Source organism: Capra hircus, chromosome 28, assembly GCF_001704415.2.
Source record: "Capra hircus breed San Clemente chromosome 28, ASM170441v1, whole genome shotgun sequence".
NCBI classification, from domain to species: domain Eukaryota; kingdom Metazoa; phylum Chordata; class Mammalia; order Artiodactyla; family Bovidae; genus Capra; species Capra hircus.
The window spans coordinates 36,999,558-37,115,274 of NC_030835.1; the positions used below are offsets into that span (position 1 = coordinate 36,999,558).

The 115,717-nt window shown below is 45.5% G+C and overlaps 1 protein-coding gene across 1 annotated transcript; it reads left to right on the plus strand.

Moving 5' to 3' along the window:
* GNG4 (G protein subunit gamma 4) lies at positions 435 to 70,590 on the plus strand. The gene is made up of 4 exons (XM_018042602.1): positions 435 to 623; positions 31,529 to 31,770; positions 34,316 to 34,424; positions 66,770 to 70,590. Exons 3-4 carry the CDS (start codon positions 34,326 to 34,328, stop codon positions 66,896 to 66,898), a joined length of 228 nt encoding a protein of 75 aa, XP_017898091.1. The 5' UTR covers positions 435 to 623; positions 31,529 to 31,770; positions 34,316 to 34,325; the 3' UTR covers positions 66,899 to 70,590.

The following is a 115,717-nucleotide window of genomic DNA, read 5'->3' on the forward strand; positions in this document are numbered from 1 at the left end:
CCAGACGGGGGGCGCGGGGCCGAGCCGCGGGCGCGCGGAGCAGAGCGCGGGGTCGGGCAGCGGGCCCGAGGGGCGGGCGGAGGGCGCGGAGCCCCGGTGCGGGAGCCCCGGTGACGCACCAGTGACGTCGACGGCGGCGGGCGGGATTTCCCGGCCCCCCCGGGCGCCCGGCGAGACCCCGCCGTGGCGTGGGCGCGGAAAGCCGTGGACGCGAGGAGGCTGGGGGCCCGGGGCCCGCGCTCTGCGGGGGCCGGGACTGGACGCGCTCCCGGAGCCCGGCCTGGGGTGCTGAGCAGAGTGCTTGGAGTCCGAGTGACTGCGCGCCCCAGCGGGGCCGGGGCTCGGCCCCCTGCACGCCCGCCCGGCTCACGTGGTCTCTCCCCCGCCCGGGCCGGGAGGCGCGGGGCGGGGCGGGGCCGGTGACGCGGCGCGGAGACCCCGCGGGCGGAGGAGGCGCGGCGCGGGGCGCGCGTTTCCACCGCTCAGCGGGTCAGTGTCGAGGTGCGGGAGTCCCGGAGCGGAACCGGCGCCGCGCTTGAGGGGCGATGCCACTCGGTCTGGCCGCCCGCCGCGAGCACCGCCCCGGAGACAAAGCCCGCGCGTGAGCGGCGCCCTCGGCCCGGGTAAGTGGGCGCCCGCTGGCGGGTCGGTCGGGGCGTGTCGGTGGGGCACGGATGGCACAGCCCTTGCTCCCGTGAGCTCGGGGCGAGCCGGAGACAAAAGGGAAACTCGGGCTGGACCGTCTCTGGAACTGAAGAGACGGGTCTGGTGCCTGCGTCGTCCTACAGCTGTCGGAGGAAGCTCGCGAAACGCACACCTGTGATAATCTTGGCCACGAACGGCGAGCCCGGCCCTCGTGGCGCCGGCACAGGTGGGTATCAGCGGCCCGGCGGGGGCTCCTCAAATCCGGGACCCTCCGCAAAGCCCTTCTCAAACCCAAGCGCAGGTTTGGACAGACAACTCGGAACGTTGAAGGGGTCCCCTGGGGGTCGCGGTCGCCCCATTTGTCCGGCTTGAAGCAGGGGAAGCTCCTGGGGACCCTGTTTCCCGAAGTAGGTCATGGCAGGGACGTCCCCCATTGAAGAAGAAGTGGAAGGGCTAGTAGTAGCGGAAGAGATGGAGGGGCTAGTTGGTCATTTTATTGGGGGAAATTTCTCTGGGCCCGAAGAAGCCCTCTTGATTCCTCATCACCGGGACACCTGCTTTGGGAGCAGTTCCGGAGGCGTCAGTGGAACCACCGGGCCCCTTATGGCGTCTGTCCTCCAGTCTGGTGCTGAAATGAGCTGCGCTCGCCATTCGCAAACCAGCAGCTTTGGGGAGGCTTTAGTTTACTGTTTTAAATTACCTTAGGAATAATAACAAAAGGATGGGATGGGGCGGCGGGCAGAGGTGTGACTGGAGAAGACTTCGTAATTTAAAAATAAGGAGGACTTGCTTATTTCTGTGTGTCTTGGGCTAGGATGCTCAGAAATGCAAAAATGTTAAAGTTTCATCAAGTGATAAAGTGGATCGTGGACACGCGTTCTCCCACCCTCTCCCCAGCTCCCCACCGACACCGGTTTTCTTCTCTTTCTGTCGCCTCCCAGGACTGTAAAAGGCTGGCACAGGGCTGGCCGGTTCAGTCGGAGCGAAGGGCCTGCTGGGCTGCGCTGGTGTTTCCCATTAAAACGTGCCAGTCTTATCATCTGCTCATGAGCCCTCACGGGTGGTGCTTCCTTCTCATAGAAAATTCAGTGGCAGACACCTCGGAGAGGCAGGGAAGGGACTCGGGCTCTTTGGCTGGCTTCTTGATTCTTTGGGGAAATCCTTTTCCTGATTTTTGCATGGTGTGGGGGAAGGGAGGCACCCACCTTCTGATCTGGCCCTGTTCCCTGCAGGAGGCTACTGTGGGAGCAACCGAGGTGATAAATGGAAAGCCTGTTTCAGTCCTGAGAAACAAGACAGGGTACATTGTAAACTGGTAATTATTTTTGAAGTGTGAGGTTGGCTCAGTTATCAGCTGTGATGAGACATGAATATCTCACATCATAACTAGTTCATGTAAATACAAGGTTTATTGTGGTGCTTCCCTAGTTAATGAGTAGCCTCACGTTGAGGTTATTGGGCTGAAATGACTATTTAGGACAACCAGCTTCCTGTTTTCGCCTCCACCCACACATGGCTCGAATCCTCAGCCTCTTTAACATCCAGTTGCTCAGGGGAAGCCTCTGGAAGATGTTTGGCCAGCTGAGAGAAAAAGCATTGCAAAGGGGTCATTCCCAGTAATGCCATGATTGGCTGGATAATTGCCTCTCGCATATCTCATGCAAGGCAGTGGTGGAGAAACAAGGAAAAAGTTTTTCCTTATATTCATTTTACAGTTCTTATAGCCAAAATGACAATCCATGGTGCCTCCCAAATCTTACTACATTCTTTGAAATGGTGAGAACTGGACACTGTCCTCTTGTTCCCTGGGTTCCCAGGAAGCAAGTGCCTGACAGCTGTCTCTGGAGGATGAGGTTGGGCTTAGGAGTGATTGTGTATGATGTCTCTCTCTCACATACGCACACACACACGCTGACTCACCACATAACTACTGCTTACTGAAGAACGCAGCCAAATGGCTGAGAAGGCTGAAGTCTACTAGACAGATCATTCTCATTTCTTTATAGCCACATTTCACTGTCACATTTTTCTTACCTTGTCTCATTTTTGTTCTAGTTGAAGAAGGGAGACGACTTTATAATGCATTACCTGCTAGTAGATTGCCCTTTTTTCTTAATGGAATTTCAAAATGTTTTTAAGATATTACCTGATTTGTTCTCAGAACACCTTTATGAGAATTTACTAGTATCTAACCTTGCACATTTTCTCTATTTTTTTCCCACTCTAGACATATTCAGACATCAAGAGGCTTATTATTCAGGTAGAGAGATTGCTCAGTATTGTTAAACCAGAAACTGAAATTTAACTTCTTTCATAACACCAAAAATACTACCAAAAAATCCTTTCAACAATAACCAGCAAAGGAATTTTGATTGGAAGTCAAGAGAAGCTGAATGAGTGTCAGGAAAGAAAAACAGTGAAATCAGTTATAGTATAGAAATTAGCGTGATGCTACTGAAAGTTCTTGGAGGTTCCCTGATAGCTAAGTGGTAAAGAATCTGCCTGCCAATACAGGATACTCAGGTTTAATCTCTGGGTCGGGAAGATCCCCTGGAGAAGGAAATGGCAACCCACTCCTGCATTCTTGCTTGGGGAATCCCACTGACAGAGGAGCCTGTCAGGCCACAGTCCAAGGGGTCTCAAAGAGTTAGTCATAACTTAGCAACTAAACAATAACAACTGAAAAGTCTTAAGTAGCTGGTTAAAGCCATATGAAGAATAAACCAAATATCTTTTTAAATGGTCAGAAGTGAAGATGTGCAAATGAAGTTTGCATTTAGGGAGGAAAGTAGAAGCAAGAAGTACTGCTGGGAGAAAAGAAAATATTACACAGGAAAACAATGGGTCCTTAAAAAGAGGTTATTCAACAAGCTAGCTGGAGCATTCCGAGTCCCTTTAATTGTCCAGGAGCTTTTGTTAGGTCAAATGGCAGCGGGTGTGCAGTCAGTCTTCCTGGTGGAACTTGGCAAACAAAACGGCAGGCCCTGTGAGGCTGGGGGAGTGTGGGTGTGTTGAAGATATGATGCTTGAGGAATGGGCCCTGGGTGTCCAAAGAGAAGTGAGGAGTGTGGTCAAGCTAATCTATGCCCAAAGCCTTGATTTTCCCAGGTGTCTGCAAGTCACCAGTGCCCCAACCTGGGAGGGCCAGACGGCAGAGGGAGCATGGGGCAGCCGGGTGGAGGAAAGACCAGGCTTCCTATGGGTCCATTCTGTGGATGATCTCATTTAATCCTCACAGCGCACCTGCAAGGTTTCTCTTTGTTGTTGTTGTTCGGTTGCCAAGCCGTGTCTGACTCTTGGCCACCCCATGAACTGCAGCATGCCAGGCTTCCCTGTCCTTCACCATCTCCCGGAGTTTGCCCCAAGTTCATGTCCATTGAATCAGTGATTTCATCAAGCCATCTCATCCTCTGTGCCTTCTTCTCCTTCTACCTTCAGTCTTTCCCAGCATCAGGGTCTTTTCCAGTGAGTCAGCTGTTCACATCAGGTGTCCAAAGTATTGGAGCTTGAGCTTCAGCATCAGTCCGTCCAATGAATTCAGGGTTGGTTTCCTTTAGGATTGACTGATTTGATCTCCTTGCTGTCCGAGGGACTCTCAAGAGTTTTCTCCAGCACCACAGTTTGAAAGCATCACTCCTTCGGCACTCAGCATCTTTACGGTCCAGCTCGCACATCCGTACGTGATTACTGGAGAGACCATAGCTTTGACTATATGGACCTCTGTCAACAAAGTGATGTCTTTGCTTTTTAGTACACTATCTGGGTTTGTCTTCTAATTTCAGGTTAAAGGTTTCTCTTTAGCCAAAACAACGACAGCAGTGTGCCCTTAGTGTCCTTTTTATCCAGGAGTATTCTGGCAGGATTTTTTTTGTGGGAGATGGTGACTTTTTAAACAAGGAAGTGCATCTGTGTGGGGGTGTGCATGCACGCGTGTACTCAGTCAGGTCAGACTCTGCAACCCTAACCTACCAGGCTTCTCTTGTCCATGGAATTCTCCAGGCAAGAATTCTGGAGTGGATTGCCATTTCCTTCTCCAGCGGATCTTTCTTCCAAAGGATTGATACTTTTGAACTGTGTTATTAGAGAAGACTCTTGGGAGTCCCATGGACTACAAGATCAAACCAGTCAATCCTAAAGGAAATCAGTCCTGAATATTCACTGGGACAACTGAAGTTGAAGCTCCAATACTTTGGCCACCTGATACAAAGAACTGACTCATTAGGGAAAGATTGAGGACAAGAGGAGATGGGGACGACAGAGGATGAGATGGGTGGATGGCATCACCGACTCGATGAACATGAGTTTGAGCAGGCTCCAGGAGTTGGTGATGGACAGGGAAGGCTGGCGTGCTGTAGTTCATGGGGTCACAAAGAGTCAGAGCGGCTGAACTGAATGGGACTTGTGCTGTGAGGCTGAAGAAGTAGATAGAAGAGGCAGACTATAGAAGTAATGCTTCAGACATCCCTCTGGGGCCCAAGTGATTCTCTCTGCCCCATCAAAGGCAGGCACAATGCAGAGCGATAGCCCTCAATCCAGCACCTGGCAGGAACCGTGCTTCTGCACTTCTCGTTAGTCCCCGAGCCGCCGCCTGGCACTCATGTCTAACTATCAGTTGTGGGGCCTTCTCTTCAACCCCTCTCCAGGGTCACCACCAAAGGAAAAGGAGCAGGGCCATAGCAATAGGAAGAAGGAAAACATTTTAATTTGTTTCCAAAATTCTTATTAGAACACCTTTACAGCCACAGCAAAAAGGCATTAATGTGAAAAATAAATGTGCCCTCTGTAGCTCCCGAATTCAACTGTATTTACTTCTTCCAATGTTTCACCACACACATACGTAAAATCAAGAGATTTTTGCCAAAGCAATACGTGAGTATAAAGATTCAAGTAGGAGAACTGGAATCAGAAAACAGGAAGGAAGGAGGAACGGGAGTATCGAGAAGGGTAGGAAGCAAGTATGGAAGTCGCTGAGGGCAGTTTGTTACCGGTAGGTTCTTTTCCATGATGACCGCTCAGCCTCTATGACTCAAGTCTGGACACTGTTGGAGGGGCAAAGACTGGGATGGCAGACAGTGGGTGATGTCAGGACACTCACATCCTGGAGGGGCCCCCTTTTTATCTATGGATCCCACTCCCACAGTGGCCTCCACCCTCCCATCTTATCTGTATGAGAGTCCAGGCATACCCAAGAATTGGTGTCCTCTGGAGTGTTTTCCCAGGACAGGCATCTGTCCTGTTGCTCTGGAGTACCTGCTATGTATACCTTGTATTGGAATGTAGGAGAGGGGAAAAACTTTACATGCTATGTATACCTTGTATTGGAATGTAGGAGAGGGGAAAAACTTTTTCTCTTCCCTCTTATCTTCTGTACCTGGGGCCTGCAAATTAAGCTAATGACGGTTGAAAATAACAGGAGAACAGAGCTAGATTAACAGGGGGAAAGGTTTATTATGCATGTACACAGGCCCTTTGCGGGAAAGGAGAGAAACCCAAAGAATACACTTCAGAGCCTATATACCCTTTTAACAAAGGGAGGTGAATTGTGGGAAAATGACAAAGTGGGTGGGGTGGGGTTTGAGCTTCTAGGGGTGGTAAATGTTGGGTGGGTATATGTGTGGCAAAAGTTAATGACAGATAAGGGTTATTTTAGTGAGGTCTACCTGTGTAGGCCTAGCTTGGTGATGTCTTTCTTCGGTAATACTGGTTGTTTTCCTTCTCTTGGGTGATGGGAGTGTGGAAAAACCTTCACAAAAAATTTATGTCCTGGTTTTAGGTAGAAAGGGGGAGGCCAGAGAGTTCCTCCTGCATGCTGCTGCCTTTAGCTCAAAATAATCCTTATACCAAGGTGGCACCATTTGGGCATGGTATGTTCTGATCCCAGGCTGCCCAGGTGGCTCAGTGATAAAGAATTCACCTGCTAATGCAGGAGACTCGGGTTCCATCGTTAGGCCGGGAAGATCCCCTGGAGGAGGGCATGGCAACCCACTCCAGTATTCTTGCCTGGAGAATCCCATGGACAGAGGAGCCTGATGGGCTACAGTCCATGGGGTCACAAAAGAGTCAGACACGACTAAGCGACTAAACAACAATAAAATTCTGATCCGCCTCAGGGTTTCTAGCAGAACCTTTCCTTAGCAAAGTCTGAAGCCCACAGCCAGTGTAGCATCCTAAACCAGCATGACTAACCTCTCTCTGCTTCTAGTTTCTGTTCATCAGTCTTGGGAAAATTCTGTTTCCTCTGTGCCTCCATTGATTGTACTTATAACCCAGGGGTTCCGGTGGTCGGTAGATGCTCATTTAGCCCCTGACACCTGTGGGGCCATGCCAACAAAGGAGGGCTGTGTCCTGGTTAAGGAGACGGATTACTGAAGTGTGTCCGTGTGTGTTTGATATGGAAGCAAATGTTGCAGAGACGTAAAAACAGTCAGGCTTCCGGAGTTTTAATGGCTTTGTGGCCAGGAAAGGCTGATGGAACTTGAGTGGAGATTTCCAAAGCATTGAACCTCAAGGGAAATAACAGAGGGAAGCGGACAGTGACATCAGCCACCAGATTCTTTCTAGAACTAGGTGAGGTGCAGATACATAAACCGGCCTTCGTCAGCCTCCTGTATTTTCTTCTACAGCTGAATTTTATCCGACAGGACAGGATCACCAGGGTCTTCTGCTGACTTGGACTTTGGGTTCCCAGGTGACCCTGCCACCCCAGCCGGGTCTCTGAGGGGCTTCACCTCATCTCCCTTGCAGTTGGGGTTTGATGTTTCAGCTCCATTCTTCTCCACCTGGTTGGTCTTGTCTAGCTGTACCTGTTTCTGGCTGTTTCCCACGGACCTTTCTGTGCTTCATCCATCCACGTGCAGTGTGTGTGACCACAGCTGTGTCTCTACACCTTAGACGTGTTAAGAGGAGATCGGACAAAAGCACTGTGTGTCCTGTCTGGCCCCCAGGTCCACTGTGCTCTCCTCGGGGTCAGACTCTTCTGAACTCCCCAGCTTCTCTCCTTGTGCTGAAAGCTGTTTTAGTGAACAGCGTCTGAAATAAGTTGATTGTTGGCCTGGACCCAGACAGATTTTCTTGGTCAGGGGATTTGTCCCCACGGAGTCTGCCAATCCTCATTGTGACCAGCCTTCCCAGGGAGGCCGACCTTCCTCTGCTTTTCCTGAGCTTTACTGCTGAAATCTACATTCATCCAGATTGCTGGACACTAGGAAAGGACTTTCTCAATGCATATATTTTGCTGAAAGTGGTAGCTGTGTGGCTGATAGACTGTATGTAAACCATACTTTTTTTTTTTCCCACTGGAGGGAACTCTTTAAAAATGTGACCTTCCGATTTTATTGTATGTTTTATTGAAGCATAGTTGATTTGCAATATTGTGTCAATTTCTGCTGTGCAGCAGAGTAACTCAGGTGTACATATATGTATGTATATATACTTTTTCATAATTCTTTTCCATTATAGTTTTTCATAGGATATTGAATATAGTTCCCTGTGCTATACAGTAGGATCTTGTTTGTAAATCATACACTTTCAAGATGTTCATTTACTAGGGACTTCCCTAGTGGTCCAGTGGCTACAACTCCACACTCCCAGTGCAGTGGGCCTGGGGTTCGATCCCTGGTCAGGAAACTAGATCCCTCATGCCACAACTACAGATAATGCATGCCACAACTAAGACCCAGTACAGCCAGATAAATAGGCAAATACTTTTTAAAAAAAGGTGTCCCTTTACTGAACGTGTGACAAGCAGTTGAGTTCACGCACTAGGTATTCTGGGCACTAGCAATTTAAAGATGAATAAGACATAGTCATGCCCTTCAAAGAACTCATAATCTAGAGGGAAATCACATGTGTGTAAACAGCTCACCCACCCCAGGTTAACACTCTGACGGCCACATTTAAAGTGCTGTGGGAGCAGTGAAGCTGGGAGCATCGCTTCTCCCAGGGAGCAGCAGGTGCAGCAAGAACCTGACAGCAAGCTTAGCGCTTAAACTGGCCCTGGAAAGCTGAGTCACAGTTTTCAATCCAGACAAAGGAGAAGGGGCTTTCTAAGCAAGAGGGACCAGGCTGTGTGAAGGCTCAGAGTCAGGAAAGTGCAGCAAGGAGAGGGGAGCAGGCGGAGCAGAGCCAGGGCATGAAGACTCATGAGTGGCAGATGGAAGTGTGTTCTCTGGGAGGAGTGGGCCCCAGGGCAGGTGTTCAGCAGATGCAGGATTTAGCAGGGCCCAGCCCTGGCGGTCTGCACCTGCTGTGAGGAGTGAGTAGGAGATGGAGGGCGGGGAGAGCTGCCCTCCAGGGGAGCAGAGGTCTGGCTGCACTGGTACCCAGGTGATAACAGGTGGTGGGTGAGACTGCCCACCTGGAGGGTAGAAGGGAAACCAAGTCTTCAGAGAACAGATGCAAAGTCTCGGACAAAACAAAAGTGATTCTCTAGAATACGTGCTGTTTCTACTGCAAGTTCTCTTGGCCCTTAGAAGGGACCCGCCCTGCTGCCCAGCAGTCCCTGAGCCTGCTCAGCCCGCCCCTCTTCGAAGCCGCAGCAAACCACCGCCGCCCCGCTTCCCGGGGTGACTCATTCTCCCTGCCGTTGGAGCAGTTGCAGCCCTGCTCCTTGTTTACGATTCCTTGGGCCCCTGATGTGGCGGGTTTGATCCGAGGCTGCTCACGCCACCTCTCACCACTCGCTGACGTCGGGGATGACAGTTCATTAGCCTTCAGTGAGAACATGTCTCTCCTCAAGGGTGAGTCTCTGTCTTCTGTTTTTCCAGAACCTCCTGGTCACCCTCTATTCACCCCCAAGCTCTGGTGGCCCCTGGCCAGGCTTCACGGTAACCATGGCAACTCACCTAAGCCGCCCACAGGTTGGCCCAGGGCCCGGGTCCAGCCTGGGCTCCCTCTGGTTTTCATTGTGAAACATGCTCCTGGTGGGGCTTCTCTCTGTCTCTGTTTCACAGTCCTCACTGTCTCTGTTCTGCTGAGTTTTCCTGACTGCACCTTCCAAGTGTGAGGAATGCAGAGTGGAAGAGGCAGGCAGTGGAGGGGGAGCCAACAGTTGTGGCTCCTAGACTCCACAGCACAGGCTCAGTAGCTGGTGGGGCGCAGGCTTAGTGGCTCCGTGGCATGTGGGATCTTCCCAGCTCAGGGATCGAACCCATGTCTCCTGCATTGGCAGGTGGATTCTTTACCACTGAGCCACCAGGGAAGCTCCCAGGGTTGTCTTTTGAGTTTTACAAACCTCTGATGGTTTCTGTGGGTCCTTCTTCCTTGCGTCTGGTCACCCCCTGCCTGCCCAAGCATCCCAGGGGCCTGTTTCCCAGGCTGGTCTCTCCCACTTCCCCCACCCCACCCTGGAGCCAGGAGACGTAACTCTCAGCAAACACCACTTGCAGGAGCTCAGATTTTCCGGAAACTCTAGGATGCCTGCATGCATCAGTTTCGCGAGATAGCCTCCTCAATGGGGAAAGCAGCTTCTCGCCCTGAAGACCTGCCCCCGCACAGTGCATACTTGACCTCGGAACACAGACATCCCCTCCCAACTCCCTTCCCACAGCGAGCAGCGTCCCATGGTCCTGAGCAGCCTGCAGGTGGCGCCCTTGTTTGCTCTGGAGTCAGGAAGCACCCTTGGTTGTTGATGAGGCGTGCGAAGGTTGCCTCATGCCTGGTCTCCCAGTGTGACGAGGAAGGTCTGATGCTCAGTGCTGACCGCTCTCCTTACACATGCCCCCCGCCCCTGGGTTGTCTTGTCCTGCTCACCTCCTCTCAACACAGGGGTCCAGAGACAGGCCAGTCCCGGCCTTCCTCTGGTCCCTTTCTAGGTGCCTTTGGGGTCCTCTCATAGATGAGAGGGGCTTCCTAGGCGGCGCAGCGATAATCAATCTGCCTATCAATGCAGGAGACCAGGGCTTGCTCTCTAGGTCAGGAAGATCCCCTGGAGTAGGAAATGGCAACCCACTTCAGTGTTCTTGCTGGAGCCATGGACACAGGAGCCTGATGGACTACAGTCCGTGGGGTCGCAAGAGTCAGACATGATGGAAGGACTGAGGACATAGATGAGAGCCTCCCTTGTACAGTTCAGAAGTTTGGCACCAAGACTCCTTTCTGAGGAGGGCTTTCAGAATCTACCTTCAAGTGAAAAGCAAAACACCTCTTTCTTTCTCTTCTCGCTTTAATAATCCTAGCTCCCGAGCAGGCATTGTGGATGCCTCTGGCCGACTGAGAAGGGTTAAGTACAGGGAAGCAGAATCACTGCAGATGGTGACTAGCAGCCATGAGATTAAAAGACGCTTGCTTCTTGGAAGAAAGGCTATGACCAACCTAGACAGCATATTAAAAGCCAAAGACGTTGCTTTACCGACAAGGTTCGTCTAGTCAAAGCTATGGTTTTTCCAGGAGTCATGTATGGATGTGAGAGTTGGACTATAAAGAAAGCTGAGCGCCGAAGAATTGATGCTTTTGAACTGTGGTGTTAGAGAAGACTCTTGAGAGTCCCTTGGGCAGCAAGGAGATCCAACCAGTCAATCCTAAAGGAAATCAGCCGTGAATATTCATTGGAAGGACTGATGCTGAAGCTCTAATACTTTGGCCACCTGATGTGAAGAACTGACACATTGGAAAAGACCCTGATGCTGGGACAGAATGAAGGCAGGAGGAAAAGTGGACGACAGAGGATGAGATGGTTGGATGTCATCACCGACTCAATGGACATGAGTTTGAGCAAGCTTGAGAGTTGGTGATGGACAGGGGAGGCTGGCGTGCTGCAGTCTATGCGGTCGCAAAGCGTCAGACATAGCTGAGCAATTGAACTGAACAGGGAAGCATGGAAATAAAGCACAGACAAAGTGTCAGAATATTCTCCTTCTACATCCTAGTCTGGACTCGCCTGTTTAGGGAAAGGAAGGACCCTCAGGGTCCCTGAGATGGAAGTGAAAGGAAAAGATCCCTAGCTATTATCCAGGCAGTGTAGTGAGGCCAGATAATCAACCACTGACTGGCTGGTTAAAAGAAGTTAAGGGACTTAAGTTACCTCCCCTCTGCCAGCCTGCAGCTTCCTCAGCGTGGTGCCTAGAATTACTGCAAGAGTTCTCTAAATTCGCATCTGCACCAGGAACCCTGGAGACTGAACACAGGATGCTGTGCTTTTGAATTGTTGCTGTTCTGTTGTTAAGTCGTGTCCGACTCATTGCAGCCCGATGGACTACAGCATGCCAGGCTTCCCTGTCCTTCACTGTCTCCCAGAGCTTACTCAAACTCCTGTTCATTGAATCGATGATGCCATCCAACTATCTCATCCTGTCACCCCGTTCTCCTCCTGCCCTCAATCTTCTCCAGCATCAGAGTTTTTCCAGTGAGTCAACTCTTTGCATCAGGTAGCCAAAATATTGGAGCTTCAGCATCAGTTCTTCCAATGAATGATCAGGGTTGATTAGGATTGACTGGTTTGATCTCCTTGCAGTTCAAGAACTCTCAAGAATCTTCTCTAGCACCACAGTTTGAAAGCATCAATTCTTTGGCACTCTGCCTTCTTTATGGTCCAACTTTCACATCCATGTATGACTACTGGAAAAATCATAGGTTTGTCTATATGGACGTGATGTCTCTGCTTTTTAATGTTCTGTCTAGGTTTGTCATAGATTTTCTTCCAAGGAGCAAGCGTCTTTTAATTTCATGGCTGCAGTCACCATCCACAGTGATTTTGGAACCCAAGAATGTAGAATCTTTTTCTCCATCTATTTGCTGTGAGGTGATGGGACCAGACGCCATGACCTTAGTTTCTTGAATGTTGAGTTTTAAGCCAGCTTTTCACTCTTCTCCTTCATTCTCATCAAGAGGCTCCTTAGTTCCTCTTTGATTTGTGCCATTAGAATATTATCTGCATATGTGAGACAGTTGATATTTCCCCCAGCAATCTTGTTTCCAGCTTGTGATTGATCCAGCCCAGCATTTCACATGATGTACTCTGCATGTAAGTTAAATAATCAGGGTAACAATATACAGGCTTGATGTACTCCTTTCCCAATTTTGAACCAGTTTCTTGTTCCATGTCTGGTTCTAACTGTTGCTTCTTGACTTGCATACAGTTTTCTCAAGAGACTGGTAAAGTGGTTTGGTATTCCCATCTCTAAGAATTTTCCAGAGTTTGTTGTGATCCACACAGTCAAAGGCTTTAGCATAGTCAGTGAAACAGAAATAGACATTTTTCTGGAATTCCTTTGCTTTTTCTATGATCCAATGGATGTTGGTGATTTGATCTCTGGTTCTGCCTGTTCTAAATCCAGCTTGAACATCTGGAAGTTCTCAGTCCACCTACTGTCACAACCTAGCTTAAAGTATTTTTGGTATTGCTTTTCTTTGAGATTAGAATGAAAACTGACCTTTCCAGTCCTGTGGTTACTGCTGAGTTTTCCAAATTGTCTGGCATATTGAGTGCAACACTTTAACAGCATCATCTTTTAGGATTTGAAATAGCTCAGCTGGAATCCCATCACCTCCACTAGCTTTGTTCATAGTGATGCTTCCTGCACAGTGATAAGGTAACAGTGAATCTCAGTCTGTTACTGAGTTCTTTAGATCATTTTATATCTCCTGGGTCAGTTGTTATCAAAAGTACTGACATAAAGGGGACTTCCCTGGTGGTCCAGGGAGACTGCACTCCCAATACAGGAGACATCGGTTAGGGAACTAGACCTGGCATGCTGCCACTGAAGATCCCGCCTGCACAGCTAAGAGCTTATGCAGCCAAGTATATAAATGAATAAGTACTGCCATAAAGGAGGCTGCATTTTTCATTACTAGTATTGTTTTGGAAGGGACCCGTATGCTTAAACTACTGAAACCATGGTTTGTGAAATCCCTTCCGTTTCTAACACTCTGTGGTTCGTTAACAATGTCTTATTAAGGTAAACGTTCTAAATATGCAGGAATTCCCTGGTGGCTCAGTTAAGAATCTCCCTGCAATGCAGGAGACCCAGGTTCAATCCCTGGGTCAGGAAGATCCTTGCAGAAGAGACCAGCTGCCCACTCCAGTTTTCTTGCCTGGAGAGTCCTGTGGAGAAATATCTTTGCCGTCGACGTTTTCCTCATTGCTTTCCTACATCAGCCGCTGGCCTCAGAGCAGGAAGACTCTCTAAGCAGCTTTCCTTTCTTCCACAGGCAGTGAGACCTCAGGGGAGGGGTCTTCCCCAGGTAGGTGTAGAGGGCAGTTCTGAACCTGGCTGTTGGTCCCTCACCCTCCCTGGCCAAGTGGGAACTAGTTAGCGATCAGTGGGGTGAACTGTTTGGAGTCTGCTCCCATCCCCAGGTGAGCCTGTTTGAGCAGAGCTTCATTTTATCTGCTTATCAGATTAGGGCACTGATTTTTTTTAGCTTTTTATTTTGTACTGGGGCTTCTAGGCGGCGCTGGTGATAAAGAACCCGCCTGCCAGTGCAGGAGACATAAGAAACGTGGGTTTGATCCCTGGGTCAGAAAGATCCCCTGAAAAAGGAAATGGCAACACGCTTCAGTATTCTTGCCTGGAGAATCCCATGGACACAGGAGCCTGGGCGGGCTATGGTCCATAGGATTGGAAAGAGTCAGACACAACTGAAGTGATTTAACATGCTTGCAATAGCTAATTAACAATGTGGTGGTTTCAGGTGAATAGCGAAGGAGAGATTGGAAAAGTCCCTTGTATGGCCAAGTGCCTAGCTGCTCACAGGACATTGGTCTTTGCATCCGTCTCTATTTACTTACAGAGATTTTGTATGTGAGCTGGACCACTTATATCATTTCCTTACTTAAAAAAAAAAGTCTTTATTGAGCTTGTTACAAATTGCTTCTGCTTTATGCTTTTCATTTTTTGGCTATAAGGCATGTGAGATCTTAGTTCCCTGACCAGGGATTGAACCCACACCCCTGCATTGGAAGAGGAAGTCTTAACTGCTGGATCACCAGGGAGGTCCCCATTTTCTTGCTTTTTATAATCTTTTCTCGGTTAGACTTTTCCCATCTCAGATGCCTCTTCACAACAGCCAGTTGACTTCTGATTAAAAGGAGAAATAGCCAGAGCCAACCTCCCCGGCCCACTGTCTTACTCAGACACGGCTCAGAGCATTCACAGTGTGGTCCAGCCATTTGGTACAGGAGGAGCTTTTTCTCCTCCAATGCTTCGCGTAGGGAAGCTGGCACAGGTCAGATCAGCTCAGCATCTCCCGGGGGCTGTGGCTCCTTTGGCTGCTGGGAACAGAGAATTTATCTCTGCTTGCCTCCAGCCCCAGCCCTGCCAATTGCCACCACTTCCTCTCCTTTGGGGACTACTCTCCACAAACAACTGCTTTTCCTGGGATCTTCAGCAGGGTATTGATACATTAAAGAAAAACTCAGGTCAGACTGTGCATCTTTTTTCTTGGAAAATACCCAGATTATTTTCAGGCTTTTTAAATGTGACCTGTTTTTTTTTTTTTAATTGACTTTTTTTAAGAGCAGTTTTAGGTTCACAGCAGAACTGAGCACAAGGTACAGAGTTCCCAGGGACCCCCTCCTCCCACATGTGTACAGCCTCCCCGCTATTAGGGTCTCAACAAATCAGGCACAGTTACAAGTTATAAACACACACCGACACACCATCATCACCCAACACCCACAGTTGACATCTGGGTTTATTCTTGGTTTTGTACATTCTGTGGGTTTGGACAAATTCTCAGACGAGTTTTTTGGCAGTGAGACTATTCTATTTGATTCTGTGATTGTGGATACATGTCATACATTTGTCCACTCCCCTGCTAGGAGGTACTTGCAAGGTCAGTTCTTCCCTAGGCTCAAGAGAGTCACCAGTGTGTTACAGGTTTTCCCAAGAGCCACAGTTTACTCTGTCCTCCTCTCTGGTGTTGAAGAGCCAGTTTGTAAATAGCACCCTTGACCAAGACAAATAGCAGGTTGCTAAAGAGAGCCAAAGACAAAGAAATCTTATTTGATCTGTTTTACTCCTAAACTCTCATAGGAAACTAATACTGGAAATAATTGATATACACACACACGCTCACAATATAGAGTAAAATATTGATGCTTTCTAACAAAATCATCTTATTTTTTTTGAAAAGATGAATTCTCCAGAAATGTGAAAATGAATGGTTTCCCCTAAGAATGCCTACAGAAAATTTGTTCTTAAATAATGCTAGGAGCGGATATATGAGAGCATTTATCCTTTTCTCAATCAAGAATTACATGGAAAACTCAAAAGTATTATCTTCTGTCAGGCACTTTGCACTTTGGAAAGGAGCTTTTCTGTTGAAATAATGTCATGTCAAAGTGGAATGCAACATAGTCTGACCTGCACCAGGCTCTCTTTCTAAAGGCTTACCTGGACCCCATGACCCTGTTCTGTCTGACGTCTCCCTGTTAGAATGGCAATGCCTGTCTTATGCCTGCCACTGTGGTATTTTGGAAGCAGATAACTTGTCTGATTTCACAGGTTCACAGCTGGAGAGGAATTTTTTCCTCCAGATGAATCATAACTCAAGTTCTTACCCAAACTTGATTTAGATGACATTTAGGTGAGATTTTGGACTTCAAGTCGATGCTGAAATAGATTAAGACTTTTGGCCTGTTGGGATGGGGTGACCTTATTTTCTTGTAGGAAGGACATGAGTTTGGAGGGACCCACAGGCTAGAGAGTAATGAGCAGAATTGTGTGCCCCACAAAATTCAGAATGATTTTGTTTGGAGATAGGCCTTTAAAGAGCTAATTAATGGGGTCATGTGGTGTCTTTATAAAAAGAAGTTAGGACACCATCACACACTGAGCGAAGACCCTTTGAGGCCACACCAAGAAGCAGCCACCTGCAGGCCACGGCTGACGGTCCTCAGAAGAAACCAGCCCTGCCTGGAGATCCTAAGCCAAAGCCCAGTTTCTTGTCTTTTCCAGCCTCTAGAGGCTACATGTTTTCCTTGAGGTCCCCCTCCCATCTTCAAAGCCAGCCAGCGGTTGCAGCATCTTCAGATTTCCGGCTGTGACACCAACTCTCCTGCCTCCTTCAGCATCTCAGCACCATGGTCCAGCTTGAGCAGCTCGGACATGTAACCCAGCAGGCAGAAAAGAGGTGACTTCATGCTCTGTGAGGGCTGATGTAAAACCGTGCTTAGTCATTCAGTCGAGTCCGACTCTTTGAGACCCTGTGCATGGGATTCTCCAGGCAAGGATACTGGAGTGGGTTGCCATTCCCAACTCCAGGGGATCTTCCCGACCCAGGGATCGAACCTGGGGCGCCTACGTTGCAGGTGGATTCTGTATTGTTTGAGCCACAGGGAAGCCCACAGTGTAAAAGCAGTAGAGCACCGTTAGACTTTTAAATAAGTAATTTATTTACTTCATTTTTGGCAGCCCTGGGTCTTTGTCGCTGTGCAGAGGCTTTCTCTAGTTGCCACGAGTGGGGGCTACTCCCTAGCTTCTCATTGTGGCGGCTTCTCTAGCTGCCAAGCATGGGGTCTAGAGCACAAGCACCGTTCCTCCAAGGCATGAGCGATCTTGAAGTTCACATTCCTGGACCAGGAATGGAACCCATGTCCCCTGTATTGGCTGGTGGGTTCTTAACCACTGAACCACCAGGGAAGCGACTCTATTAGACTTTTTAATACTTGTTCCTGTCGATTAAGACTTTGGACTCCATCTGAAAGGGCCAAAGAAAAACTTAGGGAGTGTCTGGGCTGGAGGATCACAGGGAAGATGAATTTCTTGTTTATTCTGCACCAGTTTGTCAAGCACTCTTAAATATGACAGCTGGTCTACCAACCTTCTCTAGTTTTTTTGGCTTTAGTTCAGTTCAGTCCAGTCACTCAGTCATGTCCGACTCTTTGCAACCCCATGAACTGCAGCACACCAGGCCTCCCTGTCCATCACCAACTCCCAGAGTTCACCCAAACTCATGTCCATTGAGTCAGTGATGCCATCCAGCCATCTCATCCTCTGTCGTTCCCTACTCCTCCTGCCCTCAATCTTTCCCAGCAACAGGCTCTTTTCCAGTGAGTCAGCTCTTCACGTCAGGTGGCCAAAGTACTGGAGTTTCAGCTTCAGCATCAGTCCTTCCAATGAACACCCAGGACTGATCTCCTTTAGGAGGACTTGTTGGGTCTCCTTGCAGTCCAAGGGACTCTCAAGAGTCTTCTCTAACACCACAGTTCAAAAGCATCAATTCTTTGGTGCTCAGCTTTGTTTATAGTTCAACTCTCGCATCCATGCATGACCACTGGAAAAACCATAGCCTTGACGAGATGGACCTTTGTTGACAAAGTAATGTCTCTGCTTTTGAATATGCTGTCTAGGTTAGTCATAACTTTCCTTCCAAGGAGTAAGCGTCTTTTAATTTCATGGCTGCAGTCACCATCTGCAGTGATTTTGGAGCCCAGAAAAATAATAACAGGTCATCCACTGTTTCCCCATCTGTTTCTCATGAAGTGATGGGACTGGGACCAGATAAGAAGGGGAGTCACCAGGGGACTGGTAACCAGCAGGCTCCAGCATCATTCAGACTTAGTGTGTTCCTCCTAAAGATGCTTTGTCTCTCAAATCTACACTACATACCATGCTGAACAATTCTTACCCTGTGCCTGGTTGGCATCAGTGTGATTATTATTAGATCAGGCAGATGATATCAGGCAATCAAGATGTAAATTGAGTAGTTGAGACCCAGATTGTAGAATGCACCAAGCTTGACTACAACTGTATTTAACTTGCAAAGAAGCTCTATCAGGAGCGGGAGTGGCCCTGCCCCTGCTCAAAGGACCAAGGGGACCGTGTTCCCACTGAAGACGTGGAGTTCAAGTGGTCCAGTACGTGTGACAGCACCTGCTTCTCTGCCACTGCCCTCCAGTGATCCAGACATCATCTCCATCCCAAAGTGACTGAGAAAGAGCAAAGGTTGTCGTGTGAGGCTAAACACACCACTTGGGCTTCCATATATACATATAGAAGTCTGCACCCTCTGCCACTTTAGCGCTTGTGAATCTTGGGGGTGATTTAGTGATCCTTTGTTTTGAAGCACATGTGACCTGCATTATTGCGGGGGGTGGGTGAGGGATGATGTACTCCAAAATGTGCACTCAGTGCATGGTATCTTTGTGACAATTCTGAGCCAGTTTATCCAAAAGCTGAGGAGAAGGGATCCTAGGTGATGACTCTGAATGTCGGGAGAGCCTCTCCCCAATTTTCATGCCAGAAGCATTGTCACCTGTGGGTCAAGCATCGGACAGGATCTCAGGGTGACAAAGTGACTTCCTTACGTTCTGCCTGTAGCCCCTTTAACCTGTGGGGACTGGACCAGAGAGCAAATCTGCATGAAAACACCATGTGGGACCAGAAACTGGGGCTCCAGCCCCAGGCGTGGCTATTAATCCAGGGTTATTCTGGGGCTCTCTCCAGTAATCTGATTCTTTCCTGAGCACCCCTGAGACTCAGCAGGCTGACCCCACCAGTCTGTGCCCAGAAATGTCATTCAGACATGAACACAGCTTCTCATGGTGGAATCCTTGCTATAATTGATGCCTCCTTGTATTGGGTTTTCTAAATAGAATTTAAGTTAGTAAAAACAGAAAAAAATTTTACTGACTTTGTTGATTTACAAGCTTGTGTTAATTTCTGTTATACAGCAAAGCAAGTCAGTTTTACATATATACTCTTTTTCATATTCTTTTCCATTATGGTTTATCACATAATATTAAATATCATTCCCTGTGCTGACAGTGGGACCTTGTTATTTATCCATTCTATATATAATGCTGTAATTTGCATCTATTAATCACAAACCCCCAATCCTTCCCTCCCCCACCCCTTGGCAACCACAAGTCTCTCACCTGTATCTGTGAGTCTGATTCTGTTTTGTAGATACATTTGTTTGTATTGTTTTATTTATTCTTTTTTTAAAAAAATTTTACTTTATTTTACTTTACAATACTGTATTGGTTTTGCTGTACATCAACATGAATCCACCACAGGTGTACGTGAGTTCCCATCCTGAACCCCCCTCCCACCTCCCTCTCCATACCGTCTCTCTGGGTCATCCCAGTGCATCCTGTATGCCCCAAGCATCCTGTATCCTGCATCGAACCTAGACTGGCAATTCGTTTCTTACATGATGTTATACATGTTTCAGTGCCATTCTCCCAAATCATCCCACGCTCTCCCTCTTCCACAGAGTCCAAAAAACTGTTCTATACATCTGTGTCTCTTTTGCTGTCTCGCATACAGGGTTATCATTACCATCTTTCTAAATTCCATATATATGTGTTAGTATACTATATTGGTGTTTTTCTTTCTGGCTTGCTTCACTCTGTATAGTCGGCTCCAGTTTCATCCATCTCATTAGAACTGATTCAAATGTATTCTTTTTAATGGCTGAGTAATACTCCATTGTGTATATGTACCACAGCTTTCTTATCCATTCATCTGCTGATGGACATCTAGGTTGCTTCCATGTCCTGGCTGTTATAAACATTGCTTCGATGAACATTGGGGTACACGTATCTCTTTCAATTCTGGTTTCCTCAGTGTGTATGCCCAGCAGTGGGATTGCTGGGTCATAAGGCAGTTCTATTTCCAGTTTTTTAAGGAATCTCCACACTGTTCTCCATAGTGGCTGTACTAGTTTGCATTCCCACCAACAGTGTAAGAGGGTACCCTTTTCTCCACACCCTCTCCAGCATTTATTGCTTGTAGACTTTTGGACCAGCAGCCATTCTGACTGGTGTGAAATGGTACCTCATTGTGGTTTTGATTTGCATTTCTCTGATAATGAGTGATGTTGAGCATCTTTTCATGTGTTTGTTAGCCATCTGTATGTCTCCTTTGGAGAAATGTCTATTTAGTTCTTTGGCCCATTTTTTGATTGGGTTGTTTATTTTTCTGGAATTGAGCTGCAGGAATTGCTTGTATATTTTTGAGATTAGTCCTTTGTCAGTTGCTTCATTTGCTATTATTTTCTCCCATTCTGAAGCCTGTCTTTTTACCTTGCTTATAGTTTCCTTTGTTGTGCAGAAGCTTTTAATTTTAATTAGATCCCATTTGTTTATTTTTGCTTTTATTTCCAGTATTCTGGGAGGTGGGTCATAGAGGATCCTGCTGTGATTTATGTCAGAGAGTGTTTTGCCTATGTTCTCCTCTAGGAGTTTTATAGTTTCTGGTATTACATTTAGATTTTTAATCCATTTTGAGTTTGTTTTTGTGTATGGTGTTAGTGTTCTAGTTTCATTCTTTTACAAGTGGTTGACCAGTTTTCCCAGCACCACTTGTTAAAGAGATTGTCTTTAATCTATTGTATATTCTTGCCTCCTTTGTCGAAGATAAGGTGTCCATAGGTGTGTGGATTTATCTCTGGGCTTTCTATTTTGTTCCGTTGACCTATATTTCTGTCTTTGTGCCAGTACCATACTGTCTTGGTGACTGTGGCTTTGTAGTAGAGCCTGAAGTCAGGCAGGTTGATTCCTCCAGTTCCATTCTTCTTTCTCAAGATTGCTTTGGCTATTTGAGGCTTTTTGTATTTCCATACAAATTGTGAGATTATTTGTTCTAGCTCTGTGAAAAATACCCCTGGAAGCTTGATAGGGATTGCATTGAATATGTAGATTGCTTTGGGTAGTATACTCATTTTCACTATATTGATTCTTCTGATCCATGAACATGGTATATTTCTCCATCTATTAGTGTCCTCTTTGATTTCTTTGACCAGTGTTTTATAGTTTTCTATATGTAGGTCTTTAGTTTCTTTAGGTAGATATTTTCCTAAGTATTTTATTCTTTTCGTTGCAATGGTGAATGGAATTGTTTCTTTAATTTCTCTTTCTACTTTCTCATTATTAGTGTATAGGAATGCAAGGGATTTCTGTGTGTTGATTTTATATCCTGCAACTTTACTATATTCATTGATTAGCTCTAGTAATTTTCTGGTGGAGTCTTTAGGGTTTTTTATGTAGAGGATCATGTCATCTGCAAACAGTGAGAGGTTTGCTTCTTCTTTTCCAATTTGGATTCCTTTTATCTCTTTTTCTGCTCTGATTGCTGTGGCCAAAACTTCCAGAACTATGTTGAATAGTAGCAGTGAAAGTGGGCACCCTTGTCTTGTTACTGACTTTAGGGGAAATGCTTTCAGTTTTTCACCATTGAGGATAATGTTTTCTGTGGGTTTGTCATATATAGCTTTTATTATGTTGAAGTATGTTCCTTCTATTCCTGCTTCCTGGAGAGCTTTTATCATGAATGGATGTTGAGTTTTGTCAAAGGCTTTCTCTGCATCTATTGAGATAATCATATGGCTTTTATTTTTCAATTTATTAATGTGGTATATTACAATGATTTGCAGATACTGAAGAATCCTTGCATCCCTGGGATAAAGCCCACTTGGTCATGGTGTATGATCTTTTAAATGTGTTGTTGGATTCTGATTGCTAGAATTTTGTTAAGGATTTTTGCATCTATGTTCATCAGTGCTGTTGGCCTGTAGTTTTCTTTTTTTGTGGCATCTTTGTCAGGTTTTGGTATTAGGGTGATGGTGGCCTCATAGAATGAGTTTGGAAGTTTACCTTCCTCTGCAATTTTCTGGAAGAGTTTGAGTAGGATAGGTGTTGGCTCTTCTCTAAATTTTCAGTAGAATTCAGCTGTGAAGCCGTCTGGACGTGGGCTTTTGTTTGCTGGAAGATTTCTGACTACAGTTTTGATTTCCGTGCTTGTGATAGGTCTGTTAAGATTTTCTATTTCTTCCTGGTTCAGTTTTGGACAGTTGTACCTTTCTAAGAATTTGTCCATTTCTTCCACGTTGTCCATTTTATTGGCATGTAATTGCTGATAGTAGTCTCTTTTGATCCTTTGCATTTCTGTGTTGTCTGATGTGATCTCTCTTTCATTTCCAATTTTATTGATTTGATTTTTCTCCCTTTGTTTCTTGAAGAGTTTGGCTAATGGTTTGTCAATTTTATTTATCCTCTCAAAGAACCAGCTTTTGACGTTGTTGATTTTTGCTATGGTCTCTTTTGTTTCTTTTGCATTTATTTCTGCCTTAATTTTTAAGATTTCTTTCCTTCTACTAACCCTGGGGTTCTCCATTTCTTCCTTTTCTAGTTGCTTTAGGTGTACAGTTAGGTTATTTATTTGACTTTTTTCTTGTTTCTTGAGGTATGCCTGTATTGCTATGAACTTTCCCCTTAGCACCGCTTTTATAGTGTCCCACAGGTTTGGGGTTGTTGTGTTTTCATTTTCATTCATTTCTGTGCATATTTTGATTTCCTTTTTGATTTCTTCTGTGTTTTGTTGGTTATTCAGAAGCATGTTGTTCAGCCTCCATATGTTGGAATTTTTAATAGTTTTTCCCTCGTGATTGAAATCTAATATTGAGATCTAATCTTACTGCATTATGGTCAGAAAAGATGCTTGGAATGATTTCAATTTTTTTTTAATTTATCAAGGCTAGATTTATGGCCCAGAAAGTGATCTATCCTGGAGAAGGTCCTGTGAGCACTTAAGAAAAAGGTGAAATTCATTGTTTTGGGGTGAAATATCCTATAGATATCAATTAGGTCCAACTGGTCTATTGCATCATTTAAAGTTTGTCTTTCTTTGCTAATTTTCTGTTTAGTTGATCTGTCCATAGGTGTGAGTGGGGTATTAAAGTCTCCCACTATTATTGTGTTATTGTTAATTTCCCCTTTCATACTTGTTAGCATTTGTCTTACATATTGCGGTGCTCCTATGTTGGGTGCATATATATTTATAATTGTTATATCTTCTTCTTTGATCATTATGTAGTGTCCTTCTTTGTCTCTTTTGACAGCCTTTGTTTTAAAATCTATTTTATCTGATATTAGTATAGCTACTCCTGCTTTCTTTTGGTCTCTATTTGCATGGAATATCTTTTTCCAGCCCTTCACCTTCAGTCTATATGTGTCCCTTGTTTTGAGGTGGGTCTCTTGTAGACAACATATATAGGGGTCTTGTTTTTGTATCCATTTAGCCAGTCTTTGTCTTTTGGTTGGGGCATTCAGCCCATTTACATTTAAGGTAATTATTGATAAGTATGATCCCGTTGCCATTTACTTTATTGTTTTGGGTTTATACACCCTTTTTGTGTTTCCTGTCTAGAGAAGATCCTTTTGCATTTGTTGGAGAGCTGGTTTGGTGGTGCTGAATTCTCTCAGCTTTTGCTTGTCTGTAAAGCTTTTGATTTCTCCTTCATATTTGAATGAGATCCTTGCTGGGTACAGTAATCTGGGCTGTAGGTTATTTTCTTTCATCACTTTAAGTATGTCTCACCATTCCCTCCTGGCCTGAAGCGTTTCTATTGAAAGATCAGCTGTTATCCTTATGGGAATCCCCTTGTGTGTTATTTGTTGTTTTTCCCTTGCTGCTTTTAATATTTGTTCTTTAAATATTTTAATATTTGTTTGATCTTTGTTAACTTGATTAATATGTGTCTTGGTGTGTTTCGCCTTGGGTTTATCCTGTTTGGGACTCTCTGGGTTTCTTGGACTTGGGTGATTATTTCCTTCCCCATTTTAGGGAAGTTTTCAACTATTATCTCCTCAAGTATTTTCTCATGGTGTTTCTTTTTGTCTTCTTCTTCTGGGACTCCTATAATTCAAATGTTGGAGCGTTTCATATTGTCCTGGAGGTCTCTGAGATTGTCCTCATTTCTTTTAATTCGTTTTTTTTTCCCTCTCTGATTCATTTATTTCTACCATTCTATTTCACTAATCCTATCTTCTGCCTCCAGTTATTCTACTATTTGTTGCCTCCAGGGTGTTCCTGATCTCATTTATTGCCTTATTCATTATATATTGACTCTTTTTTAAAGAAAACATTTTCTAAGAAAACATTGGTATGATTTATGTCAAAGAATGTTTCGTCTCTGTTCTCTTCTAGGAATTTTGTGGTGTCATGTGTTACATTTAAGTCTTTAAGCCATTTTGAGTTAATTTTTGTTTATGATGTGAGGATGTTTTCTAGCTTCACTGATTTACATGCAGCTAACTTTTCCAGCCCCACTTGCTGAAGGACTGTCTTTTCCCCATCATATATTCTTAGCTCCTTCATTAAAAATTAATATACTTTGGGTGTGTAAGTTCATTTCTGATCTCTCTGTGCTGTTCCGTTGGTCCATTTGTCTGTTTTTATGCCAGCACCATGCTGTTTTGATTACTGTAGCTTTGTAATATTGCCTGAAGTCTGGGAGGATTATGCCTTCAACCTTGTTCTTTTTCCTTAGGATCGCTTTGGCAATTCTGGGCCTTTTATGGTTCCATATAAATCTTAGGGTTATCTGCCTTAGTTCTGTGAAAATGTCATGGATAATGTGCTAGGGATCACACTCACTCTATAGACTGGGAAGCGTGACCATTTTACCAATATCGACTCCTCCTCTTTCCATTTCCTTGAATCATCTTCAGTTTCCTTTATTAATGTTGTGTAGTTCTCAGCATTCAGTTAGTACTTTTGTCTCAAAACTCAAAAGTCTTTTCAAGGCCACAGTGTTTCCCTTGCACAGTCTACAGACTTCTACTGAAACACTTAGCTGGCGCCCCAGCAGTAAAGAATCGGCCTGCAATGCAGGAGACCACCTGCCAATACAGGAGGTGTGCGGTTGATCCCTGGGTTGGGAAGATCCCCTGGAGAAGAAAATGGCAGCCCACTCCAGTATTCTTGCCTGGAGAAGCCCATGTACAGAGGAGCCTGGCAGGCTATATTCCATGGGATCACAAGAGTTGGACACGACTTAGTGACTGAACCAACACCATTGGTTAGGGAGATGCAAAGCTGCTGTGACAGAAAGCCCCAGAAAGACAGTGATGTAAAGTGCATAGAACTATTTCTCTCCATCACCTCCAAGGCCAGAGGTGAGCAGCCCAGCTGGATGGGGCAGCCAGGCTGTAAGTGCATGTCAGAGACACAGGCTCCTTATAATCTGTTTCCCACTCCTGCCTTGGGACTGTAGTCCTCAGTCTCTCCTGAGCACCTCAACCCCCTCAAGGGCTGGTTAAACCACTTTCCACTCCCACCCAGCAGGTCTGAGTAGGGCTTGAGAATTTGCATTTCTGACAAGCTCCCAGGTGATCCTAAGGCTGTTGGTCCAGGGATCCTGCTTGGGGAACCACTGCCCAGGGGCCTGTCTTTGCCTGCCCTGGCTGATTGCTGACACATCCGTGGTCCAGATTATGGAGTGGGGAAGGTATGTGGAGGCACACTCACACACATGCACGTAGTGTTCTAAGGCCCAGGAGGGAAGTGGCACCCTGTATTTCCACTTATTTTCCACTGATGAGAAGACTCACAAAGCCACACCTACCTGCTGGGGAAGCTGGAGAAAGTCGAGTTCATGGCCATGTCACTGAAAATAATCAATAAACAATGTATAATAGAAATAGAAAAGAATTCTACTGAAGATATAGCCCAGAAGACAGCCTCTCAAGGTATTCAGCACAGTTTTATATGTTGTCAGAACAAAGAACATTAAACAAGTTAGGGATGCTGCTGCTGCTGCTGCTGCTGCTGCTGCTGCTGCTGCTGCTGCTGCTGCTGCTGCTGCTGCTGCTGCTGCTGCTGCTAAGTCGCTTCAGTCGTGTCCAACTCTGTGCGACCCCATAGACGGCAGCCCACCAGGCTCCTCTGTCCCTGGGATTCTCCAGGCAAGAACACTGGATTGGGTTGCCATTTCCTTCTCCAATGCATGAAAGTGAAAAGTGAAAGTGAAGTCGCTCAGTCGTGTCTGCAGCCTACCAGGCCCCTCCATCCCTGGGATTTTCCAAGCAAGAGTGCTGGAGTGGGGTGCCATTGCCTTCTCCAAAGTTAGGGATACATTCCTTCAAACTTTAAAAGACAAATAAACCAGCACATACACAGCAAGGCGGCATGACCTTGGCACCTGGGAAGGGAGTCTTTGTTATCAAAGGAGTCCCAGCCTTAATGTCCCAGGTAGAGGGGCATTTAATCTTTATTTTTCACATGGTCAGTGTGCCCTTTTCTTTAATAATTAAAGCAGATGTTTGGGGTCTTCCCTGGAAGTCCACTGGTTAAGACTCCAAGCTTCCAATATAGGGGGCACAGGTTTGATCCCAGGTCAGGGAACTAAGATCCTGCATGCCGCATGGCATGGCCTAAAATTAATAAAATAAAAATAACAAAATGCAATGAAAAAAATAAAGGGGCTGGAAAATGCAAGAGGATACTTAAACATTTGGGGGAAGAAATTTTTTTAAAGCCACTGTACAATGTAGGTTTGATCAGCCACAAACAGGCTATTTTAGCTAGTCTAAAATTCAAGTCATGCATGTGTGTAAGCCAGAATGACCTCCCCATACCTCAGTATGTGAGCATCTGTTTTATCAGCCACAATTATTATGAGAAAAGGGGAGAGTGGATTCTGTTGGATGCTTGTGTACACCTATGACCCTACAGCCCTGCCTTAGTTTTTCTCCTCCAGCCCCTGAGCTCTCTCTGGGGACAGGCAAGCCTCGTGGCCCCTGGCCTCATAGTCTTTCACAGAAACCCACACATATGCTCCAGTCCACGTCCAGTCTTCTGGTTCTACATCCACTTAGAAACACATGCTGCCGTGTGTAAGAAGACATCCATCAACCCGATGCTTGGAACCACGGGTGACACCCCCTACAGAGACCGTGACTCTTGTTCCTCAAGGCCCAGCATTGCCGTCAGCAGATGCATGTGATTGCAGTTACCCTGCTCCATTTAGGATCTGAAACAACAGTAGCCATGGATAGTTAACATCACTGCTCTGAAGCCTGGATTTGCTCTTGTCCGGGCAAGAGTTATGTCCACGTGGACCTGGGTTGTGTTGGCTCTGGGAACCCAGGCATCCATGTACTTCTGTGCACCAGGGCCTCCTCCCAGCCCATGGCCACCTGGTAGATCTTCCCAGGCCCCCACAGTGAGACCACAGCGTTTTATTTAGGGATGAGTATATTTTCTTCAGGGGGAAAAAAAAGCTTTGGAAAACATCATGGTAACATTTAGTGCTATTAAAAAGCAGTGTTTTTACCATGTGTAAAATAGATGCTAGTGGGAAGCTGCTGTGTAGCATGAGGAGCTCAGCTCGGTGCTCTGTGATGACCTAGAGGGGTGGGATGGTCGGGTGGGAGGGAGGTCCAAGAGGGAGGGGATACCTGTATATGTACAGCTGATTCACATGTTGTACAGCAGAAAGTAACACAACACTGTAAGCAATTATCCTCCAGTTAAAGAAAAAGAGCATGTTTCAGCAACCAGATTAAGGAAGCCAGTGAGGAGCTGGGTTCCTGGCCGTACCAACACCTGTCCTCCTTTGAAAAGCAGCGATGATCCTATAGCCCCTCAAGGGACCAGAGCAGCTTGTGGGCTGACATCTGAAAGACGCTCCAAGCATCAGAGGGAAGACACTGTGTGCAAATGCCAAGTGGATGAAATCAATACAGCTTTTTCCTGATGTGTGGTCTCTTAAAGTGCCACCAGCCCTAATCGTCTGAAAGAGGAGTCCCCAAAGCTGGAAGGGACTGTGGCTCACATTGAGGGTCAAGAGAGCAGTGAGCCCCCCCCCGCCCCCTCCCCCCCCGCTTCACTACCAACTCAGGTGTCTTGGGGAAAGTCTCGTTGTCTTGGGCTCAAGATCTAGTCCAACGGAGGACTTCTCCACCTACAAGGTATGTGTGAATGACTCGGGTTAATGTGGATTCCATGCAGGCCTGGGTGGGGCTGAGATCCTGCGCCCATCCCCCAGCTCCCAGGGCTGCTGCTGTGGGTCCCTCCCTGCCCTGCTGATGGAGTGTGTACCCTAAGAGGTCTAGGTGGGACCCCACGTGACTCAGATGCACAGCAAAGCCTGCAAGCCAGTGGACTCGCGCCTTGCTTGGAAGGCTTAGAATGTCAGGATCTCTCTGCAGAGCAGAGAGGGAAGGGAGGTCCGGGTCGCTGAGGTGGGACCAGCTCCACGAGAAAACATCCCTGGTCAGGGAAGTCTTAGGTACGGCCACTATCTGGCTCCTCATCTGGAGGGTCCCTAGGACATGTCTGTCCGTCTGGCTGGAGGGTCTCTAGGACATGTCTGTCCGTCTGTCTGGCTACCTTTGGAAGATTATTGTGGGAGTGGGGATTCCTGGTGGAAAACCCGCAGGACCTTCCTTGGCGTCTCTAGTTAGGACCCCGCTGGGCCCCCACAGTTGACTGATCCCGTGCCACTTGGAAAACCAGTAACTCGAAAACAGACGCTGAAGTGGGTCTTGAGAGGACTGTTAGCAAAGTGAAAAAAACAAGGAAATAGGCCAAAAAGGATTTTCTTTTTTCAAATTTATTAATGTTTACAATGTTGTGTTGATTTCTGCTATACAGCAAAGTGATTCAGATATATATATGTTCTTTTTCAAATTCTTTTCCACTATGGTTTATCTTGGGATATTGATTATAGTTTCCTGTTTTATACAGTAGGACCTTGTTGTTTGTCCATCCTATATATAATAATTTACGTCCATTAATCCCAAACTCCCAATCCATCCCTCCCCCTTCCCCTCAGCAGCCACAAGACTGTCCTCTGTGTCTGTGAGTCAGTTCGTTTTGTATATTTTATGCATATTTGTTTTGTATATTTTACACAAATGTAAGTTCATTTGTGTTATAGTTTAGATTCCACATATAACTGGTATCAGTAAACTCTTTCTGACTTAGTTAACTTAGTACAATAATCTCTGGGTTCGTTCATGTTGCTGTAAATGGCGTTATTTCATTCTTTTTTATGGCTGAGTAATATTCCACTGTATGTATGAACCACATCTTCTTTATCCAGTCCTCTGTTGATGCACATTTACCTCGTTTCCATGTCTTAGCTGTTGTAAATAGCACTTCTGTGAACACTGGGGTGCATGTATCTTTTCAAATTACAGCCCCCAAAGGGTTTTCTAACAGCAGAGAATGAGAAAACAAAACAGGAAAGGAGATGAGAATAAGACTCCATAAAAGCCTAACAGCTTTGGGGGATGGGAAACGTCTAGATGTAACAAATTACTGTGACAGGAAGAAACAATCACCTTGGAAACAGAAGGCACTGGTGTCTGTGAAGCCATACAACTGGCCAAACACCTCAAACCAAAACACATTTGGAGGCCCCTCTAGCCTGGGGCATAAACAGCATGTGAATCTAGCCTGGCTTTGGTTTTGCTTTGTTTCTGGGGTTTCCTTTAGGGTCTCTGATGAAAGTGAAAGAGGAGAGTGAAAAAGCTGGCTGAAAATTCAACGTTCAAACAAACCATGATCGTGGCATCTGGTCCCATCACTTCATGGCAAATAGATGGGGAAACAGTGGAAACAGTGAGAGACTTTATTTTCTTGGGTTCCAAAATCACTGCAGATGGTGAGTGCAGCCATGAAATTAAAAGACTCTTGCTCCTTGGAAGAAAAGCTATGAACAACCTAGACAGCATATTCAAAAGCAGAAACATTACTTTGCCAACAAATGTCTGTATAGTCAAAGCTATGGTTTTTCCAGTAGTTAAGTATGGATGTGAGAGTTGGATCATAAAGCTGAGCACTGAAGAATTGATGCTTTTGAGCTGTGGTGTTGGAGAAGACTCTTGAGAGTCCCTTGGACAGAAAGAAGATCAAATCAGTCAATCCTAAAGGAAATCAGTCCTGAATAGTCATTGGAAGGACTGATGCTGAAGCTCTAATACTCTGGCCCCCTGATGCGAAGAACTGACTCATTGGAAAGACACTGATGCTGGGAAAGATTGACTGCAGAAGGAGAAGGGGACGACAGAGGATGAGATGGTTGGATGGCATCATCGACTTGATCAACATGAGTTTGAGCAAGCTCCAGAAGTTGGTGATGGACAGGGAAGCCTGGCATGCTGCAGTCCATGGGGTCCCAAAGAGTCGGACACAAGTGAGCGACTGAACTAAACTGAAAGGAAATCAACCCTGAATATTCATTGGAAGAACTGATGCCGAAGCTCCAATACTTTGGCCACCTGATGACGTGAAGAGCCAACTCACTAGAAAAGACCCTGATATGGAGAAAGATTGAGGGCAGGAGGAGAAGGGGGCGACAGAGAATGAGATGGTTGGATGATATCACCAACTCAGTGGACAGGAGTTTGAGCAAACTCCAGGAGATAGTGAAGGACAGGGAAGCCTGACGTGCTGCCGCCCATGTGGTCACAGAGAGTCAGATAGGACTGAGAAGCAACAACACTGGGATCCCAGGAGATGGGTGCTGCAGGGAAGGGTGCTGGGAGTTCCGGGGGAGGGAGTTCCATTGTCCCAGAGTCATCCTTTCTGGAGGAGGGAGTATGTGTTTGTCACTCAGTCGTGTCCGACTCTTTGTGACCCCGTGAACTGTAGCCCGACAGGTTCCTCTGTCCATGGGGATTCTCCAGGCAAGAATTCTGGAGTGGGAAGCCATTCCCTTCTCCAGAGGGTCTTCCTGACCCAGGGATCAAGCCCGAGTCTCCTGCAGGAAGGCTTTTTGCCATCTGAGCCACCATGGGAAGCCCCAGAGGAGGGAAGTGAAGGCAAGCTGCTCAGTGGTGCACAGCTGTTTGCAGTCCCGTTGGCTACAGCTTACCAGGTGCCTCCGTCCATGGGATTTTCCAGGCAGCAGTGCTGGAGTGGATAGCCATTTCCTTCTCCAGGGGATCTTCCCAACCCAGGGATTGAACCCAGGTCTCCCGCATTGTAGGCAGATGCTTTACCATCTGAGCCACAAGGGAAGCCAATTTTCTCCATCTTCACATTTTTCTACAATGGGCATGTTGTTTCAGAATTTAAGTAAATATAAACTGTTTGTTTGGCAGGGGTCTGCCAATGAGTGGGGGTGGGGGAGGCCCCTGGTGGTCTCTGGCCTCCGGATGTTCCCTTGTGCTCTTTGTCAGCTTGGGGACTTTTCTTCCCGCCTTTAGCTCACCATCTCCCCTGTGGCCTGCTCCAGGAGAGACAGCTGCTGGCCACGAGGACAGGACTTCGAGGGACGGGCTGTCTGGGGATCGGCTGGCTCCTGCCGCATTGGTGACCCATCTCTGGTTGTGCTTCCAAGCGAGCGCACAGCAGGGCCCTGACGCAGCCTCTCGTCTGTCGACTGTCAGCTACTCCTGCCGCCAGCTGGTCCCCGGCCCAGGCCTGTCACTGTGCCATCTCTCAGCAGGTGAGGACGTGAGGGGCCCTGTCCAAAAGCAGGTTCTCTGGAGGGCAGGGGTCGCTGCTGGCAGTGCACGTGTGGGCCTGGGGTGAGACTGGCTGTCGGGACCCTCGATGTGTGGCCAGGTCCTCATGCCATCACTGCATCCTCAGCCCCAGTGTAAGGCCTTGTGAAGGCTGTTTCACCCTTCGTTTCACATTATCCCTCGTGTGAGTGGGTGATGAGGGAGCAGCAGGAGATACAAGCCACCTCCATGGGTTGCTGGCCTTGGCTTGGAAATCAAGCTGTGTCCTTCCCCACCTAGGAACAGAGATATTACTCAGGCCAGCATCCTTGGCCAGCGACTTGCTATGACAAAGGGGATGGAGGGGGGTCAACCACCACCACCGCCCCGCCCCCCCACCCCACCCCCACCCCCGAGTATAAGCTGCTCAGTCCCTTCAGGCCGAAGGTAGTAGCTGTCTTTCAGAGATTTCCAGGAGAGACAGACTGCAGAGCTCCGCCAGCCAACACTTCACAAGGGTCTGTGGAGATAAGGCATGTTAGGGAGGATGGCTGAAAAGGCACGATGACATCCACTCATCCAGAAACTAAAGACTGTCCTGAGTCAGGTCAGATCAGCAGCAGTGGGGACTGAAGCATCGTGCGCTGCCCTGCCCCCGACTCTGAGTTTACCAAATTACACACCACAAAGTGTGGCCGTCAGAACCTCCCCAGGCAAGCTGTCTGTGTGAGTGTATCCATGTGCCCAAGGAGAAAGATGCCTGACCACACACACTCACACACATTGTCACACTCGTACACCTTTGTGCATACTCACCCCCCCACCCATACATCTTTATACCCTCACACCCACACCCCACTCACCTGCACACACACACACACCCTCACTTACATACAGTCACACAAATCCTCATACCCAGACATGCACACAGAGTAAGAGCCCCCTCCTCCTTCTCTGCCCTCCCCCCCTTCGTTTCTTCACTCCTGCAGATCCTGGCCTCAGCTCCCTCTAACTAGCCCCCTGGGTCCCCGCCACCCCCAAGTCCCCTAACTTCTGAAAGCCCCAAGCTGGTGATAAGGAAAGAGAAGGATGGATTCAGAAATGGGGCAGGAGGATTAGGGCCTGAAGGCAATGATTTCAGGGCCCTTTTCCCCTTGTCAGTTGGGCTGGGGAGGCTGGGAACTGGCCTGCATCTTCTCCCTCCTTTTGTGTGGACAAAGGATGCATAAACACACAGGCCGGCAGAGTATGCCCGTCAGGCCCGTGGGCGCAGGCAGGGACACAGCCCCGTGTGCAGGGACACATGCAGAAATGCACACACATCTCTGTAGAGTAAGGGGTCGGCAGCTGCTCCCCCGAGCTTCAAAACCCCCAACTCCTCCCGCTTCTCCTTCTCTTCTTGTTGAATAAAAGTTTGCAACCAAGAGAGGAACACAGCCCTGTTAACTGACTTCGGTAGCTGTCACGTATCACAATAGGCAAGTTTTATTTTTCAAACATTGTCTGGGAATAAATGAAGTTGACATCAGGCCTCATCTGGGCCAGAGAGTCATTGCTTGAATGAGGAAACCCAGAGTGTGGTCTGCATATCCCGGGACCGGCCCAGCCCCCTCACACCTCCCTGTGCACTATACAAAACCACTGTCACCTGCGAGACCCACCCCCAGCTCTCAGGCCTGACCGCATAGGTCTCCAGGAGTTTCTCATTAAACGGGGTAACAGTAACCTATGGCGTGTGCTTTCCTGCAGAAAAGTTAGCATCACAGGGGTCTTCCATGCTTGGGATAGGGGATGGAGGTGTGTGTGTGTTATTTAAAAACAATATAAACTTTTTGGAATAATAGCAAATTAAAATGAATGATAAAGCAAACTCTTGCAGGGGAAACTTGTGCTTTGCACTATAAACAGCTAGGGGGCGCTCTGTGAAAGGAACGAGCCCTGAGCGAAGCGTCAGCGCTTTGCGTTTGGGTCCTAGACCAAGAGGTCTTGGCTGTGAGAAGAAGCTCTTGGCTTCATTTCTCTGCTTTTTGCTCTTTCTTATGTGCAAAACAAAACTCAGACTGTTTTGCCAACTTGTAGAGAGTGAACGAATGTGTATGGTTGGTGGACTTCCCTGGTGGTCTGGTGGTTAAGACTCTGCGCTTCCGCTGCAGGGGGCACGGGTTCAATCCCCGGTCAGCGAACTAAGATCCCACATGCCACGCAGCAAAAAGAACAAATGTGTATGAAGATGAGTTATTATAACAAATCACTGAACAGATGTCAGGGTATTCCTTATGGCAATGGGGTGTAAGGATAGGAGGAAGACATGGGCCTCTGCTGCCAGGCTTTCTCAGCCCTGGCGGCAGGGAGCGGATGACAGGTGGCCCCAGAAGCCCGTGTCTTGCTCCCATCACTCAGATGACCCTCTGACCCCAGGAGGGTCTGCCCCCGTGGCTCCCCAACCCGGACAGAGAAGCTGCAGAGGATGGGAGGGGGAGACAGTTGAGGGGGGCTCTGCTTTCAGATAAGCAACGCTTCCAACCGCCTTAGCTTTGGTTGTTCCAGGGGCAGCAGAATGAAAGAAGGCATGTCCAATAACAGCACCGCCAGCATCTCCCAAGCCCGGAAAGCTGTGGAGCAGCTGAAGATGGAAGCCTGCATGGACAGGGTGAAGGTAAGCGTCAGGCCCGCCTGCCCTCTGACCAGCACTCCACTCACAGCAGTCCCCCCATGTCCAAAGCAGCCGCATGAGAGTGAACACGTCACCCCGTAGAGCATCCAGCCGACACTGGCAGCTGTAACATTTACAGACGAGCGTTTGCTCCAGAGTTCCAAGCATGCCCGAGGAACCAAGGGATGCAAAATACACAGTGTACGTGAATTCCGTAAGGAGTCGCCTAAAATAGACCCATGTTCATCTCAGCTCTCTTTAACTCAGTTGTCATGCCCATAAGCGAGAGAGAGAGTTGAACCATGCAATCCATCATAGTTTTCCTGCCTGGTCCAGTGACTCAGAGATGAGACAACATCAGGTATTTTGATAGGGATGCTGGGGGAAGTGCCACGTCGAATCATGTCTGCGTTTGTCAGCTGCTCCTTGGGGGAAAGGGAAGGAGGGTACCAGCTTCCTCCCACCCTGTTCACTTCACTTCACTGAGGAGCGGAGATGTCTTCACGCTGGGGGAACAAAGCCAGCTCTTCCCCAGATGCCACTCCAAAGGGAGCAGGAGGCCAGGCAGAGCAAGTGGCCGTGAGATGCAGCTTAGTTAGGCTCATTGACTCAAATGGAGCTGGAAGTGCATCGGGCATCTCACAGCAGAAAACACCAGTCCATTGTGTCTGTGCCCTGTGGGGACATAAAACCAGGGCTCTCACCCAACAGGACGGAATCCGAGGGGCAGCGGGTGACTCCTAATGCCCTCTGTTGGTGGAGCAAGCAGACCCTCCCTGAGGCTCCCACTGCCCAGAGCTATGACCAGATAACACCAGCTCCATCAGTCAGCCTCCATCCATCCCCCTCCCCAGGGAGCTTCGGGCACCAGCTATCCAAGGAGGCAGCACCATGCCCAGTAAGTGACGCAACGCATACGAAGCAAGAAGGGAATGCAGGATGGCACCCATTGGTCCAAGCGGACTGGCTGTATCTGCACATACTGATACCAGCTACAAATAAAACATCTTTAATCCCTAGGCTAGAGGAGGGAGCAAAAAGAAACAGTTCTAAAGAGGAGGAGCCCAGTGGTGTAGAGATGGGTCTAAGGATGAGCGTTGCAGGCACTAGTGGTTCAAAGGCAGGACAGACTTTTGGTGAGAGGACAAGGATGCGAGGGGATGCACTCGTTGGACAGAGATCCCTCAGCACCCGCTCCACCCTTGGCATGGCCCTGGGCTGGAAACACAAATGGAATGTTCCCATTACGTTGCTCAGAGAAGACTTCCTGGAGCCATGAGCTGGGGGTTGGTTGCGAAGTGATATGAGGGCGGAGGGAAGGCTAGTATGAGCTGACCGAGGCTCATTGCGAGCACTTGGACTTAGAGAAGCCGGTTGTGCTGGGAGGGCAGCTGTGTGCAGAGGAACAGCTGGTGCACAGCTGGGGCCGTGGGATGACCTAACCGCAGTCAATAACGTTGCCAGAGGCCAGGGGCCAGCAGAAGCCATTGGCGGGGAGTTCTGGTTTGTCAAGGAAGACGCTCTCCATGGTAACAGATCCTCTCTCGTGACCATCAGCACCCCAGGAGTCATGGTGGAGTGCATGTCCCCATGCGGAAGGGCTCTTCAGGAGTCACTGCAGGATATGTCAGTCTCCCAGAGAAGGAGCGGAGGTCACAGGGCCGCTCAGAGTCCAGTGTGCTATTCGAGTGGTGTCACGGGCCGGGTAGTCCCGTTTTTGCAGCTCTGGGTTGTGGAACTGCAGCTCCTTGATCTCGTGAGAGGCCTCCTGGGGCCCCTACAGCCTCTGTGCTGATTACAGGGCCCATGACAGGTCTGGTTCTGAGCTGGCAGAGTTTGATCCCTGAAGAGATGATCCGGGGCTGCCTGAGGACAGAGGTGGTCCCCAGAACCACATCCCAGCGAGAGCTGCACAGTCACATGTGGTTTTTTGTTTGTGCTCACACAACCTCAAATATTAAGTTTTTAAAATCGTGATTAGATACACGTAACATATAATTTGCCATTTTTACCGTTTTTAAGTGTGTAATTCAATAACATTATGTACGTCCACAACATCCTGTGGTCATCTGTTTCTAGAACATTTTCGTTATCCCAAACAGAAACTCCACCCGTTAAACTCTCACTCCCCGTCCCCTGCCCCCACAGCCCCTGGAAACCTCTCTTCTACTTTATGTCTCTATGAGTCTGGCTGTTCAGGGTGCTTCATCCCTACAAGTGGAATCATACAGCATTTGTCTGTATTTTGTGTATGGCCTATTTCACTGGGCATCTGCCTTCAAGTCTTGTCCAGTGTAGCCTGTGTCTGAATTTCATTCCTTTGTAAGGGTGAATAGCATTTCATTACGTGTATCTACCATATTTTATTTGCCTATTCGTGTGTTGATGGACATTTGAATTGTTTCCATCTTTTGTCTTGTCAATAATGCTGCTATGAACGTGGAATGTATTTGGGTCAGTGCTTTCCATTCTTTCCTGTATATAGCCAGAAGTGGCATTGCTGGGTCATGTAGTAATTCTATGTTCAACTTTTTGAGGAACCACAGTGTTGGTTTCCATGATAGCCATACCTTTTTATATCCACCTCAACCTCACTCCTGGGTCAGGAAGACTCCCCTGGAGAAAGGAATGGATACCCACTCCAGTTTTCTTGCCTGGAGAATTCCATGGACAGACTGGCCTGGTGAGCTGCAGTCCATAGGGTCACGAAGAGTCGGACTTGACTGAGTGGCTAAAACTTTTCACTTTCATCCCCAGCAATGCACAGGGGATCCAGTTGCTCCACATCCTTGCCAACACTTATTTTCGTTTTTAAAAATAATAGCCATTCTAATGAGTGTTAAGCTCACACTGGATTTTTAAGCACTAGACACCCCTTGGTTCAGGGCACAGGAGGGCTTTGGGAAAAAATCTGCTTGATGCAACTTGGGGGAAAAAAGATGTATATTGATATCAAGTAGCCAGACAACAAACAGAATGTGGAAAGAGGATTCATCAAGGATACCCCAAATCGACCATGATAAGCGCCTTGTTGTTCAGTCGCTAAGTCATGTCTGACTTTTTGCAACTGCGTGGACTGTAGCCTGCCAGGCTCCTCTGTCCGTGAGATTTTCCAGGCAAGAATACTGGAGTGGGTTGCCATTTTGTTCTCCGGGGATCTTCCCCATCCGGGGATTGAGCCCACATCTGCATTAGGGAGGCAGATTCTTTACCACTAAGCCAGCAGGGAAGCCAGTAGGTGCCTTGGGGAGGGAGGAAATTGGAAGAGTGTCACCAGGAAAAAGAAGTGGCCTCTCTAGGGTGGGTGAGAGTTCATCACAGGGAAATGAAGAAGGAAAAAAGGATCCTGGGGGTAAATGACAGAGGGAAGCTGTGTGGGAGGAGGAGAGGAGAAGCTCCTAGAACTCTCTGACCTCATACAGTGAGGGGAACACCAGGCGTTCCCCTGTGTGCCATGCCAGCCACGGAGCCCAGAGAGAGGGATGAACAGGTGGAAACAGCTGGAGGCCCTGTGGGAACAGTAATCGCGATGATGAGTCCCACAGAGCCAGCTCTGGGTAGAAGCACCCAGAGGACAGCCAGGAAGGACACACGTTGGGTGGGAAACCAGGGACGAGCCCCATGGCTCACACAGTGTGTTGCCAACTGCAGAACCCACCTCCAGGCGTCATAGTTTTCTCTGCTTGGAAGAGTATCTCGTGGGAGAGGAAGGAAAGGATGATATTTACAGCTCAGGGAAGTAAAGGAGAGAGAGGGGAAAAATACTGCATCATGCCGCTATTTGGGTTGCAAAGGCAGGAAAAAGTATCAGTGTGAACTCAAGAGAGGTTTGGGCAGTTCGTGGAGGTAAAATGTAGAAACATCCACTATGATCTTCAGGTCCTGTCTGTCTCCGCAGACATCATCTGCACGAAAGCACTGGTGCGACAGACTGACGTAGACTTTATTGCCGATTTTGTAGGACATAGAACGAAGACTTCACCATGTAGCCCCTAGCCAGCCTGCAAACCCCACATGTTACAGAGGCCCTCCCCACACTCACCCTCAACAACCTTCTTAAACCTCCCTACTCTTACCAAATCAGATCCAGCTGATCACCACTCAAAAATCAATACTGGAGAGAGAGACAAATGTTGGTAGGAAAAAATTGCTTTTATCAGAATGCTGGCAATCTGGGGAGATGGTGGATTTGGTGTCACCTAGAAACCACCTCTGAGGATTCTGCTAGACCATGGAAGTTTTTACAGGGAAACACGGGACGTAATCTTGGTGGAGCCTTGAGATGGGGGATCAGAGCTGTCCCCCGCTGCGTGCAGGCTTGTGTGCAGGCCTCTTGATTCCTTCTGATTTTCCCTGAGATACTGTCTTGTTCACACACTTTGTTCTGGAGATTCCTGAAGGGGAAGCTAGGGAAGAGATTTGGTCGCCTGTGAGTTACTTACGTTTCATTTCCATTATACTTCTTCGACCTATGGAAAGAACCCACAAAACTTGTGGCAAGATATTGTGTGATGAAAAGATTTGAAAGCTGTGCCAGGGCCCGAGATGAGTGGAGCATGGGGGTGCCTTGTTTAAGATTAATGACAAGACAAAGGGGCCCCTGGAGGTGGCTCTTTCTTGCCGAAAGCAGCTTACACTGCCTCCATTCCTTTAATGTTTATTGACTGCCTCCCCTGACTCAGCTGTCTCGCCCAGCATTCGGGTGACTCCCCTCCATCCCACCTCCAAGCTCACCAGACCGTTTCCCGACAAAGCTGGGTGTTCCACTTTGAGAACCTGTATCAGCTGCTTTGACGTATGCACACTACTGCATATAAAATAGGAAACGAGGGACCTCCCTGGCGCGGCCCACTGGCTAAGACTCCATGCTTCCAATGCAGCGGGCATGGGCTTGATCCCTGGCTGAGGAGCTAGGATCCCACATGCCCTGAGGCACAGCCAAAACAAATGAAAACAAAAGAAAGTGCCTAGCAGATAGTAACCACTTGAAAATATTTTAAAAAAAAGAAAGATAACTAACAAGGACCTACGGTATAGTACAGGGAACTCTTTTCAGTACCCTGTAATGACCCATATGGGAAAAAGAATCTAAAAAAGAGTGGATATTTGTGTCTATACAACTGATTCACTTTGCTGTACTGCTGCTGCTCCCACCAGGCTCCCCCGTCCCTGGGATTCTCCAGGCAAGAACACTGGAGTGGGTTGCCATTTCCTTCTCCAATGCATGAAAGTGAACAGTGAAAGTGAAGTCGCTCAGTCGTGTCCAACTGTTTGCAACCCCATGGACTGCAGCCTACCAGGCTTCTCCGTCCATGGGATTTTCCAGGCAGGAGGACTGGAGTGGGGTGCCATCGCCTTCTCCACTTTGCTGTACACCTGACACTAACACATTGTAAATCAACTATGTGCTGTGCTCAGTCGCTCAGTCGTGCCTGACTCTTTGCGACCCCATGGACTGTAGCCCACCAGGCTCCTCTGTCCATGAGGATTCTCCAGGCAAGAATACTGGAGTGGATTACCATGCCCTCCTCCAGAGGATCTTCCTGACCCAGGGATTGTATCCAGGTCTCCTGCATTGCAGGCAGATTCTTTACTGTCTGAGCCACCTATACTCCAATAAAGTTTTTAAAATAATAATAATTTTTTTTTAAAATCTATATGTACTTCATTCATTGTAAGTACAGGGAAGATTCAACATGTATGGCTTCCCCAAAAACAGAAAGCTTAGAAAATAATACTCAGGATTCTAACAAAAATGAAGAGCACATAAAGACGACTTGGAAAATGTTTTGGTCCCTTGGAAAAGAACACCCATAACCTGATTCTTACTCTCACCCATTGGAGGCTCGAGCAATATAAAACTCTTATCGGGAAAGCATATACGTGGCATGGATCATCAAATAGGGAAAATTTGTTGAGAAATGAAGGCAGATATCAGCTAAGCAAAGTAGAAGAGGCTTATGTGAAGAAAATGGTCTCCAGAGCCAACCTGTCCAGCCCAAGAGAAGACTTCAGCTCCAGAGAAGTCGTCGTCCCCTGGAGGAGGCACAGAGGCCCTGAGCAGGCCAGGCCCCAGGCCTCAGGAAGGCTGCTGGGAGCTCCTGCTCCACTGGGCACCGCTCAGGGTACCCTGACTCTCCTGCCACCGGGCCAACCCCATGGACTGTCCTGGCAGACCCTGGGGAAGGATGGACACCCTCAGTGAACTAGTAGCTCTCAGCCAGCGATCAGGAAGCTGACATTTGCCAAGCAGTGCTAGGCCCAGCTCTCTCACGCACCTTCAGTAGATAAACAGCTATGTTTGCGCTCACATCACCCAAAAGGGTTGCCTTTAGGCTGACATTAATTTTGTCAACCTAAGCTTGATTTGCCGACTGTTGACAGATCACCCTGTTCCGCATCAGCCTCCTTTCTTTTTCTGATGTTGTTTGTTTATTGTTGGCTGTGCTGGGTCTTTGTTGCTGCGTGCAGACCTTCTCTGGTTGCAGTGAGCGGGAGCTGCTCTTCACTGTGGGGCGTGGGCTTCTCATTGCGGGGCCTTCTCTGGTTGTGGAGCACGGGCTTAGTTGCCCCACAGCTCGTGGGATATTCCCAGATCAGGGATCGAACCTGTGTCCCCTGATTTGACAGGTAGATTCTTAGCCGCCTGACCACCAGGGAAGTCCCCATCAGCTGCCCTTCTATAGACTACTGAAAAAAGTAGGGCAGGCCAAGAAGAGTGGCAGGTGATGAGTGGGCTAAAAAGTTACCCAAAGTCATGGCAGCAGTAATGAAATCAGTGCTGAAAGTATTGACATGAAGAGGGATTCTATCGCGAGAAATAACGACAGGTGTTCACAATCCTTCTCCATCATGAAAAATTTGGTGAAAACAGTTTGGAAAAGGGGAATAGCTTTAGAGAAAGACTTATTCCCATTTACTTTTGGTCTTGGAGATTTTCTTGTTTGATGGTTAAAGGAAAAGCAGGTACATGATCAAAAAACATTTTAGTTAGAAAACACAAAGACCCAAAAACTGAATTTTTATGGGTGTTCAAGATAGAGGTTACGTATGCCGTGCTTATTCCATTTAGAACTTTTCTGCAAACCATAAATGAGAGATAGAGAATTAGACACACCCTGAAGCATTCTTAAGGCTCCTCAAGGAGAAAGGGAGAAATTGAAATGAGAATATGAGGAAGTGGGTATCTGTATCTAGGGGCATTACATCTTACTTTGAAAATAATGCAATTTGTCTGTTCCTGCAAATGACACTTATTTTAGAAAAATTTGGAAAATATAGAAAAGTATAAAGAAAATTTAAACTATAACCTCTGTATTTTCATGGTTTTTCATCTAGCTGTTTACTTATAAACTATACCTAGTTTTCTTATAAAATTGTGGTTATCATGTACATTTTGTTGACAAAAGTTCAATTAACAATCAAGAAAAAAGGAAACTATATTTGAGCCAGCTGAGGCTGATAACCTAGGAGACGGACTCTCAGAAGCTCTGAGCACTATTCTACCCGTTAAAAGTAGAAGATACAGTCACATACATTTTCAAGAGAAAGGATCGTACCTCAAAATGACATATTGATATTTTACATAGGGTTAACCGAGGTTAGAGAGTCCAGGTAAACAGGTAGAAAGGGAGCAGCAAGTCACCATGATCCCCTACAGCACTGGGAAAGGACACTGTTCTTTTAAGAAGTTATATTCCTAGCGTCAGAAGAAAGGGGGCGAAGTGCTCTTTACAGGTGAGCAAGCATTCCCATCTTCGAGGTGCTCTGGTTAATGTTTAATGCAAATCCACACTGTACATTAGGGAGGAGGCCCAGAGAGAGAGAATTTTGTGTTTGATTCATCTTGCCTTAAGATGTAAAATTTAGTTCATCAATTTATTACTTTTTGCAATTTGATTTATCATTGACCAGTATACTGTGATTATATATCCAGGTCAGTAAATACTCTCCTAAAATGTACATCTTTAGTATCTTTATCATCTGATGTGCAGTTATTTAACTGGTCCCCTATTCTTGGGTATTTCCATTCTTTCCATTTTTTCAGCATTCTTTTATTTTTCAGTTGAAGTAGGGTTGATTTACAATATTGTGTTTTTTTCAGGTGTATAGCAAACTGACTCAATTATGTGTATATATGCCGGACTATTTTCCATTGTGGTTATTAAAAGATATTGAATATAGTTCCTTGTGCTACATAGTAAATCCTTGTTATCTATTTTATGTATAGTAGTGTGTATCTGTTAATCCCATACTCCTAATTAATACCCCCCCGACTCTTTTCCTCTTTGGTAACTATGAGTTTGTTTTCTCTGTAAGTCTGTTTCTGTTTCGTATATAGAGTCATTTATATTATTTTTGTATATAAAACCATTTGTATTGTGAAAGGGAAAGTCACTCAGTCATGTCCAACTCTTTGCAACCCTGTGGACTATACAGTCCATGGAATTCTCCAGGCCAGAATACTGGGGTGGGTAGCCTTTCTCTTCTCCAGTGGATCTTCCCAACCCAGGGATCGAACCCAGGTCTCCCACACTGAAGGTGGATTCTTTACCAGCTGAGCCACAAGGGGAGGCTGTGTTATTTTGTAGATTCCACATAAATGATATTTGTCTTTCCCTGCCTGACTGACTTAGCGTGTTGTTCCCTAACTCCATTCATGCTCCTGCTGCTGCTGCTGCCGCTTCCGTCGTGTCCGACTCTGTGCGACCCCACAGATGGCAGCCCGCCAGGCTCCCCCGTCCCTGGGATTCTCCAGGCAAGAACACTGGAGTGGGTTGCCATTGCCTTCTCCAGTGCATGAAAGTGAAAAGTGAAAGGGACGCCGCTCAGTCGTATCCCACTCTTAGCGACCCCATGGACTGCAGCCCACCAGGCTCCTCTGTCCATAGGATTTTCCAGGCAAGAGTACTGGAGTGGGCTGCCATTGCCTTCTCCACACATTGCTACAGATGGCAATATTTCATTCTTTTTAGTGGCTGAGTAATATTCCACCACGCACACACATACATCCGTATATCACATTTTCTTAAGCCCAGCTGTCTATTGATGGGCACTTGAGTTACTTTTATGTCTTGGCTGTTTTAAATAGTGCTGCAGCGAACATTGGGGTGCATGTATCTTTGCAAATTGTAGTATTCTTTATTTGTGGGATCTTAAATGATGTAAATAAACTTATAGGCCCACAGACATAGAAAACAAACTTGTGGTTACCAAAGGAGAAAGGGGCAGGAGAGGGATAAATTAAGAGTTTGGGGTTAACAGAGAGCTACATCGCTATCTATAAAATAGATAACCAACAGGGACCTCCTGTGTAGCCCAGGGAGCTCTACTCAGTATTCTGTAATAACCTATAAGGGGAAGGAATCTGAAAAACAGATATAAATGTGTGTACAACTGAATCACTTTGCTGTACACCTGAAATGAAGACAACATTATAAATCAACTATACATCAATAAAAAATAAAATTAAGGGGCAAAGAGTATAACACATGCTACAGAAAATCAAAATTAGTGACATAGAGAACAGACTTAAGAGACTCTCACAGTAAGCAGAAGAAAAAGACACAGATCAGTGCAGTCAGAGGATGACAGAAATAAGACCAACGACAACATTTCAATGTTGAATGCTGATGTTCCTGGCAGAGAGGCCAGATGAAACAGAAAATACTCCTGAGGAAAGACTATTACAAGGAAGAGCTCATCATATTCCAGAAAAGAACGTAACAGAAAATAAGCAACCCTGAAATACACGTACAGCTGAGGTTGAAAGTGAAAGTGTTCGTCGCTAAGTCGTGTCCTACTCTTGGCGACCCTGTTGACTCTAGCCCACCAGGCTCCTCCGTCCATGGACTTCTCCAAGCAAGAACACTAGAAGGGTAGCCATTCACTTCTCCAGGGGATCTTCCCGACCCAGGGTCGAAAACCTGGGTCTCCTGCGTGGCAGGCAGATTCTTTACTATCTGAACCACCAGGGAAGCCCACAGCGGAGGTTACTTAATCTTGAATGGGCCCATCAAATGTACTGATAGGGGAAGCTATCATTTAGGAGAAATACACCTGACTTAACCCATGTCGGATGCTTGAATCTTCACACTGACTTCAGATGTGGGTGCTACTGGTACCACAGTCCTCAGACAGGAAAACCTAGGCCCACAGTTGTTACGTGATGAATGGGGGATACCAACCCAGATCCTGGATCATCATCAAACTATGGTGTCCCCCTAGAAAGGGCAGAAATATCAGTCTGGACAACACTGTATCTCAGTTAAGAAGATGCCAGCCTAAAATTCTATAAAAAATTCTAAAATTCTGCCAAGAATTTGCTACCCAGCCAAACGGTCATGTATGTCCTAGGTAATGTAAGTGTTCAGACACATCCAACTCTGTGACCCCATGGACTGTAACCCATCAGGCTTCTCTGTCCCTGGGATTCTCCAGGCAAGGATACTGGAGTGAGTTGCCGTTTCCTCCTCCAGGGGATCTTCCCAACCCAGAGATCCAACCCAAATCTCTTGTGTTTCCTGCATTGGCAGGTGGATTCTTTACCACTCACACCACCTGGGAAGCTCACAGGCAATATAAATATATTCTCAATTAGACAAGAAAGTTAAATATAATGCAAATACTTCTTTCCTTTTGCAAAATTACTTCATTTTACACAGTTGAATTTCATGAAAGAAGATACCAATGTGCGTCATGGTGATATTTATTGATGTTAGGACTGTAAGAAAGTTTCTGGGGAAATTGCCACTAGGTCAGGAGCTTCTTCGAGCAGGGGTGAGTGTCATCCAGTCTTGGGGTCCCACTCACTCCATGGGTCACAGAAAGTCACACTGAAGGATGGACTGGCTTAGAACAGCCCAGATCAGTAGCAGAGAATCAGGGTCAGATGAGGCCATCCACATGTCATCAACTTCATTCCTACCAAAAAGGCGCAGGAAACTGCAGCTACGCCGGCTTCGACGTCACAAATAAAGCAACAGCTGCCAGCATGCTTTTTGGATCAGGGTGAAGAAACGAAGGCCCTACTTTGGGTAGATGTCCACTCTTGCTGTGTGAGGTTTCTAACTTTCTGCTGAGCTGCCAGGACCACTTCAGTGTCACCTGCCCCACCCATCTTCTGGGCAAGGATCCTTCAGCTGAAAGCCCAGCCTCTTAAAGGAGCTGGACTTGCAAGGTTAGCCCTTTGAAGAGCTTGCGCCTGGCTCAGTGAAGAACTCTTCAGAACATCAAAAGGGCTTCCCTGGCGGCTCAGATGGTAAAGAATCCACCTGCAATGCGGGAGACCTGGGTTCAATCCTTGGGTTGGAAGATCCCCTGGAAAAGAGAATGTCAACCCACTCCAGTATTCTTGAATGGAGAAATCCACAGACAGAGGAGCCTGGGGGGCTACAGTCCATTGGGTCACAAAGAGTCGGACATGACTGAATGACAAACACTTCACTTTTTCAAGAAATAAAGGTCCTACTTTGGGGCAGATGTCCACTCTTGCCCTGTGAGGTTTCTAACGTTGTGCTGAGCTGCTAGGACCACTTCAGGGTGATCTACCCCACCCATCTTCTGGGAAAGGGTCCTTCAACTGAAAGCTCAGCCTCTTAAAGGAGCTGGACTTGCAAGCTTAGCCCTCTGAAGAGTCTGCTCCCAGCCCAGTGAAGAGCTCTTTAGGACATCAAAAGCCCCGTGTTCATTGGTGAGACAATAGCTGAGGCCCACTTGACCTCAGTATCCCTTTGGACGGCACCAGTCACTGCCGACAGCCAAACATCTAGGCGTTCTTGATTTGTTTCTTCCAGTCACCGAAGCCCTTTCCCACCAGCTTCAGAGTCTCCTCCCTATAAGCCTTCATTAGAGTCCATCCAGTTGTATCTTTGGGCTCCCACTCATATTACAGGAGAGATGAAACTGAAATATCAGCATTGGTGTTAAAACATTCTTCTTCACCTCACACGCATCAGGATGGCTACTGTCACCAAAACAGAAAACAACACATTGGAACCTTGGGGCTGCTGCTGCTGCTGCTAAGTCACTTCAGTCGTGTCCAACTCTGTGCGACCCCACAGACAGCAGCCCACCAGGCTCCCCCATCCCTGGGATTCTCCAGGCCAGAACACTGGAGTGGGTTGCCATTTCCTTCTCCAATGCATCAAAGTGAAAAGTGAAAATGAAGTCGCTCAGTCATGTCTGACCCTCAGTGACCCCATGGACTGCAGCCTTCCAGGCTCCTCTGTCCATGGGATTTTCCAGGCAAGAGTACTGGAGTGGGGTGCCATTGCCTTCTCTGACCTTGGGGCACTATTTCCAAGAATGTGAATGGTGCGGCCACTAGGAAAAACAGTATGGAATTTCCTCTAAAAAGATGTTTTTTAAAGAATTATATCAATTCCACTTGTTAGTATGCATCCCAAAGAACTGAAATCAGGCTCTTTGAGAGGGATTTGTACACCCAGTTCATGGCAGCATTATTCAGAAACGCTATGAGGTAGACACAACCTAAGTGTCCATCTGCAGATTAATGGATAAACAAACTGTATACAGGCAGACCTTGGAAATGTTATGGGTTTGATTAAAAGGCCACCACAGTAAAGCAACAAAGTGAGTCACAGAAATGTTTTGGTTTCCTAGTGCATATAAAAATTCTGGTTACACTATACTGTTGTCTGTTAAGTGTGTAATAATATCATTGTGTATAAAAAATGTTACATAAGTTTAAATTTAAAAGCACTTTATTGCTAAAATTGCTCATCGTCTGACAATGCTTGGTTGTCACAGATCTTCAATTATTAATAATAAAAATGCTCTATCTGTGAAGTGCTAAAAAGTGAAGCACAGTTAATGAGATATGTCTGTATATCTACACTGCAGAATATTATTCAGCTTGAGAAAGAAAGTAATTCTATCACTGTGTTTGAAGAAAGCAAACTTAATTCTAATTTCAATTAGATAAATAAATGTGTGAGAATATCCAGAAATTAAAAAAAAAAAAGAAGTATATATATTTGAGGAGGAAGACCTGGGAGAAATATCAATAACCTCAGATATGCAGATGATACCACCCTTATGGCAGAAAATGAAGAGGAACTAAAGACCCTCTTGATGAAGGTGAAAGAGGAGAGTGAAAAAGCTGGCTTAACAGTCAACATTCAAAACACTAAGATCATGACATCTGGTTCCATCACTCATGGCAAATGGATGGATAAAAAATGGAAACAGTGGCAGATTTTATTTTCTTGGGCTCCAGAATCACTGCAGACAATGACTATAGCCATGAAATGAAAAGATGTTTGCTCTTTGGAAGAAAAGCTGTGACAAACCTAGACAGTGTTACTAAAAAGCAGACATCACTTTGCCAACAAAGGTTTGTATAATCAAAACTATGTTTTTTCTAGTTACCATGTACGGATGTGAAAGTTGGACCATAAAGAAGGCTGAGTGTCAAAGAAATGATGCTTTCAAGTTGTGGTGCTGAAGAAGATTCTTGGGAGTCCCTTGGACAGCAAGAAGCTCAAACCAGTCAATCCTAAAGGAAATCAAGCCTGAATATTCATTCAAAGGACTGATGCTGAAGCTCCAATACTTGGCCACCTGATCCAAAGAGCCAACTCATTGGAAAGGGCCCTGATGCTGGGAAAGATTGAGGACAGGAGGAAAAGGGGGCAACATAGTATGAGATGGTTGGATGGCATCACCGACTCAAGGGGCATGAGTTTGAACAAACTCTGAGTGAGAAATAGTGAAGACAGGAAAGTCTGGTGTGCTGCAGTCCATGGGGTCACAAAGAGTTAGACATGACTTAGCAACTGAACACAATCTATGTAGAATATTCCTACAAGTTCATTATAAAACTGTAGTATTTAAAAATTTATAATACTCCTTTAGGAATAGATCAACAGAAAAAAATAGGAAGTCCCTAAATAGGCCCAAGTGTATCGGGAATTTGAAGTACAATCCAGATGGCATCTCAGCTCAGTAGAGAACAGATTATTAATGTTGCTAGAAATTGCTAACCCTTTTGAAAATGAAGTTGCGTACCACTAGTTTTATCCAGATAAGTATCAGATGGGTTGTATTTGTCTGCTGCTGCTTAGTCGCTTCAGTTGTGTCCAACTCTGTGCAGCCTGTGTCCTCTGTCCATGGGATTCTCCAGCCAAGAGTACTGGAGTGGGTGGCCATGCCCTCCTCCAGGGGATCTTCCTGACCCAAGGATCAAACCCAGGTCTCCTGCATTGCAGGCAGATTCCTTACTGCTGATTCACCATGGAACCCCATATTTGTCTGCTAGGGCTGGCATAACAGAATACCACAGAATATGTGGCTTAAACATCAGAAATTTATTTTCTCACCTTTCTGGAAGCTGGAAGTCCAAGGTTAAGGTGTTGGCAACTTAGTTGCCAATTTAGACACTTGAGCAGTCTGCTGAAGCCTCTCCTGTGGCAGACAGCTAGCTGCCTTCTCACTCTGTTCTCACACAGCCTTTCCTCTGTGCTCATGTGAAGACCCTTCTAGGGTCTCTTCTTATTAACTCATGCAAGTGGTCATGTATGGATGTGAGAGTTGGACTGTGAAGAAAGCTGACCGCCAAAGAATTGATGATTTTGAACTGTGGTGTTGGAGAAGACTCTTGAGAGTCCCTTGGACTGCAAGGAGATCCAACCAGTCCATTCTGAAGGAGATCAGCCCTGGGATTTCTTTGGAAGGAATGATGCTAAAGCTGAAACTCCAGTACTTTGGCCACCTCATGTGAAGAGTTGACTCATTGGAAAAGACCCTGATGCTGGGAGGGATTGGGGGCAGGAGGAGACGACAGAGAATGAGACGGCTGGATGGCATGACAGACTCGATGGACATGAGTCTGAGTGAACTCCGGGAGTTGGTGATGGACAGGGATGCCTGGCGTGCTGCAATTCATGGGGTTGCAAAGAGTCGGACACGACTGAGTGACTGAACTGAACTGAACTGAATCCTGTTCGATTCGGGTCCCACCCTTATGACCTCATCTAGCCTGAATTATAGTCATTCTTTCTTAATCTGTAGGGGATTGTTTCCAGGACCTTCCTTAGATACCAAAGTTCAAGAATGCTCAAGTTCCATTTATAAAATGAGGTAGTGTCTGCATATAACCCACACTCGTCCTATCATATAGGTTTTAAAAAGCATTTATTTGGCTGTGCCAGGCCTTCGTTGTGACATGTGGTATCTTTAGCTGTGGCGTGTGAACTCTTAGTTGCAGCATCTGGGATCTAGTTCCCTGACCAGAGATTGAACCTGGGCCCCCTACGTTAGGAGCACGGAATCTCAGCCACTGGACCACCAGGGAGGTTCCTCATATACTTTAAATCATCTCTAGATTACTTATCATACCTAATACAATGTAAATGCTATGTAAATATTGTACATACAACATACATGCTATGTAAATACTTCCTGGTGGGCAGCAAATTCAAGTTTTGCTTTTTGGAACTTCCTGATTTTCTTTTTTTCCCCAAAACATTTTCAGTTCATTGTTGGCTGAATCCACTGATACAAAATCCATGAATACAGAGGGCCAGCTATCTCTGTGGAGGCCCTGTCTCTAAATACAGTTAGACTGGGAATATTGACCTTAAAAATAAAAGTCAGCTATTTTACCAGCAAAGATGGACTTATTTGGAAATAGCAGAGACTTGCAATTCAGGAAGATCATGCTATAGCAGAAACTATGGGCAAGTCCAACAAAGGAGAAGAATGTTATTATACAGAGAAAAAGGAGAGTTCAGAATGATGGTAGTTTCTCACTGGCCAAGTGGCTGGGGTAGTGGATTTCTTGTAGGAGATTCCATGTACCTCTTTTCCTGTTGGGGCTTATAACTGATGGTTCTTTTCTGTTGAGGATTCTTCTGCTGGTGTTTGAAACTGAAAGGCTTCCTATAATTGACTTGCACAGTTCTGCCTGAGAGCTCCCCCTTCTGGCTTCCTCACTCCATTTAAATAAGGCTGGTAAAGGCTGCAGCCCATGGGCTCGCTAAGGACTGAGGGACTTCACTTTCACTTTTCGCTTTCTTGCCTGGAGGATTCCACGGATGGACAGGGGAGCCTGGTGAGCTGCTGTCTATGGGGTCGCACAGAGTCGGACACGACTGAAGTGACTTACCGAAGGAACCTGCCTGCCAGTTCAGGAGACATAGGAGATGTGGGTTCCATCCCTGGGTCAGGAAGATCCCCTGGAGGAGGGCATGGCAGCCCACTCCAGTATTCTTGCCTGGAGATTCCCCTTTGTTAATGTTTTCAGGGGTTATGGCTTCAACATGAGTCTGGGGAAACATATTTCAGTCCATAACTTTAATCAAAGATGTAAATATTCCAAAGCCATAAAAATACTTGTAAAATAAGAGCAAATATTTTATATAATATGAGTTTGGAAAGGCCAAGCATATTACAAAATCTACAGTTCATTAAATAAAAGTTTTAACTGCATTTTACAAAAATTATATATGGTAAAAATCTTCAGATCAACAAATTAAGAGAAACATTTGCTGCCTGAGTAACAGAAGGTTAATATCTTTACATTTAATTTCTCTGAAAAAAATAAGATAAAAAACAGCCTCCCTTTTAAGAAAAAAATAAAGCAGATAAAAAGGATCCTCCCTTTTTAAAAGAAAAATGCACAACCGACATGAATAGGCAATCTGAAAAGGAGACATGTGAAGGGTCAAATATATGAAGAGACATTTAGCTTCAAAAATAATACAAGAGGAACTTCCTGGCGGTCCAGTGGTTAAGACCCTGCAACTCCACTGCAGGAGGCGCTGCAGGTTTGATTCCCGGTCGGGGAACTAAGATCCTGCCAGCTGCCTGGCATAGCCAAAAAAAAATAGAAAATAACACAAGAGTTGTGCCTCCAAAATGCACTTGGGGAAGAAAAAAACTGAGATCCAGACTATTGATGTGTTTAATTGTTGCTGAAATCCCGTATCGTTATCAACTGTTAAAGGAAGTGAGCAGTTTTTTGATAGTTGGAGTGGAGACCTACAGTCTTTCCAAAGAGTGGTTTGGAATATGTATCCAAATGTTTATTATGCATACTCTGACCCAGCACACTCTCTTCTAGGGATTACCCAAAGGAGACAATCTCACAATTAATGAAGGACTGTGAGAATTTCATCAGAACACTATTATAATGTCAAAAAATTATATTTTTGTCCATCAGTAGGGATTGGTTGGGCTTCCCTGGTGGCTCAGACAGTAAAGAATCTGTCTGCAATGCAGGAGACCCGGGTTCAATCCCTGGGTCAGGAAGATCCCCTGGAGAAGGGAATGGCAACCCACCCCAGTATTCTTGCCTGTAGAATCCCATGGACAGAGGACCCTGGAGGGCTACAGTCCATGGGGTTGGAAAGAGTTGCAGACAATTGAGCAACTAAGCATACACACAGATTGGTTAAATAGTGTCAACCAACAAAAAATTAATCAGAAAGAAAGGGAAGATTTTATTGGGACCGAATTGAGGATTATAACCCGGGAAGAGCACCTCAGAAAGCTCTGAGAACTGTTCTCAAATAATGTGTTATTGACAGTTTACATAATCCTGGTCTGCAAGTACAAAGTGGTGGGTCATGTGACCCCTATAAGGTCAAGAAGGAATGTTATCTTGGAGGAGTTGTCTTACTGATGCTTGTACATGAGTACATTGATGGTTGGATAGCATCACCGACTCAATGGACATGAGTTTGAATAAACTCCGGGAGTTGGTGATGGACAGGGAGGCCTTGCGTGCTGCAGTCCACGGGGTCGCAAAGAGTCAGACACAACTGAGCTGAACTTGTTGATGCTGCACTTCATGGAGGAGAATGTTGCACTTCATGGTTGAGCAGGTATTTCTGCCAAAGGGGAGGTTTGTGCAATGCATCATACACAATGCAGTGGAGAGAGAGAGACGGCCAAATGGCAGAGAAAAATTTTTGTGTCTTAAGTTTTTCTTGTCTTGCCATAAAATACGAATTTTATTTCATCTAAGTTATATACAGACAGTGTTACACGGTATCATCTGATTAAATGATGTACATCTGTGTGCTCTGAGTGATTATAAAAGCACATTGCTGAACAGCATGTGAGATTATATGTACAAAGATGGGTAGTGAGATGTCGGTAAAGATGTTCACCAAATGTTCTCTCCAAATGGCAGGGTTTCTGTTGATTGCTACTTCCATCTTTGTCCTTTGGGGTAATTTTACAAACAAATAAGGATTATTATTGTCATAAAGGCAGTAAAGCTATTTCCAAAAGTCAAGTTCTTCCTGGAAATCATGCCCCCTGCAGAAGTGCCGCCTCCCCCAGCACTCACTCCCTCCTCTGAACTTCTTTTCTTATAGTTAGTTAGTTATTCGTCTGTGTTGGGGCTTAGTTGCAGCACAAAGGATCTTTGTTGGGTTATGTGGGATATTTTGTTGTGGTGCACAGACTCTCTGGTTGTGATGGGCAGGCCTAGTTGCTTCATGGCATGAGGGATCTTAGTTCCCTCACCAGGAACTAAGATCTGCGTCCCCTGCAAGACGCCCCCTGCTTCAAACCTGCATCCCCTGCAAGGCGGATTTTCCACCACTGGCCCACCAGGAAGTCCCTCCTCTGGACTTCTTATCTGTGTAGTACAAGGGCATCTGAAGGGGGAGGGAGCCGCACGAGGTGACCTCCTAGTGCAGGAGACAGAAAAGGGGGCTCCTCTGTGTGCTCCATGCAGGATCTCCCCGCCACACCGTCAGCCCAAGCCACTGTATTTCAAACCAGGGAGTGGTTTTTGACTATTGTCAGTTCAGTTGAACACTTTAATTATTTGTATGTGCATTATTCTTTTTGTATAGAATCTGTCTTCCTATCTCTTCAGGATTAACTGACAAGCGCAAAATATGAGCATATTCTTATGGAAACACATTGCATAGAAATCATAATTTATATTCCAGATTGAAGTGGAAATTTGGTTGGGATTGTCTTTATACTAATCATTTCCTCCAGCAGCCTGGATAATCCAGAGCTGTTTGCTGGAGCCAGCGGTAAAGTGTCCAAATGTTTTCTGACATAGCCCTTTGGGCATCAACATTGTGATTCTTGTTGCACGTGTGTGTTTGAACCAGGGTTTTTTTCCTCATAATTCTTCTAATAGATACATCTTGAAAACATTGTTGTTCAGTCACTAAGTTGTGTCTAATTCTTTGAGACCCCATGGACTACAGCATGCCATATTCCGTGTCCTTCACCATCTCTCAGAGCTTGATCAAACTCATGTCCATTGAGTTGGTGGTACCATTCAACCATCTCATCCTCTATCGCCCCCTTCTCCTCCTACCTTCAATCTTTCCCAGCATGAGGGGCTTTTCCAATGAGTCAGATCTCCGTATTAGGTGGCCAAAATATTGGATCTTCAGCCTCAGACCTTCCAATGAATATTCGGGACTGATTCCTTTTAGGATAGACTGGTTTGAAATCCTTGCAGTCCAAGGGACTCTCAAGAGTCTTTTCCAACACCGCAATTTGAAAGCATCAGTTTTTCCATGCTCAGCCTGTTCTTCATGGTCCAGGTCTCACATCTGTACATGTTACCCTTATTTTTTATAGCATTTCCTAAGAGTTGCAGCTGACCGGCCAGTTTGTGAATTCTTTGGAAGGAAAAAAAAAATTTTATGGTTTTATTTTGCCAAGAGATAAAACATGTACTATTAAGTTGGATCATGGAAAAAGCAAGAGAGTTCCAGAAAAACATCTCTTTCTGCTTTATTGACTATGCCAAAGCCTTTGACTATGTGGATCACAATAAACTGTGGGAAATTCTGAAAGAGATGGGAATACCAGACCACCTGACCTGCCTCTTGAGAAACCTATATGCATGTCAGGAAGCAACAGTTAGAACTGGACTTGGAACAACAGACTGGTTCCAAATAGGAAAAGGAGTACGTCAAGGCTGTGCATTGTCACCCTGCTTATTTAACTTATATGCAGAGTACATCATGAGAAATGTTGGGCTGGAAGAGACACAAGCTGGAATCATGATTGCCGGGAGAAGTATCAGTAACCTCAGATATGCAGATGACACCACCCTTATGGCAGAAAGTGAAGAGGAACTAAAAAGCCTCTTGATGAAAGTGAAAGAGGAGAGTGAAAAAGCTGGCTTAAAGCTCAACATTCAGAAAACGAAGATCATGGCATCTGGTCCCATCACTTCATGGGAAATAGATGGGAAACAGTGGAAACAGTGTCAGACTTTATTTTGGGGGGCTTCAAAATCACTGCAGATGGTGACTGCAGCCATGAAATTAAAAGACGCTTACTCCTTGGAAGAAAAGTTATGACCAACCTAGATAGCATATTCAAAAGCAGAGACATTACTTTGCCAACAAAGGTCCGTCTAATCAAGGCTATGGTTTTTCCAGTGGTCATGTATGGATGTGAGAGTTGGCCTGTGAAGAAAGCTGAGTGCCAAAGAATTGATGCTTTTGAACTGTGGTGTTGGAGAAGACTCTTGAGAGTCCCTTGGACTGCAAGGAGATCCAGCCAGTCCATCCTAAAGGAGATTAGTCCTGGGTGTTCACTGGAAGGACTAATGCTAAAGCTGAAACTCCAGTACTTTGGCCACCTCATGCGAACAGTTGACTCATTGGAAAAGACTCTGATGCTGGGAGAGATTGTGGGCAGGAGGAGAAGGGGACGACAGAGGATGAGATGGCTGGATGGCATCACTGACTTGATGGACGTGAGTCTGAGTCAACTCCGGGAGTTGGTGATGGACAGGGAGGCCTGGTGTACTGCAATTCATGGGGTCACAAAGAGTCGGAGACGACTGAGCGACTGAACTGAACTGAAGTTTCTGAAGCCAACATCAGTAGTTATTAAAACAAAAGAAGTAAGGCTTAAATATCATGATGTTCCCTGTGAACAAGTTTAAAAAAAGCAAAATTGGGGAGATCTTCACGTTCTGATAGATCACCGATGGATGGTTTAAAGGGTCTGGTGAAGTCCAGGAAAAGGGATATAATTAAGATAATAGGGGCTTTCCTGGTGATCAGGTGGCTAAGACTCCACACTCCCAATGCAGGTGACCGGGTTCAATCCCTGGTCAGGGAACTAGATCTCACGTGCCGCGCTGAGAGTTTGCATGCCACTCAGCCAAATAAATATTTTTTGAAAGATGTTAGATGATGTTCCAGTAGAAAGAATGGCATTTCTAAAAAAAATTGAACATAAATTATGTCATATGATCTAGCCAAAGGTCTAGAGGCAGTGCGTGTAGATTTCTGCCTTTTTCATGTGTCTCTTCTATACTTTGTGCAGCTCTGTCTTATTCCAGCTTCTGCCAGTTTAGCAGTTGAGGTTTAACCCTTGTCTTCATTTCCCCTTCCTCTACCAGAAACATTCGCAGCGCTTTCCCAGACGTTTAGACGTTAAATGATTCAGATGACAACATTCTACAATCAGATTTAGCCATAAAATTAAGAACAGGGGTTATGAATGAGCACTTCAAGAGATAGGTATCCGATAAAAGGAGAGAAATCTTTCAGTTAAGTCAGAGAGGAGAATGTGAGTAGGAGAACAAGAAGATGAAACATGCCTCCCAATTCAAGGGGAAATTGTGGGCGAGGGCACCTCGGAGATCAAATTGCCCTGATCATTTCTGAGAGATTACTTCTTGTGAAAGGAGAAGGGGGCAGCAGAGGATGAGATGGTTACATAGCATCGCTGACTCAGTGGACATGAATTTGAGCAAACTCTAGGAGCCAGTGGAGGGCGGAGCAGCCTGATGTGCTGCAGTCCATGGGGTTGCAAAGAAGCGGACACAGCTTAGTGACTAACAAACACCACTTCATGTCTATGGCTCAAACAGCTCTCCCACACTACCAAGAAGTAGCCGAATGAATAATGAAATAATAATGCATTGTGCATATAACACATCTGTTGTGTCCTTCAGCCACAGGCTACCAGGTGTCGCTGATTCCACGGGAGTGGACACTGACTGGCCAGATGACAGAGCTCAGCAGCGCTGAGTGCAGCCCGTCTGGGACGTTGTCTTTTGACTCATAAGCCCCTGCTTCCTTTCTGAGATGCTGCTAGCTTTCTAGAATCCCTGGAGCTAGAACCCACTTGTTATGTTCATCTTTCATTCTGACATCAGTCCCAGGAGACTCTTCAGTGACTCACTAGCGTCTGTCACCACATAAATCACTCTCTTGGTGAGCTTGCAGAATGACTGAATTTTGGCTTCCTTTGTGGGAAGTTGTGATGTGTCAAAGCTGAGAGGCGATCAGAGTCATGTAGGACACATACCAACCTGTTAAAAGGGTTTGGTTAAATCAAGATCCGGGGTGGACCTGGGTTAATCACTCTGAACAAACTGAGAGCTTTGCAGTTCCTGATGGTGAAAGCCATGTAATAGTAAGCTCTTACTTAGGTTAACTTGGGGATATTAAAACTCTCTTTCAAGTATCTCAGAATTACCTCTTAATATGTAATCAACATTTACAGTAGGTCCTTGTTGGTTATCAATTTTAAGTATAGCAGGGTGTATGTGTCAATCCCAAACTCCTAATCTATCCTTCCCACCCACCCTTCCCTGCTGGTGACCATAAATTCATTCTCCAAGTCTGTGAGTCTGTTTCTGTTTTAAGTTCATTTGTATCATTTTTTTTTTTTAGATTCTGCATATAAGCAATATCATGTGATGTTTATCTTTCTGTGTCTGACTTACTCCCTTAGTTTGATAGGCCCATCTGTGTTGCTGCAAATGTGCAATCAACTTTTGATGTGAAAAAACCTGTATGCTGGTGATAGTGAACAGCAGCTGATTCGTTAGTCTGGACATTTGACTTTAGAATTCAGAGAAGGACTCTCTGTTATATTATCATGTATTCATACATATCTCCCACCCCCTCTGGTTTCCTCCAGGAATAACCTTACTCCCTACTAGATGCTAGTTGTGGCCTAGGACCCAATGATTGAGAATTTCCAATATTGATCTAGTCAATACACAACATTTGCTGGAAACCACTAGAAGCCAAACGTCTGCTGTATCAGAATACCGTGGACTTCAGTGACTCAAACAGTAGAAATTCATTGTTCACAGCTCTGTAGGCTGGGAAGTCTGAGATCAGGGTACCAACAGTCAGGTTCTGGTGAGGCCTCTCTTCTAGGCTTACAAATGGCTACCCTCTTTTGACCTCACATGGAAGGGAGGGAGAGAGAGACCTTTTCTCTTATAAGAGCACTAATTTTTATCACCTACCAGGGTTCTTGGCCTCTTTAATCAATAGAAATTGATCAGAGGCCAGACAAGAAATTCAAGCAAGGCTTTTCTGGGGCTCCTGCTGCACCTGGTGGTGGGGGTCTGGAGGAGAGAAGTAACAGGTTTCCTTGCTTCCTCACTCTCCTAGGCGGGGCAAGCCGGCTCCTTACATGGGGTGAGGGGTGGAGCCAGAGGGCTGGTTTAGGAGGTTTGCCCACCGCTTTGGTGCTGTTGTGTGCAAGAGGCACGCGCAGTACCCAGCTTTTGCTCCCAACACCCTGTTTTTGCTCCCAACTCTTCAGGAGCGTCAGTTTGGTTTTGGTCTTTTCCTATCTTGTGTCCATAATTTGCCCCGGCTGTACATTGTAGCACAGTTATTTTTAGTCCCTTATAGTTTCTTTGTCTTTCTGTGCTCAAGGAAACCAGGTGTAAATATTGTAGCAAAGGGTCCCAAGTCCCAGCCCATCTCAGTTCCATTCATGAAGTTCCAACCGTCATGACCTAATTATCTACCAAAAGTCCCATCTCCATGGCACTGGAGATTTTGGTTTCACTTATAAACTTAGGGGGTTGGGAGGAGAACACACACATTCAGCCTGCTGCTGCTAAGTCAAGTCAGTCGTGTCCGACTCTGTGCGACCCCATAGACTGCAGCCCACCAGGCTTCCCCATCCCTCGGATTCTTGAGGCAAAAACACTGGAGTGGGTTGCCATTTCCTTCTCCAATGCATGAAAGTCGCTCAGTCGTGTCCAACTGTTTGCAACCCCATGGACTGCAGCCTACCAGGCTCCTCCATCCATGGGATTTTCCAAGCAAGAGTACTGGAGTGGGGTGCTGTTGCCTTCTCCCACATTCAGCCTATAGCATAATTATTTGGAAGTATCTCGAGAATGGCCTTAAAACTGGTGTTAGGGCTTCCCTGGAAGTCCAGTGGTTAAGACTGCGCTTCCAGGGCAGGAGGTCCAGGTTCAATCCCTTTCGATCCCTGGTTGGGTAACTAAGATCCCACATGCCTTAGAGACAAAAAAAAAAAAAAAAAAAAAAAAAAACCCAAAGCCTAAAACAGAAGCAATATTGTAACAAATTCAATAAATTCTTTAAAAATAATAAAATTAAAAAATAATAAGTATTAGTCACTCAGTCGTGTCCAACTCTTTGTGACCTGATGAGCTGTAGGCTCCTCTGTCCATGGGATTTTCCAGGCAAGAACAATGGAATGGGTTGCCATTTCCTTCTCCAGGGGATCTTCCTGACCCGGATATCAAACCCCAGTCTCCCACCTTGCAGGCAGATTCTTTAAAAAACAAAACAAAACTGGTGTGTTAATCTCAAATAATATACAACATTAGAAGAAAGAAAGAGAATTCACAAGGATTCACCCTGTAGCTTTAGCTCAGAATTCAGAGGTGAGGCATAGACCTGTAATATCCTCAGGGTTTTATTAGGCATATGATTTCTTCTGTTGGCTCTTGTATCAGATTTGACCTTGTGAAAGATAATCGTTGCACAGTGGGGGATGCAACCTGGCTGTGCTCTTGACTCTAATCCCGCTTTGTTTTCTTGGTGGGGAAGGGAGGAACAGGCAGGGCCATCAAGAATGCCTGTGCTCTATTCCAAGTAGTATTGTTAAATAGACCAGGATTGCTGAAAAATAGTTGTGAGTCGCGGTACTTTAGATGCAAAGGATAAATGCAGTGGGTGTCACAGCCAGAATAGTAATTATGTCATCTGTCTTGTCCTAGAATGTGACTTAGTAATTGCAACATTTTCTCCCCATCATTGAAGCCTGTAATTATAGTGCAACAAATGGGATTATGTGCTAACTTGAGCTGTTTTAATCACCTCTTTTACTCTGAAATGTAATGGTAAAATTCCACAGTTGTTCCCTAGCTCCCAATTCTTTTCTCTTTTCAACATCTGTTATCATGTAACTCTTAACACTTCAGTACTAAGGAGAGGAGGCAGAGATGCTCTGGGCATTTTGTAACAGAGGACTTGAAGACAAAGCAGACTTCAGGCTTGATAAGAAAACATAAACAGTAACGGAGTTTTAAATTTCAGAATGAAGATCTCTCTTTGAAAGTAAATTGTCTATTTTATGTTTCAAAGACGGCAGATGTTTCTAGGATATGGTGAAGTCTGCATGTGATATTTTATATACACTGAAGGAAGCTTTGAACCATAAAAATCAATCTAGGGCTGATTAAGGAAACCCTCCCTTTCAATCTAAGGAGTCGGTTTTTAGTTTAATTAACGCCCATATCCTAAACTGTATGTTAGGGCGTCACCTTTCCTGCAGAAGGCTCATCAGGATGATCATTACATGTGTGAATCTTTTCAGATCCCATCACAGCAAGCTTCAGGGGTTATCCAAGATACTTTGGTTAACACAGGAGTAAAGGGACCTTGGACATTGCATGAAATAAAGCTGATGGCAAAGGTGGGGAAAGGTGGGAAACTCCTTCAGTTGTAAAATGACTTAACATGCTTATACTGTGCTGTGGGATGTTCTCAATAGTTTGAGTGCATCTATAAAACTAACCCACTCCAGTGTTCTTGCCTGGAGAATCCCAGGGATGGGGGAGCCTGGTGGGCTACCGTCTGTGGGGTCGCAGAGAGTCGGACATCACTGAAGTGACTTAGCAGCAGTAGCAGCAGCATAAAACTAATACTGTGTGGAGCCGACCCAGATCCATGCAAAACTGGGTGCTGATCGCTTGGTACCAGTACAAACAATTCTGGTTTCATTCTTGTAGTACAGGTGCTCCAGATGGAACTCTGCAATCCAGAGGCTTGTAGGTATAACTAAGCAAACACTTATGTGACCCTGAAACAACAAAGCGGGGCATTCTAAGAACAGCGTGTTTTCTTGAAAGAAAAATTATGGCATCAGGCGCAGTATCACCTTTGATAGATGATAGAAAAAGCCCTAGGTTAGACCTGCTTAGAGCTAGCGAGGCCACATGTTAATGGCATGGTTGTAGACCCGGGGCTGTGAGGGGAGCAAATACACAACCCTGAGACCGGAAGGAGACCGGTCCTAACTCACCTCCGCAGGGCGACCCCTAAAGCCCCATTTTTTGAACCCCTCCTCCCATGCCTTGGCCTGATGGTTGAGGATGCAGCGCTCCCTTGCGGTACAGTCGCTCTCAGAAAATTAATCAATCTGCCCACAATGCGGAGAAGGCAATGGCACCCAACTCCAATACTCTTGCCTGGAAATCCAGTGGACGGAGGAGCCTGGTGGGCTGCAGTCCATGGGGTCGCTAAGAGTCGGACACGACTGAGCGACTTCACTTTCACTTTTCACTTTCATGCATTGGAGAAGGAAATGGCAACCCACTCCAGTGTTCTTGCCTGGAGAATCCCAGGGACGGGGGAGCCTGGTGGGCTGCCGTCTGTGGGGTCGCACAGAATCAGACACGACTGAAGCAACTTAGCAGCAGGGGCAGCAGCAGCAGCAGACCACAATGAATGGATGTTGACAAGCATCTGAACAAGTAAACGGATCAAGAGGAAGGAAGCTGTAATAATATTTAGCAAACCAAAAAGCCAAAAAAAAAAAGTGATAATATTTAGTAAACCAAAACCCAAAAAATATCTGCTAATGATATTTGCAAACTTCAGACCAGCTGGATCCTGTTAGTAGGTAAACTGAAGAAAATTAAAATGTTTTGATTTAATTTGGACATAGGTGGAGTCGAAGCTGGCAATGCCAAACCAAAGGTAGTTAGCACCATCCGTTGACAGGCAGAGGGCAAGGTGTTTGTAGAGAAGATGCTGAAGCAAAGCACTGTTTAACTGCCTAAGCCGTTGCATTAGGTGGGAAAATCTGGCTGGCTGTTTGTGGTGGTCTTAAGTTTCACTTTTTCAAGTTCTCTGGCTTAGGCGTTAGTTTACAAAGGCTGTGCTGTGCACAGTTATGTCCAGCTCGTTGGGACCCTGTGGACTGTAGCCCGCCTGGCTCTTCTAGTCCATGGGATGTTCCAGGCAAGAATACTGGAGTGGGTTGCCATTTTCCTCCTCCAGGGGATCTTTCCGACCCTGGGACTGAACCTGGGTCTCTTGTAGCTCCTGCCTTGGCAGGCAGATTCTTGACCACTAGCACCACCTGGGAAACCCTTAGTTTAAAAAGGCTGCTGAGGAATTAGCGCCACGCCAGTGTAATAGCATCCTTGTTTATATACTAACAGCATGCAGGTCACAGCCTAGAGGAAGGAGTCTCAGAGCAACGTTGGCGCATCCATCTAGGCCAGGGCAAAGGAAGAGGAAGCCAGTCCCAGCTGCTGACACTCAACTGTTACGGTTTTCTTGGCAAGATTGTCCATGGGGGGCTTCCCTGGTGGTCTAGTGGTTAAGATCCCATGCTGACAATGCTGTGGGTGCAGGTTCAATCCCTGATCAGAGAACTAAGATCCGACATGCTGTGCAGCACGACCAAAAGATTATTTTTAAATTGTCCCTGGATTAAACAAATGACCTAAGAAATTTTAGTTGCAGGACTTCTCCTTCTGGTCGCATGAGTTCCCAGGTAGCTGGTCTACAAAGAGAGTGTGCTGGCCCAGCAGACAAGAACTTTCCAGGCCACCTTCCAGGTACAGTTTTCATGAACAGTTAATCAGACAGCTACTGTAGTGTTTAGCTTCTGTAGCCAGACCGCTTAGCTTCAATCCTGGTCTCTCTCTTAGCAGTTGTGTGAACTTGGACAGATTTCTTAACTTTCATGCCTTAGTTTCCTCACCTGTAAAGTGACTTTAACAATAGTATTTAGAATAATTAAATGAGGCCAGACATATAATGGGGCTTCCCCGGTGGCTCAGTTCAGTTCAGTCGCTCAGTCGTGTCCGACTCTTTGCACCCCCATGGATTACAGCACACCAGACTTCCCTGTCCACCACCAACTCCCGGAGCTTACTCAAACTCATGTCCATCAAGTTGGTGATGCCATCCAACCATCTCATCCTCTGTTGTCCATCTTTCCTCCTGCCTTCAATCTTTCCCAGCATCAGGGTCTTTCCCAATGAGTCAGTTCTTTGCATCAGGTGGCCAAAGTATTGGAACTTCAGCTTCAGCATCAGTCCTTCCAATGAATATTCAGGACTGATTTCCTTTAGGATTGACTGGTTGGATCTCCTTAGAGTCCAAGGGACTCTCAAGAGTCTTCTCCAACTTCTCCACGGTTCAAAAGCATCAATTCTTTGTTGCTCAGCTTCCTTAATGGTCCAACTCTCACATCCATACATGACTACTGGAAAACCCATAGCTTTGGCTCAGCGGTAAAGAATCTGCCTGCCAAGGCAGGAGATGCAAGAGACGTGGGTTTGATCGCTGGGTCAGGAAGATCCCCTGGAGGAGGAAATGGCAACCCACTCCAAATTTCTTGCCTGGAGAGTTCCATGGACAGAGAAGCCTGGCAGGCTACAGTCCGTGGGGTCACAGAGAGGTGGGCACGACTGGGCATGCATACACACACAAGACATATGACAATGTGTTTAGCCCAGGGCTTGGCACATATTAATAGTAAGGACTCAGTTCATGTCAACTATTATTTTGATTAATGATTTTATACAGTTGTCTCTTGAACTTGTTTAATATGAATCTGCCACAACATATGAGCCATTCTTGGCTTGCTAGAAAATCATGTCTTGGGATCAGTTGGCTGGAACCAGCCTCTGGATAAAAGGGGCAGGTTTACCAGGGTAACTGCCCCCATGTGGAACTGGATGGGTCTGGGTACTCAGACACCTCTGTCTCCAAAGCCCTGCAGAGGTGTGCAGCTGTGCTTTTGTGATGTTTTAGCACACCTTGATTGTTTTAGTAATGTTACAATTTTTGAGTCTTCTCAGACCCCTGGAAAGCAAAAGTCTTGCCTTATTTTTTCCCCTATAGCCTCTCAATTAGCCAAAAGATTGACACACAGCTTCCTAGATGAAATTGTAAGGTTTATAGAGAATTCAGAATGAATGGAAGCATGTCCTTGTCCCCAGAAGTGAAATAGATGGGAAAAATGAAAACTAGAGATAGGGGATGATGATAAGACTTTAGAAAATATATATATTTATTTATTTATTTATATTTGGCTGTCCCTGATCTTAGTTGTGGCATTTGAACTCCGAGTTGCAGCATGTGGGGTCTAGTTCACTGCCCAGGGACCAAACCTGACCCCCTGTATTGGGAGCATGGAGTTTTAGCCACTGGACCAGCGCAGAAGTCCCAAGACATTCTTAAATGAAGCATCTGGAAGAACTCACTGAAGTTAGAGCTGAAAGGACCTGGCTCTTAGGGGAGGAAGATAGATGCTCGGACTTCTCCACCTTATTGCGCATGCTGGCCTGGGGAGTGGTGAAGACCGGTTCACAGTGGTTGTGGGAGGAGCTGTTGGGTGAACTCTGTGATCACCCTAACACAGCGGCCATGGAGAAGACCGCTTGCCTCTGTGGGCTGAAGGAGATGCCTGGAGTAGAGAGGAGGGGATTGCGACCCAGGCAGTCAGGGGAGAGCCCTTGGCTTTGGTTCAGAAGGTGACAAGCCTGATGCCAGGCTCAGGCTCCACACCCAAGCACTCACAGTGTGATTCTGGGTTTTTGTATGTCTATCAAGAGTTTTTTAAAAAAAATACATTTATTTATTTGGCTGCACCAGGTCTTTGCTGTGGCATGCAGGATCTTTTATGACTCACATGACTCTAATAATAGTTGCAGTATGTGGAATTAAGTTCCCCACCCGGGAATCAAACCCAGGCCCCATGCGTTGGGAGCGCAGCCTCTTAGCCACTGGGCCACCAGCAAAGTCCCTCTATGACGCCTTTGTGGGCTTCAGAGTCAGCTTCCCTGCTCCTGTTCTCTAGTCCCTCGTGGCGGCCTCATAGGTCCCCTGCAGGCCTGTATTTGTGGCCTCCATCTCACCTGGGAGATCCCTGTATGGGTGTCCTGTAAATCAGTGCCAACTTCGTTCTCATCCAACCCAGCACCCACTTTATTTAGGCTCTGCAGTACTGCCATGGCGCTATCGGAGCTAAAACTATAGACCGTTTAGAGTAAACAGGATCTTGGAGATAGCTAACTCTCCCAATGTTATAAATGAGGACGCTAAAGCTCAGAGTATTTGAGTGACTTACCTCGAGTTGCACAGTCATCTTGGGGCCAAGATGGCAGAGAAGCCTGATGCTCCATTCCACACTCCCAGCAAATGTAGACTTCGTCTGGATTCAGGTTGAGTCATTGGCTCAACTTTTAGTTGTTTCATCAGAAGGAAACATTTATTACGTATCTCTACTAAAATTATTTGTTATATTCTAGCCACTGCTGAAATAGGTCGATCTGGGCTGGAAATTAGAAGACTTTCTATAAAATTTTGGAAGCGGGGCCGGTGTTGTTTTTTTTTTTAAGTTTTGGGTGTTGGTGACATTGTTTTTGTTTTGTTTTTGATATTTATTTATTTGGCTGTACCAGGCCTTAGTTGTGGCAGGCGAGGCTTTCATTAATAGTTGCAGCGTATGAACTCTTAGCTGCAGCATGGAAGGTCTAGTTCCTTGACCAGCGATTGAAGCCCGGCCCCCAGCACTGGGAATGCGGAGTCTTAGCCACTCAGCCACTAGGGAAGTACCAACAGCCACTTTTTAAAACCTGGATGGAAGGTGTATGGCTTGTGTGTACTGGGGGCCTTCAAACATTTTTCATTCACCTGCAGCGTGTTTATCGTTCTGGGGAAGATTCAGACACTAATTGCAAAGGATTCCTTTCGACTGCCGTATACTTACTGCAGCCTGTAGCCTCCAATAGGCACTTACAGGCAGAACAAGCTAACCAGCAGGATGATTCGATACGCAGACCAGTCATTTGCTGGACTCGTGACCTAGACCACGGGCCCAGTGAGCTGGTCCCTCCCTCCTCTTGGCAAACGCTTCCCAGCGCCTCGCCTACTCCCAGCTGCTTCTCCCCTGGAGCTCCTGGAGGTTACCTGGAAGATAATTTGATCCACAGCTGCCAAGTGTCAACAGGCTCCAGAGAAGCCTGAAAGGAAAAGCAAAGAGGCTTCTGGTGAGGAGCAACTCTCTCCTCGGGAGTGGCCGTTCCAAGTTCAGTGTGGGCTTGTGTGTGGCTTATGTGTGTGTTTCTCTGTAACGTGCTCATGATCTGTGTTCTCCTGCAGTGAGAGTGGATTGCAGTAGAACAATAACACTAATAATAATAATTACAGCCACATTGGCTTGGCCAGGGCCCAAAATTGGCTTTATCTGTCTAGAGGTAGTTTTACAGTCACTGGTGAGGCTCCTGGCCTGGAGCCTTCGCTCATCACTCAGTTCCGAGTAGGACTAGATGTCTAGGCCTTCCTGATGGTGCCTCATACCTCTCCTGGTATTGATCTACACCTCTACTGGGTGGCACCTCTTTCTGTCACCTAGTCCAAGCTTGTACTGCTTGACCCATGACAGGCCACTAAGTTGAGAGATGAGTTGTCGGGGCAAAGAAGAGTGACTTTATTCGGACAGCCAGCAGATAGAGAAGATGGTGGACTGGTCTCCCAAAAAACCATGTTCCCTGAATTAGAACTCAGGTTTCTTGTATACTAAAGGAGGAGAGAGGGTGGCTGGTTATTGCGAAATTTCTTGGTATTGGAATCCTTTGTTCTCACAGCTGTCCACGTAGCTCTGGTCACAATATTCCCCAAAACCTCCAACAAGATAAATGCTCTTCTCTGTCTGCAACTTTCTGTCTCTCTGTGAATGGAAAAGTGTTATACTTTTAAAGGTCAGAGCCTTGAGAATGGGCTCTCCTGTATATTTCAGGAGGAGCATTCTTTTATGAAAGATACAGAGCCTGCATGACAAAGCACAGATAACAGAGCCCAAGGGTTAGAGCTAAAGGAGTAGATCCAATGTGGAGTCAGGCTTGTTCTTCTCTATCACATATCCTCAGAGGCAACTTTCAAATCCCGTCTCCTCTGGATTTGCACAGCCCTCTCTCTAGGCCTCAGAATGGCCTTGTCCCTGGCAGTGCGTGCAGCCCAGCCTATCCTCAGGCTTGTCCATGCTCCAGACCGACACCTCCGCCTTGGACCCACCGTGAACTGGCCTCTAACCCTGCACCTGTGCTGTGTACCCCCCAGGTCTCCCAGGCAGCGGCGGACCTCCTGGCCTACTGTGAAGCTCATGTGCGGGAGGACCCTCTCATCATCCCAGTGCCTGCGTCAGAAAACCCCTTCCGAGAGAAGAAGTTCTTTTGTACCATCCTCTGACTCCATTTGTTATGAAAACGTCTCCTTTTCTGTCTGTGAAATCCCTGGTAGAGACCGCGCATGCTCTTAGCTGTAGGGAGCTCTGCCCACACTCACCCCTGCCCAACCAGCGTTATGCCGCTGCCTGTCTTTTCATTGGTTTTCTTCATTGTCTGCAGTTTCACCTTTTCTTTTCATGTTTCTGTTATTTTCATTATTAGGAAAGAAAATACACATTTTTTATAGCCAAATAACAAATGTGCCAAGTTAAAAATAAGTATGGGTGTAAGGGCTTCAATTTTTTAAACATCAGTTCCCAAGTTTACTTACATCAAGTTTATACATTTCAGTGGATAATTTATTGAGAAAAGATACTCAACAAGCCCCCCATATACCTATCATTCAGTATCAAATTAGAGCATTTTGACCAACTGAAGTCCATGGGTAAAGGTTCCATCTCTCTTCCTGGAGAAAGTTCTGGAAGGTTTCTATTTCCTGCTTTTCCATCATCCTGTTTAAAAAAGAAGGAACCCACATCACTGGATGGTTTTCTAAATAGGGTCATCTGGGGCCCTGAGACTCAGCCCCAGATAGAGAGCCCAGCCCCCTGTTTCCCACTGATTGTCATTAATTCCCTTTGTAGGTGGCCCTTCTGCAAATGTAGGTGTTGGGTAGATATTGGGGTGAGCTACCTGTAAATGTGCCCCCGCTACTGCTCTTTACGTGCTCCAGCCAAGCAGGCCAGGGGCACACTTCTTCTCTCCAGATACCACTTCATCCTGCCTCCTCCTATTCTGGCTCCTGCCTGCAGGGGCTGGATTAATAAGGGCCTGTTCTGGGCACAGCACTGGGCCCTGCAGGGTTTCACCTGGGTGGCCCCTGCCCCAGAGAGCAAGTCAGGGGCGCAACTCACCACGTAGCATCCATGATCGAAGCAGTGACATGTACCCACTTACTTAATCCTCCAGCAATACACATCTGTTCTAAAAAGAGGAAAACTGAGGCACAGAGAGACCGTGTAGTTTCCCCAAAGCTATAGATAGTAAGCCAGGAGGCTGGGACCTGAGTGCAGACAGTCTGACTCCTAAGCCCCTGAGTTCCACTGTCTTCCAGCCCTACCTGTTTGCAGGTAGGTAGGGAGACCTGAAATGGCCTGAGCCGTGTGCCATGAAGCACCATCGCTGGGGCCTGCTCAGCAGCACACTTCTCTTCCCATCTTCCCTGGGAGCAGACATGTCAGTCCCATATTCTGACAGCTTATGGAAGATGATAGGTGGCTGCCCATGTGGAAGGCTAGACAGTTTTTTATTTTTCTGAGACAAACTTGCAGGTTCCACCTAAAACAAACTCCTATCACTCCAGTAAAGGAAGGGAGTAAACCACAGGGCAGAGAGTGAGTGCTCTGTCCAGGTTTGCCCTGTTCCATTTGTTTGGGAACTTCTACCCCAGCTCTGGCAGTGGCTACACTGTGCGATTCTAAGCAAGCCACTGTATGCCTGGAGCATTCCAGTCTGAAGATTGTGGATAGTGGGTAGTTATTCCTCCTGTCCATCATAAAGGAGATCTGTTCTGAGTGTTCAGTGGAAGGACTGATGTTGAAGCTGAAACGCCAATATTTTGGCCACCTGATGCGAAGAGCTGACTCATTTGAGAAGACCCTGATGCTGGGAAAGATTGAGGGCAGGAGGAGAAAGGGATGACAGAGGATGAGATGGTTGGATGGCATCAGCAGCAACTCAATGGACATGAGTTTGAGTCAACTCTGGGAGTTGGTGATGGACAGGGAGGCCTGACGTGCTGCGGGTCATGGAGTCGCAAAGAGGTGGATGCGACTGAACTGAACTGAACTACTGTCTTTGCTCTAAGACAGGGGGAGGTGCTACATAGATGAAAGCTCTGATTATCATTTAAAACAAGTAAATGTACTAAATGCCAGGGTATAGTATAAGGATCTAGAATGTGTGAATTCAAAGATCCGTGGTTCAGTTGGAAGAATCATGTAAAATCACCCACAAAAAAGGCAAATATAATTTTCAGATCAGTTAGTGACTTGCTACCTTTGTAAATGATTTTAGTACATTTTTTCTCTTCGCTTCTTTTGTTGAAATCAATTCTTCGTTTCATGAAAGCTCCCTGACAAAACCAGTGCTGTTAGGAAGCTGTGTGCTCAAACTATAGCATAATTGTATGCTGTCTGTGATAATATGACTTCTAGTCTCCCTCTGTTTTGGTTTATGACCAGGATCTCTTTATCCTGTGGTCCATGTCAACATCATTAACTTGATCAAGCAAAGTAGAATCCGTAAAAGCACATCAGAGAGACTGGGAAAGTGGGACAACACAGAAACCAGCTAAACCAGGTCAAGAAACAATTCACACTCCTCGACTTCACCAAACTCCCTTCCTTTTGTTTTCACTTTCATGTTCTTTCCCCTCTCCTCCTGTCTGCCTTGCATCCCGCCATGAAATGCTTTTTGTCCTTTCACTACACCTTTTCCTTTCAAACCTGCAGCATTTTGTGTGGCTCACCCCTTCTAATGTATCCCTGAACTCAGTGTTGCCCTTAAGGGCAAACTCACGCGCATGGGCTGTGAGACACACGAATGTGTGGATGAGACCCTCCCCCTAGCGGAAGTAAGGATCCGATGAAGCTGACTGTAGTGAGCAGTTGTCATGTGGCGTTTCCAGCTTGACTTTCCAGCACCTGACCCCTTTCCTAAAGGGGGAAATCATGAAAGCACCCCATATAAACAAATGTAGTGGGGTGCAGTGCCTCCAGCACCATGGATGCTGAAGTGGGAAAGCCTTCCCTGTCTCAGGTGCATCCCCTTCTCCAGCACCAGACTGACCAGGCAGTGCCCAGTGACCTAGGGTGGACTCCTTGGACTCCCATGCTTAGGACTGTGAGTTTGGTGCAAGTGACACAGAAATTAAGGGGTGCTGAAATTCATTTCATGGGCGCTGTGATGGTTCAGGAGTGGCAGTGGTCATGAAGGTTTCCAAGACTAGCAGGCTGCGGGGTGGTGTCCACCGGTAGTAGTGTCTAGGGATGACAGAGTCCGGAGCAGATTGTTTCTGCTTTGTTCCTTGGCCCCACTGAGCTGTCTTGGCCCCCACCTGTCTTCCTAACTCTCCTTTCTAGCTTTCTGTCAGTTCGGTGAGCATTCAAGCTCCATCCAATAAATTCCTCATTCTTCTGTGAAATAACCTGGGTTAAGTGTATTTATCATATGACCTAAAGACTCCGTTCCTAGGTGTCTACCCAAAAGAAATGTGTATGTATATTCACTAAGAGAAAGGTACTAGAAAATTCATAGAAGCACTGTTCATAATAACCCCAAACTGGAAAGTACCCACATGCCCATGTTGAATGGATAAACAAATTACAGTATATTCACACACTGAAGCCCTACACAGCAAGGGATACTCCTGCAGACACACACGCAACACTGTGTGAGTCTCACAAGAGGAGGCAAATCCATACTGTGTAGTTCTGTTTACATCAAGTGAGAAACCTGGCAAAGCTGTTTGCAAGTAGTTATGTAAGTTACTCTTAGGGGGCACAAGGGTGTTCCTTGGATGTTCTGTTCCTTGATCCGGTTGCTGGTCACTTGGGCGTGTCTATTTTGTGAGAATTCTTCGAGCTGTACACTTGTGGTTTGTGCCCGTTTCTGTATGTATGTTGTACTTCAATAAAAAGTGTGCTTAGCAATTGAGAATCCTATGGTTATTTCCCGTCCACCCCACCCCACCCCCGACTTTTTTTGACAGCTCAACTTTTTACTCCTTTTTAGGTGTGACATCATTAGTGGGACGTTTAAGTATGTGATAACATTCTGAAATACAAAGTACTTGTAATCCACAGCTCTCTGGACAGAGAGTAGCTCCCAGAGTATTGCAGACAGTGCCTGTGAACGGGGCATGTGAACGCCATGTGTGGAATCTGTGTTGTTGGGAGAACAGTGAGGAATCCTCCTGGCATTTCCCTCTTGGCTCAGCCTCTCTGTCAGTGAGGCTGATGACTTCCTCTCAGGCTCTCCTGCCTTCTGACCACTGGAATGAATGGATAACAGGCCACAAAGCCCTGTTATCAGACACCACCTCTGGGGGAAAGAGCTCTACAGGCATCAGCTGGTTTTGCAATGATTCATCTTCTGAATGCAACCCAGTGTCCCAGGCAGCCCAACCCAGAGATACATGGAGGGAAACTCAGTTCCCTTGACTCTGCCCCCACCCATGGGAATGCTGGGCCCCTTCCAAACCTCTGATTGATTCTGAGCTCCTTGTCTCTCAGCTCCCAGGTGGCCTGGCCATTCTCCTTTGTGCAGCTCTGATGCATCAAATCCCAGGCTGATCACAGAGCCACTTCATGCTGGGACTTCTGCTACACAGATCCACAGGTCTTACCTTTGATGCTGAGCACCACCCGCACAGAACTCAACAATGAGTCTGAGTCAGCAGCAGCTTCCCTCCAAGGGAGTCATGGGAAGAGAACCAACCAAAGGTCAGAGGGAATTTTGTTCTGATGATTGTTCCCATTTGACATGGGAATTATGACAGCTAGCGTTTGGGGACTCCCCTGATGGTCCAGTGGTTTAGACTCCATGCTCCCCGTGCAGGGGGCATGGGCTCAATCTGTGATCAGGGAACTAGAGATCCCACAAGCTGTGTCATGTGGCCAAAAAAAACCCAAAACAAACAAAAAGCAGCTGGTGTTTTGACCTGAGGAGAAGATGGGCTGAGGTCATAGATTAGGCAGACTTCACCCCTGTACCTCATCTTCAGCTCTTCAGCGTGGTGGGAGGACGCCAGGGCACAGACCATTTCTCCACCCTGCCCCATGTCCCAGCTCCTTCTCCCAGGGCACACACCACTCTACCCTCCCCAGGGTGCACAGCCAGAGCAGGAAGGGTGGAGAATAAGCTGGAGGTCTGCCCAGTTTCAATGTCCCTGAAGATACGTGTGGATGAGCTGATGTCAACTCCCGCTGGTCAGGACCTGATACCCCATCCAATTTCTGATAAAACCCTTAACACTTGATTCTGCGTTAACTGTTAATAAGTTGCTGATTTATAAGATGTTCAGGTCCATGCATGGTAGTTAACCAAACGCTGAAATAATTGTGACCACTTACCTTTAGAATGGATAAACAACAAGGTCCTACTGTATAGCACGGGGACCTGTTCGATATCCTGTGATAAACCATAATGGGAAAGAACAGGAGAAAAAAGTGACTGAGGGCACACACACACGCGCGTGTCCAACTCTTTAGGTCCCATGGACTATAGCCTGCCCAGCTCCTCTGCCCATGGGATTCTCCAAGCGAGAATACTGCAGTGGGTTGCCATTTCCTTTCCTTCTCCAGGGGATCTTCTCAACCCAAGGATCGAACCTGCATCTCCTGCATTGGCAGATGGAGTCTTTACCACTAGCACCACCTGGGAAGCTCATATATATATATGGTGGGCTACAGTCTATGGGGTTGCAAAGGGTACAACCGAGTTACTTTACTATACTATACAGCAAAAACTAACACAACAGTATAGATCAGTTGTATGTCAACAAGATAAAGATTCTCCAGTGATATAGAATGGCCTTTTCTGTGTGTGTGTGTGTGTGCATGCTCAATCGTGTCCAACTCTGTGCAACCCCATGGACTGTAGCCCACTAGGCTCTTCTGTCCATGGGATTTCCCAGGCAAAACTACTAGAACAGATTGCCATGCCCTCCTCCAGGGGATCTTCCCAGCCCAGGGATCAAACCTGAGTCTCCTGCATTGGCAGGCGGAGTCTTTACCACTGAGCCACTTGGGAAGCCAGAATGGCCTCTTAGGCCCTACTTATTCTCCAAAGTCACTTTCACATGTCGCCGCCCACAAAACCCGGTGCTCCATCTACACTGGCCGTTACTCCAGTCCTCTTCACCAGCCCTGTTCCCTGCTGCCACGGGGCTTTTGCACCTGCTGCTTCCTCAGCCTAGGACATTCTTCATTCCTCTCTTGGTCTTATTCTTCAGAGCTCAAGTCCAAAGGTGCCAGCCTTCCCTGAACCCTCTGACCAAGTCAGATCTATTTGTAGGGTCTTGCTGTGCTCCGAAGCAGTCTGTCGTTGCTGCAGGTTTACATTTGTACGTGTGGCTGCTCATCTGCCTCCCTGACTACGCTGCCAGCTCCACGAGGGCAGGGTTTTATCCCTGGCCCCCAACATGTCACCTGGCACACGATGCGAACCTGGCAAGTAAGATCCCAATGAACGAGTGGAAGTCACTACTGGTACTTCTGTGACCCTGAGGGTGTCTACTTAGAAGTCCTCATAAGCTGCAAACCAGTGTGAATGAACCCTCAGAAGATGCTGAAACAATAAGCAAGGGGAGGAAGGAATGCATCATTTATTGCAAAGGGGAAAAATGTGCTCCACCAAGGTGTTCACATTTTGATCCTCACAGCAACTGTGTTGTAAGATTAATTATCCTCATTCTGTAGATGGATATTCCTTAGATGTATGTGAGGAAACTAAGTTTGATTTAAGTAACTCATCCAGTATTCAACAAGTACTGAGTGACGCCTGGAATTCTGGTCAGTCCGTCTAACTTACCACCACCAGAGCATCTGTAGTCAAATCAAATAGTATAAGTGTTTAAAGGTTTTCAGATCCTTCACTCTGTGTTTTGAAAAAAGCTACTAGGAAACCTGGGAGAATGCTCTTTTTAAATTTTTAATGGTAATTTTTTTTGTCTTTCCAACTGTAACTGACCTTCAGATTTCTGCTTGTTTTTCCTTTTTTGGTCTGCCTGTTTTTTTGGCCATGCGATGCACCCACAGCACATGGGATCTTAGTTCCCCAACCAGGGATGGATCCCACGCCCCCGTGCAGGAGAAGCATGGAGTCTTACCCACTGGACCATCAGGGCCGTCCCAAACCCTCTTGACTTTACAGCAGAGGCCCCCAACCTCTGGAATGAGGATCTGAGGTGGGGCTGATGTCATAATAATAGAAATAGAGTACACAGTAAATGTAATGCTTGAATCATCCGCAAATCATCCCCCAGCAGGCCCGTGGAAAAATTGTCTTCCACAAAACTGGTCCCTGGTACCAAAAAGGTCGGGGACACTGCTTTACTGTATGATTCTGCTTTCAAGCCATTTAAAAGCCATAAGCACCTGCGTGCTATAAACCCACTTTCACACTGTCTGGCTGAATGCTGGTTTAATTGTAGTGATTCAGGCCAGGGGAGGGCAGCTCCTGGGTAAGTGATGAAAGAACAGCTGCAAGAGGAAAGACACATTGTCCCGCGAAGCATGAAGGAACATTAGCCAGTTTAGTTCAGGCCTAAATGCCTAGTGTTTGGAGGAGGGGGTACTGAAGTGTTTCTGTGACAAAAGTGACCTATTATTGCCATGCCCAGGTGTGCGCTTAAGTACTAATTCTCTGACTTTTCCTTCCCAAGCATTTGGAAAGTTCTTATCATTTACATGGGGCTTTTACGTTTTTGTTAAATTCTCTGTTTGGTTTTTCAGTTAAACTTCATTTAACTTAATTTTAAGTAGAAACCAATCCCCAGGCAGAATAAAGAAAATCATTGCCCCTGATAAAGGCAGCCCTCTGTAGCTGATGCCACTTGTGTGACACCTGTTTTTTGATCAAATAATGTATTGTCTCATCTTAGCTCTGCCCGATCTCTTATACTCAGAAGTACAGATCACCATCGGCACATCTTGCTGCAGGAAAAATTACATGCAAACAAGAAAATGCAAGAGGAAAGGAGAGGCCCCACTTGGTCAACACGTAATGATCGAGGCTGGAGGTATTTGGGGGACCAAAACACACAGAGTGCTAAGCAGCCTGGTCTTGGAGTCAGAGGGACGCAAATTAAAACCCAGCTCTGCCATTTACTAGCTCCACCACTGCTCTGAACTTTCATGACCTCATCTAGGAAAATGAGGATAGCAACACATATTTTAGAAGAATTGAATGGAATAACAAGTATTCAGCATTGCCTGGGACATACACATGCTCAATAAATAGGGACTGACTATATGCTTTTGAACTGTGGTGTTGGAGAAGACTCTTGAGAGTTCCTTGGACTGCAAGGAGATCCAACCAGTCCATTGTGAAGGAGATCAGCCCTGGGATTTCTTTGGAAGGAATGATGCTGAAGCTGAAACTCCAGTACTTTGGCCACCTCATGCGAAGAGTTGACTCATTGGAAAAGACCCTCATGCTGGGAGGGATTGGGGGCAGGAGGAAAAGGGGACAACAGAGGATGAAATGGCTGGATGGCATCACGGACTCGATGGACATGAGTCTGAGTGAACTCCGGGAGTTGGTGATGGACAGGGAGGCCTGGCGTGCTACGATTCATGGGGTCGCGGAGAGTCGGACACGACTGAGCAACTGAACTGAACTGATATACGTCTTTGAGGGTTTCTCTGGTGGCTCAGGCAGTAAAAGAATCCGCCTGCAATTCAGAATCTGCCTTCAGTCCCTGGGTCCGGAAGATCCCCTGGAGAAGGAAATGGCAACCCACGCCAGTATTCTTGCCTGGGAAATCCCATGGCAGACAAGCCTGGCAGGCTACAGTCTGGGAAGTTGCAAAGAGTCATATATGACTTAGTAACTGAACCACCACCATATAGATCTTTTATTAGAGTGGAAACCAAGCCAGCTTCAGAATTTAAAATAAGACTCTGTTTGTTTATTGTGAAAACAAAACCAGTTTTAGCATTTAAAATAAGACTTTCTTGGGTCTTTCCTGGCAGTCTAGTGGATAAGACACCACACTTCTACTGCAGGGGGCACAGATTTGATTCCTGGTCAGGGAACTAACGTCTTGCATGCCAAAAAATAGAAGAAAAAAATTTACCAAAAAACATCATTTACCAAAGAGGCACCAAAAAGGAAAGAGAGAAGGTCAAGCTTAGCAGCCAGTAGCTGAGCAGCCATCATAGTCCAGCACCTTGACACATCGGAAGTATAGACTTCTTTATATATGAACACAATGTAGGAGGTCCCCAGGCCTAGAACAGCCTTGTGAAGAAGGGGCCTCATGCTAGACAAGGAAATAAGACCTGGCAATCGTGACCATTAGAGTCGGAGGTCAGGCCTATAAATTGTAAGTCTGCAAACTTCAGAATTGCTGTTTTAACAAGTGATAATACTGCTTATTTGAGGTAAGGTAAGGTGAAGTCGCTCAGTCGTGTCTAACTCTTTGTGACCCCGTGGACTGTAACCTAATAGGCTTCTCCATCCATGGGATTCTCTAGGCAAGAATACTGGAGTGGATTGCCATTTCCTTCTCCAGGGGATCTTCCCAACCCAGGGATCGAACCCCGGTCTCCCGCATTGGAGGCAGACGCTTTAACCTCTGAGCCTACCTGAAGGAGGACAAAGTGTTTGGTAAAACCTTCAGTTTCTCTGAAGGGACCATGGTATTCACCCAAGCAAGTAAACCATTAAGAGTCTCTCTGATGGCTGGAACTTTGTACGACCAGGCAGTGTTGTCTTTGTGTGGCTGAGCTGACTTTTCTGTTATCGTCCCCTGGTTTTAACCTTTGACAGTTTTTTAGGATTTCTTTATTTGGCCGTGTTGGGTCTTAGTTGCAGCACCCGGGCTTCTCAGCTGTGGCACGTGGGCTTAGCTGCCCTGTGGCACGTGGGATACCAGTCCCTCGACCAGGGATGGAAGCCCCATCCCCCACAGTGAAAGGTGGACTCTCAACCGCTGGAACACGAGGGAAGTCCCCCTTGGACAATCTTGAATGAATACACGCTGGACCAAAATGGCTAGGGCAGGCCCCCTCCTCTAGATACCAGGTTCTGCAGGACGTGGAGGAAGGGCTCGGTAGGTCAGGCTGGACTGGTGAGGAAGGTTCCCCTGTTGTCCCAGCTGGATGCTGGAGGAGAGATGGAGGAGGGGGTCCCCAGGGGTTCTGCTAGGGAGAGGCAGGGGCTTGTCAGAGTCCAGGGGCCAGTTATTTAATTATTGTTACAGGCTAAATTATTACGGCTCCCTAGAATTCATCAGAATGTGACTACATTTGAAGACAGGGTCTTTTAAAAACATTTAAAAATTTATTTATTTGTTTTGTTTTTTGGCTGTACTGGGTCTTCATCGTTGCTCAGGCTTTTCTCCAACTGTGGTGCATGCGCTTCTCACTGGGGTGGCTTTCCCTGTTTCAGAGCGCGGGCTCTGGAGGGCCCAGGCTTCAGGAGTTGCAGCACGGGGGCTGGGGAGTTGTGGTTCCCGGCCTCCAGAGCACAGGCTCAGTAGTTGTGGCACGTGCGCTTGGTTGCTCTGCAGCATGTGGGATCTTTCCTAATCAGGGATCAAAACCAATCAGGGATCTCCTGCATTGGCAGGTGGATTCCTCGCCACTGAGCCACTAGGGAAGCCTGAAGACAGGGTCTTGACAGAGGTGATCAGGCCAAAATGAGGTCTTTAGAGCGGGACCTACGGCACTATGAGTGTGGTGTCCTCGTAAGAGGAGGAGCTTGGGACACAGACACACATGGATGGAAGGCCACGTGAGAGCACAAGGGACCGCCACGTGCAGGCCAAGCAGAGACGCCTTAGAGGGAACCGTGCCACCAAAACCGCGACCTTGGACTTCTGTCCTGCAGAGCAGTGAGAAAATAAATGTCCCTTGTTTAAGCCACCCAGTCTGTGGTACTTTGTTACAGCAGCCCTAGCAAACTAATTCCATTTTCTAATTTTCATATAGAATTAACAGGTGCCCATCCAACTCTTCAGCCAGTTCAGTTCAGTTCAGTTCAGTCGCTCAGTCGTGTCTGACTCTGCAACCCCATGAATCACAGCACGCCAGGACTCCCTGTCCATCACCATCTCCCGGAGTTCACTCAGACTCACGTCCATCGAGTCCGTGATGCCATCCAGCCATCTCATCCTCTGAGGTCCCTTTCTCCTCCTGCCCCCAATCCCTCCCAGCATCAAAGTCTTTTCCAATGAGTCAACTCTTCGCATGAGGTGGCCAAAGTACTGGAGGTTCAGCTTTAGCATCAGTCCTTCCAAAGAAATCCCAGGGCTGATCTCCTTCAGAATGGACTGGTTGGATCTCCTTGCAGTCCAAGGGACTCTCAAGAGTCTTCTCCAACACCACAGTTCAAAAGCATCAATTCTTCGGCGCTCAGCTTTCTTCACAGTCCAACTTTCACATCCATACATGACCACTGGAAACACCATAGCCAGGACTAGACGGACCTTTTTTGGCAAAGTAACGTCTCTGCTTTTGAATATGCTATCTAGGTTGGTCATAAGTTTTCTTCCAAGGAGTAACCATCTTTTAATTTCATGGCTGCAGTCACCATCTGCAGTGATTTTGGAGACCAAAAAAATATACTGTTTCCCCATCTAATTCCCATGAAGTAATGGGACCAGATGCCATGATCTTCGTTTTCTGAATGTTGAGCTTTAAGCCAACTTTTTCACTCTCCTCTTTCACTTTCATCAAGAGGCTTTTCAGTTCCTCTTCACTTTTTGCTATAAGGGTGGTGTCATCTGCATATCTAAGGTGATTGATATTTCTCCCAGCAATCTTGATTCCAGCCTGTGCTTCTTCCAGCCCAGTGTTTCTCATGATGTACTCTGCATAAAGTTAAATAAGCAGGGTGACAATATACAGCCTTGACGTACTCTTTTTCCTATTTGGAACCAGTCTGTTGTTCCATGTCCAGTTCTAACTGTTGCTTCCTGACCTTTATACAGGTTTCTCAAGAGGCAGGTCAGGTGGCATGGTATCCCCATCTCTTTCAGAATTTTCCATAGTTTATTGTGATCCACATAGTCAAAGGTTTTGGCATAGTCAATAAAACAGAAGTAGATGTTTTTCTGGAACTCTTTTGCTTTTTCCATGATCCAGCGGATATTGGCAATTTGATCTCTGGTTTCTCTGCCTTTTCTAAAACCAGCTTGAACATCTGGAAGTTCATGGTTCACGTATTGCTGAAGCCTGGCTTGGAGAATTTTGAGCATTACTTTACTAGCGTGTGAGATGAGTGCAACTGTGCAGTAGTTTGAGCATTCTTTGGCATTGCCTTTCTTTGGGATTGGAATGAAAACTGACCTTTTCCAGTGCTGTGGCCACTGCTGAGTTTTCCAAATTTGCTGGCATATTGAGTGCAGCACTTTCACAGCATCATCTTCCAGGATTTGAAAAAGCTCAGCTGGAATTCCATCACCTCCACTAGCTTTGTTCATAGTGATGCTTTCTAAGGGCCACTTGACTTCACATGCCAGGATGTCTGGCTCTAGGTGAGTGATCATACCATCGTGATTATCTTGGTCGTGAAGCTCTTTTTTGTACAGTTCTTGTGTGTATTCTTGCCACCTCTTCTTAATATCTTCTGCTTCTGGTAGGTCCATACCATTTCTGTCCTTTATTGAGCCCATCTTTGCATGAAATGTTCCCTTGGTATCTCTAATTTTCTTGAAGACATCTCTAGTCTTTCCCATTCTGTTGTTTTCCTCTTTCTTTGCATTGATCTCTGAGGAAGGCCTTCTTATCTCTTCTTGCTATTCTTTGGAACTCTGCATTCAGATGCTTATATCTTTCCTTTTCTCCTTTGCTTTTCACCTCTCTTCTTTTCACAGCTATTTGTAAGGCCTCCCCAGACAGCCATTTTGCTTTTTTGCATTTCTTGTCCATGGGGATGGTCTTGATCCCTGTCTCCTGTACAATGTCACGAACCTCCATCCGTAGTTCATCAGGCACTCTGTCTATCAGATCTAGTCCCTTAAATCTATTCCTCACTTCCACTGTATAATCATAAGGGATTTGACTTAGGTCATACCTGAATGGTCTAGCGGTTTTCCCTTCTTTCTTCAATTTAAGTCTGAATTTGGCAATAAGGAGTTCATGATCTGAGCTACAGTCATCCAACTCTTAGGCCCTTTGCAAATATCACTTTGTAGCTCCTGTGAAGAATACTTAGAGTACTATGACTATGCCCATTTTAAAGATGGCAAAATGAGGTACAGGAAGTGGAGTGACTGTCTCGTCACCCACGTAGGAACAGGCAGAGCTAGAACCCAGATAGTTTAGTGCCAGAATGCATGCTCTTAACCACTTTGCCAGGCTACCTCTTGGAGTAAATGGGTAACAGTTGATACCCAGGGACTTCACCAATGGTCCTGCAGTTAAGACTTCACCTTTCCATGCAGGAAGCATGGGTTCAATCCCAGGTTGGAGAACTAAGGTCCCACATGTTGTGGGGTACAGCCAAAAAATTAAAACATAAAATATTTGATACCCAGAGTTCAAGTGAAAATAGCAAGCAGTCAAACAGGGGACCGAGGCCGCAAGTGATGTGAAGGATCCCAGCAGGCAGTCGGTCATCACGGGCACAGGGAACACATAAGCTTCGCATAGCTGGCACACAGCCACACGGCAGGTCACGGGGCCAGGCCCCAGTTGTGATGGGCCTGGTTTGAGTAAGATCTGGATTCATGTAATGTCTGGAGAACTAGAATTTGTCAGAAAAGAATGGCTAGTAGAGACCACAGTAGAAGTCTAATCTTTCTGCAGACTGGGACACACCATAGGCAGAAGTCAGGCCTGAGGATTCAGGGCAGAGGCCTCATGAGCAGAAGAGATGGTGGACATGATCAGAAGAACATCACAGATTTCAACCAGGTGACAGGTACTGTTTTTCCAAGTCAGCCTCATTTGGAAGGGTTGGGGACAAAACTCTACAGATGTGGGCAAGAATACTTGAACACAGATCGGAACTGATTGTCTGGGACTCAGGAAGCCCAACTCTGGAGACCAGAAAAGGCAGGAGGAGGGGAAAGTGGGAGAAAAACTTTTCCAGGGGGTGACCAACCTCTGGAAATAGCCCTGCCTGCCTATGGAGAAGGAGACAGCTTTATAGTAATTATCCTGAAACCTACCACTGAGGCCACACTCAGTTCTACTAACAGAGAAAGGCTTGGAAAAACTGACTGCTGTGAGAGAGAAGATTCCCAGAACCAAATAAATTTGACATCAGAGCATCTTGAAAGAGAAGGAAACAGGATTCCATGTCCTCCAAAAGCTGTTATCTTTTTCCATGCTGACCTCTGACATTGTTTTTGAATTAATAAAATTTTTTATTATGACATATTAACTTGGGTCAATGCCACTTAAATGAATTGACTGATTTGACTTACAGTTTTTCAACTTAACCAATGATGCAAAAATGAAATATATTCAGTAGAAACTGTAGTTTGAATTTTGATCTTTTCCCTGGCTGGCAATATGTCGTCTGGTAGATCCTTTTTCGTGATGTGGGGCATCAGCAGCAACTGCTAGAAACCCATAGTCCCCAGTCAGCTATGAGCTCATGAGGGTAATCAATTGGTACACTTGGTATTCTGCACCAAGACAACCATTTGTTTTTCACTTTCAGCACTGTATTTAATAAATTACATGAGATATTCAACACTTTATTATAAAATAATCTTGTGTTGGATGATTTTGCCCAACTAGTGGAAGTGTTCTGAGCACATCTGAGGTAGGCTAGGCTCAGATACAATGTTCAGTAGGTTGGGTGTATTGAATGCATTTTTTTTAATATAAATTTATTTATTTTATTTATTTTTTTAAATTTACTTTAATTTTACTTTACAATACTGTACTGGTTTTGCCATACATCAACATGAATCCACCACGGGTATACATGTGTTCCCCATCCTGAACCCCCCTCCCCTCTCCCTCCCCATACCATCTCTCTGGGTCATCCCAGTGCACCAGCCCCAAGCATCCTGTATCCTGCATCGAACCCAGACTGGCGATTTGTTTCTTATATGATATTATACATGTTTCAATGCCATTCTCCCAAATCATCCTACCCTCTCTCTCTCCCACAGAGTCCAAAAGTCTGTTCTATACATCTGTGTCTCTTTTGCTGTCTCACATACAGGGTCATCATTACTATCTTTCTAAATTCCATATATATGTGTTAGTATACTGTATTAGTGTTTTTCTTTCTGGCTTACTTCACTCTGTATAATCGGCTCCAGTTTCATCCACCTCATTAGAACTGATTCAAATGTATTCTTTTTAATGGCTGAGTAATACACCATTGTGTATATGTACCACAGCTTTCTTATCCATTCATCTGATGATGGACATCTAGGTTGCTTCCATGTCCTGGCTATTCTAAACAGTGCTGCAGTGAACATTGGGGTACACGTCTCTTTCAGTTCTGGTTTCCTCGGTGTGTATGCCCAGCAGTGGGATTGCTGTGACCTCTGACATTTTATAAGCATCCTAAAAGCAAGCTATATTTTTGTGTGTGTGTGTGAAGAGGGAAATTGTTTGAAGAGATGAACTTCTAAACATCCTGGTTGAAGAAGTCTCTAATACCGAGTATCCTGGATGCAGAATCTATAATGATTCTGTGATGATCAACTATGCATTAGTAGCACTTTCCTTGGGGTGTCCCTGGTGGCTCAGATGGTAAAGAATCTACCTGCAATGTGGGAGACTTGGGTTTGGTCCCTGGGTCAAGAAGATCCCCTGGAGAAGGAAATGCCAACCCACTCCAGTATTCTTGCCTGGGAAATTCCGTGGACAGGAGCCTGGTGGGCTACGACCCATGGGATTGCAAAGTCGGACACAACTAAGCGACTAACACACTCCTATAATGTAAATGCTGATAAAGTAAACTTAAGATCTAAATATTTCACTAATCATGAAGACTAAGAGAAAATAAGTTCCTCCAAATCTACTGAGGATAAATGAGAGACTCATTTAACAAAACACTAAACTTAAGCTTTGCCAGTAGAATATTTGTATTTAAATACAGATATGTGATTAATTCTTTAGTGGTCAGAGTGAGTCAGATATTTATAATATAGACTATATTATATTTTTATAGCACTCAGATAACAGCAACACATTACCAAGAGTTTATTTGCCCACCAAAATCTTGACTAACTTGTATATAATTAACATGAATTATCAGTACATCTCTTACTTTAGGACAGCTATTTCAATTTTTTAGAGCATGTTTGTTTACTGAACTACCAAAAGATGTGATAAACTATCTCTGTAGCTTCTGCTTTACTTGGGAGCAGAAAAAATAGAAATTCCATAAGGAAATTCTAACAGCTAGCCAAAGGAAATGTATATAACAAAAGTAATCAACCATATGTGAAAAAAGAAAGCTAGTGGGAAGTTGTTGTTACAGCGTAGGGAGCTCAGCCTGCTGCTCTGTGACAACTTAGGGGGTGGGGTGGGGTGGGAAGGTAGGAGAGAGTTTCAAGAGGGAGGGGACGTGTGAATACCCATAGCTAATTCAGATTGATGTATGGCAGAAACCAACACAACATTGTAAAGCAATTGTCCTCCAATTAAAAATAAATTTTAAAAAAGTAATCAATGCTAGACTGAGAAAAATTCTGATTTTATAATATGTGTCTGCCTCATAAACATTAGACCACACATTTCCTATCAATTATGAGCTAGCTGTTTTAAGGCACTAGTTAATCTAAGTGATTTTTTAAATTTAATTACCAATGTTTTACTGGCTCTGCTGCTGCTGCTGCTGCTGCGTCGCTTCAGTTGTGTCCAACATAGACGGCAGCCCACCAGGCTCCCCCGTCCCTGGGATTCTCCAGGCCAGAACACTGGAGTGGGTTGCCATTTCCTTCTCCAATGCATGAAAATGAAAAGTGAAAGTGAAGTCGCTCAGTCGTGTCCGACTCTTGGCCACCCCATGGACTGCAGCCCATCAGGCTCCTCCGTCCATGGGATTTTCCAGCAAGAGTCCTGGAGTGGGGTGCCATCGCCTTCTCCTGCTGCTGCTGCTGCTGCTAAGTCGCTTCAGTTGTGTCTGACTCTGTGTGACCCCATAGACGGCAGCCCACCAGGCTCCATTGTCCCTGGGATTCTCCAGGCAAGAACACTGGAGTTGGTTGCCATTTCCTTCTCCAATGCATGAAAGTGAAAAGTGACAGTGAGGTCACAGAGTCGTGTCCAACTAGCTGGTACCAAATTTGAAGTAATGGCAGAAAGGCTCTGGACCATGTAAAATGGGAGAAACACCCAGAGCATCTCACGACTGTTGAGTATTTGCCATATACAAGTAAACATGTTTAATTTAACTCTCCTAGAATTCTCCATGACAATATTCACTGTTATTACTCCTAGTTTACAGATAAGGAAACTGAGCAGGTGTGTGCTGGCAAATAGTGATAAGCAAACTGACAAAGAATCAACCTCAAAAATATACAAGCAGCTGCTGCAGCTCAATACCAGAAAAATAAACACCCCATTCAAAAAATGGGCCATAAAATTTAAAAAAAAAATAAAAAATTAAAATAAAAAAAAAAAAAATGGGCCAAAGAACTAAACAGACATTTCTCCAAAGAAGACATACAGATGGCTAACAAACACATGAAAAGATGTTCAACATCGTTCATTATCAGAGAAATGCAAATCAAAACCACAATGAGGTACCATCTCACGCTGGTCAGAATGGCTGCTATCAAAAGTCTATAAGCAATAAATGCTGGAGAGGGCGTGGAGAAAAGGGAACCCTCTTACACTGTTGGTGGGAATGCAAACTAGTACAGCCACTATGGAGAACAGTGTGGAGATTCCTTAAAACACTGGAAATAGAACTGCCTTATGACACAGCAATCCCACTGCTGGGCATACACACCGAGGAAACCAGAACTGAAAGAGACACATGTACTCCAATGTTCATCGCAGCACTGTTTAGAATAGCCAGGACATGGAAGCAACCTAGATGTCCATCAGCAGATGAATGGATAAGAAAGCTGTGGTACATATACACAATGGAGTATTACTCTGCCATTAAAAAGAATACATTTCAATCAGTTCTAATGAGGTGGATGAAACTGGAGCCTATTATACAGAGTGAAGCAAGCCAGAAAGAAAAACACCAATACAGTATACTAATGCATATATATGGAATTTAGAAAGATGGTAACGATAATCCTGTATGCGAGACAGCAAAAGAGACACAGATGTATAGAACAGTCTTTTGGACTCTGTGGAAGAAGGCGAGGGTGGGATGATTAGAGAGAATAGCATTGAAACATGTATATTATCATATGTGAAACGGATCGCCAGTCCGGGTTCAATGCATGAGACAGGGTGCTCAGGGCTGATGCACTGGGATGACCCAGAGGGATGTGATGGGGAGGGAGGTGGGAGAGGGGTTCAGGATGATGAACACATGTCCACCCATGGCTGATTCATGTCAATATATGGCAAAAATCACTACAGTATTGTAAAGTAATTAGCCTCCAATTAAAATAATTAATTAAATTAAAATAATAGTAATAAGCAGGTTAGGGAAGGGGGTGGGTATGGATTTATAGATTCTGTCAATTTTCATGGTGTTAATACTCCTATCAAAGCTGATGTCAAGTTACCAATATGATATCAACAGGCTTGCGATGTTCCTGAAAATTTCACAATTGGCTGCCATCAGCCAATCAACTCACTTGCTCAAGATCAGCGAACATCAGTAAGTGGAAGAGCTATGATTTAAACCCAGGAAATCTTACTTCAGACTGTGTTCTCAACCACTATGTTAGCCTGTTTTTAGAAGGAATAATTCACAAGTGTTAAAGGGGGACAGGAAAAGGACCTTACTGTCCCCAGAGCTGCGCTTGAGCCAGAGGCACAATTAGGAATAAAGAAGTGCCTAATGGCTCTAACTAAAGACTTCAGCAAGAAAAGGAAAGAAGAAGATGATACTATATATTTTGTTTCTTTTTTTTTCCATAAAAATGCTCTGTTCCAGAGGGGTCCTTAGATGGTGGGGCAGACAATTAAGTTGCCTTTATTTGTGGAGTCTGCTAAGACTTGAAAAATAAATAGGAATTAGCCAGGTCGCAAAGCTGTAGAAACGAGAGCTGGCCGAGAACCCAACAAATGCAGAAACAAAAGTCCAAGGTGGGAGGGAGTGTCTACAGGTAGTTATGTGGTTTTTTTATCTACAGGTAATGTGTTTTATTTTTAAGACTTTTTTTTTTGACATGAATAATTTTTAAAGTCTTTATTGAATTTATTACAATATTGTTTCTGTTTTATGTTTTGGTTTTTTGGCCCAGAGACATGTGTGATCATAACTCCCTGATCAGGGATTGAACCTGCACCCCCTGCATTGGGAAGGTGAAGTTTCAACCACTGGACCCCCAGAAAAGTCCCAGCAGGCCGTTCTGAAGCCCTGGAGGAGCTATAAGTAAGGAAGTGGCCAACAGGGAGCTGAGGGAGGGTGGGGATGAGCGGCCTGGTAAACTGATGCTGGGGTGTGAATTTTTTGCTGAGGGCATCAGAGAGCCACTGAGAGTTTGGGGAAGGGGGTTGAAACTATCTGATTTGCATTCTGGACTCTCCCGGCCACCACAGTAAAGGGAAAGGACTGAAAAATCAGGTGAGTATCCCCCCTGACCTTATCTCCATCTTCCCTCCCTTCCATCTCAGTTGATCTTTGTTAGGGCGGCTGCTGAGGATCCTCGGAGCCATGGACCCATGGCGGACCACGTGACCCTCCAGGTGGCCCTGAGCTCACATATCCTCGAGGAGCAGACAGTCCTCTTACCAGGAGGAAGCAAGTGGGTGGAAAGTGGAGAGAGAAAGAAGCAGAGTGCCCGGGACCTTTTCAGGTGTTTTCCATGTTTGGGGAGAGGTGGAGGGGAGGCTGTGACCAGGCTGCACGGTGAAGGAGGTGGTGCAGGTGAGACAGGGGATGCGCGTGCCCAGGGGGTCGGCAGTGCTTTTCCTTACCAGCCTGCCAGGCGAGCTTCCCTCAGGCCTGGGAGGCCGGGGTGGCCTCCGGCGGGGAGCGGAGTTCCCACAAATCAAAGACAAACCCCAGGGCAAGAGGGCTGTCTAAGGGGGCTCAGCGGAGATGCCAGGAAAGATCCAAAGGATCTTGAAAGCAGACAGACAAGTGGGAGGATCAGGATGGTAGGAGCTGTTCATCCCCGCGGTGGGGAACCTTAGAGTGAAGACTCCTGTTGTGTGTTTCGCCGTTGTTTAGTCACTAAGTCATGTCAGACCCACAGCGCCATAGACTGTAGCCCCCAGACTCTGTCCACGGGGTTTCCCAAGCAAGAATACTGGAGTGGGTTGCCATTTCCTTCTCCACAGATGTACGTGTGTATGTGTTAGAAAACAAAACAGAAGTTTAACCTCAACAATTTTTAAGTATACGCTATAGCATGTTATATGCATGTTCTGTTGTTCATCAGACTTCTCGAACTTTTTCATCTTGCATGGCTAAAATTCTATATTCCTGATTCCCCTTGGCCTCCCCAGCCCCTGGCAATCCCCATTTACTTCCTGTTTCTTTTTTTTAAATCGTTTTTGATAGTTATTTTCATTTTATTTATTTATTTGGCTGCTTCGGGTCTTTGCTGAAGCATGTGGTATCTTCAGTTGACATGTGGGATCTTTAGCTGCGGCATGTGGGATCTAGTTCCCTGACCAGGAATTGAACCCAGCCACCCTGCATTAGGAGCAGGGAGTCTTAGCCACAGGGAAGCCCCTACTTTCTGTATCTGTGACTTGGATTCGTTTACATATGCATCATAGAACTGGAATCCTGCAGTTCTAGCGTGCCTGGCTTATTTCATTTAACATCATGTCCTCAAAGTTCATCTGTGTTGTGGTAAAGGCCAGGATTTCCTTCTGCTTTAAGGTTGAATAATATCCCATCGTATGGGCATAACTTTGTTTATCCATTCATCCCTCCATGGACATAAGGTTACTTTTACCCCTTGGCAACTGTAAATAGTACTTCAATGACAAGGGTGTCAAGACTCCTTTTATAAAGACTCTAGACATCTGGCAGAGTGAGCTGTCAAGATTACTATTATAATCACAATACTATATACTGTATTAATTACTATATATACAATACTATATACTGTATTAATTCCTATATACACAATACTGTATACTGTATTAATTCCTATATACACAATACTGTATACTGTATCAATTACTATGTATACAATACTGTATACTGTATTAATTACTATAATAATTATACTATAGTACTTTCTCGCTTTTTTTTTTTAACCATGGTCCACAAAAAGAAATATATTTTATATTGCAACTCAGGACATACATAGTGCTATGGTTTAAAATCTTTGTGGGACCCCAGAATGCAGATGTTGAAACCCTGACCCCCAAAGAGGATAGGATGGGGAACTTTAGGAGGTACTTAAGCCTTGAGGGTGGAACACTTGTGAATGGGATTAATACCCTTATAAAAGAGGCTCCAGAGAGATCCCTAACCCCTTCCACCATGTGAAGACACAGCAAAAAAGGCACCAGCTTTATTTTTCATTTTTTAAGGAACCTTCATACTGTTCTCCACAATGGCTGTAACAATTTACATTCCCACCAACAGTGGAGGAGGGTTCCCTTTCTCCACGTCCTCTCCGGCATTTATTGTTAGTGTATAGCACAGGGAACTATACTCAGTGCTCTGGGGTGACCTAAATGGTAAAGGAATCCAATAAAGAGGGGATATGTGTATACAAAAGCTGATTCACTTTACTATACGGTAGAAACTAACACAACATTATAAAGCAACTGCTGCTGCTGCTGCTAAGTCACTTCAGTCGTGTCCAACTCTGTGCGACCCCATAGACGGCAGCCCACCAGGCTCCATTGTCCCTGGGATTCTCCAGGCAAGAACACTGGAGTGGGCTGCCATTTCCTTCTGCAATGCATGAAAGTGAAAAGTGAAAGTGAAGTCACTGAGTCATGTCCAACTCTCAGCGACCCCATAGACTGCAGCCTACCAGGCTCCTCCGTCCATGGGATTTTCCAGGCAAGAGTACTGGAGTGGGGTGCCATTGGCTTCTCTGTGTAAAGCAACTAGACTGTAATAAAAATTAAGGGAGAAAAAGGGCACTAGCTGTGAATGAGGAAATGAACCCTCATCCAACCATGCTGGCACTCTGATCTTGGACTTCCCAGCCCCTAGAACTATGAGAAATAAGTTTCTATTGATTACAAGCTGCCCAACTAGACTAAGACACATACAAACATTTCGAGAAGTAGTCTTACATTTACTCTGTGCAAGGTTCCCTGATCTTTTCCATTCTGTTCTATTATATATTTTTGTTCTATTATATGTAAAATATTATATGTTTACATTCTGTTATACACACACACACACACACACACACACACACATATATATATACTTGTTGAGTTCTGGGCATGCATACTAAGTTGCCCTCAGACGCACCAGTGGATCCTGACCTCCACCTTGAAAACCACTTTTGTATTATGTATAATTAAGAGGACTGGGCTTCCCTGATAGCTCAGTTGGTAGTCTGCCTGCAATGCAGGAGACCCAGGTTCAATTCCTGGGCCAGGAAGATCCGCTGGAGAAGGGATAGGCTACCCGCTGCAGTATTCTTGGGCTTCCCTTGTGGCTCAGCTGGTAAAGAATCAGTCTGCAATGAGGGAGACCTGGGTTCGATCCCTGGGTTGGGAAGATCCCCTGGAGAAGGGAAAGGCTACCCACTCCAGTATTCTGGCCTGGAGAATTCCATGGACCGTATAGTCCATGGGGTCGCAAAGAGTCGGACATGACTGAGCGACTTTCACTAAGAGGGCTGGTTGGCTTTGAATTCTCCAAAAGAGAATCCCTTTCACTCTGAAAGCACTAGTGGCCAATGTCAATTTTTCTGGAGGTTTGGCAGGAGTGATGGATGGAGGAAGGTTTTGTATCATGGCTGATTCTGTATGTCCCCTGGGACAAGTTTGTTCCACCAACTGAGGGTGCTCCCCTGTCACTCCTCCCCAATGCAGGACGGGGTCCCTTCCTCCCTTCTTCGTCCATGGAACAGATGTCTCCCTTTTCGTGTTCCACACAAAGTAGTGCTGTTAGTTTCTTCCAGTTCAAGGCACCAGTTCACCTACAGGTACTGGAGTTTTCCCTTGAAAGGGAGTACCACAGTATCTACCCAATAAAATTGTGCCTCTTGTGACCTGCTAGGAAATTAAGATTTCCTCCCTGGAGTTACACATATGCACAATCACAGGCCTCTATTACCCTACTGGATTGCCAGCAACTTGAGAATAGGAATTTGGAGAACTCAGTAAATGTTGAATTGATACAAGAATTCCCCAATTAACTGAGGAAATGGTATTAGCCCCATTTTATAAATTAGGAAATGACAGTTTGCAGAGACTAAGTGATTATTACTTCTGAGGTTCTTGGATCCTTTAATCAATAGAAATTAATAAGAGGCCAGTAGAGGAATTCAGGCGACGCATTGTGGGGACTTGAGCTGTAGCAAGAGGGAGCTTAGAGAGGGAGTGGGTTGATTTCTGAGATGGAGTGAAGGTTGGGGTGGGTCCTTAAATGGAGAGAGGGTGGGGGCGGGCCCGGGGGCGGGGCCAGAGGTGTGGCTTAGGTGGTCTGCCCACCCCACTGGTGGTGCTGTGTGCAGGGGTCATGTGCAGTTCCCTGCTTTCACTCCAGACTCCTCAGAAATGGCAGTTGGGTTTTTGGTCTTTTTGTGTGTTCTTACTCATAATTTGCCGCAACTGGGCATGCATGCAGTTATTTTTAGTCCCCTGTAGTTTCTTTGTATTTTGTTGCTCAAGGAAATGTTTGTCCAGGTGACAAAGAATCCCGGGTTTTAGGTGCCACCTTGTCTCAGGACCACTCTACTGATGATCTGAGAGCTAGCCTTCAAACACAAGCCCATGGAGGCAGGATGTATCTGCATCAGACTCACAGATCAGTTCTTCCCCTGGTCCCCTGCTGAAGCGGCCCAGGAATGAACCGAAGGAGGTGAAACATCAAGCTTGGACCTCACCATTTCTGAGATGCACGTCCTAGTCCGTGTGTTTGCTGTTTCAGACTCAGCCAAAGCAAAAAGGCTTCAGAAAAGATTAACAAAATGCTCCTGATTCTATTTCCATTTCATGTCTGAGCTCACTGGGGACATCTCATCTGTAACACAATTTTATTTGTTGAATTTAAAGAGTCCCCTTGGTTATGACAGCAACATGTGTGTTGATCCTTTTCAGACAAGGGTGCTCTACTTTGTCCCTGGATAAGACAGTGGGAAGAGGGAACCTCCACAAACATCCTCAAAGACTTAGACCACTTGTGCTGGCTGTTTACAAAACCAAGAGCTTCTGTTCTTACTGTAGTAATATTACAAAAATGTGCTCAAAATCGTTGGTTTAGGCCAGTGTATAGAATGATATATAGAGTAATACAGAATCCTCTAAGTGGTTTAGCAGACTAATAAGTGAAATTTATGGGCTGAAATTAAACAGAGGAATTGTTCAGTTCCTAAATGGAGCACACAGCAACATATGGTTGTGTGAAAGTGCATTTGTGATGAGAATGAAGCAATTCAGAAGAGTTGCTGATTGGACGTGGGCCACTCTGTCTTCTTGCAAAGTATCTGATAATCTATTAAGCACCTCTTGCATGATGACAGTGACAGAAAAGAGCCTGTGGTTAAAAGCTGGATAAAATATCAAAGAACTATTTAACTGCTGTGAATTCTGTCAAAGCCTCAGAATTGTTCCTCTGATGCTTTCTTTATTCCTCAGTCTAGTTAATGCCGTAAGAACTCATCACAATGAGAGATCTCATCTGGACCCATCAATCTCAGTTCCAGGAAAGAACCTCTGCTCATGTGCATAAGGATAAGTACAGTAAGACGTTCACAGTACATGCATGCTGTCGACTCTGCGCCCCTGTGGGGAGCACCTAAAGCACCAGCGCAGCTCAGGATAAACACTCTGATGTGAGAGACACATCTGGGCTTGAATCTCAGTTCTGCCACTTATCCCCTGTGTGACCTTGAGTGGGTTAGCTAGCCTCTCTGTGTCTCAGTTTCCTCATTTGTAAAATGAAGGTGGAAATGATGCAACCTATGAGGATACCTGAATGAGAATTTGTAAAGCACTTAGAACCATGCCTAGCAGATTGTGACTCATATATATACGTCCATCCTATGGGGAAATGCCGAAATACACTGTGACATAGTCATCCAGTGGTGCAATTTCATAATAAACAGAAGCCCAAGTGAATGAATTAGGTCCGCATATATCAAATAAGGCCTTGAAGATAGAATATTGAGTGAGAAGAGCAAGTTATAGGACAGTAATTAAAATATGCTGTTTTGGTAGATTTGAAAAGCAAAACAGTATGGCATATTTTGATGGACACACACAGAGACAATTAAAGTGTAAAAATGTGAGCCAGGGCTTTCTTGGTGCTCCAGTGATTAAGAATCTGCCTTGCAATGCAAGGGACATGAGTCCGATCCCCTGTCTGGGCAGATCCCAGGTACCTGGGAGCAACTAAGCACATATACCTCAACTAGAGAAAGCCCAAGTACAGCAACAAAGAGCCAGCACAGCCAAAAACAAGCAAATAAATAAATCTTTAAAAAAAAAAAAAAAAGCGTGAGCCAGAGGCTATTCCCCAAATACACTATTTTGGATAACTCTGAGAAGGGAACACAGAAGCTGTAACTCTGGGACTTCCTTGGAGGTCTAGTGGTGAAGACTCCATGCTTCCACTGCAGGGGGCAAGGGTTCGATCCCTCATCAGGGAACTAAGATCCCACATGCTGTGGGGAGCTGCCAACAAATGCAAACAAGCTTCAGTTCTACATGCGACAAAGTGAGTATCCGGTGGGACAGAGGTTTTCAAACTTGTGTGGGTGAGTGGGCTGCTTTGGAGATGGTCCTGAGTCTGCTATACATGAAACTGTTTAACTCAGAATGGAACTTTAGCCCATGTGTTGGTATTCAAGCCCAGACAAAACCCTCCTCGGGACTTGAACCCATGATCTTTTAATTAGAACCACTCAGCTGGTGTCTGGGCTTACTGAGGCTCAGGTTCTTTGCATCTCATCACAGAAAGAATTCAGTGAGAGACAAAGTGATAGGTAAAAAATGGATTTTATTCAGAGAGAAACATGCTCCACTAACAGAGTGTAGGCCATGGCAGAGGGCAAGTGTGGGGGCCTCAAAATGTGGTGTGGTTAGCTTTCATGGGCTGGGTCATTTCATAGGCTAATGAGCGGGCAGATTATTCCAACTATTTGGGGGAAGGGGTGGAGATTTCCAGGGGTTGGCCCACTGCCCACATTTTGGTCTTTGAAGGTTGACCTTGGATCTGTCATGGTGCCTCTGACTATGTCATTTAGCTTATAAATGTGTTACAGTGAGCCTATACTGAGGATGAAGGTCTAGACAAGTTGACTTGTCTGCCATCTTGGACCCATTTGGTTCTAAGCAGTTTATGTTCTGCCCTTGGGCTATGTCTTTCTTTCAAAGGTTGTGCCCAGCCCCCCTTCCCTCCTATTTCTTATGGATTTGCATGTCACCTAAGGTCCCCTCATGCCAGGTAAGGAGCAGTGGCTGCGCTTTGCTGGAGCAGCCCTGAAGAGATACCCCACGTCCAAGGTAAGAGAAACCCAAGTAAGATGGTAGGTGTTGCAAGAGGGGATCAGAGGGCAGACACACTGAAACCATACTCACAGAAAACTAGTCAATGTAATCACACTAGGACCACAGCCTTGTCTAACTCAATGAAACTAAGCCATGCCCTTGGGGCAAACCAAGACAGGCGGGTCATGGTGGAGAGGTCTGACAGAATGTGGTCCACTGGAGAAGGGAATGGCAAACCTCTTCAGTATTCTTGCCTTGAGAACCCCATGAACAGTATGAAAAGGGAAAATGATAGGATACTGAAAGAGGAACTCCCCAGGTCGGTAAGTGCCCAATATGCTACTGGAGATCAGTGGAGAAATAACTCCAGAAAGAATGAAGGGATGGAGCCAAAGCAAAAACAATACCCAGCTGTGGATGTGACTGGTGATAGAAGCAAGGTCTGATGCTGTAAAGAGCAGTATTGCATAGGAACCTGGCATGTCAGGTCCATGAATCAAGGCAAATTGGAAGTGGTCAAACAAGAGATGGCAAGAGTGAACGTTGACATTCTAGGAATCAGTGAACTAAAATGGACTGGAATGGGTGAATTTAACTCAGATGACCATTATATCTACTACTGCGGGCAGGAATCCCTCAGAAGAAATGGAATAGCCATCATGGTCAACAAAAGAGTCCGAAATGCAGTACTTGGATGCAATCTCAAAAACGACAGAATGATCTCTGTTCATTTCCAAGGCAAACCATTCAATATCACAGTAATCCAAGTCTGTGCCCCAACCAGTAACGCTGAAGAAGCTAAAGTTGAACGGTTTTATGAAGACCTCCAAGACCTTTTAGAACTAACACCCAAAACAGATGTCCTTTTCATTATAGGGGACTAGAAGGCAAAAGTAGGAAGTCAAGAAACACCTGGAGTAACAGGCAAATTTGGCTTTGGAATGTGGAATGAAGCAGGGCAAAGACTAATAAAGTTTTGCCAAGAAAATGCACTGGTCATAGCAAACACCCTCTTCCAACAACACAAGAAAAGACTCTACACATGGACATCACCAGATGGTCAACAACGAAATCAGACTGATTATATTCTCTGCAGCCAAAGATGGAGAAGCTCTATACAGTCAACAAAAACAAGACCAGGAGCTGACTGTGGCTCAGATCATGAACTCCTTATTGCCAAATTCAGACTTAAATTGAAGAAAGTAGGGAAAACCACTAGACCATTCAGGTATGACCTAAATCAAATCCCTTATGATTATACAGTGGAAGTGAGAAATAGATTTAAGGGCCTAGATCTGATAGATAGAGTGCCTGATGAACTATGGAATGAGGTTCGTGACATTGTACAGGAGACAGGGATCAAGACCATCCCCATGGACAAGAAATGCAAAAAAGCAAAATGGCTGTCTGGGGAGGCCTTACAAATAGCTGTGAAAAGAAGAGTAGCGAAAAGCAAAGGAGAAAAGGAAAGATAGAAGAGATAAGAAAGCCTTCCTCAGTGATCAATGCAAAGAAGTAGAGTAAAAGAACAGAATGGGAAAGACTAGAGATCTCTTCAAGAAAACTAGAGATACCAAGGGAACATTTCATGCAAAGATGGGCTCGATAAAGGACAGAAATGGTATGGACCTAACAGGAGCAGAAGATATTAAGAAGAGGTGGCAAGAATACAGAGAAGAACTGTACAAAAAAGATCTTCACGACCTGGATAATCACGATGGGGTGATCACTCATCTAGAGCCAGACATCCTGGAATGTGAAGTCAAGTGGGCCTTAGGAAGCATCACTATGAACAAAGCTAGTGGAGGTGATGGAATTCCAGTTGAGCTATTTCAAATCCTGAAAGATGCTGCTGTGAAAGTGCTGCACTCGATATGCCGGCAAATTTGGGAAACTCAGCAGTGGCCACAGGACTGGAAGAGGTCAGTTTTCATTCCAATCCCAAAGAAAGGAAATGCCAAAGAATGCTCAAACTACCACACAATTGCACTCATCTCACATGCTAGTAAAGTAATGCTCAAAATTCTCCAAGCCAGGCTTCAGCAATACATGAACCGTGACCTTCCTGATGTTCAAGCTGGTTTTAGAAAAGGCAGGAACCAGAGATCAAATTGCCAACATCCGATGGATCATGGAAAAAGCAAGAGAGTTCCAGAAAAACATCTATTTCTGTTTTATTGACTATGCCAAAGCCTTTGACTATGTGGATCACAATCAACTGTGGAAAATTCTGAAAGAGATGGGAATACCAGAACACCTGACTTGCCTCTTGAGAAACCTATATGCAGGTCAGGAAGCAACAGTTAGAACTGCACATGGAACAACAGACTGGCTCCAAATAGGAAAAGGAGTACGTCAAGGCTGTGCATTGTCACCCTGCTTATTTAACTTCTATGCAGAGTACATCATGAGAAACGCTGGACTGGAAGAAACACAAGCTGGAATCAAGATTGCCGGGAGAAATATCAATAACCTAAGATATGCAGATGACACCACCCTTATGGCAGAAAGTGAAGGGAAACTAAAAAGCCTCTTGATGAAAGTGAAAGAGGAGAGTAAAAAAGTTGGCTTAAAGCTCAACATTCAGAAAATGAAGATCATGGCATCCGGTCCCATCACTTCATGGGAAATAGATGGGGAAACAGTGGAAACAGTGTCAGACTTTATTTTTCTGGGCTCCAAAATTACTGCAGATGGTGACTACAGCCATGAAATTAAAAGACGCTTGCTCCTTGGAAGGAAATTTATGACCAACCTAGACAGCATATTCAAAAGCAGAGACATTACTTTGCCGATTAAGGCCCTTCTAGTCAAGGCTATGGTTTTCTCAGTGGTCATGTATGGATGTGAGAGTTGGATGGTGAAGAAGACTGAGTACCGAAGAATTGATGCTTTTGAACTGTGGTGTTGGAGAAGACTCTTGAGAGTCCCTTGGAGTTCAAGGAGATCCAACCAGTCCATCTGAAGGAGATCAGCCCTGGGATTTCTTTGGAAGGAATGATGCTAAAGCTGAAACTCCAGTACTTTGGCCACCTCATGCGAAGAGTTGACTCACTGGAAAAGACTTTGATGCTGGGAGGTATTGGGGGCAGGAGGAGAAGGGGACGACAGAGGATGAGATGGCTGGATGGCATCACTGACTTGATGGACGTGAGTCTGAGTGAACTCCGGGAGTTGGTGATGGACAGGGAGGCCTGGCATGCTGCGATTCATGGGGTCGCAAAGAGTCAGACACGACTGAGCGACTGAACTGAGCTAAGGTCCCCACCCTCAAGACCTCTGCCTAAGTACCCTGAATCATGTTTATCTTTTCACCATTAGACCCCAGGCCTTGCCTCAGTGTCTGACTCTCAGCAGCGACTTAATCATTAGTTGAATTAAATTTTAAAACAGGACATTTTGGCTTTTAATTTTTTTTTTTTTTTTGCTGAAATATAGTTGATTTACAGTGTTGTATTAATTTCTGCTGTACAGCAAAGAGATTCAGTTATATATATATTCTTTTTAAAATAATCTTTTCCACTGTGGTTTATCACAGGATATTGAGTATAGCTCCCTGCGCTATACAGTAGGCCCTTGTTTTTTTATCCATTCTATATATGTAAAACAAAACATTTTTGTAAAATGTTTGAACCATTTGAATGTCAAGACATTTATAAACATGTAGTATAATGAAATGGAAAGGTAACTTACACTGAAAGAGCTGAGTTAGCTGTGTGAAGGGTTAATAACAAAGGAGGGAGTGGCCGAGATGATGAAGGGTATCGTAGCACAGTGGCTTTCCAGGCATTACGCAGACATGAAAGGCAGTGCTGAGAATTAAGCGCTGAGTCGATGGAGGTGCCATTGAGGCAATTCTGAACTGTAGACGCTTCATCACTTCAAAGTTATATGATGGACATAAGGCGCACATTCAGATAGCTCATTCCCACCACAATCTCACATCCTTCTGGCGGGTCACTCACTCACAGCCATATTCTTCCCCCTTCTCCATCCCCTCAGAGGCCTCCAGCACACAGATCCCTCACTTCCTCCCACTCTGCTGCTAAGTCGCTTCAGTTGTGTCTGACTCTGTGTGACCCCACAGACTGCAGCCCACCAGGCTCCCCCGTCCTCCCACTCACATAACCCTGTATTTTCCTCCTTTCTGTCCCTCATCAAGTTAGTGTCCATGATCCAACTCTAAGAGTTAGATCCTCTGAGAGGATCTTCAGCCTACATCTTGCCAGCTCCCTAGATCCCCTTACCCTGTTCTGTTTGAGTCCTCCTGGTGGAACACTAATCCTGGATAAACACATCTTAATTTTAAGATGCCCTTCACCCTCAGGTTGCTGACCTGTGGAAGAACCTCAAAAAGCACAATGTGACTCAGGAAACGATTCTGACGCAGTGGTCAACACCATGCAGACAGTCTGGAAGCCACAGAGCGGAAAGCCTCGCACAGCACGTTTAGGAGCTTGCATCACATGGGTTAAGAGATCAACCTAACACATTATTGACTGGGGGATTTTGCAGAAACTAGCGCCTGCGGCCAGCGGTTCGTTATGCAAGTGAACACTGACACATCTCCAGCCAAGACGTGCTGGTACATCTCTAGTCGGCAAGTTGTTAAAAGATTCAGGAAGCAGCGAGGGGAAAGGCGGGGGGGGGCGAGCACGCTCAGAATGGGGTGCAGGCAGGGCAGGACTCTGTGTCCTGCAGGTTTGGCTGTCTTGTTTCTCCCCCTGCCACACCAGCCTCCTCACTGATGATGAGGATCAGAGGAGGGGGTGGACAGGAGGGCTTGGCAGATGAAAGGGGCCTGGAACCAGGATCTCCCTGTCAGAGAGCCTCGGGGCAGCACCCCAGCCAGAGGGGCTCACCAACAGCCTGATCATCCTGCATGCCTTTCACCTGCATCTGAGCTGAGCCGCATACGCGGGGCGGTGTAGATGACACCAGGTATGGCCAGGGCAGGAACGGCGTCGCCATCAACCTGGAGGCGGCAGGACTCATGTCTTATGAATATGTAAGGTCTGCTTTGGTGTTCCCAGCCCTCTGTGTAGACTGACACTCTCCTTTGATCCATCCTATTGATTTATACTTAGCACACACACGTGCTTGTTTCTCCTATCTTTGACATGTTTTACAGATTGATTACTTAAAATGTGATGTAATTTCCTCCTCTGCGTCACAAGTTCATTGCTTGTTATCCATCCCAGTTGCTTTTCTTGTTTTCTATACAGCAGAATTGAATTTCCTTATGTAATACTTTTAAGTTTAATGGTTTTTTACAGTCTTCTGAACAATTAGCATTTATTTATTTTGGCTGTATTGAGTCTTCACTGCTGCCCATGGGCCTTCTCTGGCTGCGGCAAGTGGGGGCTCCTCGCCAGGGGTGGTGCGTGGCTGCTCATTGCGCTGACTTCTCTGTTGCAGTGTATGGACTTCGTTGCCCCTCAGCACGTGGGACCTTCCTGGACCAGGGACCGAACCAGTGTCCCCTGCATTGTCAGGTGGATTCTTAACCATTGGACCACCAGGGAGGTTCTGTAATACTTTAAGCATCTCTACTTCTGGGGCGCTCCTCCCTTGCCCCGGCTTCGTCAGGCTGGCTCCTCCCTCCGCCAGCCTTCCGCATGCCCTTTGCACGACCACACCCCCTTCCTGGAGGCTCACACGCAACGCGTCCTTCCTCTGTGGTGACCCTGATTGTCCTTTCCTCCGTGAAGGCAGGAGTCATGTATGTCTTAAACTTTGCTGGATCCAGGCACATAATATTTGTTAAATGACCGAAAAGGTGTTAAACCTCGCCAGGCATATACACAGGCAGAATTACAACTGAGTTCCTGTTCTCTTTCCTACTTGAATTTCTGTCTCATCGCTTTTGCATTTCTGGTGTGCATGAGCTTCCTTGCAAACTCCACAAAACATTCCACCTTTTCCTCTGATGACCTAGAACTTGGACTGAACTCTCATACTAATTCCAGGAATCACACCTCCTCCGCAAGGCCTTCCTTAACTTTTCCAAGGTTGGTGTGTTCCGACAGCACCTGGGTTCCCTTTTACCTCTGGCGCTAATCACAGTATTTTGTGACTGCTCTTTGCTTGCTTGGATTTATTATTTATTTGGCTGCACCAGGTCTTAGTTGATGCATGTGGAGTCTTTTCATTGCGGCATGCAGACTCTTAGTTGCTGCATGTGGGATCTAGTTCCCTGACCAAGGATCGAACCTGGGCCCCCTGCATTGGGAGCATGGAGTCTTAGCCACTGGACCACCAGGGAAGTCCCTGTGATTGTTTATTAGTCCATCTCTCCATTAGTCTTTGCCTTGCTAGTCTTTCAGCTCAGTGCCTTTTATGAAGCAGATGGCTGGGTCAGTGTTTGTGGAGGAAGGAGCAGAGGCAGGCCTAGGCATCAAGCCTTCCCTCTCTTGGGCTTCACCATGATCCTATTTCCCTTCAGTGGTCCAACCTCTCCTGAGCAGAAGGCACCCCAGCCCAGCCTTGTCCCTCCAAACCAGCGGCAGCTCAAGAGAAGCCCAAGTAGATGAAGGGAACAGTGGCCCTCTCCCTCCTCCCACCCAACACTCCTTCCCCCGGAGCATCCTGGCATGTGTCCTCCAGAAGCACCCATCTTCCCTTGAATGGTATCAGAGCTCCTCCTGGAGTGTAAAGTGAGCGGTCGGGGGAGTCCTTTCTGTCCTCTTTGATACCAGATCAAAGAGAAGAGAATCCAGGAGCGTCCATTAATTCAGGGAGCAGATAGTCACCATCGACCTCTTTGTAATGCCATTTGATAAATGGTTGTTATAGCGGAGAAGTGATTTTCGTCATTGTCATTTGTCTATTTTTAGACCAAGGAGTTCGTCTGACATTGCAGGGGCCTCTGCGCTGTGTGAATCTCACTGTCCCACTGTTTATAGCTTTGCAAATAAGGAGTGGCCTGCGCCTTCAGACCACGCTCTCTTTGGACCACTCCCCCACCCCATCCCTTCGCTCGTAGGGAACAAGGGCATTGTATTAGCCTGACCTTGACTGACCCAGGAGGTATAGGGGCTGCTCTTGCTTCACTGTTACTTGTTTTTCCCAGTTCTCTGCATCCACGCCCTTTGCGTGTGGCTTCACAGCTCCCCCTGCTGGAGGTGGCGTGTATTTCAACACACACTGGGCGTGGCCTGTGGGAGGCAGTGACCTAACACGCCTGCACCTCAACCTTAAGAAACCTCACCTGTGCTTCTGACTCTGCCATAAAAAAGGACTGGTGGTGGCTGTCCCTTCAGCATGAACCGCAGAACCAGGCAAGCAAGGTAGAGCCACCCCATCCAATTCACAGTCTACAGCTGTCACCCCTCCTGACTTGCAGACACGTGAACAAGAGTGAACACTGAGCTATGGGGTGGTTTCTTCGGCAGCAGTCGCTGACTGACACAGCTCGCTACCCTCTGTGTTTCTCCAGCCTCCTAGAAGAAAGGAAACCAACATTTCTAGGCACCTGCAGTGTTTTCACATACAGTATTCTGTTTATTTTTTCAGACGTCCTATGAGGTAGGCATTCTTTATTGCGTCCTACAGACAAGGCAACTGAGGCTCAGAGAATGAAGTAGCTCATCTGAAGTCATGCTTTTAGTAAGTGCCAGATTCAGGATTCCAAACCAGGTCTTCTGACTTCACGAGAAACCCCACTTGGACTGCCAAATCCTTTATAGAGATCAGATGAGGTCGCCAGAGCATCTGATTGCCGTCTCCATGGAAGGTAATTATAGGCTTTGTACCCCAACACTAGTCATCAGGGGAAAGAGATCTTCACCTCATTGTGTATAAATCAGAAGGGAAAACTGTTTAACAGAGTGTAAGATGGGATCAGGCACCACTGTCACAGACGAAATTCACCCTAATAGTTATGCCAATGGGGATAATGAACCCCCATGCATAATTAGCTATTTGGAATTACCCTTTTATCTTTTGAGATCAAAATATCATCCTGTCCTCTGACTCAGAATGCCTCTGATATGCTTGCTGAATTAATGTAATGTCTGTCATTTTGGAAACCCAGTACCATCCTCCCTCCTAGCGTTTGAAATTCATTTCTTGCAAAATTATCACGCTGCAATTCGCCATAGGCTTCTCTGCACAGATTTTGGTCAAGAAGCTTTGAAGTAATTTTAATGGTATGCCTTAGGCGGGTGGAAAAACAATGTTGATTTTTAACCTAAACAGAACACAAAGGTATGGGAGGAAAACTTTTTTCTTTGATCTCCTAAAAGCAACATTTCTCACATATCTCCCGGTAGCAAACGAACAAGGAGGAACAAGATGAAAAAAATCAGGGCAGAGAAGGGTACAAATGAATGTCTTCTTTTGTGCATAAAACCCAAGTCACTCAAAGGGTATTAAATTATTTTGTAATTTGAGAAACATGGACAATAGTCCCCCTTATCCACAGGGGATTATGTTCCAAGACCCCCAGTTTTGGCACCCTGAAGCCACAGCTAGTACCAAACCCTATATATAGTTTATTTTTTCCTATATACTTAATTTTTTCCTATACATACATACTTATGATAAAGTTTGATTTGGGAATTAGGCACAGTAAGATATTAACAATGAAAAATAGAATGATTATAACAATACACTGTCATAAAAGTTATAGAAATGTGGTCTCTCAAAATATCTTTTTTAAAAAATATTTTTATTTTTTCAACTGTGCTGGGTCTTTGTTATGGCACTCAAGATCTTCAATCTTCATTGTGGCATTTGAACTCTTAGGTGCATTGTGAGGGATGTAGTTCCCTGACCAGGGATCAAACCCAGACCCCCTGCATTGGGAGCACGAAGTCTTAATCACTGGATCACTGGGGAACTCCCCTCAAAGTATCTTACTGTAGTATTCTCACCATTCTTCTGCTTGTGATGATGTGAGATGGTAAGACACCTGCGTGATGAGATGAAGTGAGACAGTAGAATTTCCTAGAATAAGGGCATTTGGGGGAGTCTTGGAGAGACAGCAGACACTTCTTATTCATTGTCAAAGTCATTAGTGACGCTGGCTTTGCCAGTTCCAGACTGGCCAAAGGATACATCTCAACATCCATGGCCTCTAATGTTAACAGGGCATTGGTATGGCATAGACCCCTCCAGTACTGAGACCACCATGCATGCAATTCAACCTGGCTGATATTGTGGATGGCATTCAGCATTTCCATGAAGCTGAAGAGGAAGTGGAGGACATGACAGAGCAATACAATTCATGAAGTTTAAAAAGGGCCGAGGACTCACCACCAGGTGTTTGAATTCTGGCCCTAATCCAGATGCTGCAATTTTTTGTCCCCATATTCCCTTATAGGAAATTTCTTACTAAATAATCGGGATTGAGTTGTAAAGTTGAAAAAAAACAAGTCATGTCCAGCCCTTTTGGGAGTTTTATTGTTTGTTTGCTTTGTTTTAAAGCAACTATTAGAATTTCATTTTCTTAATCTTTGTGATATATTTTCTAAGCGTTAAAGTTGTAATAGCCTCATTTTGGTCTAGCTGCCTTCATGTTTGGAGGAGAGCAGGGAACATACTTATAAACTTTGCCCATATGTTTTCTATTCTTATTAATTAACTAATGTATTTCTTTTATTATTTTTGGCTGCACCGGGTCTTCGTTGCTGCGTGAGAGCTTTCTCGGTAGTGGCAAGCAGGGGCTCCTCTCCGGCTGTGGTGCATGGACGCGTCATCGCCGCGGCGGCTCCTGGCGCAGAGCACAGGCTGCAAGTGCCTCCCGTGGGCGCGGCGCCCCAGCCCAGGCGCTCCACACCACCTGGAATCTTTCCAGACCAGGGACGGAACCCGCGCCCTCTGCACTGGCCGGCTGACTCTTATCCACTGTACCGCCGGGAAAGTCCACCCATATGTTTTCTTCTTTCATGTTCAAAACAATTTAATGTTCCAAGTATGCCCTGTGAGTCTCATTTCACAGATTAGGAATCTGAGACCTGAAGAGGTTATGTATTTTCCTTGCTCAAGGTCACATAACTCACAAATATGAATCTGGGTTTTGAACTCAGCTTTGATGGGCCTGCAAAGAATATTCTAATTCTGTCTTTTTCTCTTAGAGTTTTTTTTTTCTGAATTTTAAGTCTTAAATTCTTCCAAGATGACTTAAATAATGTGTGCTCTTTCACTTTATCATTTTCAACTTCTAAAATGTTTAATCTTTGGCCAACTCTTGTCTTATCTTTGATAAAGATAATTTTGGTATCATTTGTAATCATTTTGAAATATTTGTAATCTCTCAACAGCCAGGTCCCCCAAGATCTATCAAAAAATTTATATGTACAAATAAAAAATGTATCCATATAGCAATGCATGTACTGAATGGAATTAGTGGCATTGATAGAAATTACTCTGTATTAGGAGAAAGAGAGAAGTTCATATTTTAAAGGTCAAATGACTCACTAAGAAAACACAACTAACATATTTTATAATTGCTCAAATGTTATTTCCTCTTTAAGAGCTGTTAGAGATGTTTCTTTTCACAAAAAGCTACAAAATAAATTTTCCAGAAGTAAAACCCAGTTTGAAATCTCCTGTTTGGAGCATATGCCTGGGACCAATGCGAAGAGTTGACTCATTGGAAAAGACTGATGCTGGGAGGGATTGGGGGCAGGAGGAGAACGGGACGACAGAGGATGAGATGGCTGGATGGCATCACTGACTCGATGGACGTGAATCTGAGTGAACTCTGGGAGTTGGTGATGGACAGGGAGGCCTGGCGTGCTACAATTCATGGGGTCGCAAAGAGTCGGACATGACTGAGCGATTGAAATGAACTGAACTGAACTGAACTGAACTGAAAGTAACCTTTACCAATACTTAGTTGCGTTTTCCAAAAAAAAAAAAAATTTTACGCGACAAGCTCTTTACTGCCACCTACCGGTAGAAAATACTATCGACTGCCAAGTGCACAGAGGACTGCCTTGAATAGAGAACCCGAACTTTGGATGGAGCTCTGTCCCTGGTAGTTCAGCTGGAGAATCCGCCTGCAATACAGGAGGTCCTAGTTCAATTCCTGGGTCAGTAAGATCCGCTGCAGAAGCGATAAGCTACCCACTCAGTATTCTTGGGCTTCCCTGGTGGTTCAGACGGTAAAGAATCCGCCAGCAATGCTGGAGACCTGGGTTCAATCCCTGGGTTGGGAAGATCCCCTGGAGGAGGACATGGCAACCCACTCCAGTATTCTTGCCTGGAGAATCCCCATGGACAGAGGAGCCTGGCAGGCTGCAGTCCATGGGTTCACAAAGAGTCGGACATGACCGAGTGACTAAGCACAGCACAGCACATATCTGTGTTTATTACAAGTCCCAGGTGTCCTGGCATCTGTCCAATTAACACTTGTCTGGTGTCCTTTTTCTTGCAAAACTCTGAATTGGATGATAAATTATATGGTTATTACTGGATCTTTCCATACATCATGTAAAATACTTGAGTTAGTCTGATCTCTCCCAACTAAGTGCCCACACACATCTTTAATCTGAGCCTTCCTCCTAGCTCCCATTTTCTTTCCTGCCTTCACAATCAAGCTTCTTGAAAAAGAAATCTGTACACCATTTCTACTTTATTACATCCTATTCTTCCCTCAACTCACAGGACACTCCCTTCTGCCCTTAGTAGCTCAAAATTCTGCCGCTTACAAGATAAGATCAGTAGGCACCTTTCTGCCTTTGCCTTAGTCCCAGCTGCTTAAACAAAGTACCATAGACAGGGCGGTTTATAAGCAGCAGAAGTTTATTTCTCACAGTTATGAAGACTGGAATCTGAAATCAAGGTGCCAGCATGACTAGATTTTGATGAGAACCCTCTGCCAGGTTGAAGACTGCAAATTTCTTGTTCTAGAAATTGGTAGAAGGGAATGACCTAGCTCTCTAGTTTCTTCTGATAAGGGCACTAATCTTACCATGAGGGCTCCACCCTCATGACCTGACTACCTTCCCAAGACCCCACCTCCAAATACCATCACTGTTGGGAGTGAGATTTCAGTATATGAATTGGGGGGGGCACATTCAACCTTTCTTTTTAACATTTATTTATTTATCTGGCTGTGTTGGGTCCTAGTTGCAGCACGCAGGATCTTCTATCTTCCTTGCCACATACAGGACCTTTCCGTTACAGCACGTGGGATCCAGTTTCCTGACCAGGGATTGAACCCAGGGCCCCTGCACCGGGAGCTCCGTCTTAGCCACTGGGCCCTAGGGAAGTCCCCAGTCTGCAAGTCTTTGCCTTGCTTCGTATATCGACAGCACTGTTCTCAGTTGCTTGCCTTTGCTCCGCATCGCACTCCCATCTGTGACACTTTCTCCTGCTCTCCTCCTGCATTCTGGCTTCCTTTCAGTGTCCTTTGTAATTTCCTCTTCCTCTGCTTGTAGCTAAAACCTCGTGTCTCTGTTAGACCAGCCCTGGGCAATCACACATCATGGATTCCTCTGCAGTCAAGTTGCTAAGGACTTCTTAACTCATCCACTCAGCCATTCATTCAGAAATATTTATGGAATGTCTGCAAAGCGGGTGTCTTGGGATTTGGCAGTGAACAAAATGGAGGGAAGTTACCGCTCTGTGTGGGGAAAAAAAAATAGACTGGACAGTATCTTAGAGGGTGGTAAGTGATGTAGAATAGAATAATAGAGATTAGGAGTTGGGGGAGGTTGTATTGATAATTTTCAGTGGAAGGGATGGGGACGGCTTCCTTGAGAAGGTAGCAATTTAGCTGACTTGAAGGAAGAGGAAGAGTGAGATATGAAGGAACTTGGAGAAAGAGGGAAGGCTCTTTGCAAACAGTGCAAAGATCCTGAGGCAGGAATGTCGGTGTCGCCCTCAAGGGATGGCAAAGGAACAAGTATGGCTCTGGAACAAAGGCAAGAGGGGGAGGGTAGTAGGGATGAGGTCAGAGGACCCTAGAGGCCGTTGTGAGGACTTTAGCTCACTGCGAATGAACTGATGAGCCATTGTAGGGTTTTAGGTTGAGAAATGGGACAGTCTTATTTATGTATTTTTGTCTTTAAGTTACTTATTTGTTTGGCTGAGCTGGGTCTTAGTTGCGGCATGCAGGAAAGTTAGTTGCGGCATGTGGGATCTAGTTCCCTGACCAGGGATCGAACCTGGGCCCCCTGTATTGGGAACCCAGAGTCTTAGCCACTGGAGCACCAGGGAAGTCCCTTATTTGTGTTTTAATAGACTCACTGTCTTAGATCAGGTTTCCTGGGAAACAGACCTAAACTCAGAGTGTTTACAGGAGGTTTATTGGTTATTGGAGACACCTATAATGGAGTGACTGTGTGCTCACTCATGTCTGACCTTTGCAATCCTATGGACTGTAGCCCACCAGTCTCCTCTGTCCATGGAATTTTCCAGGTAGGAGTACTGGAGTGGGTTGCCATGCCCTCCTCCAGAGGATCTTCCTGATCCAGGGATTGAACTCGCATCTGCATTGCAGACAGATTCTTAACTGCTGAGCCATCAGGGAAGCCCTGTTTGTGTGTCAGGGAAGCCGAATTAGGCAGAGGAAGAAGCTGAATTGGGATGCAGTTGCAACAGAGGCCATGGGATGGCTTTTCAGAATGACCCTAGATCTCTTGACCATATTTCACTAGTCCCTGTATGCAGGTGGCCTCCGGGGAGACAGCTGTACCCTTGGGCAAGGCAGCACCCTTCAGCTCAGAGCTATTTCCAAAAGGAGATTCAGCTGAGAGTCATTAGCAGTCCTCTCTCCAACCAGAAAGGGAGATCTTGATGGTATATCACTGCATCCTCTTAGCTCCACCTGGTCTATTTAGTTCCAGTCTAGAAACATTCCTTCACCTCCCAGTTGGCCCTTGTTGCTGCAGCCTGCCTCAAAGTGCAAATGATACTCACCATCTTCCCCCTCTGATACTCCTGGTAGGTACCCCCCAGCCCCCGCCAGTCCACACAGCAATGTGGATGATTCTGCTAAAACACAAGTCAGATCATGTTACTCCTCTTCTCAAAACCATCAAGTAACTACTCTCCATTCCAGAGCAAAAGTGAGAATCCCTTTCATGATTTATATCATATTCTCGCTTGAGACTACATCTCTAATCTCTTCCTGTACTCTCCTCCTATTCATTCTGCTCCCGTTACACCAGCCTTCTTCCTCTTCCTTGGACACATTTTGTAAAACAGTTTGGCAGGATCTGCTTTCCTACTCATCTTGGAGAGGACTTAAACAAGTAGGACAATCAAAACACAAGATGCCTCAGACTGAAATGTTAAGAATTCCATCTGGTGGTGTAAAAAAAGTTGTCTTCTGCAAAGAATGTGTGATTGTTTATTATCGTTTAAGCTAATTCTTAATTTAAAAGAATTCAACTTTTGGCTGCAGAAAGAAAGCGATTCTAAAAAGAATCATTTAAATAGTACACATTACTTGAGTAGTGTGTGCCGTAGGCAAAGGCTGCCTAGTAATCCTGAAACCCTTGAAAAGAACATCTGATTAGTTTTAAAGGTTTCCCAGCTATTGGCCTGGGCTTCCCATGTGGCTCAGTGGTTAAGAATCCACCTACCAACCAGGAGATGCGAGTTCAATCCCTGGGCCAGGAAGATCCCCTGAAGAAGGAAATGGCAACCCACTCCAGAATTCTTGCTGGGAAATACCATGGACAGAGGAGCCTGGCAGTCTACAGTCCATAGGGTTGCAAACATTCAGACATGACTTAGTGAGTAAACAGCAGCAGCAGCAACTCTAAGCCCAAAGAATTAAACTTATTGTTTAAGTGACTAAGCAAGATGGTTTCCTTCGGGTAGAAAGTGAATGAAGAGCTACAGAGAAACATTAATGATAAAGGATTAGAAGAAAAAAAATCCACAGATTTTTGCATACACAAAATCACACATACTATTTTGGCTATTTAAGAGATTTTCAAAGGTCATTTTTACTTCATTGGTTGGCAAATAAGAACTAGACTCTATTCAAAGGATCTGAATAGACGATTTTTCCAAAGAAGACAAAAAGATGGCCAGTAGATACCTGAAAACATGACCGAAATAACTGATCATCAGGGAAATGCAAATCAGAACCACGATGACGTGTCACCTGAAACATGTTAGATGGTTATCATCAAAAAGACAAGAAGTGGAAAGTGTTGGTGAAGATGTGGAGAAAGGGAGCCTTTGTGTGCTATTGGTAAGAGTGTAAATTGATGAGGTCACTATGAAAAGCAGTATAATCTCCTCAAAAAATTAAAAATAGAAGTATCATATGATCCAACAATTCCACTTCTGGATGTTTATCCAAACCCTAAGTTGTCAGATGATAGTTAGCATTTTATAGCAACAAAGTATTCGTTAAATTAAACTATGAATATTGTCTTTTAGAGATAATGCTGTCGCACACTTAGGCTACAGCATAGTCTAAACATAACTTTTATATGCACTGGGAACCCAAAACATTTGTGTGACTGGCTTTATTGCAATACGAGCGGTCTGAGACAGAACCCACAACATCTCTGAGATATGCCTATATTGATCAGATCTTATGGTTATAAATGTCCTAAAATATGGGAAAATGAAAATATTGATGATTTAAATTCATAAAAGTTTTAAATGTTTTATGTAGCAAAATTCATTAAATTAAAAGACAATAAGAACACTATTTTCAACAAATATAAATATAAAGTGTTAATATCCTTAATATATAAAGGGCTCTTACAAATAGATTAAAGACAAAATACACAGATAATTTACAAAAGAAATAGAAGCACCTAATAAACATAAAAATATTTAATCTCATTAATGAAAAAATACTTTGCTCCTTGAATTAGAATTTTTTTAATGCTAATGTAGGTAGGATGAGATAGAAATGTACTTGTTAAAGGAAGACATACATGTTGATACAATGCCAGCATGAACAAAGAGCCTTAAAATAATATTTATAAAGGAAATCATCCAAAATGCGGGTGAAGTATTATGCACAGAAGTGCCAATATCATTTACTATAGGGGAAAAATGGGCGTAATCTATATGTCCAACAATAGGGGACCAAGTAGTGTAGACAAATGGTTACTCAATTAAGTTATATTTTCTAAGACTACTAATTAAATATGAAAATGTTTATATGTTAGGTGAAAATAAATGGGTGTAAATTTGTTATTTATAGTATAATAGCAAAATTTTAATGGGAAAAAGCAATATATGATTTGTATGTGGTATGATATAATTTATTCTCTCAGAAAAAAATAGGAAAAGGAACTTCCTTTAACCAGTGGTTAAGACTGGGCTTCCACTGCATGGGGCACAGGTTTGATCCCTGGTTTGGGACCTAAGATCCCACATGCTTTGTGGTACAGTAAAAAAAAAAAGAAAACAAGAATTTCTTCCTCATATTTTTCCTTATTTTCCAAACTCCCTTTTATAATTTTGTGCAGCTTTTGTAGTCAGAAAAAATATTCTTCCCCAGAGCCTTTGGGATAAAATCCAAATTCCTTAGCATCGCGTGTAATCATGATTGGGCCTGGGCCTTGAATCTCCACTTTCTCGCCATTTCCCAGTCCAGACTTTCCTGCCAAACTGCTTGCATTTCCCTAATTGCCATGTCATCACTGTCTTGGGGTTGTTTTCTCGCTGTTTTGTTTATTTTTGCCTGGGATGCTCCTGAATGCCCTTCTCCCCCTCTGGCCTGGCTAACTGGCCTCTTCAAGCCCCCGCCCTGTGTTTTCAAGGGATAGCCTCCTCCGCGGTGCCTTGGGGTGGGTCCAGTGCCTCCTCCTCTGTGCCGCCATCACAGTCCGTGGATCCCTTCTTATAGCACTGCTCACCCTGAACTGCAGTCAGAATGAGCAAGCCTCCCTGGTTTGCCCCCCCCAACTCTTACTCTGTGTTATCTTGTTCCCATCTTAGATGAGGAGCATCTTAACTCCACAGACTGTTCATGTCATCTCCGTGTTTGACATTTTTTATTCTTCACAGTATACAGATTGTCTCTCTCCTGATCTTTTTTTGACCAATTTTTTTTTCAATTTAGAAAAATATTTATTTTGGGCTGCAGTGGTCTTGGGTGCTGTGTGGGGGCTTTCTCTAGTTGCGGCGAGCTGGGGCTCCTCTCCAGTCGTGGGGCACAGGCTTCTCATCGTGGCAGCTTCTCTTGCTGTGGAGCACGGCCTCCAGGACACTCAGCCTCAGTAGCTGCTGTGTGCAGGCCCAGTAGTTGCAGCTCACAGGCTTAGCTGCCCTGTGGTCTGTGGGATCTTCCTGGACCAGGGATCAACTGGTGTCCCCTGCATTGCAGGTGGATTCTTAACCAGTGAACAAGAAGGGAAGCCCTTTTTTCAGGTTTGTTTTTTTTTAATTGAAGTACAGTTGATTTACAATATTGCGTTAATTTCTCTTTTAAAAAAATATTTACTTATTTGGCTGCATGGGGTCTTAGTTGCCGCACTCAAAATCTTCCATCTTTGTTGGGGCATGTGAACTCCAAGTTGTTGCATGGAAACTCTTAGCTGTGGCATGCGGGGTCTCAGTTCTGTGGCCGACAATCAGACCCAGGCCCCCTGCATCGGGAGCCGGAGTCTTAGCCACTGGACCATCAGGGAAGTCCCTGTTAATTTCCGCTGTGCAGCAGTGTGATCCAGTTGTGCATAAATATGCATTCTTTTTTCAGTATTCTTTTCCATTGTAGTTTATCATCTCTTATGCGGTTTACTCACTTTAGTCTTAAGTTTATCAGGTGATAAAAGATAACGAGGAGGTAGAAGGGTGACTGGTCCTGTCAACAGATGATACAGGCCACTCTCATTGTGGTGATATCTGAAGATGCTAAAAAGTTACTCATAACTCTGTTATAGGCCTGCCAGACACCAGTGAAATTTCCTCGGTAGGATAAAGCGTCTTGGTAGTTGGAAGGAACATGGTGATTAGTTAATATATTAGGATGGATTAGTTTATTCCTCCCTTTCAGTTCAGTTCAGTTCAGTTGCTCAGTTGTGTCCGACTCTTTGCGACCCCATGAATTGCAGCAAGCCAGGCCTCCCTGTCCATCACCAACTCCCGGAGTTCACCCAAATTCATGTCCATAGAGTTGGTAATGCCATCCAGCCATCTCATCCTCTGTCGTCCCCTTCTCCTCCTGCCCCCAATCCCTCCCAGCATCAGAGTCTTTTCCAATGAGTCAACTCTTCGCATGAGGTGGCCAAAGTCCTGGAGGTTCAGCTTTAGCATCGGTCCTTCCAAAGAACACCCAGCACTGATCTCCTTTAGAATGGACTGGTTGGATCTCCTTGCAGTCCAAGGGACTCTCAAGAGTCTTCTCCAACACCACAGTTCAAAAGCATCAGTTCTTCAGTGCTCAGCTTTCTTCACAGTCCAACTTTCACATCCATACATGACCACTGGAAAAACCATAGCCTTGACTAGACCGACCTTTATTGGCAAAGTAACGTCTCTGCTTTTGAATATGCTATCTAAGTTGGTCATAAATTTCCTTCCAAGGAGTAAGCGTCTTTTAATTTCATGGCTGCAGTCACCATCTGCAGTGATTTTGGAGCCCCCCAAAAATAAAGCCTTTCACAGTTTCCACTGTTGCCCCATCTATTTCCCATGAAGTGATGGGACCGGATGCCGTGACCTTCGTTTTCTAAATGTTGAGCTTTAAGCCAACTTTTTCACTCTCCTCTTTCACTTTCAAGAGGCTTTTTAGTTCCTCTTCACTTTCTGCCGTAAGGGTGGTTTCATCTATGTATCTGAGGTTATTGATGTTTCTCCCGGCAATCTTGATTCCAGCTTGTGCTTCTTCCAGCCCAGCATTTCTCATGATGTACTCTGCATAGAAGTTAAATAAGCAGGGTGACAATGCACAGCCTTGACATACTCCTTTTCCTATTTGGAACTAGTCTGTTGTTCCACGTCCAGTTCTAACTGTGGCTTCCTGACCTGCATACAGATTTCTCAAGAGGCAGGTCAGGTGGTCTGGTATTCCCATCTCAGAATTTTCCACAGTTTATTGGGATCCACACAGTCAAAGGCTTTGGCATAGTAAATAAACCAGAAGTAGATATTTTTCTGGAATTCTCTTGCTTTTTCCATGATCCAGCGGATGTTGGCAATTTGATCTCTGGTTCCTCTGCCTTTTCTAAAACCAGCTTGAACATCAGGAAGTTCATGGTTCACATACTACTGAAGCCTGGCTTGGAGAATTTTGAGCATTACTTTACTAGGGTGTGAGATGAATGCAATTGTGCAGTAGTTTGAGCATTCTTTGGCATTGCCTTTCTTTGGGATTGAAATGAAAACTGACCTTTTCCAGTCCTGTGGCCACTTCTGAGTTTTCCAAATTTGCTGGCATATTGAGTGCAGCACTTTCCTAGCATCATCTTCCAGGATTTGAAATAGCTCAACTGGAATTCCATCACCTCCACTAGCTTTGTTCGTAGTGATGCTTTCTAAGGCCCACTTGACTTCACATGCCAGGATGTCTGGCTCTAGATGAGTGATCACACCATCGTGATTATCTTGGTCGTGAAGCTCTTTTTTGTACAGTTCTCTGTATTCTTGCCACCTCTTCTTAATATCTTCTGCTTCTGGTAGGTCCATACCATTTCTGTCCTTTATTGAGCCCATCTTTGCATGAAATGTTCCCTTGGTATCTCTAATTTTCTTGAAGAGATCTCTAGTCTTTCCCATTCTGTTCTTTTCCTCTATTTCTTTGCATTGATCGCTGCGAAGGCTTTCTTATCTCTCCTTGCTATTCTTTGGAACTCTGCATTCAGATGCTTATATCTTTCCTTCTCTCCTTTGCTTTTCACTTCTCTTCTTTTCACAGCTATTTGTAAGGCCTCCCCAGACAGCCATTTTGCTTTTTTGCATTTCTTGTCCATGGAGATGGTCTTGATCCCTGTCTCCTGTACGATTTCATGAACCTCCATCCATAGTTCATCAGGCACTCTATCTATCATATCTAGTCCCTTAAATCTATTTCTCACTTCCACTGTATAATCATAAGGAATTTGACTTAGGTCATACCTGAATTGTCTAGTGGTTTTCCCTACTTTCTTCAATTTAAGTCTGAATTTGGCAATAAGTAGTTCATGATCTGAGCCACAGTCAGCTCCTGGTCTTGTTTTTGCTGACTGTATAGAGCTTCTCCATCTTTGGCTGCAAAGAATATAATCAATCTGATTTTGGTGTTGACCATCTGGTGATGCCCATGTATAGAATCTTCTCTTGTGTTGGAAGAGGGTGTTTCTATGACCATAGCATTCTCTTATCAAAACTCTATTAGCCTTTGCCCTGCTTCATTCTGTATTCCAAGGCCAAATTTGCCTGTTACTCCAGGTGTTTCTTGACTTCCTACTTTTGCATTCTAGTCCCCTATAATGAAAAGGACATCTTTTTTGGGTGTTAGTTCTAAAAGGTCTTGTAGGTCTTCATAGAACTGTTCAACTTCAGCTTCTTCAACGTTACTGCTTGGGGCATAAACTTGGATTACTGTGATATTGAATGGTTTGCCTTGGAAACGAACAGAGATCATTGTGTTGTTTTTGAGACTGCATCCAAGTACTGCATTTCGGACTCTTTTGTTGACCATGATGGCTACTCCATTTCTTCTAAGGGATTCCTGCCCACAGTAATAGATATAATGGTCATCTGAGTTAAATTCACCCATTCCAGTCCATTTTAGTTCACTGATTCCTAGAATGTCGACGTTCACCCTTGCCATCTCCTGTTTGACTACTTCCAGTTTGCCTTGATTCATGGACCTGACATTCCAGGTTCCTATGCAATACTGGTCTTTACAGCATCGGACCTTGCTTCTATCACCAGTTACATCCACAACTGGGTATTGATTTTGCTTTGGCTCCATCCCTTTATTCTTTCTGGAGTTATTTCTCCACTGATCTCCCGTAGCATATTAGGCACTTACTGACCTGGGGAGTTCCTCTTTCAGTATCCTGTCATTTTGCCTTTTCATACTGTTCATGGGGTTCTCAAGGCAAGAATACTGAAGTGGTTCGCCATTCCCTTCTCCAGTGGGCCACATTCTGTCAGACCTCTCCACCATGACCCGTCCATCTTGGGTGGCCCCACACGGCATGGCTTAGTTTCACTGAGTTAGACAAGGCTGTGGTCCATGTGATCAGATTGGCTAGTTTTCTGTGATTATGGTTTCAGTGTGTTTGCCCTCTGATGCCCTCTCACAACACCTACTGTCTTACTTGATTTTTGATTCCTCCCTTTTATGCTCACTGATTCTGAACAGCTGTTTAAATACTGCTGTTTAATACTCAATCTGCCCCATTGCAGTCCCACATTCCCAATTTCCTGTCCCTGCTCTACTTTTCATATTTTTTGTAATGCACGCTGGTAAAATGTATTTCTTGATTCTATCTATAGTCTGTGTTCTGCCCCCTGCCCCCACCATCACAGGATAGGAACCTTTGTTTTTGTTCATAAATTTATCGCAAGCACCTACAAAAATGCCTGGCACATAGTAGGTACTAAGTAAGTATTTGACGAATTAATAGATCTACCTAAATTGGGGATTATACTTGTTTTGGGCTTAGCTCATTAATCACATGATGAAAATTTTAGGATTTTAAGAGAGGCATTTTACTGCCTTTCTGAAGATAAAAAAGCAGGATGCCCTTAGTAACAACCAATTGTTACTTTCTGACAATTTCCTTAATTAAAATCTAGAAAGCAGGTCAGCACAGTAGCGACTCTAGGTGGTTTGGTGGTTAGGACTCTGCACATCCTCTGCAGGGGGCACAGGTTCAATCCCTGGTCTGGGAACTAAGATTCCATGGTTATGAGGAGTGAGCAAAAAAAAAAAAAAATTCTAGCCATGCCATTGTCTCCTTCCTTATTCTGGGACAAGGGCACACTGATATTGGTGACATATATCCAGAAGCCACAGTGATCACACCCTACTAACTCCACGTTTCTCACAAGGGTGACAAATCATTCTTTCTTGTCTTCAGGGCTTTTAGGGGCCATGAAGAACATGTTGGCGTCCTAAAGCCTGGAGAATCCTGTGAACAGAGGAGCCTGGCAGACTACACTCCATAGGGTTGCAAAGAGTCAGACATGACTGAGTAACACACACCCAAAGACTCCCTAGACTATTTAGAATCAGAGTGTGTGTGTGTGTGTGTGTGTGTGTGTGTGTGTGTGTGTGCGCTCAGCTGGGTGCAACTCTTTACAGCCCCAAGAACTGTAGCCTGCCAGGCTCCTCTGCCCATGGAATTTTCCAGGCAAGAATATGGAGCAGGTTGCCATTTCCTCCTCCAAGGGATCTTCCTGACGCAGTGGTTGAGCCCATGTCTCTTGCATCTCCTGCACTGGCAGGCAGATTCTTCATCACTGCATGGCCTTAGAAACAGTCGTGTTCCTCAGATTCGCATAGTATACTGCAGTAGCTTGCATCGAAGGCGACCCTG

Coding starts and splice junctions, on each gene's coding strand:
- GNG4 (XM_018042602.1), top strand. CDS start 34,326: ATGAAAGAAGGCATGTCCAATAACAGCACCGCCAGCATCTCCCAAGCC. Junction 34,425..66,769: donor CCTGCATGGACAGGGTGAAG/GTAAGCGTCAGG, acceptor TGTACCCCCCAG/GTCTCCCAGGCAGCGGCGGA.